This window comes from Primulina eburnea, chromosome 6 (genome assembly GCF_022965805.1).
Source record: "Primulina eburnea isolate SZY01 chromosome 6, ASM2296580v1, whole genome shotgun sequence".
NCBI classification, from domain to species: Eukaryota; Viridiplantae; Streptophyta; class Magnoliopsida; order Lamiales; family Gesneriaceae; genus Primulina; species Primulina eburnea.
The window spans coordinates 4,186,946-4,331,124 of NC_133106.1; the positions used below are offsets into that span (position 1 = coordinate 4,186,946).

General features: G+C 38.3%; 2 protein-coding genes and 1 pseudogene across 2 annotated transcripts; all 3 read right to left on the reverse strand.

Moving 5' to 3' along the window:
• Positions 1-14,869: 14,869 nt before the first annotated feature.
• On the reverse strand, positions 14,870-78,156 carry LOC140835270 (casparian strip membrane protein 1-like; annotated as a pseudogene).
• A 19,201-nt stretch (positions 78,157-97,357) lies between these two features.
• Positions 97,358-98,221, reverse strand: LOC140835271 (uncharacterized). Its single transcript, XM_073200759.1, has 2 exons — positions 97,975-98,221; positions 97,358-97,785 (listed from the first exon to the last, which is right to left on the reverse strand). Exons 1-2 carry the CDS (start codon positions 98,219-98,221, stop codon positions 97,358-97,360), a joined length of 675 nt encoding a protein of 224 aa, XP_073056860.1.
• Positions 98,222-134,054: 35,833 nt separating this feature from the next.
• On the reverse strand, positions 134,055-138,013 carry LOC140833784 (RNA-binding KH domain-containing protein RCF3-like). The gene is made up of 7 exons (XM_073198190.1): positions 137,871-138,013; positions 136,815-137,406; positions 135,996-136,391; positions 135,659-135,913; positions 135,048-135,314; positions 134,773-134,834; positions 134,055-134,331 (listed from the first exon to the last, which is right to left on the reverse strand). Exons 2-7 carry the CDS (start codon positions 137,382-137,384, stop codon positions 134,319-134,321), a joined length of 1,563 nt encoding a protein of 520 aa, XP_073054291.1. The 5' UTR covers positions 137,385-137,406; positions 137,871-138,013; the 3' UTR covers positions 134,055-134,318.
• Between the last annotated feature and the right edge of the window lie 6,166 nt (positions 138,014-144,179).

Genomic DNA, 144,179 nt, shown 5'->3' on the forward strand with positions numbered 1-144,179 from the left:
AAACAACAATAATTCTAGTATGTGATTTTATTGGGAAACTCAAATAGGATCTTATTTGAGTTGTATCTTCCCGAATATCACATGAATTATACCTTTGTCGTCCCTGTCTGACGAAGACGATGACCTGTATTCAAATCTGTCCATATCCAATCTGAAATGACAATATCGAATACATTGTATCAGTGAATAACTCAATACACAATCTGTTCTGATCAATACTCAACTCAGTACATAATCTGATCAATATCTGAACAAGATACAATTCAATTCATATCATTGACATCACCATAAAATCGAAATCACATCTGAATCTGATCAATCTCAATCAATACTGAATCTGATCCATATCAATCCGAATTAGAAATATAGAGAAGTATCATATCATAATATACTACTCAAAGAAATTCTTATACAATTCAATAATCCTTCTCTGTACAATTTTAACGGCATAACGACATGAACTCTTGATACCGGTCACTCTATCAATCATCAATATATTAACCATGCATCAATCTCAACTCAAAATCTTCCTCATAACACATTCCAAGTTCCAAAATCTGAACATGTTCAATCAAGAATATACTGAAAATCATAACAATAGTATACAATATCCGTTCTTCAATCCAATTGTATTTCTAGGGTGTCAATAACTTCAAGAACATATATCTACAAGCATAATACAGTTTCCCAAATATCAATATCTCAAATCATATAGGAACTGAGTGAAACTTATATCCTCTTGTAGCCCTTGAAGCAAGGAACAAGAATATCTATTCGGTATAAAAATCGGATGGCTAAATCTTAAGAAATCTTATCCCAAAACCTTGAAGAACTTGAGGAATTTCTAAGGATGTCCTCGGTTCTCAGCTGCTGAAAATGAGAAGAATGATTCAGCATGCTTCTATATATATACTTCGCCACGTGTCATTATAAGAAACAAAGGTGGCTTTCTCGCATGCAGCACCGCGGGTGCGCTCATGTCCAGACCGCGGGTGCGCCCATGCTTCGGCATGGTTTTTATTTTTCAAAAATGACGACCGCGGGTGCGGTACATATCAGACCGCGGGTGCGGTCTTGTTCTTACCGCGGGTGCGGTGTGGCTTCGGCCTTTCTTACAAAATTCCATAATTTATGACCGCGGGTGCGGTTATGTTTTGCACCGCAGGTGCGGTCTTGCAAACCCTATTTTCTCATGTCTTTTCTTCCCTCATTGCATGTCATGCATTCTCATGTCTTCCGAGTCTCACGTTAATGAAGATTGATAATCTTGGTTTATCAATTCTATAATTTTCGGGCATTACATTTCTCCCCCTCTTAGATCTGAGTTCGTCCTCGAACTCATAAACAATCAATTCAGATATATCAAAAGAAATGTATAACAGAGTTTAAATCAAACTCTCATCTCAATGAATCCATTCTGAAATCTCTTTCTTGTATCAACCTCTGATTTCAAATCTGGAATAACACTTCATGAAGTATATTATCATAATACTTCCTAAATGAACTCTGACAGAATCAATCTTGCCATGTTGGTTATACAACATCCGTATAAACCAATCACAGTTCATAGCAAAACAATACCAGTAGTTGTTATCCAATCTGTTTATCCCAATCAATGACATATACAATCTTCAGCCTCAAATACCAATTGTCATCATCCGACGTTGGTTTCTTAAATCTGTTCATTCTGAACTATCTTCATCTTCCTTCGAATCTTCTTCAAAAGAAATCTGTAGTATTCACCGTATACTGTCTTGTCTATAACTATCTCCTTACCCATCTGATATGTTGATAGCTATTGTCATGCAGTGATAATAAGTCATATCAATTAGTGCTAACATCCAGTACTCTATAACTATACCACAATCTTCCAATATCTGGATAAAATATACTCTGACTATCTGTCAATTTGTGACAAATCTAAGAGAAAGCTCATGGTATATTCTGTCATAAATACAAAATCAACCGGAAATCACAATCTGATATACTCCATTCCTATATTCTAATTATTCTGACCATTTTTCTGACATCGATCTGTGTCATTTGGTCATGTTTGTACGTTATCTGGTACAAACTAATAGATATAGATTGAAAAATCTGTCAATCACAATCATATCATATCATAATCTGGAAAAATGGCGGTAATTTCATTACAAAAGCCATAGAAATGTACTCCCATTTCTATCTAGAACTATACAATTCTGTAATAAATCTTCTGAGCTCTATCTTTCTGTCTTTTCTGTTAGCGATTCAGACATATCAGTACAATTTCTGCCAACATTTCCATACAAATTCTGTCATAACTGATCTCCTCTATCTATATCACAAATATCTGTTCAAATATCATACATTTTCAATCATCAGAATGAAAACTGAATCCACTACGATACATTTCTGACCCTATCTGTGATTTCAGATCCGAACTATTGACATAAATAAATCAGTTAATAACATAAATTAAAGAAGAAATACCTACCTGGTATTCTGTTCTGACTGTCAATATCAAATTCTGTTGACAATTCTGAAACATTCCGATATCACAAGATAATCATTCTTATACGGTACAAATCACATACTTGTTACTCTGCTCGATGTTCTGCTCTGATTATCACATTCAAGTTCTGAACATTCTGATCACATTTCTGAACTGCTGTAATTCTCAAATTAAGCTCTGATTCGGTTTGAACTGTATACCATCTCAATGGTTACTATAATCTGTATCAAACACTGATTCAACATAACAGTAATATCAAATCAAAGACAAAATATCAATCTCCTATACAGATCTAGTGAGTTCAGCGAACTCATAAAACAATGATTTCTGATAAATATCTTCATGTCATTCTGATCAACTGTTATATATCATCTGCAATCAAATATGCTCCCCAACACAATATATGATATCTCAAATACTGATTTAGAACAATACCAATGCTCAGCAGATATAAAACAACAGTCGAATAAAATAATCTGTCAAATCAGACAAAATACATTCCTGACATTTATGACATTTCTGAACTTTCTGGTCTTTCTGATATCGGTATCTTATCAGTCACTGATCACAATCTCAACTGTATCAAAATCAATCGGTATACTAACTTCAGATATCGCATACTCTGAATAAAATCTGTTTCAAGTAAGATTCTTATCTGAATAATTTATGTATACAATCGTCACAATTCTCCGAATATTCAATACGATCTTCAAACATTCGGTTCAATCAATCAGATGCTGTAAATATATCGAAATCTCATAGATATAACAAACATAGAATCATCAGAACATCTCTGAAGATACTGAAACACGCCAAAGAGCAACACTAAGTCAGATGTAACTCCTGGTCGGTACTTTTCTACTGATCTTTTAATTCTTTCAATTCATTCTGTACATTCAATATTATTCTGTACTGAATTCTAAAACAACAATCAGTATCTGATCTAAATTCAATTCTGAAATCTATCTTTCTGATATAAAGCAATTCTAAAATCTTATCTGACAACATCAGTCAATTCGTACATCATTGGCAAATCTGCCAATGTTAGGCTCGATTTCAGTACATCTACTGAATACATAAGGATACCATCTGTTCCTTTCTGTAAAAATCGAGTCATAGACAATCTAAATATCACAGGAATTCTAAATCTAGAATAATTACTGTGACATCTCTAGTCATCAACCATATCTGGTCTGAATCTTGTACTCTCCTGAAAGGAATCTATAATAGTTCTGTACTTGTTCAACATATTAACATCAATAATGCGGTCAAATCAGAAACACAAGTACGTTAAAATCTAACTCAATCTCAGTCTCATCTTACTGTAGTATACAATATGTCACAGAAATCTCTGAGATCAATCTTTCTTTCTCACGAAGAAAGAATATCATTACTACAGTAAACACAGGCTCAACAATTACCACATATATCAATGCAATTCAGTCAAAGATAATCGTAGAGAATGCATTAATATATATCAATACATATGCAATCTAATCATAAAAGAATAGTACCTGTCACTATATCATCAAGTGCCTCTTGGGTCTGTTCCTCGGTCACTACCACCAGATGGTCCAGCTCCCTGAAATCTGCGGGAACCTCTTTGTGGACAGACTCTCGCAAAATGTCCTGGCTGTCTACAAATATTGCATCTACCAAGCACTCCTTGGCATTGCTCTGAGGAATGTCTCCCTCCGCAAGTTCTGCAGTACACTCCAATGTAACTCGGACTAGAATCACTAGAACTAGAGGAATCACTCCCTAACTTCTGGAATGGCTTCTTTCGAGCTTTCAGCAATTCTTGCTTTCCACTCGTGCTGCCGCGATCAAATCGAAGAGGGGATTGCTGTGTCTGGGGTTGTATTGCACATACCCTTGTTAGTTGTCTAATCAGACTCGCCTCCGCTCGCTTCGCTTTAGTCAAGACATCGGCAAAATGGTGAGGTCGCTGTATATTCATCAATGCAACTATCTCCGAGTTCAATCCTTTGATGAATTGATCCGCTACAGCTTCATCATTCCCAATCAAATGAGGAGCAAAACGCAGTAGAGTAGAGAATTTAGCCACATATCCTTCAATATTCAATTGACCTTGGCTCAAATTCTCAAACTCTGCTTTCTTTCCTCTCGGTACGAGGCTGAGAAAAATCTTCGATAAAATTCAGTTCTGAATATTTCCCATGAAATCACTGTACCTCTCTGTTCTAACATTCTTTTACTGGTAATCCACCAATTCCTGGCGGCTTCTCGTAACTGATAAGGTACCATTTTAACTCTCTGTTCATCTGTACAATCCAGTCAATTGAACAGTATTTCTATATCATCAAACCAGTTCTGACAATCTTCGGACGTCTCGATACCATTCAGAATCGGCGGCTGCAATAACTGAAATTCTTTCATCTTTATTTCTATCTGAGTTTCTGATGCATCTATCTGTTCAGAAGAAGTACTATCCCTATCTGGAATTCTCTAAGGCGGTATATCTGAATATCAAACAAATTAATACACAATCTATATAATCCTTTTCAGCCCTCCTCTGATCATATACCTCTGATTCAGACTCGGTTCTGATTCTCTCTTGATAATTACATGCTGTAGTCAACTCATATAACAAACAACATGTAATAAGGAAAGTAATAAATCATGCTAGCACACACAATGTCAATCAACATTAAAATAAATCTCATGCTAGCAATCACATGCAAGGAAAGAAAATTCAATCTACCCCGCTCATTCTCTTCTATCTCAATCTATCTCAGTCTAAAGGATCTATCAGTTCTGACTATCTCAATCTAAAGGATCTATCGCTCTGATACCACCTATTGTGGGGACCCGGACGCTGATCTTTTTATTAATCTTCTTTTGGGATTTAATTATCAATTAAGATAAAACAGGGTCTAAAAATTTTTCTTTTAAATACAAGTGCGGAAGGTAATGGCATCTAAATAATATACATATCTCTATAAAAGTACAATAATGTACAACAGTATTTCAATTAATCTAAGGTTCAACTACTAAAGTTCCAGTAATAAAACCTATCTATATCCAAGTCCGGAATCACCACTCTAAACTCGTCTTCTCTCATCATCTTCTGACCCCGATCATGTCCCACCTGTTGTCATGCACACATACAAAACAAGACAACATCCCGATACTCCGGTGAGAATAAATCCCAGTATAAAACATGGTAAACATGCATATACATAAGGTAAATCATGAAATATTCTATCATGAATAAACTTAAAAACAATAGATTTCATAATCTGTGAAATCAACTCAACATAAGCATGCAACTCAAATCAGTTAAACATGCTACTCAAATCAAATCATAAAAACATGCTATCATGACTGAAAGCAATAAAAATGGGTTTCATAGTCTATGAAACCACATCCATAAACGCATGCAGTTCTAGTCAAATCATGTCTAGACTCGACTCAACTATAACTCTAGGGATCCCGGTGTGAATAAGACGATCTATCACCTACCCTCCCAATCGGGGTGACTGTACGTCTTATTCCTAGACTTCGGTCTGATCTGTATCGACATCTACAATAAGAGAGTGGATCTTCCCCTAAGCTGCGATATCACCGAACGTCTAGAAGTTTGACTGTTCTGTCAAGACTTCCTATCTTAAATGCAATGAATAACAATCTGTAAACAAAGCATAATCATCTCAAAAGATATGAATATATCATCTATAAACATATCGTAATCATATCATAAAATAAACAACAATAATTCTAGTATGTGATTTTATTGGGAAACTCAAATAGGATCTTATTTGAGTTGTATCTTCCCGAATATCACATGAATTATACCTTTGTCGTCCCTGTCTGACGAAGACGATGACCTGTATTCAAATCTGTCCATATCCACTCTGAAATGACAATATCGAATACATTGTATCAGTGAATAACTCAATACACAATCTGTTCTGATCAATACTCAACTCAGTACATAATCTGATCAATATCTGAACAAGATACAATTCAATTCATATCATTGACATCACCATAAAATCGAAATCACATCTGAATCTGATCAATCTCAATCAATACTGAATCTGATCCATATCAATCCGAATTAGAAATATAGAGAAGTATCATATCATAATATACTACTCAAAGAAATTCTTATACAATTCAATAATCCTTCTCTGTACAATTTTAACGGCATAACGACATGAACTCTTGATACCGGTCACTCTATCAATCATCAATATATTAACCATGCATCAATCTCAACTCAAAATCTTCCTCATAACACATTCCAAGTTCCAAAATCTGAACATGTTCAATCAAGAATATACTGAAAATCATAACAATAGTATACAATATTCGTTCTTCAATCCAATTGTATTTCTAGGGTGCCAATAACTTCAAGAACATATATCTACAAGCATAATACAGTTTCCCCAATATCAATATCTCAAATCATGTAGGAACTGAGTGAAACTTATATCCTCTTGTAGCCCTTGAAGCAAGGAACAAGAATATCTATTCGGTTCTCAGCTGCTGAAAATGAGAAGAATGATTCAGCATGCTTCTATATATATACTACACCACGTGTCATTATAAGAAACAAAGGTGGCTTTCTCGCATGCAGCACCACGGGTGCGCTCATTTCCAGACCGCGGGTGCGCTCATGCTTCGGCATGGTTTTTATTTTTCAAAAATGACGACCGCGGGTGCGGTACATATCAGACCGCGGGTGCGGTCTTGTTCTTACCGCAGGTGCGGTGTGGCTTCGGCCTTTCTTACAAAATTCCATAATTTATGACCGCGGGTGCGGTCATGTTTTGCACCGCGGGTGCGGTCTTGCAAACCCTATTTTCTCATGTCTTTTATTCCCTCATTGCATGTCATGCATTCTCATGTCTTCCGAATCTCACGTTAATGAAGATTGATAATCTTGGTTTATCAATTCTATAATTCTCAGGCATTACATAAACACTAGTTGTCAATCATTACTATTATTTTGTAGTTATACTTGCATTAATATAAAATTCTTAAAAGTCAAACTACGACTCAATATTGTTAAACTAACTTAAATATAAAAAAATAATCTCCTAGAAGGTTGAAATTTGAATCGAGCGATTCACATAAACATTAATTTCCAAATTTTTTAATTCTCAAACTAAATCCTACTTCCCTATCAAAGATTAAGAGATATTTTTTTTTAGAAAACATGCATATGCATATGAATAATAAATTTTCGGTACAGAATCAATGGAATATTAAAAAAGAAAAGTCAAAATATTTTCATATGAATTAAAAATAATTCATGAGGATTAAGGAACAATTGGTAGAATTGGATTACGGGTTTTCTACGTGAAGTTATAAGTTCTATGATAATTTCAAGAAATGACAAAAACTGAGCGTGGTTACGAGGGGCGTACGAAGTCATTTCCTGAAAAACAATGGAAGGCTTACAAAATGATAAGGTCATGAATAAACATCAGACAATAAATTTTAGAGTCATCTCAATCGAGAGTTGATTCAGAATATGTTTTTTTCTGAATATTTTCTCACAGAAGGAAAATTCTAGAATTGACGTATGGTTTGAAGATAATACATCGAGAGCAGTTCAGAATAACTAATGGAATCAAATTCTTGAGTTTCCTGTTGGAATTCACGAGTTCCCAAATCTAAGATTGGGGTTGACATGAATGACTAAGTTTTTTTTTTTTGCAAAAATATAACGTAATCAAATTTTTTCTATCAAAATCCCTACCCGGATTATGAACCTGGAAGCTCTGATACCACTTAAATGTCACTCCCCGAGACCGAGGTTAGTCGACACCGGCGTTGTTCAACAATCATATAATCGCCAAACAACAAGCCTCGTGGTTCAGTATAAACCAAAATCAGGCTATTTCGTAATTAACTTAAAATAATCTTGTCTTACAGCGATAAATTCCAAAACAAAATAAAATGAGTGGAAGTGTTTTACAACTTGAATCAAAACTTAGGAAGAACATAAGCGAGAAATATTCATATCTCGAAACTTCATCACCAACCCCAAAGCATGTCTTATGCGTCCTCGTCTACTTGATCTTCGTTCTTATCTGGGGAGAGATGAAAGGAGTGAGTGTTTTGAGAAACACTGAGCAAGTAGGGGCCGATCGATTACCACAAGTATATATAAAGATAATTTAAAATCCATATTGCAAACAGATTTTCAAAAGTAGTATATCATATCCGATCAGAATCGGAATTGAAATGTGAAACGAGGATTATCAGACAATTCAGAGGAGAGAAAAAAGACTTAAAGGGCCTCTTTCTCAAGACATTCTGGTAGTTTGTACCCAGTATGGAGCCGACCGTCGATCGAGTATAGCATATGAGGGAGTTCGCTTTTATTCTCCCTCAAACTCCAAACAGGTAGCTCGTAGCTACCCCAAGGTTCAACCTCTCCTGAATAGGAATTGAATAAATACCGCCTTCTTGTCGCCTGAAGATTCGTGATACATTCAAGAATTCCTTCAGGTAATCTCGATATTCATTATACGATAATATTACATGTATCTTTACCGATTAACCAATTTCTAAACGCTGGAGTAGATCCTAAAGAGATACCACTTCCGCACGAATTTATCTTGAATCGCGATCTTTTGGCTCAACTTTATCCAAGTTTTGCCGAGGGAGCAACCCCATTTTTCACCTTGAATTGGTCAAAATATGCGGAATTTATTACTTTTCGTGGAGGATTAGATCCAGTAACTGGGGGTCTATGGCTGACCGATATTGCACACCATCATTTAGCTCTTGCAATTCTGTTCCTGATAGCGGGTCACATGTATAGGACCAACTGGGAATAAACGAAAACATTGTTATTCATCTCGTTATCCATGATCAAATTGTTCAACATATGTTATTCTTCTAAGGGGTGAGGCCAGAACATAGTTTTATATATCCACTGATGAGGGCTAGAACACAGTTTTATACCCACAGATGGAGGGCCACACAGAATTTACAAACGTCGTTCTATATCCAACTCGAATCATAACAGCGCACCACAAGATCAAATGTATCAAACAACACTTATTGGGATTTTGAATGAATTCAACGAAATCAAAGAACATCGGAAATCGAAGGAACATATTAGACATCGATCGAGATTTTATGAAATATATATAATAGCATTTTCAGAAATGGTTTGACACACATACAAGCATGTCATGAAATACTTATACAAAGTTTAAGTTACAAAGAAATACATAGCAAAAGCCCACTTACCAAACAAAATAAATGTCAAAACTTTATATATACAAAAACAAAAACTCGATTAGAAAGAAATATATATAACAAAAGCCCAGTTACACTTGGTTCAAATGTACGTTTCGAAGTTAACCGATACTTGGGTAAAACTTGGTCGAACACGGACAACAACTCGATCACGATTTGATTAGTACTTTGACATAAATACAATGGCTCAATGCAGCATGTTCTCTTTGCTTGAAGTGGTCGAGACTTATGAGTTATTTGGGAGGATTTTTGGCATGGTTTTTGTAAGGCCCGAGATTTTATCATTTTAATCCGAGATTATTTAATTTATGAATTTGTAATGTTGAGCCATATCCCATGGTTTTTATGATCTTTATGATTGGAATTGAATTAAAAAGAGTTTCGAGGGCCGAATTGCAAATAGTGAAGAGTTCGGGGGCTAAAGTGCAAATAATGAAATTTGAGTGGGACACTTGTCTACATCATACATATAAAACGTTAAAATCCTTCATTTATTTCAAATCTTCAGCAAGAAACCGAGAGTTCCCTAGAAAGAATTCCTCAAGCTTCATTTGATACTAGAAATTTAATTTTGCAAGTACCAGTGATCCGATTTTGAATCCGAGCATAGTTCTGAAATCCTCTTGTCAAGGGCTACACAATGATGTAAGTTTCATCGATTTCTAACATGATTTGAACTTCATGTATTAGAGGAATTATGATTTGATATATATTTTGTGTTCTGGGAATATTAGACTTTGTAGAATCAAAGTCAGATCGAAGAACAGATTGATTTTGGAATTGTTATGATTTTTCAGATTATATTGATTAAAATTGAACAGATTTGGATTATTGACTGATTTTGGATTGTATTGGATATGTGTTATAGATTGTAATTGATATATGTTGATGTGGTATTGACGGGGATATCGATATTGTTCCGTTATGCCGTTGATTTTGAGTTAGATTCAGATTGATCAGATTCAGTGTTGAATTGGGAATGGAATATTGATTTTATTATTCTCGATATGTCATTTCAGATTGATAGAGACAGTCTTGAATTCAGAACTTCCAATTCGTCAGACCGAGATTACGAAAGAAAGGTATAAGTCAATGTGGTACCGGGAGAACGACTCGAGTATGATATACTTGAGTTTCCCTAAATCACATACTTATTGTTATTGTGTGCATTAATTTTAATTGATATGCTTGTTCTATTGATTTATAGAAAGCATGTATTAGACGAGTATTAGACTAGTAATCTTGTGACATAAGTGCCAGATAGTGGTGGAATCGTCACTGGCACATTGCACATTGTCACAAGATAGTGAATTGGCGAAAGTACCAAAGTCTCTGACGGATAGGTCAAGACACCGGATTTCTGTTTATATCGAAGTGGATAGAATTGGAGTTTCTTCTATTACTGATATTCGATATGGAATGCCAACGTCTGGAAACCGGGATCCCTAGACTAGGATTGAGTCTAGTCTGAGACGTGGAGTCACGAGTCTGAGTGACGATTTTATATTGATTAATTTTTCAGATTTTGATACGCATTACTGATTTCTATTCTATGCTTTTATATTGATTATATGATTGCATGTTCGTTGATTTATAATGGGATGTATATCTCACCGGAGTTATCCGGCTGTTGTCGTGTTTGTATGTGTATATGTCAACAGGTGGGACAGGTTCAGGGTCGAGGAGATGAAGAGAGATCGTGATTAGAGTGGAGACTACGGACTTTGATTAGAGATAGGGTTTAAACACTTGATATGTAGTCATTAAACCTTAGTTTTGAATGATTGTATATAGTACAAGACTTGTACTTTAATACTGATAAGTATGTTAGAAGGTATTCCATTACGTTACGCATTTAATATTGTATTTAAAAAAAAAATTAGACCCTGTTTACTATAATTGATTAAATTGTCCCAATGATGATTAAAAAGATGATTAGCGTCCGGGTCCCTACAGTTTTACACTAAACCAAAGCCTCTATTTATAGCCCTCCAAGGGTAAGGTGAATGGTCACTCCATTCATTGTCATTTATCTATCCTAAATGTCATTTTAATGGTCATGAACCTCCTCTTAACGATACCTATCCATGACCATTAGCCTCGTATTATAAACATTTATTGTTAATCATTAATCTCCTCTTAATTATCATTATTTTTCTTTTAATATAGGTAGTTTAATGGATGACTTATTTTGGTTTAAATTAGTCATTAAAATGGTGTTAAATGGTCAATAACGAGCGGAAAATGATTATTTAAATTTTCAAGATTATGAGTGCATGGAACTAAAAAATGTTGTGCCAAAATGAGCTGAAATTTTCTACGACATGTACATGTTTTCTCGTTGCAAGATTTCGGGTCTCACATCCCTCCCTCCTTATTAGAAGTTTCGCCCTCGAAACTTGAGTTAACTCTATGTAGATATGAAATGATTGATAAATTCAAAATTTAAATCCATGTTGAATGATCCATGGTTCAAGTTCAATTGATTCATGGAAAAATTTAAAATTGAATCCTATAATACGAATATGGTAGATTTTGAAACAAAAGTTGTGAGAGACAGATATATATAGGTAGTTTAATGGATGACTTATTGTGGTTTAATGTGTATATACATATATATATGGTAGATTTTGAAGCAAAAGATGTGAGATACAAATATATATGGTAGATTTTGAAGCAAAAGTTGTGAGATACAAAAATTGAATCATATATATATATACATATATATATATACATATATATATATATATACATATATATATATATATATATATATATATATATATATATATATATATATATATATATATATATATATATATATATATATATATATATATATAGGAGAGTGTCCTTATTCAAAAGACATATGAGAGCTTAATCTAATCAGTAACGTTTCTGTCTCCTAACTCCTCATTAGCCTTTTCTTTGTACATTTAATGGTTGTTGCATATGCTCGAGTTCAATTTGTTTGTTGGCGATATCTGCTAACAAGTGTTGTTTGTTGAGCTCAAGTTGTTGTACATATATAGTTTCCTATTTCATGACGATATGCATTGAACTCTTTTTCAAGTTGATCACAAAACCATTTCTTAGCGTGATAGTGGTTGCACCAAGCTTCGGAGGTGGCAAACGTTTGTTGACTATACTTTTGTGACTCTTACAACTCTTCTTTGTAATCTTAAAGTTGCTTTTCTGCAAATTTCTTGTCGAAAATGAGTTGTCCCACTTCTACTTGAAGGCGATCCCTAGCTTCCTTCAACTCTTCTTTGTCATGAAGTAAACTCGTAATGGTGCCCTTGAGTTGCTTGATTTCGTGCTCGAGGTTGCAAAAGGTCTTGGCTTGGGTCATCATTTTCGATCACGAAGTTGAGCAATCTTTTGTTGGAGGCTAGCTTGAGGGATGGCCCGAAATTATGAGATGATTTAGAGTCTTGGTGTGACTTTCTTCATTCATGATAATGTGTTTATATAGATACTTTAGAGAAGATATATTAACCTTTTTGAGGCCATTAATTGTTATATTAGTAATTAATTGAGTGCTAAACTTTAGGTCTATGAATGTTTTTATATTTCTAAAATAAGAAGCATATAATCACGTGACAATCATGGGATGGAAATTTTCGAAATTTGGGCTAAGGAGGATTCAATTTTTTTTTTAATTCGGGTGAATGTGAAGGCTAAATTATAGTGTTTAAGGTTGTTTTCAAAATTTATAGATAGATAACGACGTTACAAAAATTGAAGGTATGTAAATGATGATGCTTGATTAAAATAAGCATCATTCAATGAAGAATTTTCAAACAATATGTGAAAATTCTAAAATATGGGTATGATTGTATAGGAACAAATAGATGCATAAATAAATTCAAGAAAAAAGACACGATATATAATTCACCCAAAAAATGTATTATATATTTAGTTCTTAATATATAATCCACAGCTTACAAATGAGAACACAAAAAAATTTGAGATGTGAATTGTTCCTTTGTTCAAGAAGAATTTAGATAAATAAAATTAGAAATTAAAGACACAAAATGAAAAGGTCCAATCAATTGCATTAATATTTATGTTATTATTAATTTTATCAAACAAGGATTTAAAATAATTTAAGAACATTTTCTTAAACAAATGAAAATTTTGTTATTTGACATCAAAAATACAATTGTGAATGATGCTTCAAATCAAGAACATATATTTTCAAGTCAAGAATATATAATTATAATTGTACATATATTTGCTTAAATCCTAAATATAATTCCTTAACTCTATTAAAAATTTAGTCATGAGTATAACCTTCTCACTTAACTGTCAATCTAACTTAAACCCGAAAAATCAGGACTTAAAACTTTCTATCTATTATTTAACTAATATAGTTACTATAGTACCAAAATTAATCTATCTTAAATCCGAAAATTAAATTTACTATCGACCATTTAATATAAAGACGAGTCTCGAAATCGAGTTCATATAAATTCCAAAAATCATATCTAAATTTTTTTCAGACCATGTGATGTAAACACTAATTGTCAATCATTACTATTATTTTGTATTAAGACACTTGCACTAATATAAAATTCTTAAAAGTCAAACTACGACCCAATACTGTTAAACTAACTTAATCTAAATTCATTTTATTCAAGTTAACCAGAGTTAATTTTGGTGGGAGATTCATTCCTGCAAGCGATTGGATTAATAGAAATATTTGCAAATTAATTGATTTCGTGATTTGCATATAAATCTAAAGTTTATAAAACTTTAATTACCTTATGGACAAGAAACGTTATATTAATCATTTTTTAGGAATCATTTTTTCTATGGGTGAAGCGTAAAATTCATATTGCATCCTTGTATGAGCTAAATAATATCTAACGATAATGTCTAACCTAAATGATCTGAATCTTGATTATATAAAACTCCCATTTTTATTTCACTTTCAGAAGATTTATGCTTGTGACAAATGATTTTAAAAAAATTATCATATTCTTTTGAATTTTCATAAGGTAACACATGCAATTTTTCGTTTAACGATAGGTAAAACACATCGGTGAATCATGAATCTTGTTGATCACTAGCTAGAAACACAAATTTTGGCATTAAAACTTGAGCATATAGATGTATACGTGATTACAGTCTAAAATCAGCGTTACATGCACCAGAAGAAGTGATCAGCAAAACCAGGATAACAACTGCGGCAAATGATCCAATTAAAGATCCGGTGATGCGTTCGCAGAAGTTCTGGTACTGTTGGCAAACTGCAGACCATTGCGGAAGCATTTCCTGTTTTTGCTAGATACACTATAGCTGTTGCTGCTGAGGCTCCACCAGCAAGCACACCTAGGATTATCTGCAGGACAGATAAGAACAAAGAAAAATATTAAAAATAAAGGGTGAGTAAATGTTCATTCAGAGTTTATTTTGAAATTTATGTAATTAGTTTGCTGTTTTGTTCGTGAGTGCATGTCCCTTGAATTTTGGTGGAAGTTAATTTAATTGTGTCAAGCTTTATTTTCTATAAAATTGAGAGAAAGTAGACAAATTCGTCCAGGAAATTGACCTTAATTTGGTTTTATTAATTAAATAGTCAAAATTTGGTTTCATCCCATAATTTATTATTATTAGTCTTATTTCATCGAAGTGTTAAGTCATACATTACTTGTAATGCCCGAGATTTTATTTCCTGTAATCTGAGATTAATGTGAAATGATTTCTTGATTAATTGATGTGATTATGGACGGAAGGAATTAGACCGGGAAAGACGAGAACAGACGCGAAATATGTGCGAAGGAGACGCCATGCGCGCACATGCGCGAGTTGGTGCGCACACATGCGCGGCTTTGGCAGAATACCTCGTGCATCTGCGCGGCGTGAGGGCACGCATATGCGCGAGGTGTCCAGTAGCCCAGGGGAGTACTCGGCGCATATGCGTGACGTGGACGGGCGCACATGCGCGGGGTAGGCAGAGAGTTTGGCGCACATTTGTAACGCCCCAGATTTGACGACTGTCCTCACTGTACCAAGACGAGTCTTTCCAGCGTGCTTATGTCCTCACTCACACGCACCCTGGGAAACTTCCCAGAAGGTCACCCATCCCAAAATTGCCCCAAGTCAAGCACGCTTAACTTTAGAGTTCTTATGTGATGAGCTACCGGAAAGAAGATGCACCTTCGTGATATGAGTAGTACAATCAAATATTTTAAGCCCTCTTCAACTGTACAGTCTCGGAATCCCTCTCGTTCCCGTGTGGGTCAGTTCATTCATGTTCCCTCCACCTAGAAGCCTACCAGGAGCCGCTCATTGTCCGTGCAACTGATGGCACCGGCGATAACCCCCCGCCCTCTTCGGCCCCGGGCCTCACATGCCCACCAGCTTCCGCTTGGTTCGTCCCCGTACCACACCGTACTAAGAGAGGTCGGCTTTGATACCACTTGAAACGTCCTGCTCGTTTTATTGCTTTAAAAGTACTAGAAATTTTTTTTCAAACACTCAATTCTTGGCCATGTACATTTACCATATGAAAATTTTTTTAAAAAATATTTTGCCCTTTAAAAATAAAACGTCAACCAACTAGCATTTAAAAATCAAGTGAAATAGTCATAAAGTAAAATCGTCTACTGTTTTCCCAAACGTAAAAACCAATAATTTGAAAAGTATAGCCCATACTATCACCTCTCAAAACCACTCATAATCATGATAAAAGTCATAAAACCTTTTAACATAAATCATAACATATATGCGGAAACTAGCGTCGGTCCTCGGGTCATGTGCACCTTCAGTCCAGTCGGATCAACCATCAAGACCTCCATTAGCATTATCATGATAACCTGCATCCATCACACCTAGTGAGTCTAAAGACTAAACACACCATAATCTTTATAACAAATAATACATATAAAACCACATGCAACAGTGAAAAATACTTTTACTTAAAATATCGTTTTCATGAAGATGCATAAACTTTAAACATGAACATTTTCATAAATATTTTCATGATGCATTTCATAAAACTTTTTCCTTTTTCCTCAACGTGACATGACATAAAACATTTTTCATGATCATAAACATTTTCTTTTTCCAGTTTTTTTTCCTTTTCCTTTTCCTTTTATTGAATTCAGATCGTTAATTGTGACTTTCCTGATCATGCTCATGAGGGTCGATGGATCCATCTACATAAAACCACAGTACTGGGCGGCGGGGGACACCAGCAACACTCTCACCGGTCAACCGGGCCCTGGCCTATCATGATTCGAATAGAAATACGATCGTCGGGGCTCCCTCTGGGGCCTTTTCCCATAAATGGGCTCCCTCTGGGGCCTTTTCCCCTCACGATATTCCCATTCTTCCGTTACCACAAAACCGTTACCACATATCCGTTACCACATATTCGCAACGATGGAAACACGATCGTCGGGCTCCCACTAGGACCATAACCCTCACGACGTCGCCACCATTAACGAATTAGTCACAATCACTTCACATCCTTCAACATTTTTCATTTCATTCACATCACTTAGAAAAATCATGAGTAATATTTACATTTTTCATTTTTGAAACCAAGCATGCAACATGTATTTTAAATGTCTTCTTAAATCATAAAAATCATTTAGCCATTTAAAAATCATATTTTAATAATGAACAATTCATAAACATTTAAAAATAATCGTAATTTCATAAAAACAGCATTTAGGGCACTTCCATGACTTTTACTAATTTCTACGTGTAAAAAGACCATTTTACCCCTGAACTCGACATTTTACGTTTTCGACTTTTTCTTGATTTCATGACTCTAACATGTCCCAAATAATTATTTAAACCTACAAGAATTTTCTCATATTTTTATTATCTTAATTCAATGACTTTTAAATTTATCTTTAAATATAACGTTTTAATGCGTTTTAATCCTGAATTAAACCAAGCTTTCGTATAAAATTCCCAAATTAAAAACTTAGACGTATAATAATTATTTAAGCTTAAACCTAATTTTTCATAATTTTATAAGGCATAAAACTAGGCTTTTCAATTAACTCGCTAATTGACGTTTCATGCGGCGATTAAATTTTGAATAAATCCAAACTCCTTATTTTGAGCCCAAATTTTTAACATAGCCTTTTTATTATTTATTCTACCCTTCCATGTCATGAGCCACCCCCCGTGGACCCTTGGATTTAAATTTAGCTTTATTAATTTCGTTTTAACACCTTATCGAACGCACCGAGCTATCTCCTAATTTACCCGAGCCACGCCCGAGCCACCTTGAGCCAAAACCTAGCCAGCCCATCTAGGAACCCCACTGTGCAAGCCCAGCCCCAAAACATGACCCTAACCCGCTCAAACACCTACTGAAACAGACGCCAAAAATCTGCATGTGAGCGTGAGTTAGTGCCTTGAACAAGTGAACTTCTATCTAGTCTAGGACTCCTCCCAACCCTTAACCATCAAGCCCACATGACCCTTACCCTCCCTGGACCACGCCCAGACTCGACCCAAACCAACCCAAGCCCTGAACCCGAGAGCCGAAGCACATAAATCAGAAACACCAGCTGCGCGCATTCCTTGCTGCCTGCGATTCCTCACGTTTCGTTCAACCAGCATCGAGCCCACTACTCCAGCACCTAGCCCGACCCCTGACCATCATCCTAGGACCCTCAGGAACCACCTAGCCCAGCCCCAACTGAGCCCCAGCCCCAGCCCCCTGGAATCTCTCGGCCACCAGAAACTACATCGAGAAGAGCCCCACCCTGCGTAAACTCCTTCTCCAGCCACAATCTCGAATCCTAGCCACCCTAGGACCCTATCTAGGACCTAGCCACATCCCAACCGAGCCCTCCTCAAGCCCTGGTCGAACCCCTAAACCCCATGCAAGACAACCGAAACCTTGCACTTTGACAACCCAACCAAAACCATCGGCCCTCTCTGTACGTATTTCCCTTGGATTCCAGCCTTTAACTTTCATGTTTGTGCAGCGTTTTGGGGTGATTAGGACTCTTAAAACTTGTGTAAATCATCCTTAATTATATCCTAGCCATGACAGCCCCTTTAGCAACCATATAAACATGTTTTTGGATCAAAATTCATGGATTTCATACATGTATGTTTAATATTCCGAAATTAATTCAAAGAATTTCATGTTTTTCATGCACACGATATTTAAAACGATACTATGATGTGATAGATGAGAAAAAAGAGATGTATGGCGTGCCTTTGCGTTTTAAACGCATGATTAAACGTTGACGACGAAGAACGGAGCGAGGAGACGTTGGCTGGGAAGCTACCCCTTGAACTCCAAAAATTCTTCTTCAATTGTGAGTGTGTGCTGTCGTGTATATGAGTGTTTTAGGGGAGAGTTTTTTTTTTCTGAATTTTCAAAGTGGCCGTGAGTTTGTGTGTGCTAGGTAGGGTTTTTAGCATTTTAAATACCAATTAAACTACTAACTAGGCTTAGGCCTATTAAGCCAACAATTTAGGCCCATTAGTTTAATTAGGATTAATTAAAATATTAAAAATAATTTTGCTTAAATAAAATTTGTGAATTTATTAGCCGGGTTGCTAAAAAGTTTGCATTTTAGTTGAAAAACCAACATCGATAAAATTTACGTCCCGACGTATAAAATTACCTCAAAACCCCTTATTTTCAAAAATATAAAAAAAAAACATCAACCATATTTTAAATAATTAAAATGATTATTTAATAAAAACATTTTCTATTTTTCAGCCATCCGTCTCCGTTCCTCGATCGCAACTCGAATAACCTTTTAAAAATACATTTTAATGCGACCATGTAGAAAAATATATTTTAAACATGTAAATATGCACAACATATTTAATTAATGCAATTAAAACATTTAATCAAAATACAAGAGAATTTAATAATTGCATGCATGTGGTTTACGTGGACTTAAAATTTTCGGGGCGTTACATGCGCGGGGTAGGCAGAGAGTTTGGCGCACATGTGCGGCGTGGGTGCACGCATATGCGCGAGAGCTGCCGAGATGCACGCGCCGAGAAATTGAGTCTCGCGCATATGCGCCGATGGTGGCCGCGCATATGCGCGAGACGTGCAGTACGCACAATGCTCCACTTGCCTTATATATATATATATATATATATATATATATATATATATATATATATATATATATATGAATCACCTTTCATTCCTCGAGGAAATGAACGTAAGTCTCCAGGAAAGATTTTAGTTTCTTGTGCTTCAAATTTTAATCGAGTTAAATCCGCCCGTTTTGAATCCGAGTACGACACCAAGTTCCTAGCGACGACAGCTATAACAGGACGTAAGTTTTACTACGTTTCGATATGTCTTGAAATTATGGTATTGCCAGAATCGGATAGAATTCATATATATTGTTCTTACGATATCAGACATTGTATAATCGAAACCGGATCGAAAAACAGATACCGTATAGAATTATTATGATTTTCAGAGTTGAATTGACCGAGATTTGATATCAGATTTGTATTTTTATCGAGTATGAGTTACAGGAATTGATATCTGTTGATTTATATTGCGTGGTATATTTATATGGTACCATTATGCTGTTGAAACCGAATTCTATTAGGTTCTGATTTTATCTGATATTGATTATGATCCGTATTATTATATCTGTGATGTTGAAATTAACGGGGTTATCGGGGTTGTATTATTATGCCGTCGAAACATCAGTGAATTGATATTGATCAGATTCAGTATTGATTGAGATTGTAGTATGGTGTCGTGTTATCGATCAGAATAGGTATTGAATTGAGTTATACATTGATACAGTATATTCGATATTGTTATTGCCAGATTGTTATCGACAGGCAGTGAGAGAAATAAACTCTTTAGCGCTTTAAAATTTTCAATAACTCTCGTATGCTGATTGATAAGAAAAATTGGAGGAGTTTGAAAAAAAAAATCATGAAGATTGAGAAAGGAGTTGATGAAAAGATATATATAATTATATAAAAAAAAAAAGAGGATTGAACGTTGTATGATGTGGTGATTGAAAAACCTAAAAGGGAATGTTGTTGAAGATCGAGAAAAAATATGGGGGAATATGAATGAAAGTACAAGGAAGATGAAAAAAATAGGTGGATGAATGATGAAATTCCATAAGGAAAGGAAGATAAGAGATGAAAGAGTGCGCTGTATGATTAAATTGTTTATTTTCTCTCATTTTGAATCTCCCTACCTTTATTGTAGCCGTGAGCCGTTGCCTGACGTTATAAGCTTAAAAAGACCTATTGATCGGGTCATATTCTTCCAACATTTAGTGGAGAAAGATATGAAAGATAAGCTTATGGAGAGTTTCTTTATATTAAAAAAAAAATCAGAAAATATGAGCATTCCTTGAACTAAAACATCTTTGAGGAATATGAGTTTTGACTTCCACACTACACACGTCTCATTATCTTGATCTTTTCTAGTGAATACTTGAGTTTTAGAGTTGCAACGAAAGTGAATTTTACGATTTTCGAAGTGGATCTTTTGATTGAGTCTGACGGAATTTGGTAGGTTGAAAAGTGTTGATTGTGTCATTTGTTATGGTGAATCATTGAATATTCCTTCATAATATTTTTATTCTTTTGATTTGCTCGAGGACGAACAAAGGCTAAGTGTTGGGGGATTGATAAGCCCAAATCTTGTAGAGATTCTTAGGGATTTTATTTGTGCTTATCCAGATTTTTTATCTCTAATTATGTGCTTAATTGAATTAATAATTGTAGATTTAAATAAAAGATGAAAAATGATTAAATTTGGAAATAAAACATATTTACAAGACTTCAAAAGAAAAAATACTAAAAGAAAGAAAATAAAATATTTTTATTTTATTATCTTGATATTATTGAACTTCTTGATAAAGATGGAGTCTAATCTTTGAAAATAAAATCTACAATTTTATTATTTACAAGGTTTAAGTGGAGATGGGCCTAAAAACAATACAAGGAGAGGCCCATTTAGAAGAATAATAGGGAGAAAAGTGTACAGAGAAGCGCCGTATTCTGCAGAGAAGGAAAGAAGCGCAGAAGATCGCGAAAGAGGGGAGAATAGAAGCTACTGTGAAGTAGTATCAGCGCAGAAGAAGGAAAAGAAGAGAGGAAGACTGAAGATAAAAGCTGGAGGAATTCCTCACACATGCTTCAAATCATAGAGAATTATTTCCTTCTTTCTTAACTATGTTTTCTTCATTGAATTTAAACACTGATTTTGACTTTTATTTTAAGTTTATGGAGTAAACTTTTATAGATTAAGGCCATGATAGGGCCGAGACATATTATTTTTTTGATGTTTTGAGTTTAATTCAATTAGATTATTTATTTTATTCATTGATTGATGTCGTTTATCACGTGTTCTTTTAATCTGGCCAATTAAATTGAATATTTGTTAGTTAATCTAATACTGGAAGGCGATAGATTAATATTTGCTTCACACATCAATCAACACATGGTTAAATTGACTAGAAATCATATTCGATTTCAGTGTGCGCCTTTAGGTTGAAAAATTGGAATTTCACAGCGATTTAATGCGGTTGGATCTAATTAAATTCGGTTGGGAATAATTGGACTGTTAGATTTAATTAGGTTTATTAATTCGAGGAATCGTTTAATAAATAATTTTGGGAATTCCGTCGTGAATTAAATAATTAATTTAATGAATGTGAATTTGACACGTAGATTATAAGTTGTCTCGGTACCGTTGTGCACCTTAGTCGTTTTTAAATAATTTGAATTTTCGTCTAAATTAATAGTTTGAATTATTTTTGCTTTAGTTAATTTATTTAAATCGTGTTATTTTGTTTTGATTAATATATCTCCCATCATTTGAACTTTATTTAGCCTAAATTACGAAAAATAATTCATATTCTAGTAATTAAACATCGATCTCTGTGAGTACGACACCTAGACTCATCTCCAAATACTATTACTTGACCTAGTTGCTTGCTAGAATTATTCCCAATCGAAATCGTCGGTCAAGTTTTTGGCGCCGTTGCCGGAGATTGAATTGTTCAATATTAGGATTGATTATTTTCTTGAGATTAGTTTTTTATTTAATTTTGTTGCGCATATTCGTACGTTTAAAGTTTGTTTATTTATTTTCAGGGATTATCTTACTGTGCATGAGCCGTGTTAGAGGAGAGACAGAATTAGAGCCGTTTGATCCAGATTTTGAGAATACTTTTCGACGGAGACGTAGAGCACAAAGGGAGAAATCCTCAGACTTTGACGTGGAACAACAATTAGAACAAGAGGAGAAAGTTGAAATAGCATGGATTGAAGCAATGGAGAACGAGGAAGATGATCTCACTGTCTATGATCTTACTAGATAAATCACTGGAGGTTATGGTTCTAGCATCACTCGCCCTACTGTGGAAGCAAATAATTTTGAGTTGAAGCCATCTATCATTCAAATGTTACAGTATCAAGTGAGATTTGGAGGATTGCAGACCGAGGATCCTAATGCACATTTGGAGGGATTTCTATCTATCTGTGACACAATCAAATTCAATGGAGTGAGCACGGATGCCATAAGATTGAGACTATTCCCCTTCTCTTTGCATGGTGAAGCAGCAGAATGGCTTAGAGATCTACCAGCTGGTTCTATTACTACATGGAATGGTTTGGTGGAAATGTTCATGAATCAATATTTTCCACCCACCAAGCTAGCACAACTGCGTATGGATATATCATCTTTTCGCCAGAAGGATGGGCAGACATTACATATAGCTTGGGGAAGATTTAGAAAGATGTTGAGGAGGTGTTCTCTTCATCTGTACAAGTTCAGATTTTCTATAACGGAGTAGATCCTTCCGTGCGTTCAATGCTAGATGCAGCAGCCAATGGTAGCTTATACAGGAAAACTCCACGAGTTGAACTTGAAATAATTTCAAATATGGCTGAAAATAGTGCGGGTTGGACAGATATTAAACGAGAAAAGAAGGCTGGAGTTCTTGAAATGATGCGTTGAATGCACTTACTGCTAAGATTGATGGGTTGACCCATCAATTCTCTCAGCTGAAATCAAATCAAGCAAATCAGGTCCAAGGAATATTCATCGAGGAACAACCCATCTTTGATGAAGAAGCAGTGAATTTTTTGGGGAATCAATGGAGACAGCAATCCAATCCATACAGTTTCACATACAATCCAGGATGGAAGAATCACCCTAATTTGTCTTGGAAGAATACGGAGAATTCCCTTAATCCAACACATATTCCTCCACTGTCCATTCCTCAACAAGTGAGACAACAAGGAACCTGCAGCACCTCCAGGATTCAAGCAAGAAGATCAAAGACCAATTTATGAGGATTTTATGATGAAACATGTTGTGGGAATGGAGACGAGACTGCAGAATCCTGACGCTATCTTACGAAGGTTGGATGCTCAAATGGGTCAAATAGCCAATCAATTAGCAAATCGACCCCTTGGAAAACTACCAAGTGATACTGAGAAAAATTCGAAAGGAGTGAATGCACTGAGTACACTGATCAAGGCCGAGTAAGAGGAACCAAAGAGGCAGAATTCTACAGATATGGAGGCAAAGAATGATGGAGGAATGAAACCAAAAATGGAAGATGCTAAGGAACAGAACACTCAGACTACACGGAAGACAGGTAAGAAAGGTAAGGAATTTGATTCTAATGATAATATTGATATTAATACACTTCATTTCCCTCAAAGAGCTAGGCAACTACAATTGGATCAACAATTTTCGAAATTTCTTGAAGTTTTTAAGAAATTGCACATAAATATTCCTTTTGTAGAGGCTTTGGCTCAAATGCCTTCTTATGCTAAATTCTTGAAAGATATTTTGACTAAAAAGAGGAAACTTGTTGATTTTGAAACTGTTAAGCTTTCTGAGGAATGTTCAGCTATTCTGCAAAATAAATTCCTCCTAAGCTTAAGGATCCAGGTAGTTTCTCCATCCTTGCACCATAGGTAATTCTAATTTTAACAAAACATTGTGTGATCTTGGTGCTAGCATAAATCTTATGCCTTATTCATGCTTTGAGAAATTGGGGATTGGAGAAGTTAAACCAACCACTATTTCCCTTCAATTTGCTGATAGGTCTATTAAATATCCTAGAGGGGTTATAGAGAATGTTTTGGTTAAAGTTGATAAATTTATATTTCCAGTTGATTTGTTGTGCTAGACATGGAGGAGGATCGTGAGATCCCCCTTATTTTAGGCCGTCCTTTCTTAGCTACTGGAAGAGCTCTCATAGATGTTCAAAAAAGTGAGTTAGTTTTGAGGTTGAATGATGAGAAGGTAACTTTTAATGTTTTTCGTAGTATGAAATATCCTGGATCTTCTGATTGTTATAGAATAGATGCTATTGATGATATTGTTGAGTGTAGTGTGCAGGATACTTTGATTGAAGACCCACTGGAAAAGCTTTTGGTTAGCCCAAAGTCCACGGAATCCAGCAAAGAAGAAGTGGAGGAATGTATGAAATTTTTAGAGGGATCAAAGCCACTGTCAAGATCGGTGAATTCGAAGATTGGGGAGCTTGGACATATTCCAAAATCACTTGAACCTTCCATAGAAGAACCCCCATTCCTCGAACTCAAACCACTCCCTCCTCATTTAAAATATTTATTTTTGAAGGAAGAAGATAAACTGCCAGTAATTTTTTCTTCTTCCTTGACAGGTGATGAGGAAGATAAGCTCTTGAGAGTGTTGAAGGATCACATATGTGCCATTGGATGGAGCATAGCTGACATCAAGGGAATAAATCCATCCATGTGCATGCACAAAATTTTAATGGAGAAGGAGCACTCTCCCACTACTCAACCTCAAAGGAGATTGAACCCAGCTATGCAAGAGGTCGTCAAAAAGGAGTTAATCAAACTCCTGGATGCAGGTATGATCTTTCCTATATCCGATAGCAAGTGGGTAAGTCCTGTGCATGTTGTTCCTAAGAAAGGGGGAATCACTGTTGTTGAAAATGAAAATAACGAATTAATCCCCACTAGAACTGTGACTGGGTGGCGTGTTTGTATTGATTATCGCAAATTGAATGATGTCACAAGAAATGATCACTTCCCCTTACCTTTTGTTGATCAAATGTTAGAGCGTTTGGTAGGTCATGCTTTCTATTGTTTTTTAGATGGTTATTCTGGATATATGCAAATCCCCATAGACCCCGAAGATCAAGATAAGACCACTTTTACTTGTCCCTATGGTACATTTGCTTATAAAAGAATGCCATTTGGTTTGTGTAGTGCTCCTGCTACTTTTCAACGTTGTATGATGTCGATTTTTCATGATATGGTTGAAAAGTATATTGAGATCTTCATGGATGACTTTTCTGTTTTTGGTTCTTCCTTCGACTCTTGTTTGATTAATTTGTCAAAAGTGCTAAAGAGATGTGAAGAAACGAATCTTGTACTTAACTGGGAGAAATGTCATTTCATGGTAAAGGAAAGAATTGTCCTTGGTCACAAAATTTCTGAAAAAGGTATTGAAGTGGATAGAGCTAAGGTAGAGATTATAGAAAAGCTTCCTCCTCCCACTAATGTCAAAGGAATTCGTAGATTTATTGGGCATGCAGGTTTTTATAGGCGATTTATCAAGGATTTCTCAAGTATTACTAATCCTTTAACTAATTTGCTAATGAAAGATGTTCATTTTGTTTTTTCTGAGGATTGTTTACAAGCTTTTCAGGTATTAAAGCAAAAGTTGACCACCACGCCGATCATTGTTGCACCAGATTGGCATCTACCGTTTGAACTCATGTGTGACGCAAGTGATATTGCTTTAGGGGCTGTTTTGGGGCAAAAGAGAGAAAAATTCTTGCATGTAATCTACTATGCAAGCATGACACTTTCAGGAGCTCAATTGAACTACTCCACCACAGAAAAAGAGTTGCTGGCTGTTGTTTTTTCTTTGGACAAGTTTCGGCCATACCTTGTAGGGAGTAAAGTGATAGTCCACATAGATCATTCAGCTTTGAATATCTCTTAAACAAGAAGGATGCCAAGCCAAGATTGATAAGATGGATCCTTCTACTGCAAGAATTTGACATAGAGATCGTGGATCGCAAGGGGATTGAAAACCAAGTTGTTGATCATCTATCGAGATTGGAGAAGCCCGAGGAAAGTAAGTGTGTAATTAGAGATGAATTCCCTGACGAGAAACTTTATGTCATCTCTAATTTACCATGGTATGCTGATTTTGTCAATTATTTGTCATGCAAGAAAAATAAGTTCTTTTCAGATTTAAAATATTATCTTTGGGAATATCCTCATTTTTTTAGAATTTGTGCAGATGGCATTATTCGTAGGTGTATTCCAGCGGAAGAGGTAAGTTCTATACTTTCTCATTGTCATAGTGGTCCAACTGGAGGACATTTTGGGGCAAGTAAAACTGCTACAAAAATCCTTCAAGCTGGATTCTACTGGCCTACACTGTTCAAGGATGCACACACTTTTGTTTTGAATTGCAATGAATGCCAACGTGTTGGTAATATTTCAAGGAGACACGAAATGCCATTGAATAATATTTTAATATGTGAATTGTTTGATGTGTGGGGAATTGATTTTGATGGGGCCATTTCCAGATTCCTTAAGAAATAAATATATTTTGGTGGCTGTGGATTACGTATCCAAGTGGGTGGAAGCAAGTGCTTGTAGAACCAATGACTCTAAGGTTGTGATCCAATTTTTAAAGAAAAATATTTTTGCAAGATTTGGCACACCTAGAGCCATTATTGGCGATGGGGGAAAACACTTTTGTAATCGTTATTTTGAGTCTCTGTTAACTAAGTATGGGGTCACGCACAAGGTGGCAACACCTTATCATCCTCAAACTAGTGGTCAAGTAGAAGTGTCAAATAGGGAGATTAAGAAAATTTTCTTGAGAAGACCGTTGGATCTTCGAGGAAGGAATGGGCTGGTAAATTGGATGATGCATTATGGGTATATAGAATAGCATTTAAAACCCCTATAGGAACTTCCCCTTTTTGTTTGGTCTATGGAAAATCTTGTCACCTTCCTGTTGAACTAGAGCATAGGGCATTATGGGCTACCAAATTTTTGAACTTTGATGTGCAAGCTACAGGTTATCAGCGTCTTCTACAACTCAATGAGCTGGAGGAATTTCGTCTTAATGCATATGAGAATGCGAAAATCTACAAGGAAAAGACAAAGAAGTGGCATGATGCAAGGATTGTGCAAAGGGAATTTGAGTCTGGACAAAAAGTTTTTCTTTATAACTCTCGTTTGAAACTCATGCCAGGTAAACTTTGTTCCAAATGGTCCGGGCCTTTTACAGTTGCTGAAGTTTTTCCCTTTGGTGTTGTAGAAATCCGTGGAGATTCTAGAAATCCCTTTAAGGTGAATGGACATCGACTGAAAATTTTTCATGAAGGAATTGTGGAGCAAGAGGAGCCGAGTACTCCTTTGCACGATTCAACCTAATTTATAAAGGGAGTTGTCTAGATATAGACAAGAAATTTAGCGCTTGCTGGGAGGCAACCCCGTGATTTATTTTATTTCATTTCGTTTTATATTTTTTTACTTTTTCAGTCTATTAGGATAATCCTCTGTGATTTTGGTGTGTTTAGGGAATAATGGAATAAAGGAATATGATTTAGATTCTAGAAAAGCTAAACTGTTGAAATAAAAGATTTTCAGCACTGAGGAATTCTACCATCCCCATGTACCGCTCCATGGAACTTAAAACACACTGCCAGGGAAGTGTTCTCTTACTATTTTACATCCAAATTCTATATTCTTTTTGAATGGTATGACACTGAGGGCAGTGTAAATCTAAAGTGTGGGGGGAATTTGTGTTTTGTTTCACGACACCACACTTAGCATGTACTTTAATGTTTAATCCTCGAGCATGAAAATTTTTCTGGTTATTCTTTGAGAAACTGCACTTGTGATTATATGACACACTAATTGATTTTCTAAATTTTTTATCACTCAAGAGATTGAATCACACCTAGAATTGATTGAGATGAGCTGTAGTTGTAGCCGAATGATTTGAGAACAAACTAGTTTTGTATCATACTTTGAGACATCATCTATGCACTTTAGGTCATACTTATATGAATTAATTGTGAATTGCAAGAGGTGTGCTCATGAAAAAATGAAAAAAGAAAAAGAAAAAAAAACAATCTAAAACTTGTCTGATTATCCTTCGAGACGAAAATACGGAAGAGAATGACTTAGGGATGATTTAGGCGATCTTTGGACCGTTTGAGCCTTTCGAGCCTACCCAATGCATCATTCATATCCCTAGTATTCTCTTTTGAGCCTAATAAATTGAATGGAGTGTGTCAAAGACATACAATTAGCCACCATTCGTATTCCTTCAAAATCCCACATCAACTACCCAATTTTAGCGCATACACTATTCCTCTACCTTAATTTTGAGAGAAATAAACTCTTTAGCGCTTTAAAATTTTCAATAACTCTCGTGTGCTGATTGATAAGAAAAATTGGAGGAGTTTGAAAAAAAAAATCATGAAGAATGAGAAAGGAGTTGATGAAAAGATATATATAATTATAAAAAAAGGAGGATTGATTGTTGTATGATGTGGTGATTGAAAAACCTAAAAGGGAATGTTGTTGAAGATCGAGAAAAAATATGGGGGAATATGAATGAAAGTACAAGGAAGATGAAAAGGTTAGGTGGATGAATGATGAAATTCCATAAGGAAAGGAAGATAAGAGATGAAAGAGTGCGCTGTATGATTAAATTGTTTATTTTCTCTCATTTTGAATCTCCCTACCTTTATTGTAGCCGTGAGCCGTTACCTAACGTTATAAGCTTAAAAATACCTATTGACCGGGTCATATTCTTCCAACATTTAGTGGAGAAAGATATGAAAGATAAGCTTATGGAGAGTTTCTTTATATGAAAAAAATCAGAAAATATGAGCATTCCTTGAACTAAAACACCTTTGAGGAATATGAGTTTTGACTTCCACACTACACACACGTCTCATTATCTTGATATTTTCTAGTGAATGCTTGAGTTTTAAAGTTGCAACGAAAGTGAATTTTACGATTTTCGAAGTGGATCTTTTGATTGAGTCTGACGGAATTTGGTAGGTTGACAAGTGTTGATTCTGTCATTTGTTGTGGTGAATCATTGAATATTCCTTCTTAAAAATTTTATTCTTTTGATTTGCTCGAGGACGAACAAAGGCTAAGTGTGGGGGGATTGATAAGCCCAAATCTTGTAGAGATTTTTAGGGATTTTATTTGTGCTTATCTAGATTTTTTTATCTCTAATTATGTGCTTAATTGAATTAATAATTGTAGATTTAAATAAAAGATGAAAAATGATTAAATTTGGAAATAAAATATATTTACAATTTCTTAAAAGAAAACTTCATACGGGTTCCTCTCATCATCCTTGTTCTCCAATCATCTTAAGGCACGCTTTTACTCTTTTTCTGCATCATTCACGCCATATTTATGTTTAATGTGTGTTGTAACATGTAGAAACTTTCGATCCAGTAGCTGCACATGAGGATGTGTCGGTTTTGTTTTGTTTCATGCATTTCCACATTTACTGCTCACGTTTTCGGATCTTGGTGCAAAGGGCTGCGACCCTGGATTGTTTAGGGACTGCTGGTGATGTTAAGATGCTGTCTTGAGGTTTAGAGGGGTTACTGGACGCTGCAAGGAAAGACGAGAGGAGTTTCCTTTAGGATGGCTCGTTTATTTGGGTTTTGAGCGTGCAAGGGTCGGCCAGCAACTCAAGGACTTCGCCGAGCCTTAGACCAGACCCTGGTGGGTCTGAGACATGGCTTAGGACGACTCAAACGTTGCTGGAACTGCCCACAAAGCCAACCGATCGGGTATCGTAGAAAACCGCCGCGGGTAGTGCTTCCTTGGAAATTTGCGGCTGTTGGTAGAGTCTAGGCTGCTTAGGGCTGTAACCGTGATTCATGTCGGTCCAGTAGGGTCTAGTAAGATGCTAGGAGGGAGCCATGGGTGTGTGGTGGAGGAAGGAGCTCGATCATGGGGAGAGTAGCTCGATCGAGTTGTGTAGGCGCGCGAGACTTGATATTTTCTGTAATGGTTTTGTGCAGCAGCAAATGCGTTGGTTTAGCTTGGTTTAGAAGGTCCCTTAGAGCCTTGAAAATGAGATTAAAAGGTTGGACAGGTGGGGATTTAGGAGGGGACCGATTGGTTAAGAAATGGGTGCCATGTGTTGTGATATAATATTAATGATGGGAAGGGCCGAGAGCTTTGTTCTTATTCTAGAATAGTGGCCGAGAGTTTTGGGTCTAATATTATAGTATTAGGAGCTTTTTAGTATTTTTAAGTTATGGTAGAAGTCGTAGAAGAAATGGTAATTTTCGGGTTTTCAGGGGCGAAATGGTAATTTTGCACCCGGGGTGAGATTTTAGTCCTAGCAGCGCCCTGAGCACGAATCTTAATATTTTTAAATGTTCATGCATCACGTTTACGATTTTTATGCTATTTTAATAATTATGGTGCATGCTTAATTTAAAGGAATTAAGTGAGGAAGTGAAGAGCACTCCGTCTCCGCCGCGCCGCGTCGTTATTTTTGTTTGTTTTCAGTCAAAACAAACCAAGGCATGTTTATATCTTCTTTCACTCTTCAATCAAGTCATATAGGTATTTTTAAATATAGCAAGTACATGATTTTAATGCAAGAAGATCGAAATTGTTCGTATTTAATTATGCCATTTAATTATATTACGTGCATTAAAACAGAAAATGATTATTTTTGAGATTTATGCGATATGGCTTGTGGTGCATTCACTATGTGGGAGCATTATTTATACGGTCGCCAGTGACCGCTCAGTTCAGGTTGGTACCACCCGGTCGCCAGTGACCGATCAGTTCAGGATGGTACCATCGGGTCTTCAGTGACCGACAGCTCAGTTCCAGGCTCCCCGGTAGTCAGTTACCGATCAGTTCAGCTTAGTGCAGTGGCCACAGGCGTAAAACATAATCTCAACAGAAAATTTTACCAGTTATTTCAGTACAGGCTCCAAGGAGCAAATATTTTTACTATGATTATCAGTTTAGTTATGCACGTATTATAATTGCTCAGATCAGTTTAATTTCAGCATGATTACAGATCATTTTCAGTATGCCTCATGACATGATATTTTACCCCATGCATATTTTTACTCAGATTTTACTCGTTACCTGCGATATATGCATGCTGAGTCTTTAGGCTCACTAGACTTGATTGCTGTAGGTACTGATGAGGTCAGGTCCGAGGGCGGGGACCAGTGAGCCAGCTTGGGTCGGCAGTAGTGGCACCCGAGGACCTCAGTGCAGCAGTTGCTATTTTATTTCTCAAACAATATTTTTATCAGTCGTTGGATATTTTTAAATTGTTATTTTTGGCAAGACTTTATTTTCTTCCGCTGCTACTATTTTAAACTTTGAACTTGATTTATCAGACGATTTTACGAATGAGGCCATTTAAGTTCTTTTAAAAAGAAAATTTTTAATTTTCCGCAAATTTTCAAGCAAGTATTTTCGGCCCTTCACAGTTGGTATCAGAGCCGACCTCTCTTAGTACGGTGTGGTTCGGGGACGAACCAAGCGGAAGCTGGTGGGCATGTGAGGCCCGGGGCCGAAGAGGGCGGGGGGTGATCGCCGGTGCCATCAGTTGCACGGACAATGAGCGGCTCCTGGCAGGCTTCTAGGTGGAGGGAACATGAATGAACCGACCCACACGGGAATGAGAGGGATTCCGAGACTGGGCAATGTAATGGACTGAACAGTTGAAGAGGGCTTAAAAGATTTGATTGGTACTACTCATATCACGAAGGTGCATCTTCTTTTCGGTAGCTCATCACATAAGAACTCTAAAGTTAAGCGTGCTTGACTTGGGGCAATTTTGGGATGGGTAACCTCCTGGGAAGTTTCTCAGGGTGCGTGTGAGTGAGGACATAAGCACGCTGGAAAGACCCGTCGTGATACAGTGAGGACAGTCGTCGAATCTGGGGCGTTACAGCAGAAGACCGCGGAAGAGGGGAGAACAGAAGCTACTGTGAAGTAGTATCAGCGCGGAAGAAGGAAAAGAAGAAAGGAAGACTGAAGATAAAAGCTGGAGGAATTCCTCACACATGCTACAAATCACAGAGAATTATTTCCTTCTTTCTTAACTATGTTTTCTTCATTGAATTTAAACACTGATTTTGACTTTTATTTTAAGTTTATGGAGTAGATTTCTATAGATTAAGGCCATGATAAGGCCGAGATATATTATTTTTTTGATGTTTTGAGTTTAATTCAATTAGATTATTTATTTTATTCATTGATTGATGTCGTTTATCACGTGTTCTTTTAATCTGGCCAATTAAATTGAATATTTGTTGGTTAATCTAATACTGGAAGGCGATAGATTAATATTTGCTTCACACATCAATCAACACATGGTTAAATTGACTAGAAATAGTATTCGATTTCAGTTTGCGACTTTTGGTTGAATAAATGGAATTTCACAGCGATCTAATGCGGTTGAATCTAATTAAATTCAGTTAGGAATAATTGGACTGTTAGATTTAATTAGGTTTATTAATTCGAAGAATCGTTTAATAAATAATTTTGGGAATTCCGTCGTGAATTAAATAATTAATTTAATGAATGTGAATTTGACACGTAGATTATAAGTTGTCTCGATACCGTTGTGCGCCTTAGTTGTTTTTAAATAATTTGACTTTTCGTCTAAATTAATAGTTTGAATTATTTTTGCTTTAGTTAATTTATTTAAATCGTGTTATTTAGTTTTGATTAATATATCTCCCATCATTTGAACTTTATTTAGCCTAAATTAGGAAAAATAATTCATATTCTAGTAATTAAACATCGATCTCTGTGGGTACGATACCTGGACTCATCTCCACATACTATTACTTGACCTAGTTTGCTTGCTAGAATTATTTCCAACCGAAATCGTCGGTCAATATGTTGTTCTATTGATTTGTAGGAAGCATGTATTAGATGAGTATTAGATGAGTAATCTTGTGACAAAAGTGCCTGATAGTGGTGGGATCGCCACGGGCACATTGCACAATGTCACAAGATAGTGTATTGGCGATAGTGCCAAAGTCTGTCACATGATGATTGGCTATCGATGTTGATAGAATTGGAGTTTCTTCTATTACTGGTGATCGATACCATATCGATGTGGACAGAATCGGAGTTTCTTCTATTACTGGTGATCGATATGAGATGCCAACATCTGGAAACCGGGATCTCTGGACTAGGAATGAGTTAATCTTAGAGGTGGAGTCACGGGTATGAGTTATAGTTTGATATTGATTCATGTTTCTGATTGCGATACATGTTATGAATATATGTTTCATGCTTTTATTTCTGTTATATGAAATGCATGTTTCGTTGATTTATACTGAGAATATAATTCTCACGGGAGTTATCCGGCTGTTGTCTTGTTTGTATGTGTGCATGACAACAGGTGGGACATGTTCAGGGTCCAGGAGATAAAGAGAGATCGTGATTAGAGTGGAGACTACGGACTTTGATTAGAAATAGGGTTTGAACACTTGATGTTTAGTTGTTAAACCTTAGTTTAAATAATGTATGTTGTACAGGACCCGTACTTTAATTTATACTGATATGTATAATAAATGAATGCCATTACGTTCCGCATGTAATATTGTATTTAAAAAAAAATCAGACCCTGTTTATTATAATTGATTAATTAGTCCCAAAGATGATTAAGAATCGAATTAGCGTCCGGGTCCCCACAACAGGTAGTATCAGAGCGATAGGTCCAGAATTGTAGGGGTTTGAGACTGAGATAGAAGCTAGTGAGCGGGGTAGAATGAATTTTCTTTCCTTGCATGTGAATGCTAGCATGATACTATGTGTTATTGCCTTGAGCTACATGGCATGTTGATTTATTGTAATGTTGAATTATATTGTATACATTTATATTGCAGTATGTGTTTACTGTTTTTGAAGATACATATTACCTGAATATCTGAGTTGATTTGGTAATGTATATTAATTGAAAATGGATCAGAACCAATTCTTGATAAGAGGTAAGCTGATCAGAAAGGGACTGAGACGGATTTATCTCATGTGTTTGCTAAACCTTGTGATTATCAGATATACCTCCGAGAAGAATTCGAGAATTGGGTAGTACTTCGAGTAATCAAATGGATGTGTCAGAAACTCCGATGGAGACAATGATGACAAGGTTTCAGTCGGTTTAACCGCCAATTCTGAAAGATGATTGTAGAGTTAAACTGATAGGGCACCAGTTACGGGAAGTCGCAAGGAGTTGGTGGCTGGTAACTAAAGAAGCCTTAGAACAGCGTAGTTCAGTGATTACATGGAAAATTTTTAAAGTTGAGTTCTATCAAAGATTCTTTCCCGTATCATACCGACATGATAAAAGTGCAGAGTTTGTAAATCTAAGACAGGGTCCGTTGAATATTGATGAGTATTTGACCAAGTTATTCACCTTGCTACGTTTTGCCCCTCACGTAGCTAGAAATGATGCAACTGTGTTTGATCAGTTCATCTAGGGATTGAATCCAGAGATACGTACATTGGTAAATGTGAAACAACCGAATAATTTTGTTGATACTTTGAACAGAACCAGAAGAGCAGAAACAGTTCTGATGAGATAAAAAGAAGCTTCGTATGTTCTTTCAACATCGAGATCACAGCAACTACCTCCCAGAATCGAGATTGGTAGCAGCAGTAGTGAAAAGAAAGAACAATTGAAAGCTCGAAAGAAGCAGCTCAAGAAGTTAGGGAGCGGTTCATCTAGCTCCAGTGGTTATAGCCCAAGTTATACCGGAGTGTATTGTAGAGCCTGTGGAGGAAGACATCCCACGAAGCAATGCCAGGGAGTGACTGGTAGATGCAATGTCTGTAAACAGCACGGACATTTTGCTAGAGTTTGTCCACAGAAAGGTTCCCGAAGCTTCCTGGGAGCAAAGGCATCTGGTTATGGTGACCGAGGAACAGGCCCAGGATGCACTTGATGATATAGTGGCAGGTAACTGTTCTTTTGCGATTAGTTTGCATATGTATTGATAGATACTAATGCATGCCCTACGATTATTTTTGAATGAATTGAATTGATAGATGCTTGATCCGTTGGGTCTGTATATACTGTAGTATTGATTTCTTTATCTTTTGGGGGAAAGATTGATATCAGTGAATTCTGTAAATATCGTTGATACCCCGATATGTCCCGGGACATTGAAAGGACCCGGGATCTCTCGGGTCATATGGCGAGCCCATGAGCGGCGCCCGGGTCAGGGCAAAATATTGCCAAAGTTGAATACGGAAGCAAACACTCGTATCCTGGGTCATGGGTCGCTCAGGACATAACGCCCGAGTTCTGACAAAACTACCCGGGAAGTTTTCTCATCTATCACCTCGATGCGGGGGGAGCATTTAATGGCGTTGACTTAGTAGATTGCATATCCAGCCAACCTATCCCTAGTTAATATTAATGGGTGACAAGACAAATTGGACATGATTAGTATGATTTGACACGTCAAAACAATAGGGTACAATCAGCCACCCTATTATATTTGATGCTCGCACACCCCCAAAAACGAGATCATCATTACCTTTTCCATTATAAATACCAGGTTTCGCATTTATTCATTCATTCAGATATTAATGAATATTTAATACTCTCATTTATTACACACCAATCACAACAGCCATCACTTGGTTACATTGGTTTTCTTGCTTAAGTACCCTGCTGACTTAAGCATCGGAGTGGTCACGTCGGACACCCCTCCGGCGCCCATTCACATGGTTTTTTTCCTTGTTTTCAGGTCCTTCGCAGCATTCGAGGAATCGTAATCCAAGTTCCACGCTCAGACTCATATTTCCTTCAACATTTTTGATAGTTTATCCGGCAGAGTTCTCGACCCGACTCGACCATTTGACCCGGATGGCATCATTGGCGCCGTCTGTGGGAAATACTGAGTTCTAAAGGCGTTGATATGGCTCCCACTAGGAGAGCTAACCAAGACACCTCTCGAGTCCAAGAGGAAAAAAATACCCGTCTTTCTGGTGCGGGTGGCCCTCCTCCTAATGGCCCTCAGCCCACCATTCATCTAACTCCCGAAGAGTTACAGAAAATTATAGCTGATGCGGTTAAGATGACTGCAACCAAGAAGGCCCCCTCTCGTCATAACAGTCATCCCGAACAGCAGCAGGAGCGATCTTTAGAAGAAGCAAGGGGGGAGGAAGAAAGGGAATCAAGTGCGGGTTCTAAATCTCCTACCGTTGCGGAAGAATTGGAAGAGTTGAGAAAAAAAGTGAAAGTATTAGAAGGGCAGGTTGGTTCAAAAGGCTGCATTCCTATTGTCAAGGGCTGCCCGTTCTCTGACACTATTGTTCGGGAACCCCTCCCCGGGCATTTAAAATCAGCGAAAATCAAAGATTATGATGGGAGTTCTGACCCGGAGGAACACCTGGCTCGTTTCGAAAATATGGCCATGCTACATTGTTATGAGGACCAAATTAAATGTAAAGTGTTCCTCACCACCCTGATAGACTCTGCACAGAGATGGTTCGAGGGATTAGCACCACAAAGCATCCATTGCTTCGAGGACTTCCAAAAAGTGTTTTTGCACCAATTTAGCAGCAGCAAGAAGTACAAGAAAACCGCTTTCAGCTTATTTGAGGTAAAACAGAGGCAAGACGAGACCTTGAGAGCATACCTCAAAAGGTTCAACCGGGTGGCCTTGGATGTACCAACCTGTGCACCCGAGACAAAAACCACAGCATTTATGCAAGGGCTATGGGAAGGGGATTTCTTCCGATCCTTGACGAAAAGATTGCCGGGGAATTTCGAGGATCTCTTGTCCCGGGCGGAAAAATACATCAATATGGAAGAAGCACAGAACCAGAAGAGAGAAGCCTTGAAAAGAGCGAGAGGGGATCGGGTCACCAAGACCGAAGATAGAGCTCCCAAGAAGAACAGTTCGGGACACTTCTCCCATGTGCCTTTGAGAGTGGCCCGAGACAGAGAGATTCAAGAATGCAGATCAGATGAAGCCCCCCTCCCAATTCTGTGGCAAGAACCCCTAGGCCAGCGCAGAAGGGGTAATGTACCATCCATAAAGATTGTGCCCACCATACCAATGAATGCTGGGTCCTGAGGAGGAATTCTAATAAACATCCTGTGTTAGCGCCTCGCCCTTCGAGAGACAGGGCTAGACAGCCACCCTGGGTGTCTAGACGTCCGATATCGAATATACCACCAAAGACAATAAGCACCTCAAGTGGGAGGCTGGGAGGGGACATGAATACCCGGGAGGAGAGAATCAAACCAGTAGAAAGGAAAGATCCCTCCCCAAGTCGAGGGATAATCAAAATGATTTCAGGAGGGTCTACCGATGGTGACTCTAATCGGGCTAGAAAGGCGATAAGTAGGAGGGAATGTTTAGAGGTTGAGGGGAGGAGGAGAGACGAGCCGGTCATAAGCTTCGGGCCAGAAGATCTCCTAGGGGTGAGCCTGCCCCATAATGACGCTCTTGTCATTCAAGCCCGGGTGGCCAATTACGACGTATTGAGGGTGTTTGTGGACAATGGGAGCTCCGTTAATGTTATTTTCAAAGAGGCCCTAGTTCAAATGGATTTACATGAATACCAGCTGGAAGCCGTTGAAACTGCCCTATTCGGGTTCGTCGGTCACGCCGTATATCCAGAAGGAGAAATTGCTCTACCCTTGACCCTGGGCATGGGAGATTTGAGGAAAACTGTGATGACTACGTTCACAGTGGTGGATGCCCCGTCTTCATACAATGTCATATTGGGAAGGCCGGCCATGAATGAAATGAAGGCCGTGGCCTCGAATTATCATCAAAAAATCAAATTCCTAGTGCGAGGACAGGTTGGAGAAGTTAAAGGCGATCAACCCTCTTCTCGAAGATGTTATGGAGAAACAGTCCGGGTTGACCAAAAGAAAGCAAGGAAGGAAGGGAAGGGAAAAGAGTACCAGGAGAAGGCCCGAGAAAGGGAAGTACACTTTGTGGCTGAAGAAAAACATGAAGTGGTAGAAATTGAGCCAGGGAAGAACGTCCGGGTAGCCCGGGATATCTGCACAACCACCCGGGTAAACCTCTTGCAATGTTTGAAAACTAACGTTGATATCTTCGCTTGGTCTCAGCAGGAATTGTCCGGGATCTCACCCCGAGTGGCCGAGCATAAATTAAACATCCTCCCGGGATCCTGGCCAGTTAAGCAGAAAAAGCGACATTTCGGCCCAGAAAAGGATAAAGTAATTGAAAAACATGTGGAAGAATTGCTGAAGGCCGGGCACATTAGGGAAGTCCGTTTCCCTTCTTGGTTATCGAACGTAGTTCTCGTCCCAAAGTCTACCGGGAAGTGCAGAATGTGCGTTGATTTCAGGGATTTGAATAAAGCTTGCCCGAAGGATTGTTATCCGCTCCCTCGAATCGATCAGCTAATCGATTCCACTTCTGGATGTGAACTGTTAAGCTTTCTAGATGCGTATCAGGGATATCATCAGATCCCTTTAGCTTCAGAAGATCAAGATAAAGCTAGTTTCATTACTTCTGGGGGAACCTTTTGCTATGTTGTAATGCCTTTTGGATTAAAGAATGCGGGGGCCACGTACCAGCGGTTGATGAATCTGGTTTTTCAGAAACAGATAGGTCGCAATATCGAGGTGTATGTGGATGACATTCTAATCAAAACCCGGGAAGTCGCTCATTTTATTGATGATTTAGCTGAAACTTTCGCTACTCTGAAGCAGTACAGAATAAAACTTAACTCGGCCAAATGTGTGTTCGGGGTTAAAAGCGGAAAATTCTTGGGGTTCATGGTCACGGACCGAGTAATTGAGGTTAACCCGGAAAAAATCCAAACCATCGTGGACATTCCCTCTCCTCAGTCCGTCCGAGACGTGCAAAAATTGACAGGGAGAATTGCAGCCTTATCACGTTTCATTTACCGATCTGCACACCGCAGTTACCCTTTCTTTCAAGTTCTGAAGAGAGCACAGAAATTCGGGTGGGATGACAACTGCGAGCAGGCCTTTCGAGATTTGAAAAAACACCTGGCTGATTTGCCCGTCTTGGCAAATCCTGAGCCCGGAGAAAAATTGTGGGTCTATTTCTCGGCCACCGAAGTTGCTGTTAGCTCCGTACTCATCAAAGAAGAAGGGACCGATCAGAAGCCTGTCTATTATGTCAGTAACGCCCTCCGAGGAGCTGAATTAAGATACAGTGAGTTAGAAAAGATCGCAATGGCTTTAGTAATGACTGCTCGAAAGCTAAGGCCGTACTTCCTCTCGCATCCCATTGTGGTCCTTACTAATTCTCCTCTCGGAAGAGTCATGACTCGCGCAGAGATCTCGGGGAGAATGATAAAATGGACTGTGGAACTCGGGGAATATGATATCGAGTACAGACCCCGGGTTGCTATAAAGGCGCAGGCATTATCGGATTTCTTAACAGAGATGGTTCAGTCCGGGGAGGAAGAAATATGGAGGGTATTTGTGGATGGCGCCTCAAACATATCAGGGTGCGGAGTGGGAATTGTCTTGGTCTCCCCACTAGGAAATAGAGTTAAACTGGCTCTAAAGATTGACTCGAGGGTCACGAATAACGAAGCGGAATACGAAGCTGTTTTGACAGGATTGCGTGCTGCCCGAGAAGTAGGGGCCTCCCGAATTATCATCTATTCCGACTCCCAGTTGGCTACCCAGCAAATTAAAGGAGTTTACGAGGTCAAGAATGAAAAGATGCTCCAGTACTTGAAGCTTATTACTTCTCAAGCTTCATCCTTCGTGGACTGGAGTATCGAACAAATTCCCCGGGAAGAGAACACCGAGGCCGACATGTTAGCCAAATTGGCTGCTTCCTTGACAGAAATAAGCACCCGGGAGGTTCTCTGCTTTACTCGGCTAGTGTCATCCCTTGAAGAAGAAACACCCCCGCCTCCAGCAAACTCATGGATGGCCCCTCTCATGAAGTACATAGAGCATAAAAAAATCCCAGATAATCCAGTCCAGGCTGCAAGAATCAGGAAACAAGCGCCCAGGTTCGTTCTTCTAAACAATATCTTATACAGGCGATCTCATCAGGGCCCCTTGCTTAAATGCTTATCAGAAAACGGGGTGGATTATGTTCTTCGGGAAATACATGAAGGATGCTGCGGTGAGCACCTCGGTGCAGCAGCGCTATCTCGCAAAGCCATATTAGCAGGATTCTGGTGGCCTCAGATGACACAGGACGCCGCCCGTTTTGTTCAAAAATGTCAGGGTTGTCAACATCACTCTAACTTCCACCACCGCCCGGCTACAAGCCTGCAACCCGTCTTCGCATCATGCCCTTATGATCAGTGGGTTTAGATATTGTGGGGCCTTTCCCTATAGCCCGGGCACAGAAGAAATTCCTCCTCGTGGCAGTAGATTATTTCTCCAAGTGGGTTGAGGCTGAACCCTTAGCGAGAATCATCGAAGACGAGGTTATGAAATTCTTGTGGAAAAATATTGTCTGCATGTATCGAATCCCGAGAAAATTAATCTCAGATAATGGAAGGCAGTTCCAAGGAAAGAAGATCACCTCCTGGTGCCAAGAAATGAAGATAACCCAGTCCTTCACTTCGGTAGCATATCCTCAGGCTAATGGTCAAACCGAGATAACAAACAGAATCATTGTGCAAGCGTTAAAGGCCCGACTCCATGGGAAAGGTAAGGATTGGGTGGAAGAATTACCCAGTGTATTATGGGCATATCGGACCACACCACGATCATCTACTCAGGAAACAACTTACAGCCTTGTTTATGGATCAGAAGCAGTCCTCCCTGTGGAAATTGGGTTGCCTTCCGCCCGAATAGAATCCTACTCAGACAACAATAATCAAACCCGAGCCATTGAACTTGATCTGGTTGAAGAAAAGAGAGATCGGGCAGCTCTTCGGATGGAAGCTTATCGGAGCCGAATAATGAGATCTTACAACAAACATGTCCGAGCAAGAGAGTTTCAAGTAGGGGACCTCGTCATGAAGAAAGTGAAACCAGTGGGTGATGTGGGAAAGCTAGAAGCGAAATGGGAAGGACCCTTCAAAGTAATTAAAAAAGTCAGCTCGGGTACAGCCTATTACCTCGAAGATCCTCAAGGGCATGTTCTTAAAAGGCCATGGAATGCTTTTCATTTAAAGAAGTATTATGTTTAAGAAACATTTGTATCTGTTACTTCTGCATCAAAGGAAGAAAATTGCTTGAAAGATTATCTTTAAAGCCCAGGGACCCGTACCCTGGCCCGGTGGACCCGTACCCCGAATTATCTTTAAAGCCCAGGGACCCGTACCCTGGCCCGGTGGACCCGTACCCCGGATTATCTTTAAAGCCCAGGGACTCGTACCCTGGCCCGGTGGAACCATATCCCATTTAGCAATCGAGATCACAAAATTTTACTTTAGCATGAAAGGAAACAAAATCGAAAGAAAAAACAAGCATATATATTTCATCAAGGGAAAAAGATTACAAAAAAAAAAGAGAGAAAAAGGGGTTATTTAATTCGCGGGGGGATCCTGTCTACCCGTGTCTTCCTCTTCATCATCTGGGAGGGATGCAGCAGCCTTCTCCAAATCCGGGAAATCTTCCCTATCTGCTGGAACTAGACCGGCCTCTTCAAATTGTTCCAGGCACTTGTTGAAGCCATGCTCAAAATACGGGAAGGCCTTCTTGGCTAGCATCTCCTTAAACGCAGGCGACTTCAGAAAATGTGACATTTGCTCCGCCTGAGTATTCTTTAGAAGGGTTACAGCCGCCTGAAAGTCCTCAGCCCTGACCCGGTGATACTCTGCATCTTCTCTGGCCGCTAGCACCCCCTCTCTGGCCTCAGCAGCTAACGCCTCAAAATCTTCAGCACGTGCTCGGGAGGATTTTGCCTATGCCCTGGCCGTCTGCACCTCTGCCCTGGCATCAGATAATTCAGCCCGGATCAGGTCCATCTGCTGCTGCCAAACGGCCTTCTCCCGGGCAAGAACATTCTCGTGGATTTCTTTAATCCGGCCAATTTCCTCCTGAAGTTTGCCGTGCGTTTCCTGAACGGCCTTGGTTTGGGCATACGCTCCCTTGGCCATCTTCGCCACCCGTTCATGCCCATGTACTAACATCTGTAAGCCCTGGGAATAAAAGAAGTCATGAAAGTTTGTACCAAAGGAAAAAGCCAAAATAATAGACTTACAGAGAAAGTCCGGGATGCTCCTTCGCTCAGAAGCATATTAGGGTGCATCTCCTGAAGATGTGCCACCTCATCAGGCCGGAGGAAGCCTCGAATCACCCTTATCAAATCTGAACTAATGGTATCCCCAAAAATATTGGGGAGAACCAAAGGCCTCTCTACAGAAGCACCCGCGGAAGAACCAGCAAAGGAAGGGGAGTGAGTCATCTCCTCTGGCTCATCTTCCACCAGTATTGTTTCCACCTCTGGCCCTGTCGTGGGTTTCCTCTTGCGATGATTCAGAGGAGTCGGATCTTCCTCCATGCCCGAGGAAAGAGGCCCCTCACGGGGAGGAACGGCCTCCGCTTGGACATTAACCTCTGTTTCCCGGGCCACAACCGCCTCCCTGGCTCTACGTTCTTCCGTTTCTTGAGCCTCAGCTATCTCCCTGGCTCGACGTACCTCCGCTTCACCAGATTCGGCCGCCTCTCTGGCTCGGTGTTCCTCCTGTTCTTGAGCTTCCTTAGCCCTTTTCTCCGCTCTAATTTTCTTTTGCTCCGCTTTCCTCTTAGCGGCAGCCTCTTGGAAGCTCGCTCTGATCATATCTTCTTCGGCTACAACAAAGACAGAGCTAATTAAAAAAAAAAAGGAGATGGGGAAAGATAGGATTTATGAAAAAAATAAGAAGATCGAGAAAAGCAGTTTACCCGCCTGTGACCCGGGTTGATCAAACTCATCAATAATCTGATCTACAGGGTCTTCAGGTCGGGATCCGATCCCATAATAAGTCAGATTATTCGACCCAATCAACACTGAGGTTAAGAAGGATTGCTTCCCCAAAGCATCCCAAGCATGGGTGAAAGGAGGCAGAAGTTTGAAATCTCGGGGAAGCTCAGGTTGTTTGGGCATGGAAGAAAGAAATCCCAGAGCACAGGTGGGGAGAGTTGGGAATTGAAGGAAGAAAAATTTTGTTTTCCATCCCTTCAAAGAGGAGGGGATGTCGGTTAAAAACCGATAATGCATCCGGGCCATAAAAGAGAAGACCCCATCATTGAATCGGCAAGAATGGAAATAATGAAAGATGGAGGAGTTAAAGGGAATAAGCTTCATACGAAACAAAATGAAGGTAGCTGCCATAATACGAAAGGCATTGGGATGGAGATGATTAAGAGGGAGATTAAAAAATCGAGCAACTCCTTCAAAAAAGTGATGCACTGGAAAATGGAGACCACTCTTAAGTTGCTCAATGAAGAAAGCATGGTATCCAGGGGGAGGGGTGTCGGGGTGGTCATTTGGTCTGGGAATTCTAACGTCATAAGAAGAGGGAATAGCTCCCAAAGACCGGATTTCTCCTAAACTACCCGGACGGAGAGTGGAAGTCACCGTAGAAAACCAAAAGGGCCCTGTTATTTTATCTTTCCCCTTACTCGGGGAGCCCAGGGGTCGGGAGGAAGACGCTTTTGCGACATTTTGGGGAAGGGGCCGAGAAGAGACAGTAGGAACACCCCTTGAAATTTGAGCAGATTGCTCGGAAGGGGTAGGGGAGTTGTCCTCCGATTGACCTCTCACATTCTTACCGGAAGTAGAGGAGGTAGAGTTGTACATGATGGAAAAAGGAATAAATAAGATGCGAGGAAAGAAGAACTTACTAGAAAAAGAGTGAAAGTAGTGGTTGGTAGCCGGAGAGGTTGCCGGAAAGATCTACGTAACAGAGAGATCGAAGGAAGAAACGGACAGGGCTTCGCCGCAGAATGAATTTACAAATGATTTTTGGAAAAATCAATGAACTACTATATATAGGGGAAAGATGGAATCTATGCCGTTGATCCGAAATATATTGGACGGGCCAGATGAGCCTTGGAAATTGAGCGGCATAATTCGGCGGGAAAATTGAAAAGACAGATGCTAAAATCGAGGCGTCATGATAGCTGGGAATGTGTACAGACTCTGACAACACGCCAGCAGAAAGTTTTATCATTTGTGAACTGCACACTAATTGACTGGAAAAGCGAATAAGAGAATTGGGATAATACAATATCTCGGTCTTATTTATGTCCCGAGAGAAGCGAAGTGGAAGAGTAAATATCCGCTATACTTAAAGACCGGGACTTTCCAATTTATCGTGTGATTATTCTTCTATATCTAGGCGTGGAAAAGTAAAGAGGTAGTATGCACCAATAAAATATTTTTATTATGGTCGAAAATGAAGGCGGCGTACAGTTAGGTTGTCCATTATTGAAGATACAGAGTCTTGCCACTCGGTTATCCAATTAGTTAATTCGTGAATTCGAAGATTCACGAAGGGCTCAACGGTCATAATCTTTTCCAACTGATGCCACTCCTTCCAAAGCATCATGTGTAGCAGAACTTGATCGGTAGCCAAGTCTGTAACTCGGGCCACTTCAAATTCCCGGATGTACTTCCTCGCTCTGGCTCTTTGTGCTCGAGTAGGAGCGAGACCGTTACGGTAAGTAGTATCCAGGTCGTAAACCTTATCTCGCACGGCCATGACCTTCGCCCATACGCGCTGTTCAATTCTCTTTTTCAGCTCCTCCACGTGAGGACGCATTTCCGGAGTCACCTGAGCATGTGTGCTGCTGCAAGCACTGGAAGCACTCGAGCTCGACATTTTGAATTAATGACCTACGCCTTCTCTTCTTACCTTCATATTTATAGATAAATGGTATGTAATGTAGGGCAAGACGGAAGGTCTTAAATCAGTTGAAACGCCCTCTCACCTGCATAGAGGGGCGATTAATCACAGCCGTAGATCTATACACATGGATGATGGAGATAAACCTCGAAAGCGATCTAGATGCCAAGTAGGCATCATAATGGCACTTTGAAACCCGAGAACATTAATTAACATAAGACTCCAGACCGGGAGATACGAAGTCCCGGTATTCTACGTAATAACTCGGGAATAGGCGATCCCAGCACCCAGCTAATGGGTCAGGATAGCATAATGGCCTGGCGTTTTATGTTGTTCTAAACCAATCTTTTCAATTTTTCGATGGATGATTAATTTGTTTTATGTTAAGACATTTACAGAAAAATAAGATGACGCGAGAAATAATCATTGAAATTTTTATTAAGGAAATGGTCGGCGTCGTATTACAGAAATTTCCGAGGCCACTCGGCCTTTCCATTCATCCATCCAGTCAGTAACCTCTTGAATGCCAAGATTGGCAAAGGAATTGGTGTTCGAGACCTTATTTAGATGACACCATTCCTTCCACAGCATGACATGCAGCAGATTCTGGTCAGTCAACAACTCTTCAATGCGAGATATCCCCAGCTCCCGCCTATATTTCCTCATTACCATCCTTTGAGAACGGGTGAGGACTGTGCCGTTCAAGTATAGAAGGCCGATGAATTGAAGCTTGTGCCAAGCACATATGACCTTGGCCAGAATGTACTCATCAACAGTCTTCTTAAAGTGTTCTACGCATGGACGCAACTCAGCTGGGATCTGACTTTGCGCACCCTCGGAGGAGATAACACTGCTGCAGATACTGGAATCGCTGGAGCTTGAAATTGTTCCGCTAATGCCGATGCATCTTGTCCACCAGTTTATTTATAGGAGGGGGGAAGGACGTTTGAAATGAAGGAATGCGAAGGGCCTACGGCTAATTAAAGCATACTGTCACTTGTTTGGAGAGAGAATTTCTCAAGTCCACTAAAATACATACACGCGGATGATCAATAAATGCCTCGGAAGTCGCATCGGGAAGGTAAAGGGGGTGTGTGCAGTTATCGAAGCGTCTCAGAATATGAAAAGTTTTCAGCTAAGGATTAATGACCATTTGTGCATAATTATGACTGTCGTTGATGCGACCATAGGTGGCCAAGCTCCAAGGAAGGCATGGGATCCATTGCAGTTACCGGATGGACCAATCACAAGGGGCCGATTAAAAAAGTTTAAGGAGGCCTTACAAGGATTCATGAGCAAGCATGAAGAGGTCGTGTTGCATGGAAGCAAGCGGGAGAGTCATAGAAACATTATACAAGTGGTTCAAGATGAAACTTCCAGCAACATTGGCGCCCGAGCGGCAACTTATTACCGCCCGAGCGCCATACATACTGTCCAAGGAGAAAAAGCGGCAGAAGAGCCGCGCCCGAGCGGCATAATCTTACCGCCCGAGCGCGACCAGGGCAGAAGCTTGGCGCTCGAGCGGCCGAAGTCTACCGCCCGAGCGCGCGCCGATTTCGAGAAATATTACATTCCTTAATTAGAGTCCTAGTTGGTTTGGTAACTAGATTTCTTTGTTATCTTTTTGATATAAGGATTATTTTGGACGAAAATTAAACAACAATAGAGATTTATTATTGATTTTTTATCAACTTTGAGAATTTTCTCTCAACTTTTCAAAGCCAAGCTTTGTTAAATCAAAATCAAACTTATCAAAGTTTTTAACTTTGTGGCGTTTGTCGATCGTTGCTTGTGCGGATTGTCGTAGACAAAGTTCTTCGAAGCTTCGCATAGTTTTCGATTGTTTATCCTCGTGTTTATTTGTTGCTAAACTCTTGCTAGTTTAGAGGTGAATATCACACAACACTTGAATCAAAAGATCGGGAAAACACACGCGTCTTGTTATTGTAATTGAATAGAGGGTGCGATTCACTTTTAATCGTGTTTGCTATTTATTCGTATCATGGACGGCAAAAAGAAGGCCGAATTTGTTAGGGGATTGCATGAGAGGGTGAAAGCCAATATTGAGAAAAGAAATGCCCAATATGCTAAGCAAGCTAACAAGGGGAAGAAGAAGGTGGTCTTTGAGAAAGGGGATTGGGTATGGTTACACTTGAGGAAGGAGAGGGTTCCGGAGAAGCGTCGCTCAAAGCTATTACCTAGGGGCGATGGACCATTCCAAGTCCTTGAGAGGATCAATGACAATGCCTACAAACTCGACTTGCCAGGTGAGTATAATGTTAGTTCTACATTTAATGTTAGTGACTTGTCGTTGTTTGATGTAGGTGATGAGCTGGATTTGAGGACAAATCCTTTTCAAGAAGGGGAGGATGATGCGACCATAGGTGGCCAAGCTCCAAGGAAGGCATGGGATCCGTTGCAGTTACCGGATGGACCAATCACAAGGGGCCGATTAAAGAAGTTCAAGGAGGCCTTACAAGGATTCATGAGCAAGCATGAAGAGGTCGTGTTGCATGGAAGCAAGCGAGAGAGTCATAGAAACATTATACAAGTGGTTCAAGATGAAACTTCCAGCAACATTGGCGCCCGAGCGGCAACTTATTACCGCCCGAGCGCCATACATACTGTCCAAGGAGAAAAAGCGGCAGAAGAGCCGCGCCCGAGCGGCATAATCTTACCGCCCGAGCGCGACCAGGGCAGAAGCTTGGCGCTCGAGCGGCCGAAGTCTACCGCCCGAGCGCGCGCCGATTTCGAGAAATATTACATTCCTTAATTAGAGTCCTAGTTGGTTTGGTAACTAGATTTCTTTGTTATCTTTTTGATATAAGGATTATTTTGGACGAAAATTAAACAACAATAGAGATTTATTATTGATTTTTTATCAACTTTGAGAATTTTCTCTCAACTTTTCAAAGCCAAGCTTTGTTCAATCAAAATCAATCTTATCAAAGTTTTTAACTTTGTGGCGTTTGTCGATCGTTGCTTGTGCAGATTGTCGTAGGCAAAGTTCTTCGAAGGTTCGCATAGTTTTCGATTGTTTATCCTCGTGTTTATTTGTTGCTAAACTCTTGCTAGTTTAGAGGTGAATATCACACAACACTTGAATCAAAAGATCGAGAAAACACACGCGTCTTGTTATTGTAATTGAATAGAGGGTGCGATTCACTTTTAAACGTGTTTGCTATTTATTCGTATCATGGACGGCAAAAAAAAGGCCGAATTTGTTAGGGGATTGCATGAGAGGGTGAAAGCCAATATTGAGAAAAGAAATGCCCAATATGCTAAGCAAGCTAACAAGGGGAAGAAGAAGGTGGTCTTTGAGAAAGGGGATTGGGTATGGTTACACTTGAGGAAGGAGAGGTTTCCGGAGAAGCGTCGCTCAAAGCTATTACATAGGGGCGATGGACCATTCCAAGTCCTTGAGAGGATCAATGACAATGCCTACAAACTCGACTTGCCAGGTGAGTATAATGTTAGTTCTACATTTAATGTTAGTGACTTGTCGTTGTTTGATGTAGGTGATGAGCTGGATTTGAGGACAAATCCTTTTCAAGAAGGGGAGGATGATGCGACCATAGGTGGCCAAGCTCCAAGGAAGGCATGGGATCCGTTGCAGTTACCGGATGGACCAATCACAAGGGGCCGATTAAAGAAGTTCAAGGAGGCCTTACAAGGATTCATGAGCAAGCATGAAGAGGTCGTGTTGCATGGAAGCAAGCGGGAGAGTCATAGAAACATTATACAAGTGGTTCAAGATGAAACTTCCAGCAACATTGGCGCCCGAGCGGCAACTTATTACCGCCCGAGCGCCATACATACTGTCCAAGGAGAAAAAGCGGCAGAAGAGCTGCGCCCGAGCGGCATAATCTTACCGCCCGAGCGCGACCAGGGCAGAAGCTTGGCGCTCGAGCGGCCGAAGTCTACCGCCCGAGCGCGCGCCGATTTCGAGAAATATTACATTCCTTAATTAGAGTCCTAGTTGGTTTGGTAACTAGATTTCTTTTTTATCTTTTTGATATAAGGATTATTTTGGACGAAAATTAAACAACAATAGAGATTTATTATTGATTTTTTATCAACTTTGAGAATTTTCTCTCAACTTTTCAAAGCCAAGCTTTGTTAAATCAAAATCAAACTTATCAAAGTTTTTAACTTTGTGGCGTTTGTCGATCGTTGCTTGTGCGGATTGTCGTAGGCAAAGTTCTTCGAAGCTTCGCATAGTTTTCGATTGTTTATCCTCGTGTTTATTTGTTGCTAAACTCTTGCTAGTTTAGAGGTGAATATCACACAACACTTGAATCAAAAGATCGGGAAAACACACGCGTCTTGTTATTGTAATTGAATAGAGGGTGCGATTCACTTTTAAACGTGTTTGCTATTTATTCGTATCATGGACGGCAAAAAGAAGGCCGAATTTGTTAGGGGATTGCATGAGAGGGTGAAAGCCAATATTGAGAAAAGAAATGCCCAATATGCTAAGCAAGCTAACAAGGGGAAGAAGAAGGTGGTCTTTGAGAAAGGGGATTGGGTATGGTTACACTTGAGGAAGGAGAGGTTTCCGGAGAAGCGTCGCTCAAAGCTATTACCTAGGGGCGATGGACCATTCCAAGTCCTTGAGAGGATCAATGACAATGCCTACAAACTCGACTTGCCAGGTGAGTATAATGTTAGTTCTACATTTAATGTTAGTGACTTGTCGTTGTTTGATGTAGGTGATGAGCTGGATTTGAGGACAAATCCTTTTCAAGAAGGGGAGGATGATGCGACCATAGGTGGCCAAGCTCCAAGGAAGGCATGGGATCCGTTGCAGTTACCGGATGGACCAATCACAAGGGGCCGATTAAAGAAGTTCAAGGAGGCCTTACAAGGATTCATGAGCAAGCATGAAGAGGTCGTGTTGCATGGAAGCAAGCGGGAGAGTCATAGAAACATTATACAAGTGGTTCAAGATGAAACTTCCAGCAACATTGGCGCCCGAGCGGCAACTTATTACCGCCCGAGCGCCATACATACTGTCCAAGGAGAAAAAGCGGCAGAAGAGCCGCGCCCGAGCGGCATAATCTTACCGCCCGAGCGCGACCAGGGCAGAAGCTTGGCGCTCGAGCGGCCGAAGTGTACCGCCCGAGCGCGCGCCGATTTCGAGAAATATTACATTCCTTAATTAGAGTCCTAGTTGGTTTGGTAACTAGATTTCTTTGTTATCTTTTTGATATAAGGATTATTTTGGACGAAAATTAAACAACAATAGAGATTTATTATTGATTTTTTATCAACTTTGAGAATTTTCTCTCAACTTTTCAAAGCCAAGCTTTGTTATATCAAAATCAAACTTATCAAAGTTTTTAACTTTGTGGCGTTTGTCGATCGTTGCTTGTGCGGATTGTCGTAGGCAAAGTTCTTCGAAGCTTCGCATAGTTTTCGATTGTTTATCCTCGTGTTTATCATCGTCTTGTTATTGTAATTGAATAGAGGGTGCGATTCACTTTTAAACGTGTTTGCTATTTATTCGTATCATGGACGGCAAAAAGAAGGCCGAATTTGTTAGGGGATTGCATGAGAGGGTGAAAGCCAATATTGAGAAAAGAAATGCCCAATATGCTAAGCAAGCTAACAAGGGGAAGAAGAAGGTGGTCTTTGAGAAAGGGGATTGGGTATGGTTACACTTGAGGAAGGAGAGGTTTCCGGAGAAGCATCGCTCAAAGCTATTACCTAGGGGCGATGGACCATTCCAAGTCCTTGAGAGGATCAATGACAATGCCTACAAACTCGACTTGCCAGGTGAGTATAATGTTAGTTCTACATTTAATGTTAGTGACTTGTCGTTGTTTGATGTAGGTGATGAGCTGGATTTGAGGACAAATCCTTTTCAAGAAGGGGAGGATGATGCGACCATAGGTGGCCAAGCTCCAAGGAAGGCATGGGATCCGTTGCAGTTACCGGATGGACCAATCACAAGGGGCCGATTAAAGAAGTTCAAGGAGGCCTTACAAGGATTCATGAGCAAGCATGAAGAGGTCGTGTTGCATGGAAGCAAGCGGGAGAGTCATAGAAACATTATACAAGTGGTTCAAGATGAAACTTCCAGCAACATTGGCGCCCGAGCGGCAACTTATTACCGCCCGAGCGCCATACATACTGTCCAAGGAGAAAAAGCGGCAGAAGAGCCGCGCCCGAGCGGCATAATCTTACCGCCTGAGCGCGACCAGGGCAGAAGCTTGGCGCTCGAGCGGCCGAAGTCTACCGCCCGAGCGCGCGCCGATTTCGAGAAATATTACATTCCTTAATTAGAGTCCTAGTTGGTTTGGTAACTAGATTTCTTTGTTATCTTTTTTATATAAGGATTATTTTGGACGAAAATTAAACAACAATAGAGATTTATTATTGATTTTTTATCAACTTTGAGAATTTTCTCTCAACTTTTCAAAGCCAAGCTTTGTTAAATCAAAATCAAACTTATCAAAGTTTTTAACTTTGTGGCGTTTGTCGATCGTTGCTTGTGCGGATTGTCGTAGGCAAAGTTCTTCGAAGGTTCGCATAGTTTTCGATTGTTTATCCTCGTGTTTATTTGTTGCTAAACTCTTGCTAGTTTAGAGGTGAATATCACACAACACTTGAATCAAAAGATCGGGAAAACACACGCGTCTTGTTATTGTAATTGAATAGAGGGTGCGATTCACTTTTAATCGTGTTTGCTATTTATTCGTATCAATATTCACATCAGCCGTGACTCGAAAGATTAAAAGTCTGGACGTCTCGGAAGTGCAAGGACCCGGCGTGATGTTCTGGGCCCGGGGTATTAGAGCTGGTCGTCAATCATTTCAATTATTAAATAGGTATTTTACTCAATTTAGTAGTGTGCCCGCCATAATGGACATTAGACCCGGGCTCCAAGGGTAAAGAATGGAGACGAAAAATATAAATTTTATTTAAGAGCATTTCTACGGATTACATTAAAGTATTCTTCCTCTACAAAGTGTGTCCGCATGGTCCTCCATTTTCTTAACTTCCCCGGCTTCGTAAATAATTTGTAATTTTTGGAGTTTTTCCCAGTAGCAAATAATCTTCTGGAACACTTCGTCTTCTATATCAGCTTTTCTCTTCTCAGAATATTCGTGCGAAACTTCCTCCATGACAAGAGCATTCGGGATGCTTGAACTCGCCATATTTATTCTTCGAGTAGTAGGATAATTGATGGAATTTTAGGGGAAAGATGCTGTTATAAATAGGAGTGGGGGGTTAGTCGCAACCGCTGATCTCTTAATACGTGGACGGTTAAAAGGAGTGTTGTAAGTTGTGCCCTACAGTTGAAAAGACATGTACAAATATCGAAATATTACGATACATCATCCTCGAGAACATAAAACGCTTTGGATAAGGTTGCAGTATAAGACATGTCTCAACAGCGTACAAGTGTCAGTACAAGTATAGTCAGTTCCGGAAGTATGATAAAATGACTTTCCTGACCGGGCGCGTGAGACTAATCGGGACAGCGAGTAGACTCTATCCCGACTATTTAAGGGGGGAGTGGTGATACCCCGATATGTCCCGGGACATTGATAGGACCCGGGATCTCTCGGGTCATATGGCGAGCCCATGAGCGGCGCCCGGGTCAGGGCAAAATATTGCCAAAGTTGAATGCGGAAGCAAACACTCGTATCCTGGGTCATGGGTCGCTCAGGACATAACGCCCGAGTTCTGACAAAACTACCCGGGAAGTTTTCTCATCTGTCACCTCGATGCGGGGGGAGCATTTAATGGCGTTGACTTAGTAGATTGCATATCCAGCCGACCTATCCCTAGTTAATATTAATGGGTGAATAGACAGATTGGACATGATTAGTACGATTTGACACGTCAGAACAATAGGGTACAATCAGCCACTCTATTATATTTAATGCTCGCACACCCCCAAAAACGAGATCATCATTACCTTTTCCATTATAAATACCAGGTTTCGCATTTATTCATTCATTCAGATATTAATGAACATTTAATACTCTCATTTATTACACACCAATCACAACAGCCATCACTTGGTTACATTGGTTTTCTTGCTTAAGTACCCTGCTGACTTAAGCATTGGAGTGGTCACGCCGGACACCCCTCCGGCGCCCATTCACATGGTTGTTTTCCTTGTTCTCAGGTACTTCGCAGCATTCGAGGAATCGTAATCCAAGTTCCACGCTCAGACTCATATTTCCTTCAACATTTTTGATAGTTTACCCGGCAGAGTTCTCGACTTGACTCGACCATTTGACCCAGGTGGCATCAATCGTATACTGCAGTGACATGAGAATGAGATGGAGTTATACTATGTTGTACTTGTGTTGCTTGATTTTGACTGCATTATGGATATTGATGTGTTGACAAGTACAGAACTAAGGTAGATTCTTGCCAGGAGATGGTAAGATTCGGACCTGAAATAACCGAAGAATGAATAATATACAATAAGGATTTTCGATTTAAAATTCCTTTGATATCTATATAGATTATGACTCGATGATTATCGAAAGGAATGAAGTAATTCCTTATGTATTCCGTGGATTACTGAAACTGAGCGTATAATGAACTGATTTGCCAATAGCAGGAGAATTGCTAAAGTCTTACTAGATGAGGTTCCGGGATTGCCTTACATTAAGGAAAGTGATTTCAGCCTTGATCTGATATCAGGTACTGTCTCTATTGTTAGAATTTCGTACAGAATGATATCGATTGAATTGAAAGATTTGAAAGATCGGATAGCAGATTTAGTAACCGAGAGTTACATATGATTGAATGTTTCTCGTTAGAGATGTATCAGCTATAGTGGTGAGTTGATAATGTGACACCTCTGACCCAATACATTAAAATACGCAGCGAAAATAAAATAATTTTCTTTAAAATATGGAAGGAGTTTCAAAATACATTCTTTAAACATTTTTTTTACAAAATAGCAATACATGATCATTCAAATGATATAACAAAAATACAAAACATCATTCCTATGATCATGCCATCAAAATCATCCTTCCAACGGTGTATGCATATGACCCCCTGTCCACAGTCAACGTCCCGGGCCTCCACTCTGATCTGCATCACATGAAATAACTGAAATGAGAATAAATCTCAGCAAGTGGAACTCTTACATAGCAATGACATAACATACTCTGTAAAAACATAGCTTTGAAATCATAAATACCATCAACTATGAACTGTAAACTCTGAATCAATGAATATCATAACAATAGCATAGAAATGAGATGGTATTTCTCTTTACTCTGGTTGGATTGATATCAATAGTAACTCTGCTCTGGGGTGCTCGTATCCCAAATCGATAAAAACCGATAACTCTGAGGGATATACGCCTATAGTCGTTGATCAACTAATTGCATGCAATTCTCTGGCTCTGTATTTATCAATCCAATAGAAACATTTAAACTCTCTCTTGGCTTTAACAATCACTTTGAAACTCTTTCTTTTCTCTTTTATTCCCTTTGAACAATAATGAGACATAAAATGCCTCCAATATACATATCAGTGAAATCAATATATAAACATGAATCAAATGAAGGGAATAACACAATAAAACCTTTGAAACACAATACATATAACATCATGTGAGCACAAAGGATGAAATTCCACTTACAAACCAATAGAACACCACAATCTAAGCTCTTGGTTCACCACCTACAACAATAGTCCATAAATAACACAAACATCAACCCAATAATCAAGAACCCATGTCAATTAATCCATCAATCCAACATAAACAACAAACCCAAATGATCTCTCCTCCAAAACCATGAAATAAAAGCAACAAAAGCTTACCTTAGCTTCCTAGCACCAAGGAGAATCTCAATCTCAAGTCGAATCGCCAACTAAACGCTTGGATCGAAGATAGGAAGCAAAATAAATGAGGGAAAACCCTTGTCTTCAAGAGAGAAAACGAGAATGGAGAGGAAAGAAAAGGGGAAAAGTGAAGTCAACTCATCCAAAAAGCACTTTAAATCTCGACCATACCTCTACTGTTCATCACCGCGGGTGCGCTCTACCAAGCACCGCGGGTGCGCTCGTGCTACGGGAAAACAACCAAAAATCTGAAGGCTGAGACCGCGGGTGCGCTCCATTAAGGACCGCGGGTGCGCTCCTGCTTCGGTCCTGCCACCGCGTACTCTGCGCACAGCTTCTTCAAAGATCGCCTCAGAAACGCCTCTTCCCGTCCGAATTAGAAAAAGTGGTAAACTACAATGTTGTAGCTCTATGTCTTATCTTGAGTCCCTCAAAATTTCAGATCATTTAGAGGTCTGAGTAAAAAGTTATGCTAAATCTCCCAACATGTGTCACTTGAGGAACGTCGAAACACACAACACACTTCGGGACACTTTTGGCTTACCTTCCACAATGATTTGAACAAAACTCAAAATAAGAAAGTTATAGCCTTATGTCTTATCTAACCACTCCAATTGGCCTCACCTCATTTGGATCAATATACCATTTATCATGAATTTAATCGTAACGCCGCTACAATAACACTGCACATCATCTATAACCAACCATACTATAAATCATAACTCGAAACTCTTAACATCCAAACTATACTTAAACTTACCCAAATAGCCAATAATCATACAAAATCTTAAACCATACCGTACACCGGGCTCGGCTATTACAATCTCCCCTCCTTAGAGGAATTTCGTCCGCGAAATTGACGTCACTACACGAACAACTCAGGATACCTCTCTCTCATCTCAACCTCTGGTTCCCACGTAGCCTCTTCTATCAAATGATTCCTCCAAAGGACTTTAACAATGCCGATCTCTTTGTTCCTCAAAACTCTAACTCTGCGATCCAAAATCTGAATCGGAATCTCTTGGTATGTCAAATTCGACGTCAAGTCCAATGGCTCGTGGCGAAGAACATGGGAAAGATTCGCAATATACTCTCCTGAGCATCGAAACATGAAACACATTGTGAACTCTGTCAAAGGCAACATAGAATCCCAGCTACCTGGATAATCGATAGTACAAGCTCTGAGCATATCCTCTAGAATCTAAATGACTCTCTCTGATTGACCGTCGCTCTGAGGGTGATAAGCTGTACTAAATACTAACCGCGAACCCATAGCTCTAAGCAAACTCTTCCAAAACTCTGAAGTAAATCTAGGGTCACGATCAGACACGATCGACACAGGAACACAAATACAACTTCTGAAGGTCACCAAACCATCACCATACACTCTAAACTCTAAGGTACCTCTCTCCTCTGCTCTAGCTCTGATCTCTATCAACTGAACCTCGTCAGTCTGCTCTCTACGGATCCTGTCCGTCAATGTAGCCCTAATAACCAACGCTGATAAACGAGCAATGGTCCCCGGAACCATCAAAGCAATCACAAACTCCCTATCTCTGTCCGGAGGAAAACCCGGCACATCAATCTCAAATACACCAACAAACTCCCTCACCACGTCCATAACATCAATATTCAACTTAACCATACTATCCACATCAACAATAGAAGCCAAAAACCCATCACAACCTCTACACAGCAATCTCTCAGCCTCAAGACAAGAACTAAAAGGAAGGACCAGCGAAGTACATGCACTGGCGAGCATACCTTTCCTATCGCCATCATCTGCAAAAGTCACCGTCTTAGCAACGCAATCAATCACTGCACGGTAAGTCGATAGCCAATCCATGCCAAAAATAACATCAAAAGCAACCATCGGGATCACAATCAAATCAGCAAAGACCTCTCGCTCATCAATACGAACATGGCATGCAAACACAATAGACGTCGGGCACAACACATCTCCCGAAGGCAAAACAACATTGAACTGGAGGGGAATAACAGAAGGAACTATACACAAAGATCTCAAAAACAATTCAGACATAAAAGAATGAGTAGCACCAGTATCAATCAAAGTCGTAGCTACTCTGTCTGAAATTAAAATAGCACTAGAGATCACAGAAGAATCATGATTAATACCTTCCTTGGTCATCGAAAAGATACGACCCTGCACCTTCTCTTGGCTAGCTCCCTTAGGACAGTCTTTGGCAACGTGGCCTGCCGTGCCACAACGATAACAAGAATAAGTGCCATATCTGCACTCTCCCCAATGATGTCTGCCGCACTTGGGACACAATGGCTTCTCGGGATCAGATGGGACTGTCGGTGGTCTAGGACTCAGATCCATCTTGCCTTTCCCTTTGAATCGATCTCCACCTTGCTGACTCGAACTCTGGCTCCTCTGAGCAATAGCCTGATGTCTTGCTTGCCTCTCCCGGGCAATGTCTTTCTCATCCTGCTCGGCCAACAAAGCCTTGGACACAATCTCCTTGAAAGTCACAGCCTTGGATATATTGATATCTCTACGAATCTCTGCTCTAAGGCCTCGAATGAAATGAGCGCCTTTATCTCTGTCGTTGGATGCAACATATGGAGCAAACAAGCAACCCTCCTCAAACTTCAAGATATACTCGTCAACATTCATGCTCCCCTGTCTAAGCTCCAAGAACTCCGTAACCTTCCTCGCTCGAAGTGCGTCGGGGAAATACTTGTCATAGAACAACTCTGTAAACTCTGACCACTTCAATGTCGAGGCATCAACTCCAACTTTGGTCGCATTCCACCAGATGCGAGCAGCTTTAACCAACATGAATACAGCACAGCTGATACGGTCTCTATCCTCGTAGTGGAGATGATCGAAGATCGCCTCTAGAGCCTTGACCCACTCAACTGCAACTAAAGTATCGGTGCTCCCTGAAAATTCCGGTGGATCCATCCTCTTAAAAGCAGAAAATATGGCATCAGTGCCAACAACCTGAGCAACCTGCCCTCTACCTTGATCTCTGCCCTGACCTGCTCCTTGCAATCGGAGCAACTGCTGGATCTGCTCACTATGAACCTTGGCCTGCTCTCTCAGTAACTTGCCGAACTCGTCGACAACTCTCGAGGAAGAACTATCCTCACCCTCTACTGCTTTCCTCTTAGGTGGCATCCTCTACTCTACAATGTGCTCACAAAAGACATATCAATATATAAAAACGGATAGATACAAGAAAACATACCCGGACAATTGAAAGTAGACGAAGTCATATGCATTGGTCCGAAGAACACCGCTCTAATACCACTAAATGTGACACCTCTGACCCAATACATAAAAATACGCAGCGAAAATAAAATAATTTTCTTTAAAATATGGAAGGAGTTTCAAAATACATTCTTTAAACATTTTTTTTACAAAATAGCAATACATGATCATTCAAATGATATAACAAAAATACAAAACATCATTCCTATGATCATGCCATCAAAATCATCCTTCCAACGGTGTATGCATATGACCCCCTGTCCACAGTCAACGTCCCGGGCCTCCACTCTGATCTGCATCACATGAAATAACTGAAATGAGAATAAATCTCAGCAAGTGGAACTCTTACATAGCAATGACATAACATACTCTGTAAAACATAGCTTTGAAATCATAAATACCATCAACTCTGAACTGTAAACTCTGAATCAATGAATAACATAACAATAGCATAGAAATGAGATGGTATTTCTCTTTACTCTGGTTGGATTGATATCAATAGTAACTCTGCTCTGGGGTGCTCGTATCCCAAATAGATAAAAACCGATAACTCTGAGGGATATAAGCCTATAGTCGTTGATCAACTAATTGCATGCAATTCTCTGGCTATGTATTTATCAATCCAATAGAAACATTTAAACTCTCTCTTGGCTTTAACAATCACTTTGAAACTCTTTCTTTTCTCTTTTATTCCCTTTGAACAATAATGAGACATAAAATGCCTCCAATATACATATCAGTGAAATCAATACATAAACATGAATCAAATGAAGGGAATAACACATTAAAACCTTTGAAACACAATACATATAACATCATGTGAGCACAAAGGATGAAATTCCACTTACAAACCAATAGAACACCACAATCTAAGCTCTTGGTTCACCACCTACAACAATAGTCCATAAATAACATAAACATCAACCCAATAATCAAGAACCCATGTCAATTAATCCATCAATCCAACATAAACAACAAACCCAAATGATCTCTCCTCCAAAACCATGAAATAAAAGCAACAAAAGCTTACCTTAGCTTCCTAGCACCAAGGAGAATCTCAATCTCAAGTCGAATCGCCAACTAAACGCTTGGATCGAAGATAGGAAGCAAAATAAATGAGGGAAAACCCTTGTCTTCAAGAGAGAAAACGAGAATGGAGAGGAAAGAAAAGGGGAAAAGTGAAGTCAACTCATCCAAAAAGCACTTTAAATCTCGACCATACCTCTACTGTTCATCACCGCGGGTGCGCTCTACCAAGCACCGCGGGTGCGCTCGTGCTACGGGAAAACAACCAAAAATCTGAAGGCTGAGACCGCGGGTGCGCTCCATTAAGGACCGCGGGTGCGCTCCTGCTTCGGTCCTGCCACCGCGTACTCTGCGCACAGCTTCTTCAAAGATCGCCTCAGAAACGCCTCTTCCCGTCCGAATTAGAAAAAGTGGTAAACTGCAAAGTTGTCGCTCTATGTCTTATCTTGACTCCCTCAAAATTTCAGATCATCTGGAGGTCTGAGTAAAAAGTTATGCTAAATCTCCCAACATGTGTAACTGGAGGAACGTCGAAACACACAACACACTTCGGGACACTTTTGGCTTACCTTCCACAATGATTTGAACAAAACTAAAAATAAGAAAGTTATAGCCTTATGTCTTATCTAACCACTCCAATTGGCCTCACCTCATTTGGATCAATATACCATTTATCTTGAATTTAATCGTAACGCCACTACAATAACACTGCACATCATCTATAACCAACCATACTATAAATCATAACTCGAAACTCTTAACATCCAAACTATACTTAAACTTACCCAAATAGCCAATAATCATACAAAATCTTAAACCATACCGTACACCGGGCTCGGCTATTACAGATAAACTCAGTGTTCAGAATATTTTAATAATTTTCTGATGTATTTATTTATGGTATTTTGGTATATTCGAAGATTATGACTGCTTTGTTGAATATCTGACTATTGTATTGAATATTCTGGGAAATGGAAAGTTGTATACATGAACTGTGGAAATGTGTATTTTGATTGAGACATATTGTATTCAGGGTTTGTGATATCTAAAGATGATATATCTGATTGATTGTAGCACAGTTGAGACCATTATCAGTGGCTGAGAATGATATTGAAAATGGCAAAACTTCAGAAATGTCAGAAATGTCAGAAATTGCGTTTTATGCGTTTACTAGATTAGTATAAATGATTGATATTTCGACTCTGATTCGATATTGTTATCATTCTGAATTTGTGTTTGATACTGATTGTTATGAACCGTTGAGATTATATACAGTTCAGAAATTTGATCAGACTATTCAAAATTTGATTTCGATAGTCAGAACAGAGTATCAATCAGAACACCAGGTAGGTAATACTTTATTTTATATAATTAGCTGATTTGTTTGTGCAGAATAATTCAAATCTGAAATGACAGATAGGGTCAGAAGCGCACAGTAGTGGATTCAGTATTATTCTGGTGACATGAAATGTATAATAATTCGAGCAGACAGTTTTGATATAAACAGATGAAATCAGTTATGACAGAATTTGTATCGAAATGTCTGAATCGTTGACAGATGAAGACAGAAAGATAGAAACCAAGAGATTGGTTATATAGATCATTGATTCCTGAATAGAAATGAGAGTACATTTCTATGGATCTGGTGACGGAATTACCGAAATCTTGCCAAGACTGTACTATGATATGATTATTATGGACAGATTGCTCGAATTTGCATATGTTATGTTGTACAGGATGATGTACAGATATGACCAGACTACTAAGATATATGTCAGAAAAGGGGTCAGATTGTATTGAATGCCAGAGTTGATTATATTATACTATGATTTTTAGTTGATTTTGTACTTTTGGCATAGTGTATAGCAAGATCTTTCATCTATTGTCTATAGATTGACGGGTAGTCGAAGCGAACTATCCTGATACTAGAGGATATCCAGGAACTGTAGTGCTGGATTTTAGCACTAGTTGACACGATTTATTGTCAATTGTAAATTAATGTACAATAATAGCCATCAGATGAGTATCAAAATAGCTTTAGTCAAGGTATTGTACAGTGAGAACTGCAATTTTCCTTCGTATGGGGATGATATTGCGGTGATACCTGAGATCGGATTTGATAGAATCAGAGATCTGATAAAGAAAATGAAACTGATTCAGAAACAAATGAAGACAGCTAGGAATTGATATTAAATATGCCAACGTCGGACGATGACTGTTGGTATTTGAGGCCGAAGATTGAATATATCTTTAACTGGGAATAACAGATTTGGTAACAGATGATGATATTGAATTGTTATGAGTTATCGACTGGTATATACGGATATTGTATAACCAGTATTCTGAGATTGATTCTATCAGAAATTATTTCGAGTAGTATGACGATATTATAATTCTTGAATTCTTATTCCAGATTGAAAGTAGAGATCTGTGAAATGATGAAAATTCAGAATGAAGACTATTCTATTGTTGGAAATACAGAAAATTCAGTAGAGTATTGAAAGAATCTACCTGAGAGACAAAATCTGATATGAGACTAAGATTTCAGAATGATTTTATAGAATGAGTTTTCTGTTTAATCTCTATTATACATTTCTTTCTATATCTGATTTGATTGCCTTTGATTTCGAGGACGAATTCGAATCTTAGGGGGGGAGAAATGTAATGCCCGAGATTTTATTTCCTGTAATCTGATATTAATCTGAAATGATTTCTTGATTAATTGACGTGATTATGGATGGAAGGAATTAGACTGAGAAAGAAGAGAACAGACGCGAAATATGTGCGAAGGAGACGCCATGCCCGCACATGCGCGAGTTGTTGCGCACACATGCGCGGCTTTGGCAGAAGACCCCGCGCATATGCGCGGCGTGAGGGCGCGCATATGCGCGAGGTGTCCAGTAGCCCAGGGGAGTACTCGGCGCATATGCGCGACGTGGACGCGCGCACATGCGCGGGGTAGGCAGAGAGTTTGGCGCACATGCGCGACGTGGGTGCGCGCATATGCGCGAGAGCTACCGAGATGCACGCGCCGAGACATTGTGTCTCGCGCATATGCGCCGATGGTGGCCGTGCATATGCGCGAGACGTGCAGTACGCACAATGCTCCACTTCCCTTACATGCGATGTATATATGTATATATATATATATATATATATATATATATATATAAATCACCTTTCATTCCTCCGAGGAAATGGACGTAAGTCTCCAGGAAAGATTTTAGTTTCTTGTGCTTCAAATTTTAATCGTGTTAAATCCGCCCGTCTGATTTTGAATCCGAGTACTGAAAGGGGATCGGTTACGGTGGCCGGAAACGCAACGGAAGCACAAAAAATTTCGATTTTGGCATATATATTTCGGCCACCATAGATTTGTGTAGGAAATACAATAAAACACCAAAATGACATTCATAGTGTGTTTAGAAATAGTTACCTATCAACCTCTTGAGGTTGATGATGGCTCCAACTTAGTTGATATACAACTAAGCTCTTGATTGCAAGACAATCTACAAGCTTCACCTTGTTCTTGAATCTTTCCTTCAAAATTAGGCCCACCACTAGCAAACTAGAACCCCTTTTATTTTGCACTAGAAAAATAAAAGGATTTTTCAAGGAGAAGTATTTTTCTTCCTCAACACTTGAAGAGAAAAATTGAGAGAAAACTTGAGAGAATAATCTTCAAGTTTCGGCCATTGCATGTCATGAATGGGTGAAGGGAGACTTGTCTTGGACTTGCAAAAAGTAGAGACAAAAGTTGTGTGCCAAGCCTTGATAGTTGCAAAAGTTGTCTCCAACCCTTCACCTCCCATGCATGCATATTATATGGTTTATTATCAAAATAAAAACCATGGACTAAATTTAATTATCTCAAACATATTTGAGACTAATTAAACATTACTTGAATTTACCCAAGTCCCACTAGTTAAATAATTAATTTAAATTGAGCTCTACAAGACTCAATATAATTTAATTAATTCAACACTTGAATTAATTTAATTATTTGGACTCTACTAGGTCCACTAGTGTTTAATTAATTCAACACTTGAATTAATTTAATTTAGTCCATAATAATGTTTATGAAAATCACAATTTTCAAATACATTATTCAATTGGCCAAATTTTAATTTAGGAACACTTCCATAAATTAAAATTTACATTTCTTTCATAGAAGTCATACTTCTATTTTTCCTTACACTTATAAACTCATTTATAAGTCGTTCAACACATTGAACTATTTTTTTTTTTTTTACTTCTCAACGGTATCTAGAAAGCCAGCACTTGTGTGGCCCTCAATGGTTCATTGATACAACTAGCCGTGGGTTCACATCTCCATGTGATTCGGACTAAACATGTCCTTATATGAGCATACCCCAATTGCTCCATTCTTACTTATCAACTCCTTGATAACAAGAACGTCAGAACTCAAGTCTGATAGCACCCAACGAATCATGTTAAACGCCTAGCAACATCGCTTACATGATTCCCTAGGTATCAAATGATAGTGCCTGCAAGAACCATTCAATTATGGTTAGCGTACAGTACGGTCCCTTCAACTCATATATCCCGACCGATTCGACAACCATTGGTTTATCGAGAGTTGTCAATGAATCGATACTATGTGTCATGCCGTAGTTGCATCGATGGTGTAATCTATGAAACTCTTTTCATAATTACCACCATACTCTGATCAGAGATTTTACACTACATATACATGAAAACACATAGGATATCCATACCCGAAGGTAAGCGGTGAATCCCCGACTACAATGCATCGACTCCTATATGTTTCGACAGAACACCCAACCTTGCCACCTGATGACCCCTTGAGAGTCGGTAAACAAGTCAAAGTGCAATGCTAGCACAGAGAGTCTCAATGTTGTCCCGGGTCATAAGGACTAATGGTGTACAACCATAAACTAGGACGTTTCCACTCGATAAGTGAGAACCACTTGGAAAGTCCTTTTATGGAGGGTTGTTCAGTGCACTCTACAAGGAGCACCTATCTGCATGTTCGGACATCACAATGTCCCCTATCAATGAAACATGGTACTCACATCGCAGATACTAGTCTCTAACTCGAGCGGCCTATATCCTTCTTAGTGGCGGCTGAATCGACTAGGAACCGTTTAGAATATACAGTATTCCAAATATGAGTTTCATGATACTCATCATATGAGCATCTCATATTCTTTCTACTATTTGTATATTCAAGGACTTTATCTATGCAACTAGCATGGGTATACAGATAAAGATGCGCCAATATAATAAATTCAAATATTATTAAAATAAAGATCGTTTATACATAGAGTTTCATCGTGAACACTCGGCCAACACTTGGCTCGACGGGCACCTACTCTAACAATCTCCCACTTGCACTAGAGCGAACTACCCATATACTTCAGACCCATTGATTCGCGATGCTTCTCGAATGATGGTCCTGGTAAAGGCTTAGTTAGTGGATCAACAACATTATCTGCGGAGTCGACTTTGTCAATCATGACATCTCCTCTTTCCACGATCTCTCTGAGGATGTGGTACTTTCTCAATACGTGTTTGGACTTCTGATGAGACCTCGGCTCCTTTGCTTGAGCAATGGCTCCCGTGTTGTCACAAAACACCGGGACAGGAGCAACTCCATTAGGAATGACGCCCAACTCTTGGACGAAATTCCTTATCCAAACTGCCTCCTTTGCTGCAGCTGATGCAGCAATGTATTCTGCCTCAGTGGTGGAATCTGCTGTACTGTCTTGCTTGGAACTCTTCCAAGAGACAGCAGCACCATTGAGCATGAATATGAATCCAGAGGTTGACTTTGAGTCATCAATATCGCTTTGGAAGCTAGAGTCGGTATAGCCTTCCAATTTTAGTTCTCCACCCCCATAGACCAAGAACAATTTATTGGTCCTCCTCAAGTACTTGAGGATGTCTTTCACAGCTTTCTAATGTGGAAGACCAGGGTTCGATTGATATCTACTCACTACACTTAGTGCAAAAGCCACGTCAGGACGTGTGGATATCATTCCATACATGATGCTACCAATTGCCGAAGCATACGGAATGTGTGTCATCGCCGCTATCTCCGCATCAGTCTTGGGAGACATAGACTTGGATAGGGTCACGCCATGACACATTGGTAGATGTCCTCTCTTGGACTCATCCATCAAGAATCGCTTCAGGATGGTATCAATGTATGTGGACTGGGTGAGACCAAGCAATCTCTTTGATCTATCTCTATAGATTTGTATTCTCAATACAAAAGATGCTTCACCCAAGTCTTGCATCGAAAACTTGCTTGCTAACCATATCTTGGTTGATTGCAACATTCCTACATCATTCCCAATGAGTAGAATGTCATCAACATACAGCACCAAGAATGTCACAGCACTCCCACTGACCTTCTTATACACACAGGGTTCCTCAGGATTCTTAGTAAAATCAAACTCTTTGATTGTACTATCGAATCTAAGGTTCCAACTCCTAGATGCCTGTTTTAGACCATAAATAGATCTCTGAAGTTTGCATACCATATGCTCACTTCCGACAGATGTAAACCCTTCGGGTTGAGACATGTAAATTTCTTCCTTAATATCCCCATTAAGAAATGCTGTCTTAACATCCATCTGCCATATCTCATAGTCATACCATGCAGCTATGGCTAGCAAAATCCTTATGGACTTGAACATTGCGACTGGAGAAAAGGTTTCTTCAAAGTCATCTCCTTGTCTTTGAGTATATCCTTTTGCTACCAATCGCGCTTTGAAGGTCAATACCTTCCCATCCGCCCCAAGTTTCCTCTTGTAAATCCATTTACACCCTATGGGAACAGTTCCCTCAGGTGGATCCACAAGATTCCACACTTGGTTCGAATGCATGGAATTCATCTCAGATTCCATTGCTTCAAGCCACTTGGATGAATCGGCATCAGATAACGCTTCCTTGAAGGTCCTTGGATCACATCCAAGGTTAGGCTCATCACGGCCCTCTTCAAGAAGCAGACCATACCTCATAGGTGGTCTCGAGACTCTCTCGGATCTTCTAGGAGCTTGTATCTCCTCCCTTGGCTCTTCGGGTGTGGGTTCTACAATTGTGGGTGTCTCTCGAACTTCTTCGATTTCTATCATCTCTCCTTTTATATTCAATAGAAATTCCCTTTCCAAAAAGGTTGCATTCCTAGAAACAAATACCTTTGTTTCTTGGGGATGATAGAAGTAATATCCAACAGAATTCTTTGGATATCCCACAAAGTAACATAAAATGGATCGACTATCCAATTTATCTCCCACTACCTGCTTCACATAAGCAGGGCACCCCCATATTCTAAAATATGAATATTTGGGTGGCTTACACATCCATATCTCATATGGTGTCTTATCAACTGCTTTTGTATGGACATTGTTCAACAACAGTGCCGCTGTCTCAAGCGCATATCCCCAAAAGGATGGCGGCAACTCTGTGAACCCCATCATAGACCGAACCATGTCCATCAAAGTCCGGTTACGACGCTCCGAAACACCATTCAACTGTGGTGTAGCGGGTGGAGTCCACTGCGAGAGAATCCCATTCTCCCTTAGATACTCTTGGAACTCGGCACTCAAGTACTCACCACCCCGATCCGATCGAAGTGTCTTGATGCTTCGTCCCAACTGATTCTCTACTTCACTTCTGAATTCTTTGAACCTTTCAAAAGCTTCAGATTTGTATTTCATCAAATACACATACCCATACCTCGAGAAATCATCGGTAAAGGTGATGAAGTAGGCATGTCCATGCTTAGTGGTGATGCTAAGCGGACCGCACACATCGGTATGGATCAAATCCAATAACCCTTTGGCTCGCTCCACATGGCCCTTAAATGGAATTTTGGTCATCTTTCCTTTTAGACAGGATTCACAAGTCGTGAGAGCATTAATATCAGACATATCAAACATGCCAACTCCCACTAGCTTGTTCATCCTTCTTAAGGAAATATGTCCTAATCGAGCATGCAATAATTGTGCCGAATTTAGAGTATCTTGTTTTCTCTTGTTTGTTGTTGTTATCGCTTGGACATTGTTTAGTGGAATATCTTTCAATTTTAAGTTATAGAGATCGTTTTCAAGTTCCTCGGTACCAACTAAACATTCATTCTTGTAAATGTTGCAAACACCTTTGCTAAATAAACAAGAAAATCCATCTTTGTCCAACATAGAAATGGAAATAATGTTTTTCACCAAGTCGGGTACAAACAAAACATCTCTCAAAATTAACTTAAAATCATTATTCAAAAGCAAGTAAACATCTCCTACGGCCTTGGCAGCAACCCTTGCTCCATTGCCCATCCTCAAAAATGTCTCACCTTTTCTAAGCCTTCTACTTCTTCCCATCACCTGCAAATCATTACAGAGATGTGATCCACAGCCGGTATCCAATACCCAAGAAGTAGAGTTAATTGAAATTTTACTTCAATATAGAACATACCGTTTCCAGAACCCTTCTGGGCAAGATATTCCCTGCAATTACGCCTCCAATGTCCAGGCTTCATGCAGTAATGACAAACGTCAACAGTCTTGTTAGCCTTCACTGGTGTGGCTACCACAACGGGACTCGGAGCTTGCCTCTTCAAGGGCACGTTCTTCTTGGGACGTTGGAAAGAACGCTTCTTCCTCTTCCCACGTGGATCGGTCTTCGTACCAGATGAAGAACCCACATAAGGAACCGACTTCTCTTTCTTGATAGTGGACTCAAAAGTCACAAGCATGTTCACCAACTCCTCAAGGGTCGGCTCCATCTTGTTCATATTGAAATTCACCACAAAAGGATCAAATGAGCTAGGCAGCGATGACAGCAACACGTCGGTGGTCAACTCCGAAGGCAATATCAAATCCATGCCAACAAGCTTGTCCACGAGCCCAATCATCTTTAGGCCATGCTCATGGACCGAGGCCCCATCTCGCATGCGCAAAGTGATTAGCTCCTTGACGGTAGCATGCCTAAGAGGCCGAGTCTGCTCACCAAAGAGCTTCTTGAGGTGCATATGAATGTCAGCAGCATTCTTTGCACCCTCAAAACGCCTCTGCAGCTCATCATTCATAGAAGCCTGTATATAACACTTGGTCTTCAAGTCATGGTCACACCAATCCTTGTATGTCTGCAATTCCTCAGGAGTGCAGTCAGTCGGAGCCTTATCAGGGGGCGACTCAGTCAGTGTATATGCAATCTTTTCCGAGTTCAAGACGATTTTCAGGTTTCTTAGCCAAGTGAGGTAGTTAGGTCCGGTTAACACATGTTTTTCGAGTATGGCAGAAAGCGGATTGCGAATTGAAGACATCGTTAAATAGTACTGAAAAGTAAACAGATAAATGTTAATGACTATTTTAAAATATTTAGTAAGATATAAAGTATGGACTTTAACTTTATAAATGTTTACTCCCACTGTTTTGACATCTTTCACTACCCTCTAGTGAAAACGGGAAACTCCTTTCCTCAGTAGGTACGTAAGGTCCAATTAGCGAATTATGATCCCGAATAATATCAGCCAATCACAATTCCTAAAAGGTAGTTTCCAATTGCATCACAATGCAACCCTCTACGTAAACTTTTGTCTCACGTTTGATTAGGACCCAATAATATGACGTCGTTCATCTTTACGTGTCAAGCCTTACCCATCGATGTTGAACCTTAATGGACGGTCGCCAAGAGTTCCCTCAATAATATGAGCCGAAGTCATGAGAGTTCCACGTAGTTCACATCACTATGTCAAATGGATGTCACAGCTTTCCGGTACTAAGGCCCCCCCCAATAATATGAGCCGAGCCCCGAGTACGGGTAGCGATTCGTCATGCACCCATTTGTCGATGGAAGACAAGGAAATTATAAACAAATTTATAATTCCCCTTTTCAGGCTTGATATTAATTTTGAATCTTATTCAAAATGAGGGTTTTTAATTTTGAAATGTCTCATCATTAATTTTATTTAAAAGCTCGCCATGTTTGATCGTATGTTTGCCGGATTCATGCAACTTTGTTATTATAATAATAACGCACATACTCATTATTTATAACATATCATGCATATATTATAAACAGTAAACAAACAAGGATGATCAATCGCCCCAATACTAACGGACCGTGTGAGCTAAACACGGGCCTAGGTCCAATCCTAGGGAAATGCACGGGATGCAAATGCAACTATTACATAAGCTTCCAATATTTACATGTCTTCGATCTTCATAATCATCATGGCCACCATCTTCCAATCTCGATCATCCACTATACTAATATTTACAAATAAATATCCATGGCAAATAGGGATACATCTCCTGGGGGTGGGAACGGGCCATAAACCAAGCCCACTTTATAAATTGATAATTATTACAATCATTCAACACAAAATATCCTAGCATACACCTAGCAAATTGGGCTTGGGCTTTTGATCATCCTTCATGCATAATATCACATATCATACACCATCAATTAATTATCACAATAATTAATTGATCCAATATTATATATCTTGATCCAATCACTAACCGCCACGATTATAAACTAAATTAACAAAGTGATAGGATCGATTAGGGGGAATAATCGTTGAGCTACAATAGCTCGGTTCTTGAAATATTGAACACCGATGAATTAAATCGAGTTTGGTGTTCAAACCAAGCGGAAAATACTCGAAATAATCCTTCGTAGAAACCGAATAAATATTTGTAAACCATTTAAAATATATGCACGTTGAATGAGTTAAAATATTCAGTTGAAGCATTTTATCAAACACTTGGTGTACAATATTTTGGTATTTGAAGAACACATAAAATGCTTCAACAATGCATCTTTAAAACTATGGAAATCATAAGTAAATGCAATAAATAAATAGACACGAATTTGTTTATGGATGTTCGGAGATTTCAAACACTCCTACGTCACCCCTTCTTCCCCTTGGGAATGATCCACTAGAAGACTTTGATTTATACAACTCATTGTACAAACCCATTCAGCTAGGACTTACCCACTGCCTAAAACTGAACTCCTAGCACTCAAGATTGTAGGCAGCACCTCACAATCAGCATATTGTTTAAAGTCTCATATGCAAAGACTACAAACACAATGTTTTACGTCTTTGTGTAAAGACTCACTCAACTAAATTTTTCAGCTCAAACTCTCTGTATATGTGTGAGTGATTGTGTGTGATGAATTTATCAGTTACAGTGTACATCTCAAATGTTTCCTCACACAAGGACTTGTGCTCTCAACTAGCTGATATATTCATGCTAAGTGCCCATGCTTTGAATCCACTTCCAAAGCTCTTGTTTGATCTTCAAGATGTTGTATTTATAAGCTCCAACACTGTTATATACGTTAGACACAAGAATATGACCGTTGGGAATGTTTCTGTACTGTTTCGGGAAGTGCAACGGTCAAATTCGTCTTGCTGGAAAATTTCCCGACTGGTCAACTCTGGTCAACTCAACTGGTCAATCAGTTCAACTGGTTCAGTTGGTCTGGTTCAGTTCAACTGGTTCAGTTGGACTGGTTCAACTGGTCTGGTTCAGTTCAACTGGTTCATTTCAGCTGGTCTGGTTCAACTGGTCTGGTTCAGTTCAGATGGTCTGGTTCAGTTGGTTGGTCAACTGGTCAGCAGCTGGTTCAGTTTCAGCTGGTGTGCTGAAATCAGTCTAGCTGATTTCAGTTTGTGCAGAACCAGTAGCTTCATCGTCATTTATCAGCATCGTAAGCTTCGATTCAGACTTTGACTTATAAGAATGATTTGTAGATCTTTGTCTTATCTTTCCAACGCATACTGAATCGCTTCGTTTCGATAACCGAGCTGAGAGATATGACCAAAATACCGCAGCTGCTCAAACCCAACTGATTGCTGTTTTCGTGTGATCAGTTCGGTAGTTCAGAGATCGGTTAGGCCATGATAACATCCGATTTTGCCCAACTGACGTGAAATACAACTTGTTCGAAATTGAGTTTTCTAATCAGTCCAATTGGCGGATTGTCGTTTGGATCATCCAGCTGAGAGATATCTTCAAAATACAGAAGCTCGCCAGAAATTCAGTTTGTGCAGAATTCAGTTTCAGCTTGCTTCTTGTGTTTGCAACTTCACACTTGAGTAAATATGTTAGAAACACAATAACAAGTTTTGTTAACATCAAAATCAAGATTGCGAACTTGAAAAGTTCCAACAATCTCCCCCTTTTTGATGATCACAAAACTTTAATAAACAATCAACTCAACTAACATATTTCTCCCCCTTTTTGTGTGAATCAAAAAGTCACATTTTCAAAATATTTTGTGCACAAAATTTTCTCCCCCTCAATATTTAAAAATAACATACTCATTAAAACTATAATGAGTTCTCCCCCTATATTTTTGAAATTTTGAAAATTATAAAAGAAGAGGGATAACTAACCAATTTTCTCCATGGCTCATTTTCTGCCGCAGCACATATGCTCTGTCTTCAAATATTAAACTGCATTTTCTCAAGCATAATTAGGCTACAAATTTTATACTGCTGTAAACCTCTACGAGTCTAGTTTGCAACGCAAAAAACGGTTTGTCATTTGGACACCCGAGCAAGGAGATATGTCAGTTTTCCCATGGTCGCTACAAGCTGCGCGAAAATTCAGTTTTGCATATATATGTGTAAAAAATCTGAAATTTTGAATTTTAAACATCAAAATCAGTTTCAATGTTCTTTCAAGAACAACCCGCTCTGATACCAATTGATAGGATCGATTAGGGGGGGTAATCGTTGAGCTACAATAGCTCGGTTCTTGAAATATTGAACACCGATGAATTAAATCGAGTTTGGTGTTCAAACCAAGCGGAAAATACTCGAAATAATCCTTCGTAGAAACCGAATAAATATTTTGTAAACCATTTAAAATATATGCACGTTGAATGAGTTAAAATATTCAGTTGAAGCATTTTATCAAACACTTGGTGTACAATATTTTGGTATTTGAAGAACACATAAAATGCTTCAACAATGCATCTTTAAAACTATGGAAATCATAAGTAAATGCAATAAATAAATAGACACGAATTTGTTTATGGATGTTCGGAGATTTCAAACACTCCTACGTCACCCCTTCTTCCCCTTGGGAAGGATCCACTAGAAGACTTTGATTTATACAACTCATTGTACAAACCCATTCAGCTAGGACTTACCTACTGCCTAAAACTGAACTCCTAGCACTCAAGATTGTAGGCAGCACCTCACAATCAGCATATTGTTTAATGTCTCATATGCAAAGACTACAAACACAATGTTTTACGTCTTTGTGTAAAGACTCACTCAACTAAATTTTTCAGCTCAAACTCTCTGTATATGTTTGAGTGATTGTGTGTGATGAATTTATCAGTTACAGTGTACATCTCAAATGTTTCCTCACACAAGGGCTTGTGCTCTCAACTAGCTGATATATTCATGCTAAGTGCCCATGCTTTGAATCCACTTCCAAAGCTCTTGTTTGATCTTCAAGATGTTGTATTTATAAGCTCCAACACTGATATATACGTTAGACACAAGAATATGACCGTTGGGAATGTTTCTGTACTGTTTCGGGAAGTGCAACGGTCAAATTCGTCTTGCTGGAAAATTTCCCGACTGGTCAACTCTGGTCAACTCAACTGGTCAATCAGTTCAACTGGTTCAGTTGGTCTGGTTCAGTTCAACTGGTTCAGTTGGACTGGTTCAACTGGTCTGGTTCAGTTCAACTGGTTCATTTCAGCTGGTCTGGTTCAACTGGTCTGGTTCAGTTCAGATGGTCTGGTTCAGTTGGTTGGTCAACTGGTCAGCAGCTGGTTCAGTTTCAGCTGGTGTGCTGAAATCAGTCTAGCTGATTTCAGTTTGTGCAGAACCAGTAGCTTCATCGTCATTTATCAGCATCGTAAGCTTCGATTCAGACTTTGACTTATAAGAATGATTTGTAGATCTTTGTCTTATCTTTCCAACGCATACTGAATCGCTTCGTTTCGATAACCGAGCTGAGAGATATGACCAAAATACCGCAGCTGCTCAAACCCAACTGATTGTTGTTTTCGTGTGATCAGTTCGGTAGTTCAGATATCAGTTAGGCCATGATAACATCCAATTTTGCCCAACTGACGTGAAATACAACTTGTTCGAAATTGAGTTTTCTAATCAGTCCAATTAGCGGATTGTCGTTTGGATTATCCAGCTGAGAGATATCTTCAAAATACAGAAGCTCGCCAGAAATTCAGTTTGTGCAGAATTCAGTTACAGCTTGCTTCTTGTGTTTGCAACTTCACACTTGAGTAAATATGTTAGAAACACAATAACAAGTTTTGTTAACATCAAAATCAAGATTGCGAACTTGAAAAGTTCCAACACAAAGTATACAAACACCTTTGTCTACTTTCCAATTAATTTATTTATAACCGAATTTCTTGTAAATCACCATTTACTATAAATAATTAAAGTCCAACTTAAATTATTTATTTCATGAGAAAATATTTGCAACTTTTGTAAGACAACTAAGCTCTTGATGGCAAGACAATCTACAAGCTTCACCTTGTTCTTGAATCTTTCCTTCAAAATTAGGCCCACCACTAGCAAACTAGAACCCCTTTTATTTTGCACTAGAAAAATAAAAGGATTTTTCAAGGAGAAGTATTTTTCTTCCTCAACACTTGAAGAGAAAAATTGAGAGAAAACTTGAGAGAATAATCTTCAAGTTTCGGCCATTGCATGTCATGAATGGGGGAAGGGAGACTTGTCTTGGACTTGCAAAAAGTAGAGACAAAAGTTGCATGCCAAGCCTTGATAGTTGCAAAAGTTGACTCCAACCCTTCACCTCCCATGCATGCATATTATATGGTTTATTATCAAAATAAAAACCATGGACTAAATTTAATTATCTCAAACATATTTGAGACTAATTAAACATTACTTGAATTTACCCAAGTCCCACTAGTTAAATAATTAATTTAAATTGAGCTCTACAAGACTCAATATAATTTAATTAATTCAACACTTGAATTAATTTAATTATTTGGACTCTACTAGGTCCACTAGTGTTTAATTAATTCAACACTTGAATTAATTTAATTTAGTCCATAATAATGTTTATGAAAATCACAATTTTCAAATACATTATTCAATTGGCCAAATTTTAATTTAGGAACACTTCCATAAATTAAAATTTACATTTCTTTCATAGAAGTCATACTTCTATTTTTCCTTACACTTATAAACTCATTTATAAGTCGTTCAACACATTGAACTATTTTTTTTTTTTTTTTACTTCTCAACGGGATCTAGAAAGCCAGCACTTGTGTGGCCCTCAATGGTTCATTGATACAACTAGTCGTGGGTTCACATCTCCATGTGATTCGGACTAAACATGTCCTTATATGAGCATACCCCAATTGCTCCATTCTTACTTATCAACTCCTTGATAACAAGAACGTCAGAACTCAAGTCTGATAGCACCCAACGAATCATGTTAAACGCCTAGCAACATCGCTTACATGATTCCCTAGGTATCAAATGATAGTGCCTGCAAGAACCATTCAATTATGGTTAGCGTACAATACGGTCCCTTCAACTCATATATCCCGACCGATTCGACAACCATTGGTTTATCGAGAGTTGTCAATGAATCAATACTATGTGTCATGCCGTAGTTGCATCGATGGTGTAATCTATGAAACTCTTTTCATAATTACCACCATACTCTGATCAGAGATTTTACACTACATATACATGAAAACACATAGGATATCCATACCCGAAGGTAAGCGGTGTATCCCCGACTACAATGCATCGACTCCTATATGTTTCGACAGAACACCCAACCTTGCCACCTGATGACCCCTTGAGAGTCGGTAAACAAGTCAAAGTGCAATGCTAGCACATAGAGTCTCAATGTTGTCCCGGGTCATAAGGACTAATGGTGTACAACCATAAACTAGGATGTTTCCACTCGATAAGTGAGAACCACTTGAAAAGTCCTTTTATGGAGGGTTGTTCAGTGCACTCTACAAGGAGCACCTATCTGCATGTTCGGACATCACAATGTCCCCTACCAATGAAACATGGTACTCACATCGCAGATACTAGTCTATAACTCGAGCGGCCTATATCCTTCTTAGTGGCGGCTGAATCGACTAGGAACCGTTTAGAATATACAGTATTCCAAATATGAGTTTCATGATACTCATCATATGAGCATCTCATATTCTTTCTACTATTTGTATATTCAAGGACATTATCTATGCAACTAGCATGGGTATACAGATAAAGATGCGCCAATATAATAAATTCAAATATTATTAAAATAAAGATCGTTTATACATAGAGTTTCATCGTGAACACTCGGCCAACACTTGGCTCGACGGGCACCTACTCTAACAAGTACGACACCAAGTTCCTAGCGACGACAGCTATAACAGGACGTAAGTTTTACTACGTTTCGATATGTCTTGAAATTATGGCATGGCCAGAATCATATAGAATTCATATATGTTGTTCTGGCGATATCAGACATTGTATAATCGAAACCGGATCGAAAAAAGATACCGTATAGAATTATTATGATTTTCAGAGTTGAATTGACCGAGATTTGATATCAGATTTGTATTTTTATCGAGTATGAGTTACAAGAATTGATATCTGTTGATTTATATTCCGTGGTATATTTATATGGTACCGTTATGCTATTGAAACCGAATTCGATTAGGTTCTGATTTTATCTGATATTGATTATGAGCCGTATTATTTCTGTGATGTTGAAATTGACGGGGTTATCGGGGTTGTATTATTATGCCGTCGAAACATCAGTGAATTGATATTGATCAGATTCAGTATTGATTGAGATTGTAGTATGGTGTCGTGATATCGATCAGATTAGGTATTGAATTGAGTTATACATTGATACAGTATATTCGATATTGTTATTGCCAGATTGATATCGACAGGCAGTGAGTCCAAAGCTTCGACAGAGTCAGACTGAAGATGGACAGAGTTGAGTTTGAGACTTCGTCTTCGTCAGACCGAGAAGAGAAAGGTATAAGTCAATGTGGTATTGGGAGATCGACTCAAGTAGGATATATTTGAGTTTCCCTAAATCACATACTTATTGTTATTCTATGCATTAATATAATTATTATATGTTGTTCTATTGATTTGTAGGAAGCATGTATTAGATGAGTAATCTTGTGACAGAAGTGCCTGATAGTGGTGGGATCACCGCGGACACATTGCACGATGTCACAAGATAGTGTATTGGCGATAGTGCCAAAGTCTGTCACCGGATGATTGGCTATCGATGCGGATAGAATTGGAGTTTCTTCTATTACTGGTGATCGATATCATATCGATGTAGATAGAATCGGAGTTTCTTCTATTACTGGTGATCGATATGGAATGCCAACATCTGGAAACCGGGATCCCTAGACTAGGAATGAGTCTAGTATTAGATGTGGAGTCACGAGTATGAGTTATAGTTTGATATTGATTCATGTTTCTGATTGCAATACATGTTATGAATATATGCTTCATGCTTTTATTTCTGTTATATGAAATGCATGTTTCGTTGATTTATACTGAGAATATAATTCTCACCGGAGTTATCCGGCTGTTGTCTTGTTTGTATGTGTGCATGACAACAGGTGGGACATGTTCAGGGTCCAGGAGATAAAGAGAGATCGTGATTAGAGTGGAGGCTACGGACTTTGATTAGAAATAGGGTTTGAACACTTGATGTTTTGTTGTTAAACCTTAGTTTAAATAATGTATGTTGTACAGGACCCGTACTTTAATTTATATTGATGTGTATAATAAATGAATGTCATTACGTTCCGCATGTAATATTGTATTTAAAAAAAATAATAATAATAAATTTAGACCCTGTTTATTATAATTGATTAATTAGTCCCAAAGATGATTAAGAATCGAACTAGCGTCCGGGTCCCCACATTACTGATATAATATTGAACATTGGTGATGTACGAAGAAATAGGTAAAAAAATAAAATGCAAAAGTTAAGTTAATACATGATAAAACCAAATTTTGACTAGTTAAAATATCAAAATAAAAAATTAACCGACGTAACTAATTACAATATGATTTTAGTAATTTCCCAAAAATGATATCCAGGCTTACTCTTGAGCTAAATTAGAAGTATTGGTTTTAACAAAAGCATGACTTACTGAGTCCAAGAAGATCAGCAATGCCTTATTCTTTGCTCCTTTGATCCTTGTAACATGACAGATTGACAATGCAAGAGAGGAAGCGAGGTATCCACATACGAATACATTCAATATCTCAAAAACCCTTCTCTCCATAGAACATGAGATTACAAAAAGGTTAAAAGCAATGTATTTCGACAAACATTTCGTTAAAAAAACATAACAAAAGTTGTGTCAAGTTTTACTACAAACCTAATGGCTGAAATATCGGTATACTGTGGGCGGAATAACATGGTCTATGTCGAAAATGGGAGTGTTTCATATGCCGCCCCCATTGCCATGGCACTCCATACGTCCCCACACTTGCAGCCATTCTTAAAAGAGAATATAAAACATGGAAATCCCTCTTATCACCACATTTTCCTTCGACGTTTCACATGCTTCAATCAGCTCTTCCTCTTTCATTTTCGATTATTATAAATTTTAACCTTTGTTTGTGGCAACATGAGAAGTGTTCAAGTAGTTGATGTTCTAAATATTTGATTAAGAAAACCTTGGACTTATACAAGGACTAGATCAACCTCATGAACAAATTTGCGTGCCAAAGTGTTGATTTGTTGGCATAATTAATAATGGTGTTTGTTATTTGACATGATAATGGTGGTTGATAGTTGGTTAATAAATATTGTGGTTGATAGTGAAGGATGTGGAAGATTTTGATTTATATGTTACATCTCAAATTTGCATATAAATATGCTTCATATTTGGCCTTGAAGAGCATTCCAAAATGATAAACATAAGAAGCCATTGAGGGAGCTTCTTGAGAAAAATTGGGAGCTTCTTTGCGTAAAGTTGGGACATTAAAATATTGAGTGAGTGAAAGTTCTCTTGTAAACTTTCTCTATAGAATAAATTTGTTGCTCTCATTCTCGTAAACATAAACAAATTTTCGAACCACGTAAATTTTTTGTGCCTCATTTTTCATTATTTGTTCACTTATATAATTGTCTACAAGATGCATCACATCAAAGTTCAACAAACTGGTATTAGATCTTTGGTTGTAAACTTCTCTTGAATTTCAAATTATGATATGTGGTTGCAGTTCTGACTGATTTGTACACCAGAAAAGATATTTTTGAGAATATTGCCCACAGTAGGGTTGGTCTTGAACTTGTCTAAGGCATTGTTGGAATTATGGTAAATACAGAGTTAGATATGGGAAAATTTAATGGAGCTAATAGTTTTACCTTGTGACGAGTAAAAATGTTGCTTCATCAAGGTTTAGCGAAAGCTTTGGAAGGTAGAAAAAATTGTCGAAATCTCTGTCTGCGGTTGAGAGTGATGAGATCGTGGATATAGCACACAATGCAATATTGTTGTGCTTGGCTAATGAGGTTCTACGAGAAGTAGCCGAAGAAGATACAACAACAAAATTATGGTAAAAAATAGAGAGTTTGTATATGACGAAGACACTCACCAATCGACTGTATTTGAAGATAATATTATACATTCTTCAGATGCATGGAGGAAAACCCATCAAAGAACATCTCGATGATTTTAACAAAATTATACTTGATTTAAAAATTATAGATGTTAAAATCAAGGACGAAGACCAAGCCATTATTCTGTTATGCGTTTTGTTAATCTCCTATGAAAACTTCATCAACATTGTGATTTATAGACGTGAAACTCTTACTATAGAAAGTTAAAGATGCTTTAAATTCAAAAGAGTTGAAGCAAAAAGTATCGGAAAATAAAAATGTAGCTCATTAGAAAGTTTCTTTGCAAGAGGCAGAAATGAAACAAGAAATCAAGATCATGGAATGATCAAGTCTAGGTCTAAATCTAAATTCAGACCTAGAATATTCAAATGCTACCAATGTAATAAATTAGGTGATCTTAGAATAATTTTTCAAAGCGCAAAGGCACTTTAAAGGATAAGACCTATGATTCTGAAAATGGATTCGTAGCAAAATACAATGCAGATGCTCTTACAGTTTTCAAACATGACTCAGGCAATGAATGGATCCTTCATTTGGGTTGCTCATATCACATATCTTCCCGTAAGGATTGGTTTGCAACCTATGAATCCTTAGATGAGGCAAGGTCATTCTAGGTGACAAAAAAGGCTGCAAAGTTGCGGGTAGAGGCACGATAAGGATCAAAATGTTCGATGGAATCGTGAAACCTTTGAAAAATGTGAGACATGTTTTAGAGTTGAAGAAAAACCTGATTTCCTTGGGTATGCTCAGCCATAATGGGTTACCTTCAAGGAAAAGGTGGGGTCATAAAAGTTTCAAGAGGTGCCCTGACTATTATGGAAGGCAAGAACACAAATGGAATCTATATTCTAGAAGGAAGAACATTTACTGGATCTGTTGTTGTTTCATCAATGGTTGATTCTGATGTCAAAAAATTATGGCATATGTGTCTTGAGAATATCAGTTAAAAAGGTCTGACATAACTAATTAAGCAAAGGCTGCTTTTGTGGCCAGAATACTAGGAAATTAGACGTATGTGGACATTGTATATTCGAAATATAGTGTTGAGCGAATTTTACACAACAGTGCATCGGACAAAAGGCACGTTAGAATACAAACACTCTAATCTATGGGGCTCTTCTTGAGTTCCTTCCGTTGGTGGTGGCAGATACATGTTAACCTTCATTGACGACTACTTAAGGAAGGTCTGGATGTACATTTTGAAGCATAAAGATGATTTCTTTGTCAAATTCAAACAATGAAAATCACTAGTCAAAAAGCAGACTGAAAATAAAATCAAACATCTAAGAACAGACAATGGTTTGGAATTCGTGGAGGGAAATTTGATAATTTCTACAAAGATCATGGCATCATGATACATCATACAATGAGACACACTCTACAAATAAATGTTCTTGAAAAACGAATTAACAGAATTCCGATAGAAAGAACATGATGTATGCATTCAAATTTTGGTTTAACAAAAGATTTTTAGACTGAATATGTCAATACAGCTTGCTACCTAATGAACATATGTCCATCTTAAGCAATAAATTGAAAACTCCTGAGTGAATGTTGTCAGGTTCTGCTGTTAAGTATGACAATCTAAAGATATTTAGTTGTCCTACTTATGAACACGTAAATGAAGACAAGCTTGAACCAAGTGCAAAGAAATGCATTTTACTTGTAACCCTGATACAAAAAAAATGCATCATTAGTAGAGATGTGACTTTCGATGAAGCTGAAATATTGAAAGTACAAAAGGAATCGACATCTGAAAAATAAAATACTGATACCTCGAAGAAGGTGGAGGTTGAGGTGGAGTCTACAACAAAATCCTCGAAAGATCAAAATGAACATATACCTCGAAAGATTAAAATAAAGAATTTGTTTATTTCATAATAAAGCTAAATTATTTACGATGGATGTGGTACAAATTTTCCACTGAGAAATTTTCAGGAAATGGAGGTGAAAAAATCATGGCTGAGATAGAGGGTTTTTTCTGAGTGTTGGGGTCACTGTCCAAGTTCTTATCTGAAGGATGGTCGAATTTTTCATTTTAGAACTCGTGTTTATGCAATGCCTTCATTGATCTGTGATAAAATTATTGGCCACCATTTCATTTTTCATGTTTTAAAATTTACAAATATTGATGGTTTAGATTGAAATGCCTTGTCATGGTGATCGTTATGGTAGTATCACTCACCTTTATGTTGGTAACTTGTTGGCCACCATATTTTTTTTATTCTTTTTCTCCTTCCCCCTCAACTTGCTGTGTTCCTATTTTCAATTGAATATTTTTGTGTTATTTTGAGGTAGAGCAAGGTAGGCTTCCTAATCATATTATATGAGCTTTTTCCTGGAATGAAAGTGACATTTCAGTTGTTATGTTTGTACATGATTCATCTCCTAATTGTCCATCTCATATGCAAATTATGTGATATCATTTCAGATGGAATCTAATGATAAAGAGGTTGAGACAGCTCTATTTGTGGGAAGTCAAGCACTTGCATCGAAAAATGAGAGTGTTTCAATCGAGGAAAATGAAATACCTCAAAATGAGACTTTAGATGCCGAAGTTACGAGAGCAGATGGTGGAAATAAAAGAAAATTTGGATCTCCTGCATAAACGTCCACTACTTTTTAACTTTAAAATCCTACTAATTTTTTTTTCTTTTTGAAGCATAAAAATCAAACTTCACATTTAAATTAACTCAACATTTTCATAACCAAAAACGTAATTTAACATTTAAAATCTCAAGTGCATAAAATCCCTAAATCGTCAATTAACAAAAATTCAACTTCTACCTTTTAACATTATCAAAACTAACTTCAAAATAAAGAATAAAAATATTTGATAAATCATTATCAAAATATTTATTTCAAAACTTCGATTATCAAGCTAATGCGGAAAATAAACGTCCCTCGAAAGTGTACTGTCGGTCTCGATCCACTCAAGCGTCAGCGCCTCCCTCAATCTCATCCTTACATGCAACATTCAAACCTAGTGAGTCTAATGGCTCAGCATGTTCTAAACATAAGTAACAAATAATACATATACAAACACATGCATTAAAATCGTACTTTTATTCAAAATAAACTAGCATAAATTTGTAAGCATAATTTAATCACAAATCGTAAAGATTTCAATCATTTATCATTTGGGTGAAGTTTGATCATTGAACGTGATTATATATATCCTCTGGTCGAGTGAACAGTCTTAGCTCACCATTGCGCATGGGACGGGTACTAAGCACCGACTAAAAATGGAAATATGATCGTTGGGCTCCATCCGAGGCCTTCTCCCGTAAACGGGCTCTCTCTAGGGCCTTCTCCCTCGTGATATTTCCAAAAATCATATATCATATCTTTTATGTTACAGTCAATTCACATCCTTCAAAATATTTTTCATTTTCTTTTTAATCATAAAATAGATTGTCCTTTCCATATTAGAAAACTATCATTTTAACAGTAAAAATTACACAATTTTATCATAAATCATATCTCATATTTTCATCATAAATGTTTTAAAATATCATTTAGCATGCGTTATGATTCTTTGGGACAGGGCCAGACCTTTCGTACTACTCGGGACGCAAAATGATCATTTTACCATTGGACTCAAAAATTCTCGATTTTGGTTTTTTCTTAATTTTATTGACTCGAGTCTATCCCGAATCATCGTATAAGCTTAAATTTGTCCTCTAATATTTTTTTTAGACGTAAACCCGAGCCTTTCGATTTAATAACTTAATGACTAAACCATGAAGCATTTTTAACCCAAATAAATCCAAAATTTAATATTTTCTTCCCAAATTTTTAACATAAACTTTTCATCCCTAAACGTAACATGAAACCTTAAAATACACCCATAAACATTTCTTAGACGTAAAATTAAGCTCCTCGACTAATTTCCCAATTCGTTATAAAACTTAATCGTACAACCCAATTTTAACCCGAATCAATTCAAAACTTAACCAAACTTGAACCATAGCTTATTAACACCTAAAAATACCTTATGCAACCCAAATCAATCCATTTAAGACATTAGGAATATTTTAGAACGCCTACTGAATTTTCTGCACAATTGATCAAACCCTATCCCAATCCAGCTTTCAATCCATCACGCCTAGCCTTAACCATCATTTCCAGACTCTATGTAACCATCCTAGGACCTAGAGTGGACTCGTAGAACTCTACTAGACCAGCCTATACAGCCATAGAACTTGCAACCTTAAACCCGAGCCCCTTCAAGCCTTAAGCGACCCAAAGTGACGTGCAACCTTTATCCTCCATTTCCAGCCCTTGCACAACCCATCTAGGACCATGAATAGACCCTATTAGGACCCATGAACATGTCTCGATAGCAGATAACAGCCTAATTCTTCCTAGGACCAAAAATGCAAACCCTAGTTCCTAAAAACCCAATTTTCTTTCAGCTCATGCATCCATATTGTCCAGCCCTTCAACATGCATCTATGTGCCCTTAAATATGTTTAAAATCGTCCATTCCCATAGCCCTATCATGGCAGCCCATTTCTGCATCATAATCATGAGTTTCAATGCATGAAAATCAAAGTTTTAAGATGTACAAGCCATAAAAACAAAAATAAAAGGAGAGTTTCATATTTTTCATGCAAACATGATTAAAAACACATAATATGATTTGAATGATGCAAAAAAGTTTTTGAAATGCGTCTTCATGTTTAAAATGCTTGAAATACGAATACCGTAGCAGTGGAACGTCGGTGACGGATGGAGAACGATTTCGATTTTTTTCCTACCCTTTTTCTTGTCAAAACCCCACCAAAAACTACCTTGGTATGCAACGAAGTCAAAGGATTGTTATTTGGAAGGAAGAACTAGGAAGAAAGTCGAAGAACGAATGTGAGACCCGGGGCCGAAGAGGGCGGGGGGTGATCGCCGGTGCCATGAGGTTGCACAGACAATGAGCGGCTCTTGGCAGGCTTCTAGGCGGAGGGAACATGGAAGAACCGATCTTACACCGGAAGGAGAGGGATTCGGAAACTGTTCAGGTATAGGACTGTGCAGTTGAAGAGGACTTAAAAGATTTGATAGGTACTACTCATATCAAGAAGATGCATCTTATTTTCGGTAGCTCATCATAAGAACTCCAAAGTTAAGCGTACTTGACTTGAAGAAATTTTGGGATGGGTGACCCCTTGGGAAGGTGCGTGTGAGTGAGGACATAAACACGTTGGAAAGACTCGTCTAGTCGTCGAATCTGGGGCATTACAACGAAAGAGGAAAAAATCAAAAACTTCCCTTGATTTGCAAAGAAGAAACGACCGTTGTTCCTCTCACTTTCCTACAATTCATGTATTGTGTGTGTGTGTAGGTGTTTAGGTGGGTGTGTGTGTTTAGGTTTAGTTTTAAATAAATAAATAAAACAAAAAGACTTCTTAACTTTTTAATTAATGCGCTTAATCAACATTAGTTTTTAATTAATAAATTAGGCCCGGGATTAATAAAATCATTAGGCTTAAATTAAAAAGATTTAAAATATATATTTCCAAAAATATCCTTATAAAATACACAAAATTTCTTGGTCCCACAAACTAATTTAAATTTGACCCCAAAAATGCAATAATTATTAAAATATTTAAATATTTTCTTAACTAAAATAAAAATTTGGCTTTTAAATCTTTAACACCTTAATCCTCTATAGTCCTCCGTTATCGACCAACCACCGATATTCGTCTGAAAATCTTTAAATAATGAAAATTACCAAAAACTACACAATTAATCATTTTCTCACTCAAAATATATCATTTATGCATCCAAAATCATTTAATTAAAATATTTTAGCAATTTAATAATTTCCATGCATGCGGTCTACGTAGACTGATTTTCGGGTGTTACATGTGAAGAAATAGAGAGCGAGCGAAAAGCTCAAGTCGTAGATTGTAAAAGTGAATAAAGAATACAAAGAAAATGTGTTTATATGACTAGGGTAAACAAAAAAATAATAAAGTGATTAATCTACCCTTGAGAACTAACAATAATATATTCTAATATATTCTAACATCCCCCCTCAAACTCACGATGCTACAGCTAAAAGCATGGAGAGTTTGTCAGAAAAAACGGAAGCGCGAAGCGGAATGTGCCTTGGTAAACATATCAGCTATCTGCAGAGAAGAAGGAACAAAAGGTAACGTAATGGTGCCAAGCTGGAGATGATGACGAGTGACGTGACAATCGATCTCAATGTGCTTTGTCCTCTCATGAAAAACTGAATTGCGCGCAATCTGAATTGCACTCTGATTATCACAATATAACGGAGTAGGATGACGAAGAAGGATACCGAAATCCGCAAGAAACCAACGTAACCAAACAATCTCGCAAGTAGTTGAAGCCATAGCACGATACTCGGCTTCGGTAGAAGATCTAGAGATAACAACTTGTTTCTTACTTTTCCAAGAGATAAGAGAATCTCCAAGAAAAATACAGAAGCTAGTGGTTGACTTACGATCCATGGGATCGCCAGCCCAATCAGCATCAGAGTATGCACGCAGCTCTAAGGAGGAAGTAGAAGGAAACAAAAGGCTCTGAAATTGAGTTCCCCGAAGATACCTGAGAATGCGAAGAACAGCAACCCAATGAACTGTATTTGGTGCGGTGACAAACTGACTTACTACATGAACAGCATGCGCAATATCTGGACGAGTCACAGTGAGATAAACCAAGCTGCCAACAATAGTGCGGTATAAGGTAGGATCTGGCAAAGGAGGTCCATCTGACAGAGAATACCGAGCATTGGTCTCAAGAGGAGTATCAACTATCCTGTTATCAGTTAGACGTGCACGCTCAAACAAATCTACTATGTACTTTGACTGGGATAAAAGATAACCTTTTGGAGAATAGGAAACCTCAATTCCTAGAAAGTAACGTAGCAAACCTAAATCCTTCATAGCAAAGCAGCGAGCTAACTCAGACTTCAAAGCCTCAATATCATCACCGGTGATTATCATGTCATCAACATATAAAGACAGAGTATACGACCTGCACGAGTACACTTGACAAATAATGCGGAATCATGATGACTATGAATAAAGCCAAGCGAAGTAATCACTGTAGAAAATTTCTCAAACCAAGCACGGGGAGCTTGTTTGAGACCATAAAGAGCCTTACGAAGTTTACAAACTTCACCAGGTTGGTGAGCAACACCAGGAGGAGGAGCCATAAAAACTTCTTCATGAAGATCACCATTCAAGAAAGCATTATTGACATCCATCTGAGAGATATTCCATCGACGAACAGAAGCAGCAGCAATTAGAGTACGAACTGTCGTCATTTTAGCAACGGGGGCAAATGTTTCCTCATAATCCATGCCATGCTTCTGAGAGTAACCTTCAGCAACAAGACGAGCTTTGTATCATTCAATAGATCCATCAGACTTGGTCTTGAACTTGTAGACCCAACGAGAGCCAATGGTGTGCTTTCCTGGTGGCAACAGAACCAAATCACATGTATGAGTCTGATGAAGAGCAGTCAGTTCCTCAGCCATAGCCTTCTGCCAAAGTGGATTACCAACAGCTTCGCTATAGGACAAAGGCTCAGAGAGACAATGAACAGAGGCAACAAATGAAGCGAAAGAGCTAGAATAACACGAGTAAGCAAAATCAGGTAGTCGAGTAGACTTACGAACCCAAGTGGACTGACGGAGTGGAGGATTATCCGCGATACCAGGAGATGATTGGGTTGTCGTAGGGGGGTTTGGAGGAGCAGGAGTCTCGGGTGTGGTCGTGGGCAAAGTCTCGTCGGTATCGGAGGTGAAAGGGTCAATGCGAGAAAGATCTGCATGTGTCATATTATGCGAACTAACAGGTATAGAGAAGAATGGAACATGTTCAAGAAACACAACATGGCGAGAGACATACAGTTTTTGACTAATTGGATCAAAACAACGATACCCTTTTTGATCGATACCATAACCCAGGAAAACACACAGAGCAGAGCGCGGAGACAAATTATTGCGCTCGATCTGTGGTCGGAGAACAAAACAGGCACAACCAAAAACACGCAACGAAGAGTAATCAGGAGCATGACCATACATTTTTTGAAAGGGTGACAAACCTGAATTGTGTGAAGTTGGAATTCTATTGATCACGTGAACAGTAGTAAGAATTGCTTTACCCCAAAATTCACTAGGAACATTAGAAGACAATAAGAAAGAGCGAGCTGTTTCAACAATATGTCTATGTTTTCTTTCGGCAACACCATTTCGTTCAGGGGTTTCTCTACAAGAGGTTTGACGTATGGTACCATCAGAAGCAAGCAAACGTGAGAAATCATTAGAAGTGTATTCACCCCCCAAATCACAACGAAAACAACACCATTTTGTTCAGGGGTTTCTCTACAAGAGGTTTGACGTATGGTACCATCAGAAGCAAGCAAACGTGAGAAATCATTAGAAGTGTATTCACCCCCCAAATCACAACGAAAACACTTGATGACAGCTGAATGTTGATTTTTCACAAGAGCTTTAAAATCATTGAAAATAGCAAGATAGTCAGACCTATGTTTCATCAGATAAACCCAACAATAACGAGTGCAGTCATCAATAAAAGAAACATAATATCTCGACCCCCTTTTTGTGGGAACAGGAGATGGTCCCCACACATCTGAGTGAACAAGATCAAAAGGAGTAGGAGAAAAATATAGACTTTTATAAAAAGGTAATGCCGAAAATTTTGCCAGTTTACAACCACTACAACCAGAAATATCATGACTTTTCAAAGTTCCTAGTGCTCCTGTAGACGCTAAAAAATTCAAACGAGATGCGGAAACGTGTCTTAGACGATTATGCCATAAGTAAAAAACAGAAGACGATTGACTCAAGCGAAAAGAAAAGAGATCCACACTAGATGCTGCAACATCTGGTACTCTGAGATAATCCAAAACATAAAGTCCCCCTGTTTACGTCCTGTCCCAATCAGCCTCTGGGATCGCGGGTCCTGCACATAACAATTTGAAGAAGAGAAGTAGACTAAATATCCAGACTCACATAATTGACTGACCGAAACAAGATTAAGTGTAAGATTGGGAATATAGTATACATCGGGTAGAGATAAACTACACGTAACAAGAGAACCAACGCCTACTAATGGCATCGGTGTACCATCAGCAGTCACAATTTCAATGGATGAATTGTAATGTCCGAGAATTTGATTATCGTAATTTGCTATAAGATTAGTGAAGTAAATAGATATAATTGTAAACGGGCTATTACGAGACTAGATTGGACAAAGAATATAAATTTCACCAGTACCGGGCAGAACTAGTGGCGCCCGAGCGGTAGAAAGTGACCGCCCGAGCGCCAATGCTCAAGAGATGAACGTTCGGGCAGAATGTGTGGCGCCCGGGCGGTAAGTTATGACCGCCCGAGCGCCAGAGTCTCACACCTCGCGGCAGAACGTTCCGCGCCCGGGCGGTAGAACTTGACCGCCCGAGCGCCGAGCTCGCGCCCGGGCGGTAAGTTTCAACCGCCCGAGCGCCAGCGAAGATTTGCAAGAACGAGCCACGTTTCAGTGGCATGCAAGGGAGATATATATAAAACGAAAATCCCTCAGAATTCTTATCAGAATAGAAAAGGGAAAAGCTCCGTGAAGCTTTTGCGATTCTTGCGCCGGTAGTTTTCAATCCGTACGTCTGAATTGAAATCCGACTTCGGTACCGTGTTCCTATCGTTACAGGCTACGCGTGGACGTAAGTTTTACGATGTTTTGGCATGTCTTGAAATTATGATATTGCAGGAATCAGATATGATTCATATATGTTGTTTCTGACATATTAGACATTGTATAATTCCAAACGGATTTAAGAACGGACACCGTATCGAATTGTTATGAATTTTAGAGTTGAATTGACTGGGTTTTGGTATCAGAATTATACCATTTTCAGTTAGGAAATGGGGGAAATGATATAGATTGTTTAATATGGAGATTGTGCATTTGAAATGATATTAATATCATGTAGTGACTTAGTTATGTGTTGATTTGGATTAGAAATTGATAAATTGTATATCAACATTTCCATTTCAGATTCGTATTGGTGACAGCGACAATAATTGTGCAACGAAAGGTATAAGTCATGTTTTGTTTGGGGAGATGTAACTCAAATAAGATATTATTTGAGTTTCCCAACCAAAATCACATACGAGTATTATTAGATATATTGTAACATGTTTATGAATTGTGTATAGCATTATATTCAATCTTTTAAACATGTTTATGCTTTGATTTCAGAATTGTATTCAAGCATGTATAATCAGTATGACATTCAGATATGAATAGGATTATACGTTGTTTACATATTGAGATTCATTGCATATAAGATAGGAGAGTCGTTGACAGCCATCGTCAACTATCTAGATGTTCGGTGTATCTCAGCTTAGGAGCAGCCACGACTCCTATTGCAGCCATAGATACAGCTCAGACCGAAGTCTAGGAATAAGACGTACGGTCACCCCGATTGGGAGGGTAGGTGACAGTCATTGACGTCTTATTCACACGGGATCCCTAGAGTTCTAGTCGAGTCGAGTCCAGACATGGTTTGATTCGCATTGCATTGCATGTGCATATGATGTCATTTATGATAGCATGTTTCATGTTTAAATTGATTATATGCATGTATACATGTTTATATTGGGATTTGTTCTCACCGGTTTTCCGGCTGTTGTTATGTCTGTATGTGTGCATAACAACAGGTGGGGCAGGATCTGGGTCACGCAGAGGATGATAGACGGACATAGCGTGGTGATCTCGGGCATAGTAGCTGACTTGTTGTTGTACTTTGTTATGTACTGTAGTTGAACACGAGATTGTTGAGTACGTACCAGACAGGATATGTATATTGTGTGTTCATGTTGTAATTAAATAAAGATATGATGCTTGTTTATATACATTAGAGTTAATGTAAAAGCAAAAATTTGACCCATTTTTTTATATTAATGATCCATTTAATCCCAAAGAAAAAGAATTAGAGCCCGGGTCCTCACAACAGGTGGTATCAGAGCCGTAGGTTCTGTAGACTGAGATAGAGTAGAAGGAGCGGGGTAGATCGAGTCATCTTCCTTGCTTTTGTGTGCTAGCATGATTATTGCTTTCCCTATTATGTGTTGTATTGTATATGATATGATTACAGCATGTAATTGACTGAATCAGAACCGATTCTGGATCAGAGGTAAATGATCCGAGGAGGGCTGAGACGGTTGTATAGACTATATACTAATCTGTTTGAATATCAGATTCATGCCTCCTAGAAGAGCAGCCGTACCTCTACGACCAACAGCGCCAGAACAGGGGAGCACATCCGGAGATCCTATGGATGTTACGGCGACCCCTATGGAGACGTTGCTGAAGCGATTCCAATCCTTTCGACCTCCCACCTTAAAAGGTACCGAGAATGCCATCGAGTGCGAAAGTTGGCTTGAAGATATTGAGATGTTATTCGAGTCTTTAGGGTACAGTGATGAGAAGAGAGTGAAGCTTATTGGCCACCAACTGCAAGACATTGCTAAACATTGGTGGTTGAATATCAAAAGAGCAATAGAACAGCGTGGCACTGAGATTACATGGAAAGTGTTCAGGACGGAGTTCTATCAGCGATTCTTTCCTGTATCCTATCGTAAAGATAAAGGCGCTGAATTCGCAAACCTGAGGCAAGGGCAATTGAACATTGAAGAGTACGTTGCTAAATTTTCTTCTTTGCTTCGTTTTGCACCCCATGTTTCAGGGAATGATGAGGCCATGGCAGATCAGTTTATAAATGGCCTGAATCCAGATATCTTTACGTTGGTAAATACTGGGAGACCCGATAATTTCTCGGATGCATTGAATCGTGCCAAAGGAGCTGAAGCAGGATTGCTTAGGCAACGGAGTGCTCCGTATGTTGCACCGAGTCCGAGACCGCCACTACCTCCATCCCAAGTTCCTCCTCCTCGATTCGAAAGTGGTGGTAGCAGTAGTGGACGCAAAGATCAGTTGAAAACAAAGGGGAAACAGTTTAAGCGACCTGGGAGCAGTTCGTCCAGCTCCAGCGGGTCAAGACAGAGAAGTTTTGGCCAGAGTCTAGAGGTGACGAGTGGATATTGCGGTACTTGTGGAGGTAAGCATGCCACAGAACAATGTCAGGGTGTATTGGGTAAATGCAATATATGTAAGCAACCGGGTCATTATGCCAAGGTGTGTCCTCAGAGAAGTGGTGCATCGAGATTTCAGGGTGCAGGATCATCTGCATCAGTGACTCAGCCTGAGAGGCAAGCTTCATCCGTACACTCCTTTCAGCCGCCACCTGCACAGACCCAGCCTAGAGCCAGAGGTGGTCACACCGGGAGTCAGCCGATCCGACAACAGGCTCAGGTGTTTGCGTTGACAGAGGAGCAAGCACAGGATGCCCCAGATGATGTCATAGCAGGTAACTGTTCTCTTTGCGGTTATCCTGCTTATATATTGATAGATACGGGTGCATCGCATACATTCATATCAGAACGATTTGCATTATCGCATTCATTGCCTGTTGAGTCTTTGTTAGATGTGGTGTCTATTACTTCTCCGTTGGGAAGTGGATTGATATCTGTAACTACGGTTAGACATTGCATTCTACAGTTTGAGGGGCATGAGATTGACCTAGAGTGTATAGTGTTGGGTCTAGCTGATTTTGACTGTATAGTCGGTATTGACATGCTAACAAAGTACAGAGCTACCGTGGATTGTTTCCACAAGATTGTCAGATTCAGACCCGAGATGACAGACGAGTGGAAATTCTACGGGAAGGGTTCCAGATCTCGGATTCCCTTGATTTCGGTTCTTACTATGAACAGACTGTTACAGAAAGGAGCGGATGGTTTCTTTGTTTATGCTGTAGATATGCAGAAATCGAGCCCGACATTGGCAGATTTGCCAGTGGTACGGGAGTTTGCAGATGTATTTCCAGACGAGATTCCGGGGTTACCTCCAGTGAGAGAGGTAGATTTTAGTATTGATTTGATTCCAGGTACCACTCCTATTTCGAGAGCTCCGTATAGGATGGCACCGATAGAACTGAAGGAATTGAAAACACAGTTGGAAGATCTGCTAGCCAAGGGATATATCAGGCCTAGTGTATCTCCTTGGGGCGCTCCAGTGCTATTTGTGCGCAAGAAAGATGGATCGATGCGGCTGTGTATTGATTACAGACAACTGAATAAGGCCACGATAAAGAATAAATATCCATTGCCGAGGATTGATGATCTATTTGATCAACTACAAGGATCGTCTGTATATTCCAAGATTGATTTACGATCCGGATATCATCAGCTTCGAGTTCGAGATGTAGACATACCGAAGACAGCATTTCGAACCAGGTATGGGCATTACGAATTCATTGTTATGCCTTTTGGTTTGACAAATGCTCCGGCGGTATTCATGGGCTTGATGAATCAAATCTTTCAGAAGTATTTGGATGATTTTGTTATTGTCTTTATCGATGATATTCTGGTGTATTCTAAGAACAGGAATGAGCATGCAGAACATCTCAGAATTGTGTTGCAAACACTAAGAAATGAGAGATTGTATGCCAAATTGTCAAAGTGCGAATTTTGGTTGAACCGAGTTGTCTTTTTGGGACATATCATATCGGGAGATGGTATCTCCGTAGATCCGAGTAAAGTGGAAGCTGTGATTAGTTGGCCGAGACCGACTTCTGTACCTGAAATACGCAGTTTCATGGGTCTAGCAGGATACTATAGACGATTCATCCAAGATTTCTCCCGTATTGCCAAACCAATCACACAATTGACACAGAAGAATGCGCCATTCTTATGGTCTGAGGAGTGTGAGTCGAGCTTTCTAGAATTGAAGAAGAGGCTGACCAGCGCACCTGTCCTGATGATTCCTTCAGGTACGGGTAATTTTGTTGTATATTGCGATGCCTCTCACAGAGGTTTGGGATGTATTCTTATGCAGCGAGGGCATGTGGTTGCATATGCCTCGAGACAATTGAAGACTCACGAGACGCGATACCCCATTCATGATCTTGAATTGGCGGCTATTGTATTTGCGCTGAAGATCTGGCGCCATTATCTTTATGGCGAGAAATTTGAGATCTTTTCAGACCATAAAAGCTTAAAGTACTTGTTTTCTCAGTCGGAATTGAATATGCGACAGCGTAGATGGCTTGATCTGTTGAAAGATTTTGATTGCGAGATCAAATATTATCCGGGAAAGTCAAATGCGGCGGCAGACGCCTTGAGTCGGAAGGTATGTGCCCTATCTTTATCGACGATAGGTGTTACAAAACTTGTGGAAAATTGCTGTTTATCTGGATTAGAATTTGATACAGATAGTAAGCCACTACGACTCTTTGCGATCCAAGTTGAGCCCAATTTGATTATGAGAATCAAAGAAGCACAAAGAACCGATCAGAATGTGCAGAGATCGATTCAAATGGTCAGATCAGGGCATGTATCCGAATATCAGATACGAGATCATGTGTTGTACGTAAATAACCGTCTAGTTGTGCCAGATGTTGCAGATTTGAGACAGCAGATTCTGACAGAGGCACATTGTAGTCGGTTCAGCATCCATCCTGGTGGCAGGAAAATGTATAATGACTTGAAGACACAGTTCTGGTGGAAGCAAATGAAGTCAGATGTTGCCGAATTTGTGTCTAAGTGCTTAAATTGCCAACAGGTGAAGGCCGAGAGGAAGAAGCCCGGAGGGTTACTTCAGAGTTTGTCTATTCCGGAATGGAAATGGGATCACATATCCATGGACTTTGTGACGAAGTTACCCCGATCTTCCCGTGGCTGTGATTCGATTTGGGTCATTATTGACAGATTGACCAAATCAGCTTGTTTCATTCCGTACCGAATGACTTATCGACATGATCAGATGGCGGAGATATATGTTCGAGAGGTAGTTAGATTACATGGTGTGCCGAAGTCTATCGTATCAGATCGTGATCCACGATTCACTTCGCACTTTTGGCACAGTTTGCAGCAGGCCTTAGGTACGACTTTGCACCTGAGTACTGCTTATCATCCTCAGACAGACGGACAGTCAGAGCGGACTATCCAGACACTAGAGGATATGTTGCGAGCCGTAGTGCTAGATTTTGGCACTAGTTGGCAAGATTCCCTACCTCTTTGTGAATTCTCCTACAATAATAGCTATCAGACGAGCATTGAGATGGCACCGTTTGAAGCTTTGTATGGCAAGAAATGCAGATCTCCGCTATACTGGGATGACGTCTCAGAGGTACCAGAACTGGGGCCAGATATGATTCGTGACATGACTGAGAAGGTGAAAGTTATTCAGAAAAGAATGAAGACAGCACAGGATAGGCAAGCCAAGTACGCCAATATCAGACGTAGACCGTTGGTATTTGAACAAGGAGATAGAGTGTTCTTGAAAATTTCCCCATTTAGAGGCGTTGTTCGATTTGGCAAACGCGGGAAACTATCTCCTCGATACATTGGTCCTTACGAAATTCTTGAGAAGATTGGCGATCGAGCTTATCGACTAGCACTTCCTCCTTCTCTATCCGGAATACATGACGCATTTCATGTATCGATGTTGCGAAAATATATGCCAGATGTTTCTCATGTCATTCAACCTGACGAAGCTGAACTTGATCAGACGTTGAGCTATGTGGAACAACCGATACAGATTCTTGATCGGAAAAACAAGCAACTCAGAACGAAGAATATTCCACTTGTGAAAGTTCAGTGGAGTCGTCATGGCATCGAAGAAGCGACATGGGAGACAGAAGCAAGTATGCGACAGAAACCCCCCGAATTATTCTGATGAGGTAAATATTAATCTAGCTTTGATGTCATTACTTTGATGCTTACATTGATAGAATGATGCGTGAGTTCGAGGACGAACTTTTATCTAAGAGGGGGAGAAATGTAATGTCCGAGAATTTGATTATCGTAATTTGCTATAAGATTAGTGAAGTAAATAGATATAATTGTAAACGGGCTATTACGAGACTAGATTGGACAAAGAATATAAATTTCACCAGTACCGGGCAGAACTAGTGGCGCCCGAGCGGTAGAAAGTGACCGCCCGAGCGCCAATGCTCAAGAGATGAACGTTCGGGCAGAATGTGTGGCGCCCGGGCGGTAAGTTATGACCGCCCGAGCGCCAGAGTCTCACACCTCGCGGCAGAACGTTCCGCGCCCGGGCGGTAGAACTTGACCGCCCGAGCGCCGAGCTCGCGCCCGGGCGGTAAGTTTCAACCGCCCGAGCGCCAGCGAAGATTTGCAAGAACGAGCCACGTTTCAGTGGCATGCAAGGGAGATATATATAAAACGAAAATCCCTCAGAATTCTTATCAGAATAGAAAAGGGAAAAGCTCCGTGAAGCTTTTGCGATTCTTGCGCCGGTAGTTTTCAATCCGTACGTCTGAATTGAAATCCGACTTCGGTACCGTGTTCCTATCGTTACAGGCTACGCGTGGACGTAAGTTTTACGATGTTTTGGCATGTCTTGAAATTATGATATTGCAGGAATCAGATATGATTCATATATGTTGTTTCTGACATATTAGACATTGTATAATTCCAAACGGATTTAAGAACGGACACCGTATCGAATTGTTATGAATTTTAGAGTTGAATTGACTGGGTTTTGGTATCAGAATTATACCATTTTCAGTTAGGAAATGGGGGAAATGATATAGATTGTTTAATATGGAGATTGTGCATTTGAAATGATATTAATATCATGTAGTGACTTAGTTATGTGTTGATTTGGATTAGAAATTGATAAATTGTATATCAACATTTCCATTTCAGATTCGTATTGGTGACAGCGACAATAATTGTGCAACGAAAGGTATAAGTCATGTTTTGTTTGGGGAGATGTAACTCAAATAAGATATTATTTGAGTTTCCCAACCAAAATCACATACGAGTATTATTAGATATATTGTAACATGTTTATGAATTGTGTATAGCATTATATTCAATCTTTTAAACATGTTTATGCTTTGATTTCAGAATTGTATTCAAGCATGTATAATCAGTATGACATTCAGATATGAATAGGATTATACGTTGTTTACATATTGAGATTCATTGCATATAAGATAGGAGAGTCGTTGACAGCCATCGTCAACTATCTAGATGTTCGGTGTATCTCAGCTTAGGAGCAGCCACGACTCCTATTGCAGCCATAGATACAGCTCAGACCGAAGTCTAGGAATAAGACGTACGGTCACCCCGATTGGGAGGGTAGGTGACAGTCATTGACGTCTTATTCACACGGGATCCCTAGAGTTCTAGTCGAGTCGAGTCCAGACATGGTTTGATTCGCATTGCATTGCATGTGCATATGATGTCATTTATGATAGCATGTTTCATGTTTAAATTGATTATATGCATGTATACATGTTTATATTGGGATTTGTTCTCACCGGTTTTCCGGCTGTTGTTATGTCTGTATGTGTGCATAACAACAGGTGGGGCAGGATCTGGGTCACGCAGAGGATGATAGACGGACATAGCGTGGTGATCTCGGGCATAGTAGCTGACTTGTTGTTGTACTTTGTTATGTACTGTAGTTGAACACGAGATTGTTGAGTACGTACCAGACAGGATATGTATATTGTGTGTTCATGTTGTAATTAAATAAAGATATGATGCTTGTTTATATACATTAGAGTTAATGTAAAAGCAAAAATTTGACCCATTTTTTTTTATTAATGATCCATTTAATCCCAAAGAAAAAGAATTAGAGCCCGGGTCCTCACATGAATTGTGAGACAAAGAAGCAAAAGATAACAAATCAGGGGACATATGATGAGATGCTCCAGAATCCAAGACCCAGATGGACGAAGATATACCTGAAATGCATAGGATGACAAACCTATTTGTGAAGAAGCTGACATAGCATGAGGCTGTGAAGCGAGGAACTGTTGAAACTGCTCAAACAAATATGGATCCAAAGACGGTGCAGCAACTGCATTGTTAGACTGAGGTGGTCGATATGTTCACTGGTTTGATGGATTACCAGGTTTCCATGGAGTGTTCTGAGATGGCTGCTGCTGCTGCTGCTGTGGTTTCCATGGAGTGTTCAGAGATGGCTAATGCTGCTGCTGTGGTTTCCATGGAATGTTGTGTGGTCTTTGTTGTTGCTGTTGCGACTGCACTTTTCCTTTACTCAACAATAGTGGGCATTGAGCTTTCCAGTGCCCCTTCTCTTTACAAAAAGCACACTCATCTTGAGAAACCTTCGTATTTGACCTGTTTTGGTGATTAGCTTGAGGTCGTTGAGGAGCTGCAAAGACAGATGGTGTAGTCAGGATTGTCCCTGTGTCAATGTGAGACTTAAGACGAATCTCTTCAGCTAACAATTCACTTACAACCGAGTCAACAGAAGGAAGAGGGTTGCGATGAAGAATCGTCCCACGCAGACCCTCAAAATCATTCTGAAGTGCCATCAAAAACTGTACCAAGCGTTGTTCTTCTCTCCGAGCAATATAAGGTGAGAATGCTCGCAATTCTGCAGATTCTGTTAATGCCAATTGATCTCAGAGTGACGACATGGCAGAATAAAATTCTTGGATGCTCATATCTTTCTGCTGAAGGGCCTGAATATCTGTCTCCAATTGATATTGTTTGGCAAAATTAGACTGTGTATACAAGCGTGCCAGATGGTCCCAAACCTCCTTAGCAGTATCGTATTTTGCCAATTGAGCACCGATTGAATGCGCAACAGAATTATTAATCCACGTAATAATCTTCGAATTATCTGCCTCCCAAACATCCAATGACACAGCATAATCAGGGTTCGTCTGGTCTGTAGGCTTGTCTCGCACACTTGTGACGTAGCCCCACATCGATTTCCCCCGCAAGAAATTCTTCATAACATAACCCCAATACGAATAATTTTTTCTATCCAATTGAACACTAATCGACTGAAGAGAATCGTCTTTACGAGTAGCCATGATGCCAAAACCAAACAAAAACCGAACGAATAAACCAGAACACAATGCAGAGAAGAAATCGATTACCAAAGAGAAACTATACGAACGAAAAGTTGTACGAACACAGCAAACTATACGAACGAAAAGTTCGATCCGCGAAAGATGTGGACGAGATTAACAGTTCTTCTCTACAATTAACAGATCCATGAGATGGAGGCTCTGATACCATGAAGAAATAGAGAGCGAGCGAAAAGCTCAAGTCGTAGATTGTAAAAGTGAATAAAGAATACAAAGAAAATATGTTTATATGACTAGGGTAAACACAAAATTAATAAAGTGACTAATCTACCCTTGAGAGCTAACAATAATATATTCTAATATATTCTAACAATATGATCATTTTGAGAGGAAGCTAATTAGAGGAAAATGGAAAGCAATATGAAATGATTGTAAGAAGTCTTTAGGTGGTGAAAGCAAGAATGGTACCAGTCATTTACTTGACCACATAAAAACATATTTGCACAAAAAGTAGAAGGCTATAAAACAATCTCTATTGCCACCAACAAATTCCAATGACAAGACAACGATTCTTGGGACATACCATTTCAACCAAGATCACGGGAGGGAAGAGCTTGCAAATATGATTATATTGCATGAGTACCTGCTATCTATGGTTGATCATGTGGGCTTTAGAATGTACTCTTATGCCTTACAACCATTATTTAAAGTTGTTTCCCGGAACACAATTAAGAACGACATCATGAAGATATTTGAGCTTGAAGATATAAAACAATGAAATTATTAGATTCAAATGCTAGTCGGATTGCATTGACTACTGATATGTGGACGTCAAATAATAAAAAAAGAGATCATGGCAATCACTTCACACTTCATTGATGCTTCATGGAAACTACAAAGTCGGCTTTTAAGGTAAATTTTTTTTTTCTCTTTAGCTTTGTACTTGTATTTACCATTAATAAAATTACTTTAATTGTTAAAATTTATTATATTTATTTTTTTACTAGGTATATATGTGCCTTGTACACACTGTTGAGATCTTTGCAAATTCCCTTGTTGATAACCTCTTGGATTGGAATTTGGATCGTAAGGTGTCTACTCTAACTATTGATAATTGCACAACTAATGATGCTATGATTGAGCTTATTCTATATAAGCTTCCTCCGAGTTCACTTATTTTAGAAGGTAATTATTTTACATGCGGTGTTGTGCACATATTTTGAATGTGGTTGTAAGGTATGAATTACAATTAATCAGTCAATTAATCAGTGGCAGTATTGGAACAATACGATTTAGTGTCGAATTTTGGACAGCAATGCCGAAAATAGATGAAATATTTATTAAAATAGCTCGACAGTTGAAGGTTCCAAGCACTAAAAAATTGGAACTTGATTGCAAAACATGTTGGAACTCTACATATTTAATGCTTAATACTGAATTGGAATATAAAGATGTGTTTGCTCATTCGAAACACCGTGAAAGTTTATACAAAAGAGTTTCCACATAAGAAGATTGGTCAAAAATGATAGAGATTCCTTCTAAATTGGAGATTTTTTTTATGATGCCACAGAGTTACTTTTGGGGACCAAGTATCCCAATATAAATCTTTTCTTATCAACTATTTGTAATATTAAGTTGGAAATTGATAATTGGATTCTTTGGATGATAATGTGATAAATACAATGACAATAAATATGAAATTAAAGTTTGAAAAGTATTGGGAGGTGATGAATTTTGTATTGGCAATTGGGAGTATTTTAGATCCAAGGTACAAGATGAAGACATTTCAATTTATTATCCTCTTGTTTATGGTGATATGTCTTCATTTGAGATTGAAAAAATAAAGAAAATTTGTATGACATTATTGAATAGTACAAGAAGAAATCCAAACAATCTCAGATCATGAAATATTCACGATCTTCATATTTAAGGCCTCCAGTGCCAAAGCGTGGAAGTTATGCTGATAAGTTTAAGATGTTCATGGAGTCTAATATTAGTACATAACTTGAGAATTCGGAGTTGGATTATTATTTAGAAGATTCTTTCTTGTCAAAAAATACAAGTGACTTTGATATCTTATGTAGGTGGAAGACGAATGGGATCAAATATCCCATTTTACATGATATTGCAAAGGATGTGTTGACCATTCTTGTGACGACGGTTGCTTCTAAATCAACATTCAGTACTAGTGGGAGAGTTTTAAGTGCTCACCGTAATCGACTTCATCCTAAAACTGTGGAGGCTTTGATGAGTACTCGAGATTGGTTATGGAGTGAAATTCAATGTATTAAATAGTTTCAAAACAAAATTGTTTATGATACTTTATTTATTTTTTTTAATTATAATTTTTTTTTTTATTTTGTCTTATTGGATTCTATAGCTTCAAAGGATCAAAATTTTGATAACGATTTTGATATAGAGATAAGTAATATTTTTTTGGTTATGTATTAAATTGTTTTAAATTTATTTATATTTTCTCTATGTCTTATTATTTTTTATGAGGAGGATTCATGCATTAACAATAATACTGATTACAACATGGAGTGATGTGATGTGATGGATAGGAAAGTGATCTCATGATGTTAACGTTTGTTTTTTTTATATTTATTGAACTATGGATTTGTGAGATTGAACTATGGATTATTAATGTTATGTGTATTGTTTAAATATTGTTAATTTTATGATTGTCATTGAATTTTCGTATAAATACTATTTAAGTCAAATTTAAAAGTTTTTATATTCAATAAATACTTGAAATTTCATAAAAAATTATTCAAGCTGGGACATGGATGGGGCCCGCGGGGTCGAGGATGGGGATTCCCCGATTAGGTAGAATCGGAGATGGGCCGGGGATGGGGATGACAAACCTGCTCCGGCCCGTTGCCACCCCTAAATTTGATCCTCTGCAAGATTATCAGTTGGCTAAAGATAGAGAAATGAGCCAAAATGTGAAAACTCCTCAAAGATATAGTCGTTATGTTGATTGAGTCTCCTATGCATTAAGTGTTGCAGAAAGCACAACTCTTGATGAACCACAAACATATCAAGAGGCAATTTCTAGCAATGAATGTGCTGAATGGATCGGGGCAATGAGTGAGAAGATTGAATAACTCGTAAAGAATCATACTTGGGAGATTATTGAAAGATCATAGAATCCAAAATTTGTCAAAACTAAATGGATATTCAAAGTAAAAAATGAATTTCTAGTGTAGAATATTCAAGATTCAAAGAAAAACTTGTAGCAAAAGATTTTACACAGAGAGAAGAGATTGACTACAATGAAGTGTATTTTTCTATGGTAAAACACAGTTCAATACACACATTTATTGCAATCAATTATCATTTTTGACTTAGAGCTTGAGCAACTAGGTGTCAAACAACTTTTCTATATGGTGAATTGGAAGAACAAATTTACATGAAACAGCCAAAAGCATTCGAGTTTCTAGTAAAAGAAAACCATGTTTGTCTATGGGAGAAATCTTTTTATGGCTTGAAACAGGCCCCAAAACAATGGTACAAATGGTTTGATATTTTGTGTATGAAAATCATTACTCTAGGAGTGAGTATGATAGATGCGTATACATGAAGAAAATTAAGGATGACCTATTCATCTATTACTCTTATATTTTGATGATATGTTGATTGCTTGAAAAAACTTATCAGAAATTTAAAATCGGAAGACGCAATTAAGTACAAAGTTTGAGATCAAGAATTTGGGAGCTGCAAAGGAAATTTTTGGAATGGAGATGTGGGCCCTTAACTCCTAATCTTTATTATTATGCAATTTGATTAGAGTTAATTAATTACAACGAAAACGAATAAAATTTTCTTTACAATGAGCCCCAATGTGTCAACTATAATTATAATACTAAAAATAGTATATAATAAAGTCTAGTCTAAACACATCACATCATAAAACCAGCCTACACATGACTAAAATCACTACATACAACTAACTCATATCCTCGAGACATGCCCTCGTATATAGATACATATATACACTAGGATAGACCAATCAACTTCAACTCAATGTGACTCCCTCCAGAAATACCATCTCCAGTCTCCTGATAACCTAGAGTACCTACCATTGTCCATACACAAAGACAACAACAACCCCCCTCGGGGGTGAGCAAACGTTTTGTATGGAACAACCATAACATTTATCTACACAATGATATATGATATGCTATGCATACATGTCGTGGAGATATCAGGTCAAATGCATATCCACTGAGCATATATCAGAACCAATCGAATCGCTATCAAATCAATGATTGAGCTGGCACACCGGCCTCAATCAAGTATAAGGGATGATCGTATGATAGAGTCGGCAAAGCGCCATCAAATCCCAAATCTCGGTCAATCAATCATAGGGGCCAAAAATGACTGTGCTTTTAAGGGCCACATAATTTCAAACATAGCATCGTGCTCACAAACCCTAGAATCAAATCAAATGATATAAAATTATCAAAGGATCATAGCTCAATGTGCATGTCATGTAACGATCTATGAATAAAATGATGTGCGTTAACAAATTATTTATTTTATACATCGATATACCAATCATGAATGTCATGTATGCCACATCAACTCAACAAGTAAGGCATATAGACACATATTCTCAATCAAATCAATCAAACATATACCACATGACACAGATACCTGTCGTATGTTACTCGGTCGCAACATACCTCAATTCTTCATCTCTAGTTCATTGTAGTTCTATCTGATATTAGGATTTCAGTACAGATAATCAATCTACATCATCAATATATTCATTTAAATAAATGAATTCATTTAAAATCAACAATTCAAGTTTCAAAAATCTATTGAAACTTTTAAAGTTCATATCAAATTGAAATCATAACATAATTTGATTCCGACTTTGAACATGAGTTTCTTGTCGGTTATTCTATCGCATATATTGATCTTGACTTCAAATACATGTTATTCCAACTATTCAATAAATAAAATTCATGAATCAAGAAGAAAATTACCTCCAAAGAACCCTCTCAACACGAAGATTCCGAATATATAATTTGTACTGAGTTTTGACAACGTTTCGAGATAGATTCGAACGATAGAACTTGGTTTCCAAAATTTTCCTTCGAATTTCAGAGAAAATGAACGAAGCTTGTCTGAAAATTTCTTTCTTATCAATATTAATATTGTGCAGCCAACGTGTGTGCAATGGGGTGCAAATGAAATGGCGCCCTAGCGTGCCGAGTTCTGCCCGAGATGTTTTTACAGAGCCGCGCGCGCTGGTGCGCGGGTTCAACATGAAAGTTGTAGATTTATGTCTTGGATTTCATTTTCCACTAACCTCACTCAATTTGGATATTGGACGCGAGCGGTATGCTTATTCTCCCAAAATGTGTCAGTACAGGAACTGCAATGTACATGGTACACTTCGGGATGATTGTCCCTATTTCCAAATGGATCTGGACAAAACTCAAAACGTGAAAGTTTTTGTATTATGTATTAGATTTATAATGAAATTGGTTTCATTTCATTTGAACTAATATTCATATAATCATGCTAAAAACCGTAACATGTGTCACTTATCTATTGCGGTTCAGCATACTTTTCAAACACAAATCAATTACTACTACAATCTTTCATTATCACAACATATTTTCTCAATTTCATTTTCAATTATATACTTCATACACTTAAGAATACGACAATTTCATGAATTATCGAGAATCAAAATATGATTTACGGTAATACAATACGAGATTCTTACAGGAGATCTAGCGAGATAGAAAAGCAGGAACATTGTTTCTTGCACAAAAGAAGTACATTAAAAAGTTACTTGGATGTTTTTGCATGCAAGATGCAAAGCATGTGGCGACTCCATTAGCAACTCATTTTAAACTATTGGGAGCATTGTCACCCAACACTAAGGAAGAGGTGGAGCAAATGTCTCGTGTCCTTTATGCAAATGCAGTTGGAAGCCTCGTATACGTCATGTTATGTACTAGACCAGATATTTCTCAAGCTGTCGATGTTGTAATCAGGTACATGGCGAATCCTAGAAAATGACATTGGCTTGCAGTGAAATAGATTATGTGTTACTTGAAAGGAATAGTTCATGTTGGTTCAACTTATGGGAATTCTAAGAACAATGATGGAAGCATTGTTGGATTTGTCGATTCAGATTTTGTTGTAGATCTTGATATAAGAAAATCGTTAGTTGGCCGAGTATGTGTTCACACTTTACGGATGTACAATCAATTGGAAAGAAACCTTGCATACTATTGTTTCTTTTTCAACCACCAAAGAAGAGTACATCGCAACAACAAAAGTTGTTTAAGAGGCTATCTGACTTAAAGGACTAGTAAGTAAGCTTTGTATGCCACTAGTTAAGAAAATAGTCTATTGTGATAGCCAGAGTGCAATCCATCTGACAAAAAATCATGTGTATCATAAATGGACGATATCAAAATGAACTTAATTAGATATTTTTTTCTCAATGAACAATTACAATAGATTAAATACCTACAGCAGATAATTAAGGAGACATGATGACTAAGCCACTTCCAGCCTCCAAGTTCAAGCATAGCTTGGACTTGATTGAAGTATGCAGAAGATGAGAAACATGAATAAGAACAACATATCAAACACTATGGATGTTATTAATCTATGCCAAGGTGAAGATTTGTTGATTAGTTGGCATAAGTAATAATGGTGATTGTTACTTGAACTAATAATTGTGGTTGATAGTTGGCTAATAAATATAGTGGTTGATAGTTGAAGGATGTGGAAGGTTTTGAACCATATGTTTCATCTCAAATTTTCCTATAATCAGGCTTCATCATTGAATGAAGGAAAATTTTCGAACCACGTAATTTTCTTGTATCTCATTTTTTTCATTATTTGCTCACATGTGTAATTTTCTACAAAATGCATCACATCACATATATAAATTTAATATTATTTTCTCTATTCTTTTATCAATCTATCTTTATTAATATTATATACTTCCAATAATTTTTTTATATACGAATAAAACACTTATTAAATAAGGGTAAAATAAAAACTTTCTTTATTAAATTTGATTTCCCAATATTTTTTAGTGTATTATAAAAAACAAATAGACTTTTATATTTGGAGGGGGAAGTATTCATCAATATTTCATGAAAATGTATATGCTTAGGCATCATTGATGTCGAGGATAAGACATGGATTGATTATTCATCATTGTTTTATCCAATGTTTGACTCAAGTTCTATAAAGAATTTGTGTTATATATACAAAATTATTTTATCCAAATATATTGATTTATCTCAATATATTATTCATCATTCATTATCTCATCCATGAGGCAGCCAAACGGGTGCCTAGAAACCCGGGACTATACTTGAATATATGAAAAGATTTTGAATTCTAACTAAAACTCGATAAAATTCGGCCTTAATGTTGAAAACGTCGTGAATAGCCAGCATTCGATTTGATTCGGATCATTCAAGCTCTTCACAACATTCAAGTGTGCTAATATATGTAATTTATTTAATATAAATATATATATGTATGTATGTATATATATTAAAAAAATCTTATTTTTGGATGGTGAATTATACACTAGCAGCTAAATTCTTACGTTTGGTTAGATTGATAGGATTGGATTTTTTAAATAATTTAATCTCCAAGATACAAGGACTTCAATTCGAGATTTTGCAGTACTACAAGTCTCGAAACCGCGAACAAAATATGCAGGAACTTTCAAGTATAAAAAACGAAAACAGGCGCAGCAATATGACAAGAAGCAATCTAGCAAAAATGATCACCAACCTACTGAAATGGTTGGAGGAATTATTTATAGATGATCACCGGTTGCATAGAAAAGACACATCTTTACGGACCAGACGTGTAGAAGAGTCACAACTCTAGTCTAGGGATACATTGATTGGGGCAAAAGCAGCCAAGAACAGATGCTAAGATGGCCAAGGGACGCGCATGTTTCCAGAAACAGTGCGCGTGCAGCTGCGCGTGTGATAAGCACGAATTATATAGCATTTTAGGGACTTTATTTTGTCGTATTCGTGCTTATCTGGCGTTTTTATTCCGAGTTTCACGCTTATTTCGTCTCATTATGGCTATTTGCAGGTTTGACCAAAAGAGGATGAAAGTCAACAGAATTGAAAGAAAAGTCAAGCTTCGCAATGCCACGTCAGAAATACCCGGAAAAATAGCAAAAGGAGACCACCCGGACCCATACACGGACCCCGTGTAAGGGTCCGTGCCACAGAAGCCAAAGGAAGACACTCACAGAGTCTACACGGACCCCTTGCCGGACCTGTATACGAGGTCCGTGTCATTTAAATCCGAAAGATGAAAAATCCAGTATGTACATGGACCAGAGACGGACCTCTACACGGGGTCTGTGTCCTGTGTTCCGGATGAAATTTTGGGCAGAGTCTACACAGACCCCTTTCCTAATGCATGCACGGGGTCCGTGTCCATGATATCAGATCGAGATTTTGGCGAAGATTTGCTCGTAATTTGGAAGGAAATAAAAGGGAAAACCTAGGAAATAAAAAGGTTGTTGAATTTTCGAGAGGACAGCCGACTTTGAGGGAAAAAGGGCGCGAGCTTTGAGATTCTTGAAGACGGCGACGACTTGGGAGAAACGAGAGAAAAACAGCGCAATTTACAAGCAAGATCCGCGCACCATCATTGAGAATTTCTCATCTCTTGTTTTCTTATTTTTAGTCATGAATTTCGAATATTAAATTTGAGTTTAGTTCTGAATTTATGGAGTAATTTCCTCTTATGATCGGGACCACGATAGGGACAAACGACTGATTTTGTTTATTCGTTGGATAGTTTGATTTATAAAGTTATTTTATGTTATTGATTAACGTTTGCGTAAATTTCATGCTGTTAATCTGGCCAATTAATTGCATGTTTGTTGTTCAATCTTGACTCGAAAGAGAATTGATTGAATTTAGCTTCAAAAATATTAATCAACGCACAGTTAAACCGACTAGAAATAGTATTCGGTTTCAGCGTGCGATTTTAGGCGACAGCTGTAATTCTATCGTTGTTAAATGCATTTTTGTTTAATTAAATTCATTTAGAAATAATTGGACTGGTAAATGAAAATAGGATTATAAATTCTAGAAATAGATTTATAACTAAATCAGAGAATTGCATCGTGACATCGAAATAATCTGTGGTTAAATAATTCCAATGCATGATATTAATCAGAGTTTGTTACTGTCGTGTGTTCCCGGTCATTTTATTTAAATCTGAAAATCCCCAAGTCCAAACTTCTCTGAAATTTGATTTTAGTCGTTAATTTAGCATAAATTAGTTTAAAATTTACTTAGTTTGAATAATAATCAAATCGATCGTTATTATTTGCCTAGATTAAATAGAATAATTCAATCTTAGTAATTAAATAATAGTCTCTGTGGGATCGATACTTGGACGTTTCGTTCATTTACTATAACTTGACCTAGTCCGCTTGCTAGAATTTTTCCCAACCGAAATCGTCAGTAAAGTTTTTGGCGCCGTTGCCGGGGACTGTTTATTTGATATTAGGATAAATTATTTGGTTGAGACTAGGCTTTTATTCTTAGTTTTAAATTTTTCATTCTTTCTTTAGCATTTTAATTAACTTTGTTTCAGCTTTTTATGCTCTTTTGGAGCTTAAATCGTGCACTTAAATTTTTGATTTCAGGGGTTAGCTCGTGTTATGTGAGCCATGCTCAAGACGTCAGGAATCTAGTGTCACTTAATCTTGAGATTGAAAGCACTCTCCGCAGTATCCGTAGAGCTCGAAGGAACAACAACTTGACTCTGGAATTTGAATATGAAGCAGAATCTGAAATAGACCGTAAACCAGAGGTTGAGGAAATGGCCGGAGAAGAGGATAATCGTACGTTGATGGAACTTCATCGACCCGCGTTCGGAGGTTATGGGTCTAGTATTGTGCGTCCTACAATACAGGCAAATACATTTGAGCTTAAAACGGGCATCATCCAGATGATCCAACTTCAAGTCAAATTTGGAGGATCACCTTCTGAAGATCCCAATGCACATCTAGAAAATTTTCTATCAATCTGTGATACAATCAAATGCAATGGGGTGAGTACTGATGCCATTCATCTCAGACTATTTCCATTCTCCCTGCAAGGAGACGCTATGGAATGGCTTCGTGATCTGCCAGCTGGTTCAGTCACTACATGTGATGGATTAGTTGAGGTATTCTTACACAGGTACTTTCCCCCAACTAAAATTACACAATTGCGGAATGAGATCACATCTTTTAGGCAGAGAGATGGGGAATCACTGAATTCAGCATGGACGAGGTTTAAAAAGATGTTGAGGATGTGCTCGAGGCATGGCTTTTCAATAGGCCAGCAAGTTGAGACATTCTATTATGGGGTAGATCCTTCTGTGAGATCTATGCTCGATGCGGCAGCCAACGGAAGCTTATACAGGAAAATGCCAACCGCAGCACTTGAAATCATCTCGAATATGGCGGAAAGCAATGTGGGTTGGCAAGATAACCGAAGGGAGAAGAAGGTCGGATTCCTTGAGATGGATGCTTTAACAGCAATTACAACGAAACTTGATGGATTGACACATCAGATGGCACAGTTACAAGCACAGAAGTCAATACCAGTCAAGTCAGTGAATAAGATTCAAGGAAGTGCTGAAATGGTTGGAGGTTCATCTAGTGACATGACATTCATACCAGATATGTCTTGTGAGGGAATACAGTGCTTTGGAGGGGATTGAGTAAATTATGTGAGAAACCAGGGCCGTCAGCAATATAATCCATACAGTTTCTCATACAATTCGGGCTGGAGGAATCATCTGAATTTTGGGTGGAGACCGTCAGAAAATTCTGTTGAGCCACTACAGTTTAATCCTCCACAACATCCTACACAACAAAAACCTCCTCAGCAACCACCTAAACCACCGCAAGGTGCTGGACCGTCTATGCGACCCGGTTTCAAGCCACGGGATAGCAAGTCAAACCTTGAGGACATGCTTGCAAAGTACATAGCCGGGAATGAGATGAGATGGCAAAACCATGATGCCATGATGCAAAGAGTGGAGACGCAATTAGGGCAATTAGCGACATAAATGGCTACACGAGCTCCGGGTACACTACCTAGTGACACGGAAAAGAATCCAAAAGGTGTCAATGCAGTCACAGTGACGTCTCCCATGAAGCAGGAAGTGATTGGTGTTGAAGGCGATGTGAAGGAGAAGGAATTAGCCAAGCAAAGGTCAGAGGACGCAAGGGAGAAAGGTAAGTCTCTAAACTCAAACTCCAATATTGATATTAATTCACTCCCTTTTCCCCCAAAGAGCTAAGCAACTGCAATTGAATACTCAATTTTCAAAATTTCTTGAGATTTTCAAAAAGTTTCATATAAATATCCCATTTGCAGAAGCTTTAGCTCAAATGCCCTCATATGCAAAATTTCTTAAAGAGATCTTATCAAAAAAGAGAAAATTAGTGGATTTTGAGACAGTTAAGCTTTCGGAGGAATGCTCTGCGATTCTACAAATAATTACCCCCGAAGCTTAAGGATCCAGGTAGTTTTTCTATTCCCTGCACTATTGGAAGTTCATTCTTTAGCAAGGCGTTATGTGACTTAGGTGCAAGCATTAATTTAATGCCTTATTCATGTTTTGAGAAGCTAGGAATAGGTGAAGTGAAGCCGACTACAATTTCCCTACAATTGGCCGATAGATCTATTAAATACCCTAGGGGAGTAGTAGAGGATGTCTTAGTGAAAGTTGACAAGTTTATTTTCCCAGTGGACTTTGTGGTGTTAGATATGGAAGAGAATCGTGAGATTCCTCTTATTTTAAGAAGACCGTTTTTAGCCACTGGGAAAGCTCTGATAGATGTACAAAAGAGTGAGTTGGTGTTGAGATTGAATGATGAGAGTGTGGTGTTTAATGTTTTTCAGTCCATCAAATATCCTAATGATACATCTGATTGTTTTAGAATTGAAGCTACTGACGAGCTTGTTGAGTGTGGTTTGCAGGGATTGATAGGTGAAGATCATTTGGAGATTTGTTTGACTGATTCATACCCAGGAGGGTTGGAAAATGAGGATATTAAGGAATACATGCAATATCTGGAAGCAGGCAGACCAATTTCAAATACGGTAAATTCTAGGATTGAGGAGCTTAGGCATATCCCAAGACCTTTAAAGTCATCCATCGAAGAAGCTCCAATCCTAGAGATGAAACCTCTTCCTCGCATTTGAAATATTTATTCTTGCGTGATAATGATAAACTACCTGTGATAGTTTCTTCGACTTTGACAGGAGCTGAAGAGGAAAAGCTGTTGCAAGTGCTGAGGGACAACATCAAAGCCATCGGCTGGAGCATCACAGACATTAAGGGGATCAGCTCTTCTATGTGTACGCACAAGATTCTGATGGAGGCCGATCACAAGACATTTACTCAGCCCCAAAGACTTCTAAACCCAGCCATGCAAGAAGTTGTAAAGAAAGAGGTGATTAAGCTACTGGACGCAGGTATTATTTACCCAATTTCTGATAGTAGGTGGGTTAGTCCAGTGCAAGTTGTTCCGAAAAAAGGTGGGATCACTGTTGTGAAGAATGAAAATAATGAATTAAGTCCTACCAGAACTGTTACGAGGTGGCATGTTTTCATTGATTATAGAAAACTTAATGACGCCACCCGTAAAGACCACTTCCCCCTCCCATTTATTGATCAAATGTTGGAAAGGTTGGCTGGACATTCTTTCTATTGTTTTCTAGATGGTTATTCAGGTTATATGCATATTCCCATTGATCCCGAAGATCAAGAGAAAACCACATTTACTTGTCCTTATGGGATATTTTCATATAAGCGGATGCCATTCGGACTATGTAATGCACCAGCAACTTTCCAGCGATGCATGATGGCAATTTTTCATGACATGATTGAGGAATTTATCGAGATATTCATGGATGACTTTTCTGTATTTGGCTCCTCGTTTGATACTTGTTTAATTAACCTGTCTAAGGTTCTGGAGAGATGTGAGGAGTCGAATTTGGTCTTAAACTGGGAAAAATGTCGTTTCATGGTGAGAGAGGGAATAGTGTTGGGGCATAAAATTTCTGAGAATGGGATTGAGGTTGATAAGGCAAAGATTGAAGTAATTGAGAAACTCCTAGCCCCAACCAACATTAGAGGAGTGCGTAGTTTTCTTGGGCATGCGGGATTCTACAGACGCTTTATAAAAGATTTTTCTAGCATTGCCAAGCATATGACTAATTTACTGATAAAAGATGTGCCTTTTGATTTTTCTGCTGAGTGTGTGCAGGCATTTCAGATTTTGAAAGAGAAATTGAACACAACACCTGTGATGATAGCACCTGACTGGGGTCGCCATTTGAGGTGATGTGTAATGCAAGCGACACAGCGCTAGGGGCAGTGTTGGGACAAAAGAGAGAAAAATGCATCCATGTCATCTACTACGCTAGCATGACACTGTCAGCTACCCAACTGAACTATGCCACTACAGAAAAAGAGGTCCTCACCGTAGTTTTTGCTCTGGATAAATTTCGATCATATTTAATAGGGAGCAAATTTGTAGTGCACACCGACCATTCAGCCTTGAAATACTTAATTTCTGAAAAGGATGCGAAACCAAGGCTAATTCGTTGGATTCTTCTTCTGCAGGAGTTTGACTTGACGATAGTCGATAGGAAGGGGACATAGAATCAAGTTGCAGATCATCTTTCGCGATTGGAAAATCCTGTTCAAGGTAATGACTTTATTCGAGACGATTTCCCAGATGAACAACTCTTTGAAATCAACAGTTTACCATGGTATGGCGATTTTGTTAATTATCTATCAAGTATGTTCATTCCTCCCCATTTTACTTATCAACAAAAGAGGAAGTTTTTCTCAGATCTGAAGTATTATTTGTTGGAGGATCCTTATTTGTTTAGAATATATGCAGACGGTATAATTCGTTTATGTATTCCCCAAGAAGAGGTAAGTGAAATTTTGTTTCATTGTCATGCTGGTCCGGCTGGAGGCCATTTTTGGGCAACTAGAACTGCGTTCAAAGCCCTCCAGTCTTGTTTTTATTGGCCTACTTTGTTTAAGGATGCGCATGAATATGTCACTAAATGTCCAGATTGTCAGCGAACAGGTAATATCTCTAGGAGACATGAATTACCTCTTAATAATATTCTTGTGTGTGAATTATTTGATGTATGGGGTATCGATTTCATGGGGCCATTCCCGGTTTCTTTTGGGAACAAATATATATTGGTGGTTGTAGACTATGTATCTAAGTGGGTAGAGGCGGTTGCATGCAAAACTAATGAATCTAGGGTTGTCATTCAATTTCTCAAGAAAAATATTTTCTCACGTTTCGGCACACCTAGAGCCATTATTAGCGATGGGGGTACTCATTTTTGTAATCGTCAGTTTGATAGTCTGTTGGCTAAGTATGGGGTCCGACATAAGGTGGCAACACCTTATCACCCCCAAACTAGTGGCCAAGTCGAGGTTTCGAACAGAGAACTGGAACGCATTCTTGAGAAGACCGTCGGTGCGTCGAGGAAAGAATGGTCTAGGAAACTCGACGATGCACTGTGGGCATACCGCACCGCTTTCAAAACCCCCATTGGCATGTCCCCTTTTAAATTGTTGTATGGAAAAACATGTCACCTACCTGTTGAACTTGAACATAAGGCTTATTGGGCTACCAAATTTTTAAATTTTGATGCTAAAGCCACAGGTGACGAGAGAGTTCTGCAGCTGAATGAATTGGACGAGTTTAGGTTGGAGGCTTACGAGAATGCCAAACTCTACAAAGAGAAAACCAAACGCTGGCATGATCAAAACATCGTCCATCGAGAATTTGTGGTGGGACAACTGGTCCTATTATATAATTCTCGACTTAAATTGATGCCAGGTAAGTTGCGTTCACGGTGGTCAGGACCATACACAATCACACAGGTTTTCCCCTACGGGACAGTGGAGATCACTAGTGCAGCAACTGGAGCTTTCAAATTAAATGGGCATAGGCTGAAGGTGTATCATGGTGGTGCCATACCCGATGAGCCGACCACAGTGGATCTGCAGGATCCAAACTGAATCAAGGGAGTACAGTCAGGCTATCGACTCTAAATTTAGCGCTTACTGGGAGGCAACCCAGTGTTTTATTTTAGTTTTCTTTCTTGTTTTATGCATTTATTTTGTAAGCTAATCTCAGTAATGGTGGTGCAGGTAATTTATTCACTGATGGAAGGATTTTCAAGTGTGGGGGAGTCTATCAGGACGAGCGGTTTCAGAACGTCAATTAGATCAGGGAAGTTTCTGTACAATTCTTGAATCTTGTGTGCTTGATTGAGTTTCAAATTTGATGCATAGATTTATAGAATTGTACATTCCTGCCTTTGCATATGTGTTTGGTTCTAGTATGTTATTAAACTGTGTAAAAATAAAAAAAATAAAAAAAATTTGCATGCTGATTTTCGAGCAGACACGGACCATGACACGGGCCCATACACGGGGTCCGTGTCACTTCATTCTCATATTTCCGAAATTTCGATAAAATAACGGACCCTTATCCGGACCCCTATACGGGGTCCGTGTCTAAATCTGCCCTGATTTTCAAATTCCAGAGTATACACGGACCTTGTCACGGATCTATTCACGGGGTCCGTGTCTGACATTTCCAGATTTTTCATACTTGCGCATGGACACGGACCTGTACACGGACCCCTACACGGGGTCCGTGTCCTCTATTTTCTTGACAAAATCAGATTTGAATCGCGACTTCCCCTTTCAAATCCCTAACCCCATCTCGCCCTTAATCGTTCCACCAGCTGCGCCGCCTTCCACCGCCGCCTCCCTAGCCGTTGGCACACCACCACCATATACCCCACCCTAAACAGCCATCTCACGCCACCGCACCACCGCTCCTCCCGCCGCTCTCGCACCGCCACCACTCGTCGCCGACCACCGCCGGACCACCCTCCTTCGCGGTGCCTTCATCTTTGTTTCGGTAAGCGCGGCTAACCTTCTTTCGATTTACCAATTACCAGTGTTGGGGATTTTGTGCTACTATCCAATACCAATTTATTGGACGTTCGTTCGATTCTATGCTTGGGTTTTGATTCGTCAATTGTGGATTGTGCTTGTTTGTGGATTGATGTGTTATCACTCTGAGCTCGTCTTAGGGATATATCGTTATTGAGATCATTGTGGCTGTTGTGGTGAAGTGTTGAGATTGGTTGATTGGATTATTGCTATTGAATTGCTGAGGGTATTTGCTTGCACTAGAATGCCTCCTCGTCGATTAACCAGTAAGCGTGCACGAAGCGGTGCTTCCTCATCATCTAGACACGCCAGAGTAGAGTTTGATTCCTCTAGATTCACCTCCGTCGAGAATTCTGAATGGTACCCGGCCCTCCACGGGAACTCCGTAATTGTTGAGCGTTCTATTCATCCGAGGATTGACGCCGAGGTGCCACTCCGAGCCGAGTTTGATAAATTTGGTTGGGGATCACTTTTGGACATCACCGGTCCCTACTTTCCTGAGTTGGTATGGCAATTCTATGCCAACTTCGAAGACAAGAGTATTACTGGGTTGCAACAGGTCCGCACTTTCGTAAAGGGGGTGCTCATCGAGTTTGATATTGCCACTCTTGCCAGTCTGTTGAATGTGCCAAATGAGGGCCCTCCGGTGAGTCATAATCAGCTCGACATATTCTTCTCTGACATTACTTTTCGGATCCCCGAGGCCCGACGTCGTCTGCACTACTTCACTTCTTAGACCGGTTCTCGCTCGAGCATCCTTCCCACTTCCCTCCCGTTGCTTGATCGCCTTATCTGTTATTTCACGGGAGCAAACATTTTACCGAGGAAAGCCGGGAACAACGAGGTCCGGATTATGGACTTGTACATTATTGATAAGATGCTGAATGGCTTGGGGGCTATACCTGCGATCCCGGTGGCTTCGATCATCCTCGCCCATATGCGCTCTGTCGCACATATGGACCCCATCAAGAACAAGCGGCCATATGCTCCTTTTCCGATCATCATCTCCCGGATTTTAGCGGCCCACGGCGTCGATCTCACTGGCGAGACGTCCCTCTTCCCCACCTCTACACAGATGCTCACACCTCAGGCCATGCAGGGGATGTATTTCATCTTCAGACAGGGAGCCTGGTACCGAAATCTAGGGAGTAGACATATCAGTCCTCATCCCCGTGATCCCCCAGTACCTCCCCCTACACTCGATGACCGGGCCTGGGAAGATCGCATGGAGGAAGAAGCAGCTATGGATGCCCGAGCTGGCCCTCAAGCTGATATGCCCCCTCGCCAGTGCGCCTCGAGAGGTCGACGTCAAGTTTACTCATCACTGTTTGATTCCGTGGACGACATCCGCACTAGATTGTCTCGCATCGAGCACCATCTTGGGATTCAGCCCTCTTCAGACGATATTTTTGCGCCCCCCTGTGACAGATCTGGGCTTGACGATATGGATGTGGACTCCGATGATGATTAGTTAGCTTCGTTATTTTAAGACTTGCGGAGGATTTTCATGTGTTCTAGCTTTGATCATTTGATTCCTATGCTGTTTCTGATGTTATGAGACATGATTAATTATGATTATTCTATGTTGGATTTAATCGTGTGTTTGTGTATTTTCCTGTTCCTTTTTACGTTTCCTTGTGTATTCGATGTCGTGCTTTTCAGGAGTTGCTGATTTCTACCATATTTTCACCACTTACTCGACATTTGTCCAGGGAAGTGTTTTGCTTTAACTGTCTTGATCGTTCATTTTATATTGCTTTACACTGAGGGCAGTGTCGTTATCAAAGTGTGGGGGTGGGTCAGTTTTGTTTCACGTCGTTACACAAACACTTAACAACACTTTTAACGTAGGATGAGACTATTGATAGACAAAGAACTCTTGTTTCACTTAATAATCGGATTAATTTGTTAGATTTTGGATCACCCGGAAAATTGTTTCATGCCTACTATTGAGTGAGAGGAGTCGTAGTTTCAAGGAGAGGGCCAGACATGAACCGGTTCTGTATCAACAATTCTTTCAATACACGTGGTCAAACTTTTACTCATTGATAGCGATTTGGTGAATTGTGAACCAAAAAAAAAAATCGAACAACGATCCCTAGAACTCGTCTGATTAGCCCTCGAAGCGAAAATACGAACGATGGTGACTTAGGGATGATTTAGGCGATCTTTGGAACGTTTGAGCCTTTCAAGCCTAACTGATACATCATTTATTATCTCTAGTAACCCTTTTTGAGCCTGTAAAAATCGAATGGTGTGTGTCAATGACACACAATTAGCCCCCATTCGTAATTTATTCAATTTCCCACATCAACTACCTGAATCTTAGCCTATACACTTCTCCTACCTACATATGAGAGAAATAAACCTCCTGTGCACATTGAAATGTTTGAATTACTCTAATGGATTGAAGAAATATGTGTGAAGGAGTCGATGAATTCTTATTCATGAAAAACAAAAGGATGAAAGTGTATAGTATTGAAAACACCCGAAAAATCTGTGGGTGAAAGTTGGTGGACAATGAGAAAGAAAGGAGACGATAGAGCTCTGAAAATGATGAAAATACAGTAATGGTTGACGAGTCGAAAGTTGGATGAATGTGCTGCAGGATTATTTTTTATTTCCTCTCACTTTTGATTCTCATACCTTCTATTGTAACCGTGAACCGTGGCCTTACGTTATAAGCTTGAAAAGACCTATTAACCAAGTCATCGTCGTTCAACATTTAGTAGAGAGGGGTATGAAAGTCAAGCATATGGGGCGTCTCGATAACAAATGAAAGTAAGTGATCATGAAACCAAGTAGCTAGTGATGAGCACGAGTCTGACCTGCATACTACACACATCTTGTTCTGTTGATCCTTACTTGGTAAATGTTTGAATCTTAAATTGCGACGAAAACGAATCTTGTGATATGCGAAGCGTGATCTTTTGACCGGGGGTGAAAGAGTTTGATAAATTGAGAAGTTTTGATTGTGGTATTTGAGTTCTGAATCTGAGATATTTCTCATCTTTATTTCGGTCTGATTTGTTCGAGGACGAACAAAGGTTAAGTGTGGGGGAGTTGATAAGCACGAATTATATAGCATTTTAGGGACTTTATTTTGTGGTATTCGTGCTTATCTGACGTTTTTATTCCGAGTTTCACGCTTATTTCGTCTCATTGTGGCTATTTGCAGGTTTGACCAAAAGAGGATGAAAGCCAAAGAAATGAAAGAAAAGTCAAGCTTCGCAATAACACGTCAGAAATACCCGGAAAATTAGCAAAAGGAGACCATCCAGACCCTGTGTAAGGGTCCGTGCCACAGAAGCCAAAGGAAGACACTCACAGAGTCTACACGGACCCTTTGCCGGACCAGTATACGGGGTCCGTGTCATTTAAATCCGAAAGATGAAAAATCCAGTATGTACACGGACCCAGAGACGGACCTCCACACGGGGTCCGTGTCCTATGTTCCGGATGAAATGTTGGGCAGAGTCTACACGGACCCCTTTCCTGATGCATGCACGGGGTCCGTGTCCATGATATCAGATCGAGATTTTGGCGAAGATTTGCTCGTAATTTGGAAGGAAATAAAAGGGAAAACCTAGGAAAAAAAAGGTTGTTGAGTTTTTGAGAGGGCAGCCGACTTTGAGGGAAAAAGGGCGCGAGCTTTGAGATTCTTGAAGACGGCGACGACTTGGGAGAAACGAGAGAAAAACAGCGCAATTTACACGCAAGATCCGCGCACCATCATTGAGAATTTATCCTCTCTTGTTTTTTTATTTTTAGTCATGAATTCGAATATTAAATTTGAATTTAGTTCTGAATTTATGGAGTAATTTCCTCTTGTGATCGGGACCACGATAAGAACAAACGACTGATTTTGTTTATTCGTTGGATAGTTTGATTTATAAAGTTATTTTATGTTATTGATTAATGTTTGCGTAAATTTCGTGCTGTTAATCTGGCCAATTAATTGCATGTTTGTTGTTCAATCTTGACTCGAAAGAGAATTGATTGAATTTAGCTTCAAAAATATTAATTAACACACGGTTAAACCGACTAGAAATAGTATTCGGTTTCAGTGTGCGATTTTAGACGACAGCTGTAATTCTATCGTTGATAAATGCATTTTTGTTTAATTAAATTCAATTAGAAATAATTGGACTGTTAAATGAAAATAAGATTATAAATTCTAGAAATAGATTTATAATTAAATTAGAGAATTGCATCGTGACATCGAAATAATCTGTGGTTAAATAATTCCAATGCATGATATTAATCAGAGTTTGTTACTGTCGTGTGTTCCCGGTCATTTTATTTAAATCTGAAAATCCCCAAGTCCAAACTTCTCTGAAATTTGATTTTAGTCGTTAATTTAGCATAAATTAGTTTAAAATTTACTTAGTTTGAATAATAATCAAATCGATCATTATTATTTGCCTAGATTAAATAGAATAATTTAATCTTAGTAATTAAATAATAGTCTCTGTGGGATCGATACTTGGACGTTTCGTTCATTTACTATAACTTGACCTAGTCCGCTTGCTAGAATTTTTCCCAACCGAAATCGTCGGTCAGCGTGGCGCGCAGCATTCTGCCCGCGATCAGAAAGGCGCGTTCTGTTCCGAGCCCAGCAGGCGCGCGCACGGTCGCGCGCCTCGTTCTATTCGATGGCTCCGAAACCAGCAACAGGCGCGCATCCGTGCGAGATGTGGCGCACCCGCGCGCCTCGCTCTGTCCATGTGCTTCATCGTGTGTCTCTCTTGTGACTGATAAAATTTATTTTCCAAATAAATTTGATCCAAAAAGATTAATAACGGTAAAAAACCGGGGCGAGCGTGCGCGTGTTTGTTTCACCAAGACACAACCTATTAGTGTCTTCCCCCTTTTAAAAATTTTTGTTATCCCTTGGAGCCCAAATCCCTATCTCAACCTTAGAGTTTATAAGGGAGACCCAACTTGTCTATTTTCTCAATGTGGAACAACTCCCCCTCTTTTTTTCTATTCAACACTCTTCTTAATTTATTTATCCAACAATATCATTCAAATCATTGACCGAAAAATTTCAATATTAAATGCTTCACATGTTTCTTCTATTTATATTGATTAATTATAGAAAATGTTGAAATTATAATTTATTATTTTACTCAAATTTAATCAATCAAAGAAAATACATTAATATTTATTTAATATTATTCCATACTCAAATATTTTAATAAGAGTGGGTCTCATGTGAGACCGTCTCACGCATCGTAATCTGTGAGACGAGTCAACCCTACCCATATTCACAATAAAAAGTATAACTCTTAGCATAAAAAATAATACTTTTTAATGGATTATCCAAATAAGATATCCGTCTCACAAATATGACCCATAAGACCGTCTCACACAATGATAGGATCGGTAATCATACTAAGAGTGTTTAGAAGGGGGGGTTGAATAAACACTCACACTTAAAATTGTTCTTTAAGAATATTTGAGTTCAGTTTAGTGACAAACTGAAACTCGGAATCTTGTTGGTCAATAACAATCAGTTAAACTGGAGTAGTTGCGGAAAGTAACTGACTGAAAGATAGAATATAAAAACTGAAAGAAATATGCAAGAGTTGTTTCTGGATGTTCGGAGAATTTAATTACTTCTACGTCACCCCTTCTATCACAAAGATAGGATATTCACTAAAAGACTTTGATCAAGTACAACACTTGTACAGACCCACTTCAGTTTGGACTTACAACTGCCTAAACTGAAACTCTTAGTTATACACAATGTTTTTAGTACGTAACTGATATTAGCACAATTGAGTCTAACAACTTTTAGAGAGTGCTAATAAGCTCAGATTGTAGCCTTGATTGCAACGAGTAATTCAAATGAGAGTGGGCTGAGATTTTGACAGAGTAACAGCAAGCTTAAGATTGAATGATTGTCTCTACTTTCATCTGCTGTTCTTCAGTTATATTTATACTTCATTTTTCAACGGTAACTTTGATATGCATTTGAATTCTAGTATCCGTTGATTGCCACTTCATCATTCCTTGGGCAATGTTCTCTTCATTGATTGTGATACGGCGTCTTAAATGCAATAGCTGAAACACATTGTTCTATGCTGTAGTGATCGAGGTGCGACACTCTTGTAATTTGTTTGTCTCCTTTGGTCTTTCCCGAGATGTCTTCAGTTGATAAGCTTTTAAGACACTCTGTTTTTAACTGATCAGTTTCAACTGATCATTTTACTTTGTATAATTGTGTCAACTGTCTTCAGTTGCCGAATATGCTTGTGCACATCAGTTGATTCATATTTTGTTTACGTTTTGTCAAACTCCAGAATCTTGTTTCCAACAATTTCCCCCTTTATGGTGTTTGACAAAACCAAGTGATTTTAGATCGGATAACTAAGCTCTTTGTAGACTATGCAGCTGAATTATAAAATAACTGGGTTTCTTGTAGATAACATAAAAACTGAACATAATATAATATCTGGATTTCTTGTAGATAACATAAAATCTGAGAGAATAATCTGATTAAATCTTCTTCAGCTGCTTTGTCCTTCCCCTTTTTTGTCAAACATCTCCATTTGGTCTGATAACTTTCGAACGTTAATGGATAATAGTTTTACATCTGCGGAGATACTTGAGGCGACAGTTGTGAAGGAGGTTTGTAGCGATGTGATTTGATTAGAAACAGAGGTTTCCAGTCGCTCAACTCTCTGACTGATTACATTCTGAGTTGTAAAGAATGATCCAACTAGCCCTTGCTTCATTTCTTGCACAGTCTTGCTAAGAGAGTCCATGTTGGCTTGAAGATTGTTTAGTTTTGCTGAGTCAAATTCAATTGAAGAATCTAATTTGACAGAATGCGACAGCTGCTCGTGTTGAATTTTCCTGATTTCAGCTATCATCTGCTGCATGCTGTACTGTATGTTCTAAATTTCTTCAAGAACAGTATCCATTTCTGTAGATTGAATTGATGGTTGTTGGTTGGGTGTATCTGAATGCTTTGATAGTTGTCCAAAAATAACTAATGCTTGATTAGTTTCCATTGTACCAACCGTAGATTGATTTGGAATGTTTTCTTGAATTTGAGATGAAGATGGTTGATTTTGATCAAGAAATGGTCTGTTTGCCTGAATGATGGAGATGATTGGTTCATGCATAGAGGCTTCCTGTGGAGGATTAACTGGTCTTTGTTCTTGCTCTTTTGATTGAGTGAGCAACTGACTTTCTTTATGTTCAGCGGTTTTTGGGTCTGATGGTTTTGCTTGTTCGTCAGTTTGAACAACTTGTTCAGCAGAACTTTCTGACTGAACAGGTACTTCAGTTTGAGCTTCAGTTTGAGCAGATATAACTTTTTCATCAACGAGTGACTCAGTTGGAGCTTCAGATGATATTTTAATATCTTGCTCTGATTGTTCAGCTGACTGAGCAACTGAGTCATGCTGAGCTTCTAATGCAACAGCTTGAATGATTTCATCGATGTTTGCCAAGGATAGTTCTTCTTCAGAGTATAACCGTTGTTCTTTCTGAGAAGATTGAGGTATTTCCTGAACTGGGTTTTCAGTTGACTTTGGTGGAGATGGTTCTTTCTGTGGAGAGAAGGATAAATATTTTTCAGGATTTGAGTTGAAAGGTTTTTCGTGAATAACCAGTTCCTGATCTTCTTCCCAAAATCTTATTTCCCTTTGCAGACTACTAAGATCTGCGTCCAGTTGAGTGAACACAGCTCTATCATTGTATGCGGTTGGACTTGTCGGATGGTAATTGGACTTCAGCTGTGCTACCATTCTTGCTAACTTTTTGACGCGAATCTGATCAAAGAAGTATTTCTGCCTTTCTAATGCTTGTGAGATTGTAGCGGCTTTGACTACTTTCATCACAATTACTTCTAATTTGATGAACTTTTTCACTTGAGATCTATGCTTCAGTTCTTTGGCAAAGATTTCTGTTCTGAAGCTTTTCCAACGGTCAAAAGATTTTAATTGTGATGTGGAAAATGCATTGACCTGTTCCCAAACAAGGTCAATGTGTGTTTGAATCACATTTGATGGCCGGGGTTCTTCAACTAGCTGTCCTTTTCCTTTGTCAGTTGAAAGAGTGTGAAGAAGATCCATCCCTGAGTGTGTTGATTGCACTGGTTCCCTTAATATTATACCTTTAGATCTGGCCCTTGGCAAGATGGTAGGGTGATTCACAAGGGTTAATGGGGCTTTAACTTTAGCTGTTGTCTTGGCTTTGGTAACTGGTTCATCAGGTGAGAGTACCTGCAAGGGTATTGCTTGAATGGATTGTTGATCTGCTGATCGAATAACTTCCATTGTTGTTGTTGTTTTGGTTCTTTTAGTCCTTGGTCTTTTGACAAGCCTAGGTGAAGAAGTTTTCTCTGTGTCTGATTCACTGAGAATCAGTTTTCTTTTTGCTGTTTTGACCTTCTTAACTTGTGATGGTTCAACTTCCAGTTTGGTCCTTGATACCAAGACGTTTTTGGCAGTAAAAACTTTGAATTTTGATGATATTTCAGCATTTTCAGCTACTAAACCTTTCAGTTTTAACAGATAACTGATCTGGATAGCAAAGCCACATGATTGTTTGGATGACTTGAGCATATTCTTCAAGATATTAAACAGAATACATCTCCAATTTACTTTCTTTTCACTCATGATTATGGTCATTACCTTGAATTTTTTCGAGTGTAAGAGCAACATAAGAACCGGCTTTTGCTAATATTCCCTTTGCTACGATATCAGCTAGCAACTGAATTTCTTGTTTCAGTTCCTTCTTCGGATCGGAAACCTTGATTTTTTGTCCATCAGCAGATAATTGGGATTGCATTTCTTCAATGTCCTGAGTTTTCACTTCAGAAAAATTCACATAACCATCAGTTGGTAAAGAAAAAATTTCTCCGAAAGATTCCTCAGAAAGACATAACAACTGATCATTGATTATCACAGATATTGTGTCATTATTAGTGATAAATCCTTTTCTGTAGAATTCGTTGACCTCTTTGAGATATATTTTCTGAGAAGATTGTCCTAAGAACTTCCTGAGACCTGCTGATTCAAGCTTTAGAAATACATCCTTAATATCTGTTTCTTGAATCGATAGAACGGAGTCAAAATCGATGACCATTGCATTCAATATATGAGCAGGAATTTGAGTTGCCATTGACAGTTGAGTGATTTCCTGTTCGAGACAAAAATTATAGATCTGCTTTGAGAATAGAGAATAATCGTGAATGTAAGGAAGACGAACTGAATCAAAGCGGGTAAAGTACTTTTGTTTGTGACTGTTTGAATTATTGGACACGTGTTAGTCCAGGAAAAATTTTGAATAAAAAAATGTGTGTACGTGTGCTGTAAGCGTGTGTACAATTTTGAACGGTTAAAAATGTGTCCACGTTATAATCTGAAATTCATCATGATTTGGCAGACAGTCATGTCATTTGATTTGGAATATAATAGATTTAATTATTTAACTTATATGAGAAGATTAGTGAAATTGTCAACTGATCGATCAGTTAGTGAAGCCGAGTCTTTTCAGTTGAGAATACACTAACAACTGTCTTCTCAGTTAACCTCTTAAACCACCATTCTCCCTAAATAAATGCGTTAAAATAAAATAATGCTGATTAATTAAGAAAATATTGAGGCTTAGTAGAGTAATCGTCATTTGAGGAAGTGTCTTTTCATTTTCCTCGTCTTGACCTATAAATAAAAGTAGAGGAGTTAGTCACAAGTATCAGAGAAAAACAAATGGAAGGAGTAAGCAGTTCAAACGTCTCTCCACTTTCGCTTGAAGCTTAAAAAGCTGCCATAGAGGACAAGGTTTTTTATGCCAGTCTTCCCTATTGGGAAGAGTTACAGGAGCTGGAGCTTTTGTACAATTCTGGGAGGGTTACCACTTTCAGGCGGATGGCCCAGCTGAGAGAAGTGCGAAGGCACTTAGATATTTCTGTAGAAGTGGATGCTTTCAAGGAAGGCCATCTCTATGAGCTGATGCTTCGCAAGGAGCTGGAGATCCTCAACGGCATTGCTTCTTCTCACAGCTTCTCCAAGACTTCTTCCTCAGCTTTGGCTGTTTGGATGAGAATGTGGATATCTAGTGTTGAAGAAACTTATCAACATGTTGTTCTCTACAAAATTTATGGATAAATAAAGTGTTTATTTTGATAATGCGTCATTTTTTTTATTTCTGCACATAATGATCTGTGTGAGATTCATCAGTTGTAAACTTATGATCAAAAAAATGTGATAAGAAACTGCTGAACTATTAAGAAACTAATTATCATAAATTTATTATGAACTGATACTATTTAAACGGCTGTTAATTAAAATCAAACTGGTGTCAGTTGATAATGAACAGCTGATAACTTAAAATCCTCGGTATATGTGAAAGCCTCTTTAATTAACTTGAGACTCGTCAGCTTCTCCAATGTCTTTGTCCTATAAATAAGATGATAGTGATTAGAGTGTGATGCAATTTCAGTTCAAAATATTTCAATATGTCCGATTCTGATACATGCAGCAGCACTCATGTTCATGTGACTGAACAATCAGCTCCTCGTTTAGCAGATATCAAAAGAAAAATGGAAAGATATGTCCTGCAGAAGGTGTTGACAACATGGGAGAAAATTCATGAATTGAAGAGGGTTAGTGACAGTGGTGCTATTCCTACTCGTGCTCAGGAGGCAAGAGCACTGAAGTATCTTGCACGTTTTGAAGTTAGGCATGTTAAAGATTTGGTTGAAGACAATTGTCTTTTGGAGGCGTTGTTGTGGAAGGAGTGGCATGTTGTTGATAAGATTTCGAAGTCTAGGGCATTTGCTAGAGTTCGTATTTATGAATTGAATGATTGGGTTAGAGCATGGCTTGATTCAGTTGATGCCATGATATGTTCTGTAAACTGGAGACGTTGGTATGCGTAATAAAATGTTATTTTCGATTTGTTGTGTTCTTATTTTCTGCATATAATTCTGTTAGTAAAGCAAAATGAATAATTTCTAAGACAACTCAATTAAGCCAAGTATATTTCTAAAATAAGAAAACTTAGCCTCGGGTAATGGTTTTGTGAAGATGTCAGCTGCTTGCTGTTCAGTTGAAATATATTCTAGTCGAATATCCTTCTTCAATGCATGATCCCTGATAAAGTGATGACTGACATCTATATGCTTGGTCCTTGAGTGAAGAACTGGATTATAAGTAATGGCAATTGTGCTTGTATTATCACAAAATATGGGCGATTCAGTTGACTTGACTCCATAATCCTTCAGTTGTTGCTGAATCCAAATCAGTTGTGCACAGCAGCTACCAGCAGCAAGATATTCTGCTTCAGTAGTCGATGTAGCTATAGATGTCTGTTTCTTGCTGAACCAGGAGATCAGTCTATCTCCTAAGAACTGACAAGATCAACTTGTACTTTTGCGATCAAGCTTACATCCTGCATAATTTGCATCTGAGTATCCAACCAAATTGAAGGTGGAGTCTTTGGAATACCATAATCCAACATTTTGTGTATCCTTAAGATATCTCAAAATTCTTTTGGCTGCTGAGAAATGTGATTGCATAGGGTTTGCTTGAAATCTGGCACACATACAGACAGCAAAAACAATATCAGGGCGACTGGCTGTTAGGTATAACAATGAACCTATTAATCCTCTGTATAATGTCGCTTCTACTGATATTCCCCCTTCGTCAATGTCTAGTTTAACTGATGAGCTCATGGGAGTTGTTGCTGCTGAACATGATTCCATACCAAATTTCTTTAACAGCTCCTTTGTATATTTTGTTTGACTAATGAATATGCCAGTTTCCAGTTGCTTCACTTGCAGTCCAAGAAAAAATGTTAGTTCACCCATCATACTCATTTCAAATTTATCCTGCATTAACTTAGCAAACTTTTCACACAATTTGGGGTTAGTTGACCCAAAAATTATATCATCAACATAAATTTGAACTAATAAGATATGATTATTTTTAGTAAATTTGAATAAGGTCTTATCAACTGATCCTACTGAAAAATCATGATTAGTTAGGAATTTTGAAAGAGTTTCGTACCAAGCTCTGGGAGCTTGTTTAAGACCATATAATGCTTTGTTTAAATAATATACATGATCAGGAAATTTGTGATTAATAAAACCTGGAGGTTGTTCGACATATACTTCTTCCTGTAACTGACCATTTAGGAATGCACTTTTCACATCCATCTGATAAACTTTGAAGTTTTTGTGGGATGCATAAGCAAGAAATATCCTGATTGCTTCCAATCTTGCAACTGGAGCATACGTCTCATCATAGTCAATTCCTTCTTCTTGCCTATATCCCTGTGCTACTAGTCTTGCTTTATTGCGTATAACTGAGTCATCCTCGTTTAGCTTATTCCTGTAAACCCATTTCGTACCTATAATGGTTTTTGAAGTTGGTCTTGGAACTAAGTTCCAGACGTTATTGTGAGTGAACTGATTCAGCTCTTCTTGCATAGCATTTACCCAGTTGGGATCAGCAAGAGCTTCGTCAGTTTTCTTTGGTTCCAGTTGTGAGACAAAAGCTGAGTGAATAAATAAATTTAACATTTGATTGCGAGTTCTTACAAGATCAGATGGATTTCCTATTACCAGATGAGGTGGATGTGATTTTCTCCATCTGTATTCTGTATTTGTTGCATCAGCAACTTCTTCAGTTGGCATCTGAGTGCGGTTTTCAGCTTCAGTTGATGTCTCACCAGCTGGTATTTGAATGTTATCAGTTTCCCTTAATAACTGATTGTTGTCATTGACTTCATGCTCATTTAATTGATCTAAAATCTCTGGTTCTGGTGTTTGGAAGATGTCTTGATTGTTATGACTTTCATCTCTATCATCATCGTCCAAACTAATATCTGTCAATCGATCAGCTAGCTCAATTTGATCAGTTGGCTTATCAGTTAGTACATGTTCATCAAAATTAACATGCACAGATTCTTCAACATTTAAAGTTTTCTTATTAAAGACTCTATAAGCTATACTAACTGATGAATATCCAAGGAAGATTCCTTCTGCAGATTTAGCATCAAATGCCTTTAAATAATTTTTACCATTATCATAAATGAAGCATCTACAGCCAAATATTTTAAAATAGGTGATTATACTTTTTCTTCCATGCCAGATCTCATATGGTGTTTTCATATGATTCTTATTAATCATCGATCTGTTCTGAGTATAACACGCAGTGTTTACTGCCTCTGCCCAAAATCTTTGAGAAATCCCAGAATCAGAAAATATTGTTCTAGCAGCTTCTTTTAGGGTCCGATTTCTTCTCTCAGCTACACCATTTTGCTGAGGAGTTCTTGCTGCTGAGAGCTCATGCTCGATTCCAGCATTCTCTAGAAAATTTGAAAGTGTTTGATTGATGAATTCAGTTCCTCGATCAGATCTGATTCGATCAATCCCAACTGATTTTTCATTTAAAAGTCTTTTGAAGTGTTTAATCAGTTGTGCAGCCGTATGGTCTTTGGATTTTAGAAATATGACCCAAGTAAATCTTGAAAAGTCGTCTACGACCACCAGGGTGTATTTCATTCCCCCTAAGCTCATGACTGGAATTGGACCGAAGAGATCCATGTGCAATAGTTCTAAGCATCGGGATGAAGATTTACAGCCCTTGTTTTTGAAAGAAGATCGTACTTGTTTTCCATATTGACATGCTGAGCAAAGTTTTTCTTTTGAAAAATTTATTTTGGGCAGACCAGTTACAAGTTCATGTTTACTCAAATAAGCAATGGATTTAAAGTTTAAATGATTTAATCTTTTATGCCATAACCAGTTTTGAGATGAATTTGAAGCAATGAAGCAAACTGGTGCATGAGGCTGTTCATTCCAACTGACTTTATATGTGTTTCCACATCGTTTGCCAGTTAGTATGATTTCATCAGTTGATGTTTTAACTGAACATGAGTTTTTATCAAATTGTACCAAAAATCCATTGTCGCATAATTGACTTATACTAATCAAGTTATACTTTAGATTTTCTACCAATAATACATCTTTAATAGTAAAGTTACCATGGATAATCTTACCCTTACCCACGGTTTTACCTTTGGAATTATCTCCGAAACTGATGTTTGGACCATTATATTTGGTCAGTTGAGATAGCATGCTTGCATCTCCTGTCATATGTCGTGAGCAGCCGCTGTCCAAATACCATATTGAATTTCTATCTGTACCTATTACCTGCAAGCACATACATAATATGATTTGGTACCCATATCTATTTAGGTCCACGATTTATTAGTCCCTTTGGAATCCATACTTGGATTAGTCTAACTGTCTTTCCAGTAGCTGTGTTCCAAATTGTTTTTCTCGGCTTCTGTGTGTTAGGTGTGTGTTGTATAGATGACACAGTATGCATTTTGATTTGGTTCGACTGATTTTTTAGTCTGTATCTTTTCTGAACTGGTTTGCAGTTATGATAATTCGAATAGTTATTTGATCGATTCCTTCCAATAATTTTTGATGACTGACTTACTGAGTCAGTAGAGATTTTTGGACTGAAACCAATTCCATGTCTTTTGCCCTTATACATATTCTCAATGGATTGTTCATTCATTTTGCTAGGCTCAGATTTTTCTTGATCTACTGTTGATCTGACAAATTGAATGTACTTTCCTTTGTTTACTGTCAACTGTGGTTGTGTATCTTTTGAAAGTGTTTCTCCTTGATTACTGAATCCTAAACCAGTTTTGTCAGAAACTGATTTTTGAGAATTATGCATCTCATTCAATGCAGTAGACGACTTATTCCAAGATTGAATGAGTTCAGTCTGTTTTGAATTTTCAAGGATCAATTTCTGGATCAGTGACGGATCTTTCTTTTTCTCCGCTTTTAGCTCAGCAATTTCCCTTCTTAGACTCAACTCATCAACTGATTCATCAGTTTTAGTTTTGTTGTCTATGGGATCATTTTGCTTTGATTTCATTTCCTCAAATGATAATGCAAGTTTCTGGTATTCATTTACCATATCATGCAATGTCAAAATGAGTTCTTCCCTTGTAAAATCAATTGAAATAAAATCAAATACCTGTTGACTTGTGGATTCTGCTTCAGCATCATTTGCCATTAGACATTTGACTTCCTCTTCATCACTTGAGCGATATGAGCTTTCTAGTTCTGATTCATCACTATCAGTTTCTGCCCATTTGGATTTGCTCTCTTCAGCTAATAGAACTTCGTGTTTCTTTCTGTAGGTTTTCTTATCTTCTCTGGGCCTTCTTTTATGATCATATGTTTTCTTTCTTCTGTCAGTTGATCCTTGACTATCCTTTTTAGGTTTAGGACAGTCTACAATGTAATGACCTGTTTTGCCACAATTGTAGCAAGCATTTGTTTCTTCTTTTGAATTGTTTTTCTGGTATTGCTTCTGAAAGTTTCCTTGGTTCTTTCTCATGAACCTCCCGAAATTTTTGATGAATAATGACATTGCATCATTACTTAACTGATCAGCAGATTTCTCAGCTGAACTGCTTGATTCAGTTCTGACAGCTGCTAAGGCAGTTGTAGTTGTAGGAGTAGATGGTTCTCCTTCTCTGTTCTGCATTTCAAATTCATAAGCTTTTAAATCAGCAAATAGTTCATGAATTTCGATCTGGTTCAAGTCTTTTGATTCTCTCATAGCCATAGTTTTGACGTCCCATTCCTTTGGAAGACCTCTCATTACTTTTAATGCAACCTCTTTGTTAGTGTGCACTTTACCGAGTGCGTTTAATTCATTTATAATACTGCTCACCCTTTCATCATACTCATTCAATGACTCTCCAACCTTCATTTTGATATTGTCAAATTTCTGGACAGCAACAGATAGTTTATTTTCTTTTTTTTGGTCATTTCCTTCATACAACTGAATCAACTTCTCCCAAATTTCTTTTGTTGTTTTGCACATCTTTATTTTGTTGAAGGTTGCTTTATCCTGTGTTTTGTATAGAGTATCTTTGGCCACGTTGTCAAGATTAGCTTTTCTTTGTCCTCAGTTGTCCACTCTTCTCTGGGCTTCTGAATTCTCTGTGGTGCCCCTTCAGTTATGGCTATTGCTGTGTTTGCTTTCAGAATCTTCATGGGTCCGTCTGTTATGACAAACCACATATCATCATCTTGTGCAGCTAAGTGAGCCTGCATTCTGATTTTCCAGTCATCAAAATCTTCTCTTGAGAACATAGGAATTTTATTGAAAGAGGTCATGCTAACAGATTTATAGATCAGAAGTATTCAAAAACAAGATTCAACTGCTCTGATACCACTTGATAGGATCGGTAATCACACTAAGAGTGTTTAGAAGGGGGTTGAATAAACACTCACACTTAAAATTGTTCTTTAAGAATATTTGAGTTCAGTTTAGTGACAATTGAAACTCGGAATCTTGTTGGTCAATAACAATCAGTTAAACTGGAGTAGTTGCGGAAAGTAACTGACTGAAAGATAGAATATAAAAACTGAAAGAAATATGCAAGAGTTGTTTCTGGATGTTCGGAGAATTTAATTACTCCTACGTCACCCCTTCTATCACAAGGATAGGATATTCACTAAAAGACTTTGATCAAGTACAACACTTGTACAGACCCACTTCAGTTTGGACTTACAACTGCCTAAACTGAAACTCTTAGTTATACACAATGTTTTCAGTACGTAACTGATATTAGCACAATTGAGTCTAACAACTTTTAGAGAGTGCTAATAAGCTCAGATTGTAGCCTTGATTGCTACGAGTAATTCAAATGAGAGTGAGCTGAGATTTTGACAGAGTAACAGCAAGCTTAAGATTGAATGATTGTCTCTACTTTCATCTGTTGTTCTTCAGTTATATTTATACTTCATTTTTCAACGGTAACTTTGATATGCATTTGAATTCTAGTATCCGTTGATTGCCACTTCATCATTCCTTGGGCAATGTTCTCTTCATTGATTGTGATACGGCTTCTTAAATGCAATAGCCGAAACACATTGTTCTATGATGTAGTGATCGAGGTGCGACACTCTTGTAATTTGTTTGTCTCCTTTGGTCTTTCCCGAGATGTCTTCAGTTGATAAGCTTTTAAGACACTCTGTTTTTAACTGATCAGTTTCAACTGATCATTTTACTTTGTATCATTGTGTCAACTGTCTTCAGTTGCCGAATATGCTTGTGCACATCAGTTGATTCATATTTTGTTTACGTTTTGTCAAACTCCAGAATCTTGTTTCCAACACACAAGTTTTTGCTTTTTAATAAAAACAGTGCATCATCCCAACTAAACAGACTATAAAGATCAGAAAATCAATAAATTTAATCATCAATTTGCATTTATTAATATCACGTCTAGAAATCTACTTTAATGCTCCATTACCATTAAGGTTTTTGCTTTTAGAATGAATAATATATTCACTTGCAATCTATTATTACAGGAGATTATTTAACTAAATGACATTTATTTCACCATGAATTTAAGTATTTCATGCATGTTCAAGGTCATTTTCCCAAAAAAAAAAAATGAAGTAAGGCCAAAAATAAAAAAATATTTGACCCATGTTATTTTTCTAATTATCCCGTTATTACATACTATAAAATAATTGTGACATTACTATAGAAAAATTAGAACAGATATAGTCACAGAGGGCTAAATCTTCATGTCTTTGTCATTTGCATTTCACTCACAATTTTTGGGGGAAATTTTTGTCTCTTTTGTGGGTAATAAATAGCTTATTAAAATAGGAATTTAAATCAAGATCATAGAAATATCATTTTTTTCTTTTAAAAACTTATCGGGAAACATAAAAAAAAATGTCAAATTTTGTTTTAATATATGGTATGATTTTCATTGTGGTAATAGCTTATTCAACAAATATAGGAATTTAAATCACGATCACATAAACTTCATGTTTTTCCTTGATTAATTTGATTGCATTCATGATCTGTTGGTTATTTAACAAATTGGGACAAAATCTAAAAAGACCCTCAAAATAATTATTTCATAAATATGTATATTTTTAAAAATATTATAGTGTAAAATGTGATATATCTCTCTGTCATCTGATGTAAATAAAACTACATTTACTTTTATATATCTTATGCACATTTACACGCAAGAAAGTCCAAAAACTTTCAAGGTTAACCTGAAACAAAATATGATTCAAAGAGGGATATACGTACCTGCAGTCCATCTCTTTTCCTACGAAGAAAGTATCACGTTCCTCGCAAGAAGATTGGCAGTCAGAGGTAGATTTCAATCACCACAGCAATCTAACATCTGAATATGAGATCGATATGTAGCCAAAGACGACTTGCCGAACATTAACATATATATGAAGAAAAATAACCTGAAACCAAATATGATCCAAAGATTTCATCGGCAAGTCATCCTTGGCTGCACAACCCAAACATCGTATTCACATGCAAGATCCACGGTGATTAATGCATTTCTCAAAATAAAGGACATTATCATAGCATGAAAAATAAAGGGTTTCTTCCATTTGAAATTTTGTAGCAAAAATAAATGGTTTCTTTGTGTTTTTGATGTGCAGGATAAGGATTATAAATTTATCACAAGATTTAGAAGAGAGAAAGGGGTGGGGGGGTAGGGGTATATATATATATATAGTTCGAGCTGTTACAAACGTGACATCTTATCACCATTTAACGAATTTTGTTTTGAATATTTATGGATAAGGGATTGGAAAGTGATCACTTCTAGGAAATTTGCTACACATTGCCCACCACACTTTTGGATATCCTCCAAGTTCCCAATGGGACATGCTTGTGTTGGCTTTCCCAACAAACTTAAAAAATTTAAAAATAAAATATATATACAACAATTAAATTTTCAACAACACATATATATGCATAAAGAACTTTTGTTTCACCTAATTAAAGTTCACTAAATGTTGGGTTTTTTTTTTTTTCCTCTTTTATACTTTGGATTGGATTTGGGGGATGGATGACTCCATCTTGTGGCCCTTGGATCATTTTGGGAGGGACCATTGCACGTGTATATATATGTTTTGCTGGCTTACATACATATAATTGGTGAATACTTGTAGCTAGGCACAAATAAGATTAATGTCATACTTGAATAGGAATCAAATCAAAAATTTGGCGTGTCATGATTTTAAATTCTTTGACTTGTTTGAATTGACAAAGTTTGAATTTCAAATTCTCTCTATCATGATTTTAAATCCTTTGACTTGTTTGGATGGACAAAGTTTGAATTTCAAATTCTTTCTGTATCAAATTAAGTAATATCAATAGTATTTTGATGGATTTCAAATAATGCGAAAATAATTTTTCAAATCATTCCCTAGATCAAATTAATCAGCTAAAGCGCATTCTAAGTTTCTATATAGAAATAAAAATTTAAAAAAATTACATTCCTGAATATTTGACTCTTTGCGATTTCGCTCCTCTATCTTGTAAAATTTCAATCATATTAAATTATCTTTGTTATTTTGCAAATTTGGTCTTATTTTCAACATAATCTTGACATGATGTCAATGGGCTAACATAACATTAGCATGGTACTAGTTTACACTCTCATGAAAAAAATACTAATATTGCCAAAAACTAAAACATATAACACAGACTGAATTTGACAACATAAATAACCATATTTGTGATGAAACAACCATATATGATCGAAATTATTGTTTTCTCAATAAAATTATCTTTCGAAATTGTTTCGAAGTAGTTAAGAGAATTTCCAGTGTCTTCAACAAATCACCAAAATTTTAAGTAAAGGAAGATGTTAAAACACTAAATGCAATGAAGGGAAAAAGAAACAAAGCAATTTGATGAAAATGACAAAAAATGAAAGAATATGGGGTTCACAAATTTGTTTAATGCATAAGCGCCAAGGTAGAAAGGTTAATCAACAAATATTTGGCAACATTATGTTTAGAAATTAAGATTAATCAGTGTCGGATTCATCCAAATTATATAAACAAGATATATATCCCACTCATCCAACGGCGACACGGGCAACCTCTAAAGGTAAAGTAGAGGGTATTTTTGCGCGTTTGCTGGTGTCGTTTTCATCTTAATACTGCATTTCATCGAAAGGGGCGATACGCTGGCTTCAAATATCAAGCGCCATAGCTGTTTAGTGTCGCAGAGAACATAAACAAAACATGTAAGTGCCACATGCCACTCAAGACTGAAACTTTTAGATGAGATAAAGCAATCCATATCACACTAAACATGGAATTTACTGACCAAGGAAGCCAGTGAGAAGGACCGGGACGTTGATGAAAATCTTTTGGAGAGTAGAATTTGATCACATGATTCGATAAAAACATATTGAAGTTTCTTTCCTAACGAGTTGCAGTTTGCATACATGTTTAGTACGGTTTGATTGGGCTAGCATCATTTCACAAAATATGCGATATTGAAGAAAGCAGAGATTTCAAAGAAAGAAACAGATTAAGCATCAAAAGCTACCCAGAGACTATAGAAGTAGAAGTAGAAGTAGAAGTAGAAGAAGCAAAACCAAAATAAGCAATGAAAGAGGTACGAATTCCAGAGGGCTAAAAATTATACCTCGCACCACCAGAGTGACCGGGTGAGTAAGTGCTATACGCTCCATAACCACTTCCACTAACCTGGATGAAGAACTTGGATCAGCCCAAAAAGGAAGGAAAAACTAGCATAGCAAGCAATTTAAATGCTAGAATATATATACTTAATGTAAGAATTTCAGTTAAAAGATGGAACTAATATACAATCAGACATCAAAATGGAAAATATCATTAATCAGAAAGTTTTACGCCCCTTATAATGTTGTCGAACTTTGTCGAATTAAAAGTAAAGACTACCTGTGAATCATCATAGTTCCCATATCTGTCAGCCGAAGGCGAGGTTTTCGAGTTGTACCCTCCAGAATAGTTTGAATATCCTGGATTACGCATTCTATTATCACGATTATCATAATTTGCACCTTCAAAGTCCCCAACTGATGCTGGAAGGTGAAGAGCCGGTCGTGATAATATTGATGAACTTCCCCCATTCTCAAACAAGTTTGCTCTCAATCGTTGCATCACTTGATATAATGCACTTCTAGCAGCATTCATGTCTCCTGTTATCTGCTTAAATTTATAATATATGATTAATGTTGTACATTTTTAAAAATTATTGTTGAATTTTGTTTCACTAAAAAAGTATACTAATGATATCACCAACTTTTATAAGGCCTGTCTATATGTTTAGGCACAAAACATATGAAGAAAGTGAGCAGTGGCAAAACCATAGCGAGATGGCAGAGGCAGTTGTGACCCTCACTTTTCCCCTCCTACTGGAATTTTCCTATGGATTTATATGATTTTATATATTATATATAAGAAAAAAATTGTTTCGAAGAGGCTGGTACATAGATACACAGCAATGAAAAATCAAATATCGATATGCACAAGCACGAATTTTCATTTACCTGCACCATCTCATCGTCTGCGGATGCAACTTTAGGAACATTTTCATCGGAAAAAATGCGAATGTTTGCTCTGGTGGTATTTCTCATCTCTTTAATGATAGCCCCACCTTTACCAATAATACATCCAATTCTAGAGGCCGGTACAAGTAAACGAGTCGTAATCACGAGATCACCTGAGTCTTTTTCTATTTTCTCACTGCATCGTTGTTGCAACCGATTTATCGCATCAATAGTCCAAGATGGACCTTCAAACATCTACAATAATTCACAACTGAATTGGTCACATTGAGCATACCTCGGTTAACTACAGAAGTAAAATTACGTAAAGCATGCCCACCTCCTTCGCAGAAACGGATATAACACAATCATCTCCATCAGCACCAGCGCTATCAACTACGACAAATGCTCCTGATTCCTGTCTAATTTGTTTAATAATAGCACCACCTTTCCCAATCACAGCCCCGAGATTTTCAGTTGGGCAAACTAAACGAAGTGAAAATTCCTTCGGGGCAGAAGACCATTCTGGGCCATCAATTTTGTGATTCATATAAGGACCCATTAATGAGGTTGCACCCAAAAGTGTGCCACTAGCGTTTGAGTTATTAAATGTAATCCCAGATCTATAAATGCTAGGCGAACTCAATAGTGAATGCTGTGATCGCGATGGATTATCATGAATCCTTGATGCTACTTGGTAAAGTGCATTCATCACAACAGTGGTTTCCCCAGTAATCTGAGAATTCAAATGCAAGCAAATCATCTTCAACTATAAGGGAATAATGTGAATCTAATATCAAAAGCATCATTGAACTGAAAATATCAGCTCAAAGTACGATTAATAACATTACATGGCAGGAACCATATTCCATTCATCAACAAAAAAAACTTCCAGTTCTCATTAAAAAAACCACCAATGACCAAACCATTTCAAGTAATCAGATATTAAAATCAGACTGTACAACCCCAGTTTCGGATAAGTAACAACTCGAAAGGCAAGATACTAATGTTTGAGTTCTGACAAACCATTCGTAAAAATATAGACTCTTGTCATTCAATTTTACTCGAAGGATATAGTCTAAAGAACAAACAAAAAGAATCAGCTCATGCATGTTTAGGAATCTTATTTATACAACATAAACAGAAGTTGTAAAAGTACCTGTATAACCTCATCAGAACTCAAAGCACAAGGAGGTAAATGCTCGCTGCCCAATATCCTAATCTGAGCATGGGTGTCAATACGTATGTTCTGGATTATTTGCCCCCCTTTCCCAATCACACAGCCGATCTGATCCGAGGGCACAAGCAAGCGAACCGTAACTTGGAGAGGTTCGTCGAATGTGCCATTGACCGGCAACTCCTCAGACACCACCCTTTCATGCACCCTAAACAGAGCATCTTGTGCAGGTGAAACAGCCTCATTGCCATAACTATTGGTTTCAATGCTAGTGCTATAAATGGTGACTACACGTTCCTCACACCCTGGAATTGTTTCACTAATTCGAATCCGAGCCTGAGTCTGGGCTCTCAGTTGTTTAGCAATATCCCCACCAATTCCAATAATGCTCCCGATTTTTCTCAACGGGCACAAATAACGGTAAACTGTGTCATCGGGCCCAATGTGATTAGCTTCTTTTTCATCATTTCCAGGGATTCTTCTACCTCCTCCATTTCCAGAGTAATCAGAGAGCATTTGTGACCGTTTTCCATAATCACTCCGCTGACCCATTCTATAGAAGAACTTGATACACCTACTCCACCGGCAAATCTTATCAATTTTCCATCATACGAGGCGGCAATAAATCAAGAATCCAATTTAAACACAAATGGCCAAATAAATATGCACAGCCTATCCACCCTAAACACGGACCACGACAAACACATACACAATGAAGAAAAGAAATGAAATATAAAATCATCAGCGCACGAAACAAAATTCATGTTCTGGCCTGAGCAAATAAGCCAAAGAACCATTTTTTATTTCAACATTTCTTATCCCAATAAGTGATAAAAGTTTTTCCATCAACGGGAAAAACCCATTAAACTAAAAAATCCTAATTAATCAAAAACAAAAACAAAAACTGATTCAATAATTCACGAAAAAAGATGGCTCCTTTATGTAAACAAAACATTATTCCCATATTTATTTCATACTCCCCAATCCGTAAGCATGAAAGCAGTCAAATTTGATTTTAAAAAAAAAATCAAAACTTACAATTCTGAATAAACAGAGAGGGTCCTCTCGCCGTTAAGGCGCAAATGTTGTATGGAACCAGTACTACGTTCCACTGTGTGTTCTGTGTCTAACCGCTTCCGAAATACCCCATTTTGCAAGAAATATGATATATTTTTAAAATATCTTCTTATTTTTCTTTTTTCCTTTTTCTTTTTTTTTTTTATTTTGAAAAATCTTAAAATAGCTGGTAAATATAATTTTCAGAGGACTAAAAAAAAGGTTGGACATTGGAGATAATATTAAGGTAAAAATTTGTGTGAGACGGTATCACGGGTCGTATTTTGTGAGACGGAGTTCTTATTTGGATCATTCATGAAAAAATATTACTTTTTATGCTAAGAGTTTTTTTTTATTATGAAAATTGGTAGGGTTGACTCGTAGATAAAGATTTGTGAGACCATCTCACAAAATATCTATTCTAATATTGAAATATCAATATAGAATATCCATTTTGCTTATTCTTTTACTCTTTGCTAATATTTTGCATTTTGAATGAAATAAAATAATTCTTTCCTCTAAAGTATTTAGAAACAAAGTTATTAATTATTCGATCATTTTGATTGTTGGGATACGATTTTGTTTTTGTCACTTGGTTTCTCTCTTGGTTGGTCATGCTTATAATACGACGATAATATTCAATAATATTATAAGTTTTTTTCCATAAAAAAATGGTTATAATAATTTATCTTTTTTATTTATTATTATTTTTTATTTTTCTCAAAACACGTCTGATCAATGTTCAAATTACACGTTTCATTTTATCATAGGGTAATTTTTTTATTTAATCTATTGATCAATTTTTATTAAAAAAAACATGGAATAAGTCAAAGATTTGTGAAACCTGTGCAATACAGAAATTAGGCTTGAATTTCATGATGAATGTGAAGGTTTAACAAAAATTATGAGTTGTTGTTGCGGTATATAAATAATATCACATTCTATTTTTGGTTCATATATAAATGATTAAATTTTGAATTATAATATATGGTGCACAATGTTATAAATATATTGTTATTGCAGATGATTATCTTATTTAGTTAGATTTGAAATACTTTTAAACAATATAAATATGACAAGATAATATCTGTAAAGATTTGTATATTTTAATATTCTCCTATAAATAAGGTGATCGATTTCAATGAAATTATATTTGAGTATTGACTCATTCTCTATTTTGTTTTGAATCCTCTCTATTATCTATTTTTTTATGGTCTATAATACACAATCAACACTATACCGTAAATGACTGAGAATGAACATATTTCTCATTCTACTGATGCTATTGGAATACCATATGGTGTTGTCAATACTCAATATATGAGATATTTGTTAGTGATCTAAAAGTAGCACAATTATAATTATTGATATATTGGTGTTCATGAAATATTATGATGTTGATGGCTCTAAAGTAGCACACCATCATTTTATATTGAAAAAAATTCATAATTAATATGATATAAGATTAAATATATTAAGAATCCTGGATTCGTGATTTTGATATAATATATAAGGAATATAAAGAAATTCATAATAAAGATATGATGCATGATTTCATATATTGATAAACTGAAGATATTCTGTTGGGAATCAATGTAGAGTTTAGAGGGACGGTGAATAAACTCTTCTCCTTTGTTGATAGTTTATGCAAATTGTGCTAAAATCCTGTTAGAGATTGTAGCTGTTCTTGTTCAATAGTACGTCCAGCAGATCACAATTAAAAGTGCGGAAACAATCCGATGGAGTAGGGTGAAAAACAGTAATAGCAGTAGGTAGTAACACGGTAGTTGTTTCTGGAAGTTCGAAGATAAAATCTTCTACGTCTCTTCTTCTTCTGTTTTCAGAAGGTATCACTAAAAGACTTTGGTTTTACAGTACACACTTGTACACACCCACTTCAGCAGGGCGTATCTATTGCCTACTGAAACTCTTAGCAACTTAATACAATAGTTCGATATAGCAATGTTCTGGAAAAGACTCTTTCCAGTTTACAAACTCTTCTACACAATATTATAAAGTTTGGCTTGAAGAGATGAAGAAACATCACTACAAAATGATCTCCAAAGATCAGATATATAATATGATGCGATTACTGCTTTTCTGCAAGTTTGAGCTTTTGAAGATAATAGAAATTTCGCGGTTGCTCAATGTATCGTTGGATAGATAAGAATTATCAGCGTTGTTATCTGAATATTTTTGATTCATATAAATAGATAACTGAATCCAACGTCTATAATAAAAAACGGCTCTTTTGACTCTTTGATAGAAGCAGCTTTATTTCCTAAAGAGGATCCTGCAAAAAGCTTTCAATCAATCAGTTTTGTTACTTACTAAAATTAGCAGGTTGAATTAAATGTTTTCGTACAGAAATTAATGTCGCAATAAATGCTTGGTACTAGGTAAAGTAACGGTAACAATTGAGATTGGAAAACAATCCGTTAAGTACTGATACAGTAGGACTAAGTTATGCTTCTGTTATACTAAGCCGCTGAATACTGACTAAAGTACTTATCTGATAGAGCAACTCAAAAGCTACTGTTTTTGCATAATCTTTTGGTTGGCATTATTACTACTGGTTTTGATACTCATCACCTAAAATTAAGTCTAAAAATTTCCCCCTTTGCGGTGATGCCAAAACCTGGAAGTTAGTAATCATGAATAATGAAACAGATATCAACTAAACTAGATGATTAAAAAGTAAATAAATAGTTCAAACAGAGTTTTGAGTAAAATCAAGAAATTTAGTCATTTGTTCCAATATCTCGGAACAGAGTATCTTCATCCTGAGGATCTCTGTATCTTCATCCTGAGGATCTTGATTTCTGTTGGATGGTTCTGCTTGAGCTTTCATCATGCCTTCTGTTTCCCTTTTTTTGGCATCAGCAGCGTGAACTCGAGCAAGTAAAAGAGCCATTCGGCCACCGAGTGAAATAATCTCATTATGCAGAATATTCAGTGTTGGTGTGTGACGGGATACTTGATCATTCAAGGCTTGGATTGTTTGAGATTGAGACGCAATCTCAGCATTGATAGTATCAAGTCGGGAGTCTAGATTTTCAACCTTGGTGGAAACAGTTTGGAGATCAGTAGCATGAGCAGAAAGAGTTCGACGAGCGTCGAGTTGTCCAAGAACAAGATCAACATGGCTTTTGAGAACATTTCGTCGGAAGAGATCAGCTCCGTTCTCAATTTTGACCAATGATTCTGCGGTCTTGTGGACAAATGTCATGAAACTTTTTATAAAATTTGTGGAAGCATAGATTTTACCAGAATGATCTTAGGATAAGTTCTTGACGGTCTGAGAAAGAGTGTCAACAGTCCTCTTAAGATCATCAATCTCAGATTCAAGATTGAATGGAGCTTCGTCTGGGGATTGGCTTTCGTTACGCAGTCGTTCTCAGAATGCAGCAATTCGTGCATCGCGATCAATTTGAGTTGGTGAGTCAGTAGGAGCAACAACTATTGCAGTAGAAGAAACATGAGCAGAAGAAATAGTAACGAGAGCAGTAGACGGTGCAGTAGGGAGGCCTTCCTTAGCAACTAATTGCTCAGCAGCAATGGGTTCAACAGCAGTATGTTCAATAACAGCAGAAGGTGCAGGAAGTAGACTTTCTTCTGGTTGACCGACTTCCATGGCTTCCAACTGTTCAATGGGTTGAATCGGATCATTCAAGATCATGACCATTTTCGCTTGATGTTCAGTAGAGAAAATCTCCAAATTTGGCAAAGAAGGAGACGGTGCAGCATGCGATTCTTCCTGAGCTTATTCTGCTGGTTGGACTGATGGGTGAACGGATTCATCAACTGGAGTTGTATCTGGTGCCACACAAGTGTTTCGAGTGAGAGATTGAATAACTTCATCTACTAAATCCAATTCACGAATAGATACAAGAGACGAAGATTGAGTAGGCATTGAGTGAAATGCAGGAGTACTCGAAACCATAGCGTTTGTAGGAGCTATAGGTTGTTCCTCAACTGGCTGAATCTGATCAAAATCTAGAATAAATCCTACTGAATATAGTTCAGTCTTTCCAAAATTCTGCTCTTGAGCACTAAGTTGCTCATCCATTATTTTCAAGCGTCCCGTTAATACAAGAATCACTTCTTGATCGTGAGCAGCAGTGGGAATCGGTGCATCAAAATTAGACTTAAGAGTCTTTAAAATTGATTCCATCTCTTGACATTTAATCTGCTCGAATATGAAGCTACGACGGCGCATCGCTTCAATCACATTTTGTGTCTTCGCAGGTTCAAAGACTTTTTTCTCATATTTTACCAGCCTTCCAAAAGAACCTTGTGTTCTGAAAAACGTGGGGGGTAGAAACTCGAACCTTGTGCCATTCATTAAAGAACTCAATTTCTTCATTTGCAAAGTTCTCAATTTCTTCTAGGATGAGATCAATACCAGTAGAGACAGATGATTTGGCAGCTTGAAAATTTGGTTCTTCAATAAGTTTTCCCTTCTCTTTTCCTGATGAAGAGACAGTCTTCACGGAATGAAAAGCAGAAGATCCGGCAGTTGATTCACGATAACAATTCCAGACACGGATCTGAAAGTTGAAGCAGTAGGCGTTGTTGGAACAGAAGCAATAGTTGGTAGTGAGACAGAGACAGTTGGTCGTGCAAAAGGAACTGCTTCTGGAAATACTTGTCTTATCGGAACAGTTTCCAGCTCAGAAAGGGCTGATGTCTTCTTGATCCAAAGAACTGTGCAAGCTTTCTTTTTATGGGGAGTGGATGGTTGAATAGGAGCAGCAGACTCCTCAGACATTTTTTTGTCAGAATCAGTAGAGATTACCACTCTCTTCCTTTTGATTTTCTTCTGAGGTACTAGGTCCTCAGCTTGAGCATCTCCCACATTCTTTTTCAGAGCAATAAATTCAGCCACAATTGGCTTTGGTCTTAACGCAAGCACATTATCAGCATCCGCCATGGTGACGTACGATGCGTCCGAATCAGAAGTAAGAGCAAAACCAGCATCCTTAAGCATTTGGCTAATCTTCACAGCAAAACCAGAACTCCTTCTAACCACCATTTTCTTCATTATCTTGAACAGAAAACGACTCCAATCCACCTGGTATCCAGAAGTGATGGCGACCATCACTTGAACCTTTTCTTTTGTTAGACGATCAAAAGTACCGGCTTTTACAAGAAGTTCCTTAGACACAATTTCAGCAAGTAATTGGTATTCTATTTTCAGAAGCTTCTTGAAACAGGATGGAGACAATTCTTCTCCAGAAGCTGAGAAGTTCAGTAAAGCAGTGGACATTTCCTCCTTGGAAATTCCAGAAAGTTCATTGAGTCCTGAACAAGGGAGAAAATATGTCGATCCAAGCACAGCAGCATCGATAGAGATAGATGCGTCACCTTGAGAATACACAATTTTCCCTTCTTCCACAGTTGCCTTAGCATAAAATTCCAGAAGGGCGGTTTTATATATCACAGCAGGTGCTTCTAAGAATTTTTGGAGTCTCGATTTTTCAATGGTTTGAAACATCTTTAGGAGATTTTCATCCTTGATAGTAAGGACAGATGAGAAGTTAAACTGGTAAGCATTCAGGATGTAAGCTCCGGCCATTTTCGTTTCCTGTAAAGAAAGTAGCTTCGAAGTAGATTGTGTGAGCACGATTTCGAAAGAAAGCAGTAGTTAGAAAGTAAGATTCTGGTAATGTAAAAAGTGAAAAGAATGAAAAAGGCGGTTAAGAAACTGTACAGCCGTCAATATAAACACAAGGACACGTGTCAATATGTTTACAGTTGAGTATTTGAAAAGTTATGCAGTGTGTCAGAGAGACACTAATAATTTCAAAATTTTGAAAAGTAGTAAAAGGAGCGGGCTGTCCAATCGGTTATTAAGAAATATCAGAAGGAGGTTTGTCGTTTTATGATAACGTCTGCTGGAAGTTTCAAAATATGTGAGCACTTTGATAAAACCAGTAGACTCGTTGTTTTATCGAAAAGACAAACCATCCTTTCTGCTTCTGACAGGGTAAAAATGTCAAATTGAAAAACAATATTGTTCCCCCTCGATCAATGCAACTAATAAATGCAAAGATATGATATCTGAGGATACAAGAGATGAATTTTGGTATTCGAATAACCAGATCGCCGTCACTTCAGCTTCTCGTGACTCTATATAAGTACCTGCATGTTCACAAACTAAGTCATTTAATCTTTTCATCAAACCAACACAAATGATAGGTGCAAGTGATCTCTCGGAGTCTTCTCCAGAGTCAGAATCAGCAGAGGAATTCCAAAGACTACTTCCAGCCTCTCGTAAGCAGATGTTTA

Coding starts and splice junctions, on each gene's coding strand:
- LOC140835271 (XM_073200759.1), bottom strand. CDS start 98,221: ATGGCTACTCGTAAAGACGATTCTCTTCAGTCGATTAGTGTTCAATTG. Junction 97,786..97,974: donor TTCTGTTGCGCATTCAATCG/GTGCTCAATTGG, acceptor TGGCATTAACAG/AATCTGCAGAATTGCGAGCA.
- LOC140833784 (XM_073198190.1), bottom strand. CDS start 137,384: ATGGGTCAGCGGAGTGATTATGGAAAACGGTCACAAATGCTCTCTGAT. Junction 136,392..136,814: donor GTTCTGATGAGGTTATACAG/GTACTTTTACAA, acceptor TTGAATTCTCAG/ATTACTGGGGAAACCACTGT. Junction 134,835..135,047: donor GGAACTATGATGATTCACAG/GTAGTCTTTACT, acceptor TTCTTCATCCAG/GTTAGTGGAAGTGGTTATGG.